The 144,179-nt window shown below is 43.5% G+C and overlaps 2 protein-coding genes across 3 annotated transcripts; both read right to left on the bottom strand.

Annotated features, from left to right (window-relative positions):
• Positions 1 to 55,709: 55,709 nt before the first annotated feature.
• Positions 55,710 to 116,776, bottom strand: LOC127053174 (monocarboxylate transporter 2-like). Of its 2 annotated transcripts, none has more exons than XM_050957452.1 (5): positions 116,462 to 116,776; positions 113,892 to 114,151; positions 72,774 to 72,917; positions 62,629 to 63,504; positions 55,710 to 58,243 (listed from the first exon to the last, which is right to left on the bottom strand). In XM_050957452.1, the coding sequence occupies exons 2-5, from the start codon at positions 114,106 to 114,108 to the stop codon at positions 57,942 to 57,944; spliced, it is 1,539 nt and encodes a 512-aa protein (XP_050813409.1). In that variant the 5' UTR covers positions 114,109 to 114,151; positions 116,462 to 116,776; the 3' UTR covers positions 55,710 to 57,941. The 2 variants fall into 2 exon arrangements, with proteins under 2 accessions (XP_050813409.1, XP_050813408.1); XM_050957451.1 differs by lacking the exons at positions 113,892 to 114,151; positions 116,462 to 116,776 and adding exons at positions 97,619 to 97,876; positions 100,150 to 100,344.
• A 15,289-nt stretch (positions 116,777 to 132,065) lies between these two features.
• Positions 132,066 to 143,933, bottom strand: KBTBD8 (kelch repeat and BTB domain containing 8). Its single transcript, XM_050957398.1, has 4 exons — positions 143,831 to 143,933; positions 141,283 to 141,493; positions 137,828 to 138,942; positions 132,066 to 135,617 (listed from the first exon to the last, which is right to left on the bottom strand). The coding sequence occupies exons 1-4, from the start codon at positions 143,844 to 143,846 to the stop codon at positions 135,154 to 135,156; spliced, it is 1,806 nt and encodes a 601-aa protein (XP_050813355.1). The 5' UTR covers positions 143,847 to 143,933; the 3' UTR covers positions 132,066 to 135,153.
• Positions 143,934 to 144,179: the final 246 nt, after the last annotated feature.

Here is a 144,179-nt window from a genome sequence, read left to right as displayed (position 1 = left end):
TTGTTGCAAACTGTATAGTTAATTAATAGAAAGATACTTGAGTGCTACCTACCTTGGTGAGGCTGACTTTAGGCAAGAATTAATACATTACATACATTAATACTTCATTTAGAGAAGCCATATCACAAATCAGCAATGCTCAACAGAAATAGACAATGCAGTTCTCACCGGTAGTTCAGCATTGGCATGATCCAGCATTGGCATTACCTCCACTACCCAGTCCCAGCAGGCCAGAGCCTGCCAATGGTCCCAGTCTCCACGTAGGTTGTCCTTGGCACCAGCTCAACACACTTTCATCAAGGAGTCCCAGAAATGAGCAGCAAAGCAGGAAACCTAAACAGCAACAATTTTTATTTAAGCACTTCCAGCAAAACCTAGGAACAACAAAGCTTAGCCAAATGTCTCTATTCTTCTCTTGTCTGCGTAAATGCAGCGAAGGAGACAGTTTTCAACCGGAATGCCCGGTCGAAAAGGAACCCTGGTGGCTCCGGTCAGCACTGCTGACTGGCTGTTAAAAGTCCAGTTGACAGTGCAGTGGGGCTAAGGCAGGCTCCTTGCAGCTCCCGGAAGCAGTCGGCATGTCCCTGCAACCTCTAGGCACAGGTGCAATCAGGGAAGCTCTGCGTCTGCCCCAGCCCTGAGCACTGGCTCCACAGCTCCCATTGGCTGGGAACCGCACTCAGTGGGAGCTGTGGGGCTGGTGCCTGCACAGATGTGCCTGGCTGAGCCTCCGCCTAGGGGCCGGACATGCTGGCCACTTCTGGGAGCAGTGTGGAGCCACGGCAGGCAGGGAGCCTACCTTAGCCCCACTGCGCCACTGACTGGGAGCCGTTCTGAAGTAAGGCCTGTGTAGCCAAGCAAGAGCCTGGCTGCAGATAACCTCAGAGAGGGTGGAGGGGGGGTTTGGTTCTGTTAAAGATGGTGTTGAAGTTTAGTTTGCACAATTGTGACCCTGGAAAGGGGGAATTAAAAGGCTGTGACCCAGCTGGCAGGCTGAGTTACCTGACAGAGAAACCACCACAGCACCGGGGTAACTGTTGACAGGGGGTGCTAGCTCATGGAGGGACTGCTATGCCATGCCTGGTCATGAGGGGGTGCCCAGGGATGAGTGGGACTCTGTCACTGAGCTGTGTATGACCTGAGTGCATGGATGGAGTGCGATGAGGAGAGGGGAGGGTGCAAAGATCACGTTCCCCAGTGCACCTCCTTGAGAACAAACATAACTTGCCTATGAGGATTTTGATAGACAAGTGCAAGCAGGGCTACCTAATGTTGCAGAAAGCAATAAATAGCCCAGAGGTGTATGGCCTTATGTACTGGGAAGCAAAATGTGTTATGCAGCATGCATCTCCAAGTGAGCTGAAGGCAGTAAGTCACAGGCAGGCAGCTTCAGGTGGGGTAGATAGTCATAGCTCCATTGACTTCAGTGTTGCCAGGACAACTTACATCAGCTGAGGATCTGTCCTGATGTCTCCAGGCACCTTTCCTAGTGCAGTGAGTCTCCCCAGTTCTTCAGTAGTGCTCAGTCTCATAAAAATCCTCAAATACTTAGCAGAAGCTAAGACACAACGTTCAGCCTTACACAGACACTCATATTTACTCCTGTGGGAATTCTGCCTCAAAACATTAAAAATTCTGTGCACAGCATTTTAAAATTCTGCATATTTTATTTGTCAAAATAACAATATAATCACACCAGTTTCAATTATTTGGGTAATTTATTTCAAAATACCTGTCAGCAAGTATGTCTGTAACAATACAGATAACAAAAAAGATTCAGGGAAAGTTTATTGACAAACAGATTCTTTACTGGACAAATTAATAACAGAATTTTGAACAGTAATTCATTTAAACTACAATACAGAACTGTATTTCCCACACCCCTCAGAAGCAGTGCAAAGGCTAGGGGTAGTCAGGGTAACAGAGGAGCTGAGGGAGAGGGAAGTAATTGCTGGAAAGGAGCCTGGTTGTTAACTTGGAGGGTTGTTGGGTCTGGGTGGGAGAAGTATGGAACAGGTCTTTTTTGGGGGGAGAGGGATTGTTAGGGAGTTGGAGAGTTTTCTCCATGCAGACCTCGACTGAGCCCTAGCTTCTCCCATTCAGGCAGGCACCTCCACCCCTGTACAAATGTGTCCCAGCACCTTCCTTCTCCCCATCTCTATGTGTCCCTGCATCCCTGTCCTCGTGTCTCCCTGCATCCTCACTCAACCATCCCATGCCCCCCGTCCCCATGTGTCCCTGCATCCCCACTCTGCCTTCTGTCCTCATGTGGCCTTGCACCCTCATTCCCATTCAGTCCTTGCCTGAGTCTGTCCCCTCGGCTAGACTTCTGAACCCCACTCTGTGACTCCTCCCCCATATCCCATGCCTCCTCACCTGGCACCACTGACAGGGTGCTGTGAGGAATGCAGCTGGCTGTTGGGTGCTACTGCTGGTCAGCTGGCTGCTCTCTGTTCTGGCACCATCTGGTGGGTGAAAGGCATAACAGCAGCACCTCTCTGGCAGAATGTATTTTCTACAGAGAAAAAAAATCTGCAGGGAACATGAATTCTGCATGTGCACTATGGCACAGAATTCTCCCAGGAGTATCATATTGCACTCAGACAAAGCAAACTGTATATATACCTAGGAGCAGAGAGGCCAGACGAGACAACAGTGAGGCCATAATAATGCCCACTATGAACACAATACATTTACACTATAGCTAACTAAATAGTACTCACTCTAACAGCACCAGAAGCAAGGGTAACTATAATGTAGGATGTATTTTGGCCATCAATTATCTAAAAGTTCTCCATTCCAGAAAGATAAAAGGCTGTTTGTGTGCAGTTATACATAATGTCATGCTCTGTTTGTCAACTTAATAGCTCTCCCGGGATCACAAGAAACATTTAAATGCTACAATGCCATCTTTCACAAAAATAGCCTACTAAACCTAATTAATAGTGCACCCTAGTTAACACATGCAGACTTGGCATTATTAGTCTAATTAAAAGGATTTGAACAATCCAGGTCCCCTTTTGCCTCCCTCCTCAAACATTTAGACATCTGCAAGTTAGGTAAATTAAACCCATTAATCACCATTGGTGCAAATGGCATAGGTTCCTGTAATGCAGGATCGGCTCTGAAAAAAGATACTAACCAGCCTCATTATGTTTAATTTCATTGCCCAGCAAAGGGTAATAAATACAAATTGTAACATCACAATAAAACATTTAATTATTCTAGAGTAGGTTTAGAAACATTATAATTAGCTTACTGGTATGTGTCTTCATTTGTGTGGTAATGGATGCAATTCAGGAGCTTAACTATTTCTGACTAATGGTTTGAAATCAAAGTCTCCAGGAACATTATTGTGCAAAGCCCTTAACAAAGTGAAAGCTGTCCTGTAACCTCTAGGTTGTGCTTCGATTTGAGGTGTGTCCCTGTATGAACAGAGCGGTGTGGCGTCAGCAGTGGGAGATAGTGATTGATTAATGATTTGGATGATGATTCAGATCAGGCAGAATTGGTCTCTGCTGTGGGGTAGGTTGTACCTGCAAAAGGCAATTTAAGCGTAAGTCTTTGGCCACCTCAACACTAGCAAGGGTTTGCCATAGCTACAGAAACAGACAACTCATGCCTGCTGATACTGGAGGGGAGAGGGGCACAATGTAAAGGGGAGGACATGTAACCGCCCCACATCTCTCCTCTGGGAGGAACTTTCAAGCCCCACATCTCTGGGCCAGGGCACCAATCCCACCAGCTCCTGGGGGGCTGAGGCCACAGGAGTGGGGAGCACGTGCCTCTGAGCCTGACTGGGGCCAGCCCTATCCCCAGCTGAGCAGAGGCCAGGGAACCTGCTCCAAGCATCTTCCCAGTGACCAGGGCCAGCTTTAGCAAGTGCGGGGCCCAATTCGAACAGTTTCAACAGGGCCCCAGCACGGACGACTGAAAAAAACACATAAAAACCACAAAAAAGCACGTGGGGCTTGTACTCACAGGGCGGCGCTCCTAGTCTTCGAAGGCAGGTCCTTCACTTGCTCCGGGTCTTCGAGGGCACTGAAGGACCTACTGCTGAAGTGCTACCAAAGACCTGGAGCGAGTGAAGGACCCGCCACCGACGTGCTGCCTAAGACCCGGAGCGCCGCTGGGTGAGTAAAAATTAAAAAGGAGCCTCTATCCAGGAAAGGCATTCTTGGCCACTTGCCACACCTGGCAGCCCTGCCAATGGGCGCGGGGCCCTCTTAGGCGCGGCGCCCGATTCGGGGGAATTGGTGGAATTGGCCTAAAGCCGACCGTTCCAGTGACCCCCACAACTCTGTGCGCAACCTGGGGACTGCTACACTCTCCCCACCCCACTAGAGTTACCTGCTCTGTCCTCTCTCTCCATCTCGCCCTGGCACATTTGGAGGCTGTCTCCACCCAGGCCCAGCTGCCAGGGTCAGGGGCCGAGCATGCTGGATGACAGACTCAACAGGAAAAGGACAGAACACCTCTCCCTCCTCGCCACCCAGGGCAGGCCAAGCAGAAATCTGGGGGGCACTTGACCCCACATGCCCCCGCTACACATTGCCTATGTATAAAAATGATATCACTATAGTAACAAACCCTCCTAGTGTAGACACTGCTTATACCAGCAAAAAAGTCCTTTTGCCAGTATAGTTTACATGGGTTTGGTGAGTGAATAACCTATACCAGCCAAGGCACTTTAATATCAGTATAAATAAGTCTACACTAGCCATGTTGCTGGTATAGAAATGTTGTAAAAAAACTACATCCCTAACCAACAATGCTATACCATCAAAAAGTCTCCATTGTAGACCTGACTTAGCTTTACTGGGCTATTGTAACTTATGACCTGATTTTTCAGAAATACCAACCACTCACAACTCCACCTAAAATCAGTGGGAGCTGGGGATACCCTTGAAAGTCAAGCCCTCAGAATGACCCTTTCAATCAATGAAGAGTTACAGGAAACCAAATGTGCGTGGTACATGGAATTGGGAATACTATCTAAATGGACTAAAAGAAATAGTTGATCGCTATTTTTTTGTTTAATTGCACAAATCTTTTTTTGCCAGATATACGTAAGCCCTTCTAGATTTTACAAGTTGTGTTCTAGGGAATGCAGTCATGTTAGGTTTATTTGCCAACTGCTTATTATGTGAGACTATGGGATTTCATATTAGTTACTGTCTGGTTTGGAGAGGAAGGGAAGGAAGGAATCATAGTTAAAGACCTCTAAAAGTTCTGCCTTCAGTTTGCTCATGGTGACAAGTGGAGTTGAAAGCATTTGGTAGGAGCAGCACCAAATCGAAATCTTGTGTTTTTAGCTCAGATGCTCTTCGTTGTTTAATTGCTGCTGTCTGCAAAATTTAATTCAACCTCCGTGATACCCGGGGGCAAGGCAGGCAGAATGACTGTGCCAATGTACCCATGCATACCCTAGATGCTGTGGAAAGATTATTAGAGGCTGGCACAGAAACTACTGTTCCCTTTTTGATAAATTGCTGCTGCTTTTAATATCTTTTTAACCATTTGCCAATGCAAAAATTAACTCTCTGATGTTGCTCCAGTAATTCAACCATATATAGGAGGAGGATTTAATTTCTTTAAAATGTTTATTATTGCACATATTTATTGTAGATGAGGTGACAGGCAGGTATGTCCTTAATCTCTGACTGGTTACTCTATGAGGTTATAGCTGGATTTTCGCAGCATTCAGAAAGTTCTGAGCGGCCAAAGGGTGATAAACTTCAAACATTTGGAAATCTGGAGAGACCCAGGATTGACTCCTGGAAGGGAGATCACTGAGCACTTCGTTAAAGGAATTAGTTAAGACTGGTGGCCTTTGACGAGTTCATAATGTCTGAATGCAGATGTAAGGGTGCTGAGCATTGCTCAACAAGTCACGTTCCCAGCCTTCGATTGTTATGTATCATATGGGAGATCAGGAAGCTTAAGAGTGGATTAGTGCTCTGAACAGCAGAATTTGAAAATGTATTTCCGATGCACATACCAGATACCCAGTGTAACCTTTCGGTTTTGGGGGGGGGGGGGGTTGGTTTTTTTTTTTCAGACTTGGATGGCTCGTACATGGGTTAAGCACCTAAATAAAGATATCAATAGCACAATTCCAACATACTTTGTTAGATAGCTAATACAAGGGAGATTGACTGCTTGGCAGAATATATTGTTTTACAGACCACAGAAGGAAACAGCAGATTTGTCCCAAGGTTAAGAAGGACATTAAGCACTGTGTTTTTGCTTAGATTGGCTTTATTGGAATTATTTTCCATAACATATGGACGATTTTTTACACTATGCCCACTACTGAATAGATTTTCAAAGTTCATTTCTCTCCAGCATAAATTATCTTGTCTTTTCTAAACTGGCAGTTGAATTACTATAAGAAAGTGTGAATATGAATTTGCAATCAACATTATAAATGTGGGGTGAGTGTTATTTTTTCCTCCACTTACTCTTCTCGGTAAGATTTACTGTCACAGTGAGTTTTTTAAATACATTAAATATAACATGAACATAGTTGCTCACATGGACCTAGTAGTTTAAAGGCTCATTAATCACTACTTTAAATCCCAAAGTCTCCAGTCATCCTAATTAATGATACAGTGCTGAACTGTAGTTTTGTAGTGTCAACAAAAACAAGCTATTACCGATAGTGGCCATGAGTGCAAAAACTCAGGAAGGTACTTTAAGTGTAGTAAAATTCATAAACATTCAAGAAAGAAGGGCCCAGTCTTGCAGCCCTTTTTCATCCAAGGAATTCACCCCAGGATGTGCAAATAGTCCCTCAGTGTTCAACTTGAGTTGGGTTCAGCGGGACTACTTGCACCAGTAAATAATAATCATTGTGATGAACAGCCCTATTGGCCTCAATTAGACTCCTCACTCGAGTAAGTCATACTTGCATAGGAATAGATTGTGCAAGCCTGAGGCACACTCACTTGTGTGCTCACCAGCATGAGGTAACTGTTGCACAATCAAGGGTGGCAGATTTGGAGCCCATATTTGTAACTGGAAATCATAAATCATAACTATTTATTATTCAAACTCCTTAAGCTGATCATCAGGGTGGTCTGAAATTTTATTTTACTTCTGTTTCCAAGGCAAACAACATATAGAATTGTATGGCTTTCTGTGTAAAGTATTTTAACAGGCAAATTGTTGTTTTCCTTGGTAAAATCAAAAGAATATGAGATCAACTTTCATTTTTGCTTTAGCTTAGTGTGTTTATTGAATGTTAGCAACACATTCCACTAGAAAAATGTATCGTTGTTTCTCATTCTGTAATACACACACATGCAGGATCCTAGAACAGCACAGGACCACATTGCAGATTTCTTTGCCCCTCTCGGTCTCTGCCAGCTGGAAATTAATTAATTAGATGGTCTTGAAAGTTTGAACTTAGCTGTTTTCAAGGAGCAACTTCCTTATGGTGATAGGAGAAAGAAAGCTATCTAGAGCATAATCTCATTGCATGGCTTTTCTAAGTAAAGTAGCACATTGCCATTGTGTCACTAATTTCTGCTTTTTACACTTGTTAATTTTGATTATAATTAAATTCAGTGGTGCACCATATGGGCTCAGTGGTTCTGCCCGTGGTCCTTTATGCAGAATTGGGGCTTAGGCCATCTTTACACTAGGAGTGCTTTGCCAGTAAAGGAGAACTGCTACATTCTACTTGGCAAAGTGCTCTTAGCAGAGATGCCACTGTGCTGGCAAAGGATTGGTCCTGCTTTGAGCAGGGAGTTGGACTAGATGACCTCCTGAGGTCCCTCCCAACCCTGATATTCTATGATTCTATGAAAGCTGCACTTGGTACCAATATAGTAAAACCACTCCCCATGAGTGAAATAAGATATACCAGTAAAAGTACAGTTTTGCTGGTAGAGCTGCACCTACACTAGGGATTTCTGCTGGCACAGCTATAGCTGTCAGCCATCACACTTCTTCAAACCGCTGACTGATGCAGCTGTTTCAGCAGAAGTCTGTAGTGTAGACAGGAATGCATTTTGCTCTTAATGTTGATTGTTCTTTTTAATCTGAGGGTATGAGGGGATTTTTAGTCTGTATAATTTGAATTATTTCATTAACAAGGGCCTATTTCATTCTTCACTAAATTAAATTGGCATAAGACGATCATGTTATGGTTAATGTAAATCATAATTATCTGTATAAAAAACACAAGAGTTTTGTTGTATTTCTTATTGAAAAATTATTCTGCAGTCTGACAGCTAGTAATCTCTGTTACACGAATGCTTTTCTTTGTGTTGGTAAGTTACAGCAATAAGACATAACCAGGTGTGTGTTAACAAGCGAAGGGGGCTGGGATGGCCAAGGTTAATGGCTGAGGCCCAGATCCTCCTAACTCCCACTGAAAGTGATGGCAATTTAGATACCTGAGTTCATTGAACTACTTCAGCAGGCATTAAAAACCGGTTTTCATTTTAGAGAAGAGAAGGAAGATGGTTTGAGGTTAAGGCACTGGACCGGGATTCAGGAGATTTAGGTCAGCTCTACCACAGACTTCTTACGTGACCTTGGGCAAATCACTTAGGGCTTGCCTACAAGGCATGTTGCTGCATGTCAAGCCAAGGTGCAAATCTATAGCTGTAGTGGTGTCCCTAAGGAGCATTACTGTGAGGCAAGCTGGTGCAAGGTAGATTCACTCCCTGACTTGCTGTGCAGTAATTTGCTGTGTAGACAAGCCCTTAAGCTCCGTGTGCCTCAGTTCCTCATTTGCAAAATGGCAGTGATAATACTTTCTCTCTCCTGTCGTTAATCAGCCATGTCTATTTAGATTTTAAGCTCCATGAGAATCCTTTCCCAGAGTCTGGCCTGGCATGGCATTTGTGCTGCCTTCCCTGTCCCATGGAATGGGTCACAGAACATACCCTAAAATCCTGTGGATCCTTCAGGTAAATTTTATCCTTGGGCCCCAGCCCTACAAAGAGCTCCATGGGAGCCCCGGAGATTTCAATGCAAGGGTCTGCCTGTGCAGAGCTCATTGCATGATCAGGGCCTTAATTAGCAACGGTGTGTCATGAATTTCTTCCACAGCTGTTAGCCTTAGAGGGATCATTTGAACTGTACCATGGGAGGCTTTTTAATAGCCATTATGAATAAGAAAAATTCCTAAGAAAACAAATAAAGTAGGAAATGGTTTATTCACATGAATAAGTGGTCATGTTTTTTTCTCCACTATGACATATTTAGGATTTTTTTTAAATATATCTATTCTTCTGGAACAGATGGGCTAAAAGCCAAACCCAGCATCCAAACTTCTGTACATTTTGGGGAAGTTCATCTCTCATCTCCAGATCTAAACTCGATGGCCCATCACTATCTCCACCACCTCTAGTTTCTAGACTTGCTGAGTGTCTGCTGATTGTACACATAGCAATGATGATACTACTGATGATAAACTGCACAACCCAATGCCTCCTGGTACATACGGATATCACCCCAAATCTCTACCTCCCTACCTCAGGTATTTATGCCAAATCATTGCAACCATTTAATTCTCCAGAATTACAGCTTACAGAGGACATCATGCTTGGTTAGTTATGCATTGGATTGATTAATATGTAAATCCTGGACACATTAAGTACCCTTAACGCCTATTGCCGAAGATGCTCAGTACCTCACATGAGGTGGTTAGCCCTTGATAAGATGAGCCCTTGTCCTTGCATGGGATATATGGTGGAATAACCAAACTTGAGAATGAAGGATACAGGCCCATTTATGTCAAAGTAAGTCATTCCATTGACTTCAGTATATAACGACATACTAGCCTAACCCATAGCAGAGGTATCTAAATGTTCCTTATTTAATCCACCCACACATCTGTAAACTTTCCAGCTCATCTGCGACACCTTCCAAAAAAAGCTGAAGTAGCTTTGACAAATGCAGCTGAGCGATGTGCTGGAGAGCAATGTAACTGCCTTGGTGGCCATTTTATTTTCATTATCCTGTCATGGAGACTGCTTGGAAGTAGGCTGGAGCGAATGTGTCTGTGTCTTGGCAGCACAGGTCTCTTCACTTGTAAGAAGCAATATTGAATTAGGTAGAAGTGCACAGCAAAGCTGAAACCTACCTTGCAAAAATGATAACAGCAAACAGGAAAACATTTAACGCTGGAAGCGATGGCTAACTTGACAGTCTTGCAATAGTTTTGCCAGCCCTGAAATATATTCCTTGACAGCACAGAGTGGGGCAGAAAAAGCTGAGGCTGCAGAATGGCTCTACTCTGGTTCAAAGAAATTGTAATAACAGAAGAGTGTCTCGGGAGTTTGCTACAAGTATACGAGAATGATATTTAACTGTCCTTTGGCTAACCAGTGTAGGGAAATAAAATTAAATATATTTCCTGAAACTGATTCTTAATTTGGTGGCTCAATCCAAACAGGACTTGAAGGGCTCATTAGTGTGGTACCTGGTCCACAATGATTTGCGGTGGAGAGCTCATTGATTACTAAAGTGACCATGGGCATTGTCCACCACTTGACATCTGGCATATTACTAAATATATACCATCTTTTTCCTAGGGAAGTGCTATATTTAAAGTTGTTTTGCCAGGATCATCATTATTTGATAGCAATAGATACTATAGCATGACTGTAAAAGCAGCAAAGAATCCTGTGGCACCTTATAGACTAACAGATGTTTTGGAGCACGAGCTTTCGTGGGTGAATACCCACTTCATCAGATGCATGTAGTGGAAATTTCCAGGGGAAGGTATATATATGCAGGCAAGCTAGAGATAATGAGGTAGTTCAATCAGGGAGGATGAGACCCTGTTCTAGCAGTTGAGGTGTGAAAACCAAGGGAGGAGAAATGGTTCTGTAATTGGCAAGCCATTCACAGTCTTTGTTTAATCCTGAGCTGATGGTGTCAAATTTGCAGATGAACTGAAGCTCAGCAGTTTCTCTTTGAAGTCTGGTCCTGAAGTTTTTTTGCTGCAGGATGGCCACCTTAAGGTCTGCTATAGTGTGGCCAGGGAGGTTACCGCACCATAGTAACTGTAGCTCAGGAACCAATCCATGCAACAAACCTCGATGCCAACTCTGCCCACATATCTATACCAGCGACACCATCACAGGACCTAACTAGATCAGCCACACCATCACCGGTTCATTCACCTGCACGTCCACCAATGTAATATACGCCATCATATGCCAGCAATGCCCCTCAGCTATGTACATCGGCCAAACTGGACAGTCGCTACGGAAAAGGATAAACAGACACAAATCAGATATTAGGAATGGCAATATACAAAAACCTGTAGGAGAACACTTCAACCTCCCTGGTCACACTGTAGCAGACCTTAAGGTGGCCATCCTGCAGCAAAAAAACTTCAGGACCAGACTTCAAAGAGAAACTGCTGAGCTTCAGTTCATCTGCAAATTTGACACCATCAGCTCAGGATTAAACAAAGACTGGGAATGGCTTGCCAGTTACAGAACCAGTTTCTCGTCCCTTGGTTTTCACACCTCAACTGCTAGAACAGGGCCTCATCCTCCCTGATTGAACTACCTCATTATCTCTAGCTTGCCTGCATATATATACCTGCCCTTGGAAATTTCCACTACATGCATCTGATGAAGTGGGTATTCACCCACGAAAGCTCATGCTCCAAAACGTCTGTTAGTCTATAAGGTGCCACAGGACTCTTTGCTGCTTTTACAGATCCAGACTAACACAGCTACCCCTCTGATACTTTATAGCATGACTGTTTCTCTGTGTGCCATTTTCTAGGCACCTAAAAGAAAGTTACTATCTCTGCCAGAAAGAACAGATGTGAGAAAATTGCAAAATTGTTGCCAAGCATTGTGAATTAACTCTGTTGGTCAGATGTTCAACTCCCCCTGTTGATCGTGAGCTAATCTAAATGAAGAGTAAATCAATCATTATCTACATTCATGCTGTCCAGCAAGACCACAGGAAGCCCTTTGATTAATGCACACATTCTGACCTAGAGGATGTTCAGCCCTGCAACTCATGGTTACAATTGGTTTTTAATAACCTTGATAATAACCTTCTGATGAGTCCATTTAGGATACTTCGTTAAACTACAGCTTTTGCACGTCATCAACTCAAGTCAGTATGACATTATTTTGGAGTATTTAGAACTATTCTGGCCATGCTGTTGATCACAAAGAGGAGTGCTAGATCCTCAGCCAGTGTAAATTAATTGACTTTGACATTGACTTTAAGGAGCTGGGCTGAAATTTTGAGCAGAACTTGGAGCATGAGTCAAAAACCATGCATAAAAATATTAATATATACTCTATGTATATACATGGAACATCATTAAACTGTGATCAAAACTGAAAAACACTCAGTTTACCCCTTATCTCATACACCATCTAAAGCCTTATCCTCCTGAATGTGCTACAGTAACACGTACAACCAAATGAGCGAACTAGTCTCCTAACAGCTGATCTTAGGTCATGTACTGAGCTCCTTACTCAGTTGTTCTGCAATCCTCCACACTTACAGTGACTCCCCGTTTGATGACTGTTCTCTCTGAGTGGGGACCAGGTGACAACTGACTGAGTATCTCAGAGTTTGACCCAGTGAGATGAGGCCAGGCACATGGGTGAGCTGCAGACCTGATGCAGGATCTCAGACCCAGAAGTCAGAGCATGGTGGAGACTACTGACCTTGTGAGGTAGTGCTGATGGATGGTGAGTAAAGATGCCAAGCAGATGAGTCATTGCTGAGGGTATGGGATGTGGGGAGGTTAACAAGTTGTCATTAAGGTGTAAGTGAACCAACAATGATTGGGTATGGTGGCTTCCAGTAATTTATCATGCCTGCTGCTGATAAGGAACGCATGTCTGCAGAGCTTGTTGGCACAAACAGTTAAATCTGAAAAGAAACCCACGGTCCTGAACATTGTGGTATACGAGGCTGGAAATCTGTAATTTCATAATTACAAACTATGTAAATCAGCATAGATCCACCGAAGTCAATAGAGCTACGTTGATTTACACCATCTAAAGGGTTGGCCCTGAAAGATTCCAGATTTATAATGATCTTGTAAATATTGACACACTAGCATGAAATAACTCCTCTTTTCTGATCCTGCTCCCACTGGACATTGGGATATTTCCATTGACTTAAGTGAGACTGCATCCAGAATGTGAGTAGCTAACCACATGCCTGAAACAGTCACAAAGCAACAGTAGGCCATGCAATATATAGGAAATATTAGTTTCATGGAGAAAAGACTTTCTTTACCTTTTTCTCCATTAAACTAATTAACAGCTAATCATTTTATATGAAATAACACAATGTACCATGAGATCTGATGCAGCTATCCCTTTATGTACATTTGGACAGCACAGAAGTAGGATTAACAAACAAATCTAACAGCGATGCTGACATTAATAAAAATCAAAGGAATGCGAATTCCCAGATTGAGTGAGAAGTGTTAAGTGTTGTTAATTGTTGTCAGCCACCTGGGATTGGTGGGGTGAGGTGGGGCGCTAAAAGCAATCTCCATGCCTAGCACTCAGGGAGTTATACAATTGTATAGTTATATTATTATTTATTTCTATCATGACAGCAGCTAATGACACCGGTTGGGATCAGGGCCCTATTCTATTCTATACAGGCTCTTATGCCACTCTCATTGTGTTGGGCACCACACATACACATTGAACAAATTCAGTCCCTGACCAAAAGAGTTTATAATCTACAAATATGATAAGACAACAATAGGTGGATACAACAAATCAAAGGGAGGGGGGGCAAGGTAAATAGTGAAACAATGCCAATGAGCATAATAAGTAGGAGAGACAGCACGCTGGCTGCCTTATTGCATATGAAACAAGCCCTAAATAAGACCCATATCGAATCAAAATTGCTTGATGAAACAAACTGCATCTTGGAAAGTAGGCTTTGTATCGAGTCCTGTAGCCAGTCTGACAATGCGGCCAGGAAGGTGCAAGAAATTCTCTCGTAGACAATTTTAGAATAACCTGCTGTGATGGGGTGTCCATTCCACACAAGGATGAAGGGGTTAAGGTGGCTAGGTGGGCCAATTAACAATCTGGGCTGTACCTGGGAGGGGAACCAGAGCATAAGGAGGACTAAACAGAGATGACACTTAGTTGGAGAGGAACAGGAGGGACCTGTGTAAAGCCCAGTAGCTGAAAGTAAACGGGGATGGGCAGAGAGTATGTATCTGCCGTCACTCTCAAGATGAGAGAAGACAAGGTAGGAGACAGCTCAGGGATACAGAGGTAAGGTTTAGGACTGTGCAGACCTTGGCTGCTGGTTCTGGGTACCTGGGCTGGAACCCAGTGTAGATGGCAGACCTGAGTTCCCCTACCAGCGCCTGGGGAAGTGGCCCCATTAAGGGGCAGTGAATGGGAAGACTGCCTGGGACAGTGGGGCTCTAAATAGACTGAAACATACACACAAACCTGGAAGGAGGAAGAACTATGGTGACCTGGCTGGAGGGCAGGAGCAGTTAAATCCTGAGAGAGAGAGAGAGAGAGAGGTGAAGTGAGCAATTGCAAGAAGAGGTGTCAGTCTGTCAGAGCTAATCCCAGATGTGGCCACAAAGAGGCACACCAGAGGTGAATAGAGCACCCCAGGAAACCTGCCAATGGGGAGTTGAGCACCACCTTTTGATATGTTGATTCATAATCCCGCTATAATGTCTGGGTGTAGAGATGCTTCACCTGCATTAAGCATTGCATAGAAGAACTTACCCCTCATACCTGCCTAGCATCAGTAGATCTCAAAGCACTTTACAAAGGAGGTCAGTGTCATCCTCATTATACACCTGTGGAAACTGAATCACAGGGAGGCAAAGCTGCTTGGTCATCCAACAAAGCCAGGAATTGAACTAGATCTTCTGCACTCCTGTCCAGTGCTCTGTCTACTCCATGATGCTGAATAGAATAGAGGGGGGATGGAGAGTTCAGAGATGCTCAAGTGCAAAGACAGTATTTGAGGCCCATTGTCACTGTCCAGATTCACTGAAAGTATGGAATATGTGTCTTTTTCCTGATTTAAACATTTAAAAAATATATATATTGCTGTCAATGATGGATCTGTGGTTTCATATGATAAGTATGCCATGGAACTATGGTGACAGCAATACTGCAAAATCAATATCTATCACACAGGATTTTAGAGAGGCTTTTGTTGGGCAAACTTTTCTTACATTCTAGTTCTGAGAGTTCTGCATCTGTTAGGGAAGTTGAATAGCAGTCAAATAGAAAGCATTCTTTGTCCCTCACAACCTTCTCCAGTGTGTTGCTTTTACAGTAAAAAGGACCAAAAGCTAACGAAAAGCATCTGAGATGTCTGGCTTGCTAAAGCAGAAGTCTTAAAATGGAAGAAGTCTATCAATCACTGTGTTTTCAATATGTGAACTACATATTAGTGTCCATGTTAAGCAATAATGTTGTGCATGCATACCAGCAAAACTAACATGGACTCTCTGCTGGCTTTTTTTTCTTCTTCTTCCCAGTACTCACAGCAAGAGAATATGAGTTTGAGCTAATGAGTCAATTAGCTTTGAATTAGCTGATTGAGGATCTCATTGCTACATCAAACAGCCAAATAAATCGTCACATTCCTGGGTTGGCAAACAGATTTTTTTTAACACACAAATCTTCCTGCCTTGTTTTTCCCTCACTGTAAAAGTTCATTTATTAAAATGGAAGTTATTGCTGTGCAAAAAAAAAAAATTAAAAAAACCTTCTTTGTTTTCCTAGGGCTTTGTGTAGATAGTTTCTTTGATGTTTTTTCCCCCATTTTGATGAATTCAGAAACCATAAACTCTTCTCTAAGTTTTGGGCTTGTGCAATTTCAAAATCCTAGAGTGAAATTCATTTGAAAGTTCTGAGTTTATTTTGGATGCATGAGGAAGCAAGAGATGGGTCTGATTTCAATACAAAACCGTCTTGGTTTGCTTATTATTTATTGATAATGCTTTTGTTTATTTATGGTAGCATCCACTGTTTTGCTGGATGCTCTCCTATTATTGCCAACCCTAAGCATTCACACATCATGAGTCAGGCTGCAGAAAAGCATGAGCTTTTAATATAAAATATATTTGGGTTCTTTTTATTTGACCTTCCATCTTTTGAGGCTTTAGGGTGCACTCAGGTCATGTTTACTAGTTTCTCTCCTCAGCCATATGAACTAAAAACTTGCTCCCTTTTTTTTCTTTTTTTTTTTTTTTTTAATGAAAGCTGAGATTCTCACATACTCATCTGAATCCAGGAGCTGGGATGTGAGGAAAAAATACCAAATATCATGACACTTGGGATAATATTGCGAGAACTGGCAACCTGGCTTTCCGGACAGACGAAGTATTGCTGCCGGGAGTTTAAGAGCAGACAGAAAAGCAGGTTAGAGGGAAGGGAAGCCAATAAGTAAAGTAGTCTAGAAGGTCCTTAACCTTATTTTTGCCAAAACATGGCCAAGGTCATTTAGATTCAGATGAGCACAGGTTCTGTCAAAACTCAACCCAAGTTCACTCCAAAGGCTTAATAAACCTGGTCGGTCTCTAGTTTATAACACACCTCAAGCTGGCATATTTCATGTGTTGAGGAGTTTTGTAGCAAACATTCTACATACCTTTTTCAATTATTTCCAATCAAATACCTTTTCAGGATTTAGGAATAAACACTGTCATGGTCCCATTTTAGTGAAAAGATGGGACTAAGTTAAGAGAATCTGTGATCAGCACAAAAGGGACTATAATCAAGATGGAAGTTTTATAATATAATTCCGTCTTCTCTGTGAGAAGGTGAGATTTACATCTGCCCCATTTTATTAATAAAGCTGGTTTTCTGACAGCTGGGAAAGAAGTAATCAGTAGTAATTGAGGAAGTGGCTGCCTGCCTGCAGAGAGAAAAAACAGGCTAGAATAAAAGCAAGGGACCAAAAAGTTTTACACATTTCAAGGCAAGGGAAGAAGCAAACCTACCATTATTGCTCACAGGCGCACCCTGAGGGAGGACATCCTGGTTGTAATGGCCGAGACTGCAGCTTTTATAGTAATAATCCTCAATATTCTCATAATTTCCGGAGGAAAGAGGGAAAGTCACAAGACGTTGTGTTGTCTCATTCCTAAACCAATGAGCCCAGCTTGCAGGGACAGACAGCATGGGCATGCCAAGAGGTTAGCCAAAATCCTGTGGAGGGTATCTGGGTAAGGTAGGAAGGATTGTCTAGTAAAGGAGATGGTCTAGATCGGTGTGTCTCAGGGTTGTCCGCTTGGAGATCTTATTTAAAGTCAAAATTTCATGATCCCCTTATTTTTATAATAAACGTAAGGGTAAAATGTCTGAGTGGTAAATCTGTATAATTTGTATGTGTGTGTTTCTCAAGAGGTTGACAGAGAATATTTGACCTTCAAGTTCAAGTGCAATGTTGTTTTTCTCTTGGATTGGAATGCGATTCTTATTTGAAGAGCAATGCAGGTTGGAGGAGCTCTAAAGTAATATTTTGTTTGATTTCCTATGATGATCATGATTCACACTGGTATCATTGTAGGGTGACCAGACAGCAAGTGTGAAAAATCAGGACAGGGCGTGGGGGGTAATAGGAGCCTATATAAGAAAAAGGTCCCCAAAATCAGGACTGTTCCTATAAAATCGGGACATCTGGTTACCCTATATTGTTGTCTTGTTTTGCATATAAAGCGATGGCCTTTTCATTCCTGTATTAGATTCATGGCTGACGATTCAGTTATGTTTGGGAAGGGAGGGAGATTGCAAACCTGCCAAAGCTAGTAGCAGAGGACCAAAAGAGGCAAGCGGAATTCTTCGCACCTGGTAGCTGCAGGAGGCTCTATTGCTTCATGCAGGATCCTTTCTTCCATTTCACTGAGGACATGATGTAAATGTAACACAGATGCTCAGGATAAATAACTGAATGAGAAACAAGGGATATAAAATTAGTGAGCTGTGAACGTAGAGTCAGGACAACTACTGACGTTGCATTTTTGCATCATTGTGCCGGCAATATCAGCATTTGAACGTCTTATCCCAATGTTAATCCCTAATGGGGGCAAAACTGTATAGTTTTTCTTGGAGCTTTGTTACAGCCATGATATTTGTACAATAACAGCAGTGCATTCCCATTCTCCAGCTCACTGTTTTTATAGCACAAAATACACAACTGCCATTTCACCTTGTGGTTTTCTTGGATACAGCTTTCCCATTTGAAAGAGTTAAGCAGTGGCTTTCACTCCTAATACAAGAATAAGCTGTATTGTTGACAATGGACTAAATTTTTTTCAGCAGCTCAACATGCCCTCTATCTTTGTGCCATCTTATTGTGGGTACAAATGTTATACTTTTGACATCCTGGGTCCAGATCAGCAGCTAGTATAATTGGTGTAACTCCATTATTTTCAGTGGAACTACACTGATTTATGCTGGCTGGGGATCTGGACCCTATCTGTTACATCCGATCTATGGTCACAAATAGTTAATTTCTATCACTGGCACCTACACTTAATTGTGCCCATACAATTGAAGTCAATTAAACACACAGTTAAAAAAAGATATATATTAGAATTGGAAAAAGTACAGAGGAAGGCAACAAAAATGATTAGGGGTGTGGAACAGCATCCATATGAGGCGAGATTAAAAAGACTGGGTCTGTTCAGCTTAGAAAAGATACGACTAAGTGGGAATATGATAGAGGTCTATGAAATCATGAATGGAGTAGAGAAAGTGAAAAAGTAAGTGTTATCTACCCCTTCACATAACACAAGAACCAGAGGTCACCCAATGAAATGAATAGGCAGCAGGTATAAAACAAACATAAGGAAGTACTTCACACAATGCACGGTCAACCTGAAGAACTCATTGCCAAGGGATGTTGTGAAAGACAGAAGTATAGCAGGGCTGAAAAAAGAAGTGGATAAATTCATGGATGATATGTACATCAATGGCTATTAGAGAAGATGGTCACGGATGCAACCCCATGCTCTGGCTGTCCCTAAACCTCTGATGGTGAGAAGTTGGGTCTGGACAACAGGGGATGGATCGCTCAAAATTGCCTTGTTTCATTCATTCCCTCAAAAGCATCTGGCACTGGCCACTGTCGGAAGACAGGATGCTGGGCTAGATGGACCATTTGTTACCACACAAATATGGGGAGGTCTCAGGCCTACACATTGGTCTGACCCAGTATGTCTATTCTTATGTATTTTGTCCATTTTTGAGGATTTCATTCCAGTATCTCCATAGTATGCAACTTGTCCTCTGAACGGGGCTTATGAGTTATCAGTTTCTGCAGGATATGACAATTGATTAGTATACCTGCTCCTGTTTAACACTGAACATGGAGGCATCCAAAGTTCAGCTCTTTCATTACCTTGTGTGTACGTGGAGAAAATTGCTTCACACTCCTACTGGAGGATGTTGAATGAGAGGGAAAGAGGATTAATGAAAAAGCAGTATGCTTGGTGTTTGGAGACTAATCAAGGTCACATGGGGTTTAAAGGAAAATGATTCACATTTGATTAGTGAGCTCACTTTTTTGAGAAAGGCAGCTATGCAAAAGAACAGTCTCAAGCCTGTAATAAGGACCTGTTAAGTAGTTAATACTATTTCACTCCGAGGGGCTGGTAATAAGATCCATGTTGGCAATGTTTTTTTGCCATGAGTGATCTCTTTGGCTCTTTCCAATAACCAGTAGTAAGTATGCCACGTTGGGACTGTTGAGGTGGTTGGAGAGGTTGTAGAAAAGTCTCCCCATCCCATCCAGTTACATTTCCTTTAGTTAAGAGTCTGTCTTTCCCTACTTTGTGCAGGGCTGGAGACGTTCCAGGCAATCATACAGGGAATCTGAATCTGGGCACATCTGGAATGATGCAACAGAATAAAAATGCCTACTACATTCAGGGGATTGTGGTAGCCTGCTGGACTATGTTGACCTTTTCAGTATTCCATATTTTGATTGATTGGCCATTTTTCCTCTTTGCCAGGTTGTAAACAGGGGAAATAGCCAGCCAAAATGAATGCTGCAAGTTGCATAAGCTAAAGCAGAATTTATATAGAATTTATGAGAGATGAAATTCTGCTACTGTGTTCTCATAAAAATTATAAAGAGAACAGAAAGTGACATAAAATCAATCAATTTTCATCACAAAGATCATTATGAGAAGAGAAAGTAGTGTCCTGTTTTAACTCATTCTCATTATAGTTATAAGATTATCATCTCAAGTTGACACATGAAGGGGCTGAGTGGAAATTCTTCCTTTTCTTGGCACTGGAAAAAACAAACAAGCCAAATTACCCTCATCTTGTCCTATGTGCGATCTTGTCTTATTTCACAAGCCATGTAGGCATCAAGGCAGATCAAAACTTCAATAGGAGTCTCCCCACTACAAACACCTGGATGTTTGGTGCTTCAGTAGATGACACTTCTCCTCCTTAGTTTATAATAAACCAACTCTCCAGCGTGGTCTTGGGAAGCATTGGATGTTGGTGGTGTCATTTGTTTAAGTATATACAAAACCAAGGTCCCGTCACTTGTGTTTGCTAAAGAAACCAAGGAACTATCAGCTAAACAGTATCAACTTTGCTGAACTGCCCCTTGGCCAGCTCCCCTACATCCCTCAGTCTAGCCATTAAGCATTGGCTGACATCTTATAGGTGTTGCCTACCAGATTTTTCTTTTAGTTCATTGATATTTTTGTTTGTTCTTGAATTCCTTTTTTGTAGACTAATCAACACCATGCAAATCAAAACATTGACTACCAGACATTGCATGCAGCCTAAACCTCTTTTGCATGCCTACAACATTATCTAAGTCCTCCTAGGCAAGGTGAAAGAAGCCTGCAGTTAGGTATGTATCATCTCATCTTGCATCAAGGTCAGTAATAGACATTCTGCGTAAGTACTTCCTGCTCGTGGGTATGCATTTAAGTATCCTAATGTACAATAATGTGCCACACTAAAATGGAGAATATATTGCTTTATTGCTATTCTCTTTTAAATGTAATTTTAAATGTCCATAATGTGTGGTGAGCACATATTTTTATAGCCATTTACTGCATATGGAGATGTTGAGAACATATAGATGCCCAGGGTTCTTTCAAGGGTGCTATTAGGTCTTGAAAGTTTACTGTAAAACATTTAATTGGGGGCAGCTGCTGTTTGCCGAGGCACGGGGCTGTGGAGGTCAAAGTGGCTGCAACTTTAATATCCTGATCCTTCTCACATTGACTTAAATGAAAATAGGATCAGATCCTTATTGAATAACCCAGTTAAACTCTTCAACCAAACTTAAACCAGGTTGCACGTTCTTGTAAAATTCAGCTCAGATCCACATGCTATCACAGTAACCTGAGAGCTTGTTACAGGGCCCTGTCCACGCGATAATTCTAAATGCACACTGTGCTAGGAGCAAATGAGATTTTTACCCTTCTGATTGGATTATAGATAAACAGTCAGCGGCTAGTTGATTTAAGACCTCCAGTATGTTTCTAGTAGGCAGGTACAGATCCAGTTGCTGTTCTGAAACATGCTCTATTGGCAAGGACTGACTAGCAGGATATGAAGTAAAAGAAGCAGGTGGGTGAATGGTATGTAAACAGAACCAGAAAGGCCAGTTACTCCTGGACCAACCCACTAGGTCCGCTGTTTGAACTGACAGCCATAAATTCCAATCAGTCCCTGCAGCTCTGGTTCTCAATACTACAAATGCAGAATAACAAGCCCAAAGTGGAAAGCTCAGGCCTTTCACTTTGCAGAGAGGATGGTTGCACCATTTGTGATGCAAGTCCACAGCGCTGGATCTTGTCAGGTACATTCAAAAATCTAGTCTTGTTCTCTGCATGCATTGTTCCTCGTGTGCTGCTGAACAGCTGTAGTTCGATTTGGAGCTGACATCGGGTGCTGTCAGACTGTATAACTGGTATTGACTTGTAATGAGCGCTGAACATTCTGATCTTTATAATATATTTATGAGATATGATAGTCCTTATTCATAGCATACACCAGTCTATGTATTCATAGATACACCAGTCATTGCACAGCATATGTAATCCAGGAATTTTGCATGCAATTATGGTGAGAAAAAAAAGTAAGTTTAGGAAAAAGAAGTCTTCCAAATTTGGCCAACATAAAACTTCACTAACCTACAGAAGACAGGATGAGCTGACATGATACATGTAGGGCATAATGCCCTGATCAAAGCAGGTGTTTCTTCATAGCAGGATTACAAATGCAGCTTCTCATTTCACCCAGCCTCTTCGTACTCATGCAGATAAAGTTCCCAGACTTCACCCAGGACCTGCGGAGCATGGAATGTGATGCCTTGATTCTCTCCTGATGGCTGCACACAGCCTCTGAATATATAGGACTCTACACACTTTGCTTTGCTTCCAAAGAACACATGGGTATTAACTGAAGTCTAGAGATGGAGCAGTTAGGGAGGTATGCTGAAATCTCTCAGCTTTACTCAGAGTGATGTTATTTTAGGGCATGCTGAATTTCCTTTGCATCTGTTGATAGCATACCTGGCTGTGGGTCTATTATGTATTTGGAATCCTTGGGATACTTGACAATACCCACGTGATGTAAGGAAGTGATATTACCCCATTTTTCAGAGGGAGACCTGAGGCACAGAGAGTAACTGCCCTAAGATGACATGGGAAGCCTTATTTTGGGGGGTGGGAGAAGAGAGAGAGAGAAACTGCAGGAAATTGAACCCAGGTGTCTCAAGTCCCAGGTGGGTGCCCCCACCACTGCACTACCCTCCCTCTGCATAGACTGTTATACTGAGTCCAGTATTCTATCTGTGGGCTCATGCTGTGACAGGCATGCAGGAGACCTAACAGGCCAGATTCTCTACTGATGGAGCTCTGCCTAACCACATAGACTAAGTGTCTAGCCCAGTGTCTCCCAGAGAGCCTCAGCGCAGATGTCAGTAGCCTACTGCATCATCGGTAAATATGCCCAATGGCCTGTGATGGGAGGTGTCTGGCTGGTGAGTCTTGCCCACATGCTCAGGGTTTAGCTGATCGCCATATTTGGGGTCGGGAAGTAATTTTCCCCCAGGGCAGATTGGCAGAGCCCTGGGGTTTTTTCACCTTCCTCTGTAACGTGGGGCACGGGTCACTTGCTGGAGGATTCTCTGCACCTTGAAGTCTTTAAACCATCATCTGAGGACTCCAGTGGCTCAGATATAGGTTCGGTGTTTGTTATAGAAGTCAGTGGGTGAGATTCTGTGGCCTGCGTTGTGCAGGAGGTCAGACTAGACAATCATAATGGTCCCTTCTGACCTTAAAGTCTATGAGTCTGTGCTCCTTAGGAGGGTGAAGGGTGCAACAGGACACAAACATGTTGCGACCTCTTTCCCAGCCCTGGGCGTGTTCACAGCTTGTGGTCCCTGCACGCATGACTGCACGGGAAGTGCTGTTCTTGCTGGGACCCTTCTCCCCTACTTCTGCTTCTTAGGCAGATAGAACTCCTCCTGGTGCTCCCTAGGACACAGTGAGGGTGTGGCCACTGCTCCACTCCGTCAGAGAGTGCAGCATGCTTTTCCCTGTGCACCTGGCCTGAATTTGTGAGGAGCATGGACCAGACGAACATAAAGGTCCATCTGAATGACAAGTAAATACAAGATCTGATTTTTCTTTACAAACATTTGCTTTTTTTCAAATACAGCTTTTCAAAGTAAACTGCAAAGCAAACGTCCAGTGAGTACCGGCGCGGAGTATTCCTTTCAGACAGATTCCTTCTTGCTGTGAATTCACTCCTGGTTTTATTCATTTTCAATATTATGGCCGTTGAGTCTTAGCACTGACCTTTTCCATGCCAGACACTATAAAATTATTGCCATTCCTCATTTAGAGATCTGCCGGAACATGTCTTCTAAAAGCATGGGATGTTTCTTCTAATGGATCTTTGTTTTTTAGGGAGCAATGGAGAATTATGTTGCTGACCTTTCTTTGTGCTTAATAGGATTCTTTTTCATGTTCAGAATCATGTGATTGGTTATAATCAGGACAAAAAAGCAGTATTTTCATGTTTGTGTGTGTGCTGGCATGTGTTTAAATGTTTATTAAGTAATGTTACAACAGTACTTACAGCAGAGCATATTTGATAGGAAATCTCCCTTTATTGTCACTTAGAGAACACTAATGGCTAAGAAATGTTAAAAGGTATGGGTAGGTAAAAAAATGAGACCACTGATTCACGTTGTCTTCTTCCTCATGCTGATAAAGCAAAACATACTGTGTGGTAAAGCATGTAAGTTTTCAGTAATTTCCACGCACAATTAGCTTTGTGTGTATTCGAGGTGAATTTTGTTTGACCTCGCCAGTTCAATGGAAGTTGGACTTGAGTTTTGCATTTGTGTGGAATGTCTATTCTATTCTCCTACATGGGGCTAGTAGCTGTGCCTACTATTAAGGTTGCCCAACCCTTCCTTTTATAAGAGCCTGGTTTCAATTGCTTAAAACTTTAGCCAATCGCTAACCATTTAGAATGACAGTTTGCATGCTGGGCATCTGCTTCACACTGAATTTGTCTGGACAGTTGGAGCCAAAATGGTTGTCTTGTTTCTGAGAGTAAGGGTAGGGAAAAATGCTGTTTTGCCAATGTTTTAAAAAAATTCTGGTGACTTTTCTTTTTTCTTTCTTTCTTTCTTTTTGTTTTTTTTTTTAACAGCTCTACCACCCGCATGCTTTGGAGCAGGGATTGGAAATGTGATCTTTGTCAGAGATGTGCCTTTGGCCATCCCTGTGAAACTGCCTAAATTTGGCTGGATGATAAGCCGTTCTAAAAAGGCAATTTGCACATGTTCAGTAGAGGCTTCTTCAATTTTTAGCATCTAAAATCTCCAAAGCGTCATCCTCGCTGAGCATACTCAAGCCTCTGAGAGCTTGTCATGCGGATGAGACTGAGCAGGTACCAACCCCCCAGGCAACCTTAATCCTGGGGTTTCCAAACTTGTGAATGCTTGACTTTACAAGCGTAATAATGTTCTCTTAATGTAGTGTGTGTGTGTGTGTGTGTGTGTGTATGTATGTGTGTGTGTAATATGTCAGTTCGTGTACCTCCTTTGTCATCGTAGTGTCTGAGTACCCTCCAGTAGTGCATTAAGTGGTCTGATTAGAACCTCAGGTGTCATTTTTCTCCTGTCCTATCCCCAGCAGAAGAATTGTGTGTGCACTGGCATGGTTTTGTTGTGGCAGGATTTGATTTTTGTTTGTTTTTTATTAGAGAAAGCAAGATTGAAGGTGTGTGCTTTGCACTTGGAACAGAAGGTGAGGGAGGTTTGTGATGGTGCTTAGTTCTTGTCAGAGTTCATTATGCACTTTCAGACCAGTCCCTCAGAAACCTCTCTCTCCTGCATAGAAAGGTGTTACCTCTATGGCACAGTGCAGGATCAGGCCCTTCGTGTGACACAGATTTATCCTGTTTTGGTCAATTTCAGGTCTTCTTTCTTGAGAAAGGCTGCAAACAGACCAGTCTTAACAACTTGGAATGTGATGCTGTGTTTTGGAGAGGTCTCCATGCAACAATAATTGGAAAACTCTGCACTTGCAGGGCAGATCCTCAGTTGGTGTAAATCAGCACATGCCACTTGAACGTCACACAGTTAATACAAGACCGAACTGTTTTCTGCATCCCAGTTCTCTGTGCTAAACACTACTCCATGCAGCTCTGTATTCAGATGCACAAGTTCTTCTTGTGTTTGCTCAGCAACTGCAACTCAATTTGGGGATCTCATTTGATGGAGAAAGTGAGAAATCAAATATGTCGAAGGCACAGTGATTGAAATACTGGCCCCAACCCAATCCCACAACGGGACTTCTGAGACACATGCTTAAGCATCTTGCTGAACTGGGGCTTACCTGACCTATTAGCATTCAATTTGTACTCCCCCGGGCAAACTTCAGGAGCCAAATTGTATCTTCGGATGCAGGTGTCTGGAGTTCCTTTGCCAATGGGATTTATGCGACTGCTTCTTCGGAAGCAGAATTTGGCCTTAATAAAGCTGCTTTACCACAAATAAGTGAGGGACTGGATTTGAATGTGCTGTGATGGACCACAATGCTCAGCTCCTCCATGCATAAAGCTTGCTGGAAGGGCTTCTCGCCTCTGCCTGTCTTTGTATTTAGCAGTGCTGGAGCAGAAGAGCAAGGGCTTTTCCATTAGCACCACTGGTTTTCTGCATCTCCACCATGCTGTACCTCCGGCTGTCCTGCACTGCAATCCAGTGACAATAGATATAAATAGCAGCAGTAAAGGAAATAGTATCATCATGCTGTCACCAAGAATGTTAGCTGACATTCTAGAATCCGTATTGAGCCTCTGCAAGTGGGTCACAAAACAGAGCCTCCTCCAGCCGATGGTTCATTTGTAAAATTTCCATTGATGTCAATGCAATACCTGCAAGGCTGGGCCCATACTGCCTGTGTTTCAACTGACTTTCTGCTCTTTGATTCACACTGTGAATAAAATGAATCCCCCAGAACTGAAGCATTTAAACTTAGTGTATTTCTTGTTTGGTCAAAGCATATAAATCTGTCATTCTTCCTGCTTAATTAGATAGAGTGCAAACTAAAACAATCTCAATTAGCTGTTATATTTTATTCTACACTTAATCAGTGCTTCTTGTTTGTCTCTAAATTGCCACATAAATACAAATTAAATGCCATGACATCTCTTTTTGGGACTCAGTCAAATACTTTCCAGTTAATTTCTCTCTTACAGCAAGATTAGGATCTTGAATATATGATTGCATATTTGTCACACACTTCCTGTAAAATCATCTACAGCATATTCATGTGCAAATTCAGCATCTAATATTCTAATGCACTTCTCTTCTCCTATGTAGTGACAAGCACTTTTTCAATACTAAGCAAATACATAATGATGATATGTCTCCATCTGCTGTTTGTGAGATCAGAATCAAGTTCTATGTCTGGCACCTGGGGAGGGAAATAAGGCCATTTTGGAGTGATACTACATGTGTGATTCCCCCATTCTCTCCTTTTTCCTCCATCTCACAGGGATCCTTTCTGAGTAGTATCTTATAGTTCCAGCAGAACAGCTAGCTCCTGCATTCATTGTAATTTCCACTCCCCAGCAGATGCATACTGTGATTTTTGGCAATTCAGAGAGGTTTGTGGTTCATCACAAGACTAATGGGTGAACATGAACTATTTTGGCTTTCAGGGTGGAGGGGGACAGTGTTTCCAGGATCTGAATATCTGACAAGCAGATGCCTCTTCTGCTCTTCAGAAAATAACCATACGATGCCATGTTGGCCAACAATCAATTCTAGAAATAGACAAATGCTAAAAGAAATCTCTGCTGATGTTCACTTGAGTTTGTAAAAGTATTCATGTCTCTTTTGTGCTCATTGTCCATAGAGATTGAAGGTTAGTGGCACAAATGTTTGTAAAAAGTGGATTTCAAAGCCTCGTGCGCAAGAGTTTGCAGAAATGGAAGGCTGTGAAGCCCTGATCTAAAGGGGTGAGTTTGTTGGCCCCAAAGGCCAGGACTCAGGGGATATAGTCTGGAAGGGCTCTGAAGCCCTGATCTAAAGGGATGAGCTTGCAGGCTGAGGAAACCAGGACCTGAACCACACAGCCCTTGAATTAGCAGCAGATAAATGGGGGCTCACTTTGGGAAGTGGGACCTATGAAGAATAAATTAGAGCCAAGAAAGGGGGAACATGACTTTAAAGACATTGTTGTGAGTGGATTATTTTTGGAAACCTCAGGGAGACTGAGGCAGGGTGTCTGCAGGGCCACTTCAAGCCACAAGGGGATGCCCTGGGATGGCACAGATGAACAGCGAGCATTAGCAAATGTTGACTTTCTACAGGTGACCACAGTCTGTTGTAGAGACGTAGCTGTTAATCCTTGATAACAATGTTTCCCTAAATACATTATTCGTTCAATCTCACACTCCAGATTTAAGGAGACATGTTCAATGCCAGATGTTTCCTAAAACATTCAGACGAATTCTGCACTCTTTGCTGACTTTGCACTCAGTCACCGAGGCAGACTCGCATGGCATAGCAGTGGCATGACAGAAATCCAGAGCTGGAGCACACTTTTCAGCATGTTGCTTTTTTTTTCCCCCTTATTTCCTGTGCTTTTCAGTTCCCCACAATAATTCGTCATGGCTGGTTACATTGGCACATCATGTTCAATTTATCACTGAGAAGCAAAATGAGAGATGATTAGACAACTTTGTGAAATATTTGAAACTGAACTAACGGCTCAGACACAGCACTGAGCTAGAGGTCAGACGGGACAGCTCTGTTTGAAGGCAGTCCAGCTGCTGTGCCACTGCTGAAGAAGGTCTTCTCTATAGTGCTGGTCAGGAGTTGCCACACCGCATGGGGTCAGCTTCCACCAACTCCAGTGGCTGCAGCTGCACTATCCACAGCCCTGAGGGCCAGTGTAGAGGAGTGAGGGGAAAGGGCCTCCACCCTTCCCCGCATCAGAGCTAGTCTCCAAATACAACAGCTCCCATTATGCCTCTCCCCTACTTTGGCCAAGAAAAGTCTTGATGAATACTGGGCACTCCAAAAAACAGAGTTAAAACCTATTATAATTTGGACTTCAGCGAAGCTCTGTGAGGGCACAAGGGTCTGCATGCATGGCTTGGCTTGCAGGAGCAGGGCCAATGTCATCAGAGCTTTGACCAAAGTAGATGGCAGCTTTGCTTCTGGTCAGAAAATAGAGCTGGGCTGACCTAGCAATGTCCAGCTCCTAATCTCAATGTCAGCATTCAGGCCTGGGATGTTACCGGAGCCATGCAGCTCTCTGGATCCAGAATCCAAACCAAACCAAAATGAGGAAAGTGTCACCAGAATAGCTGTTCTCTTGAATCTTCTACTGTTTCGGCCTCCCCCAGGATCTCCATTCACCCCGTCTGGGTTGCATTCAACCTGGCCAGCTGGCAGGCTCCACCAAAGGGGTACAGACTGTCCATTCACTTTTTGGTGGTGATTGCCCATGTCAGGCTGCCCAATCCCCAGACCAACAATATCTCTTGGGGATGGGATAAGAGTTGTGCTGGAAGGTCCAACATGTACATACATGGGGCAGCAGGCAGTGGCACTGTGTATTCCTTCAGTGAAAATATGTATTCTAGGAAGAACTGCTCCTTTCCTCTTTAGGTTTTTTTGAGATTTTTTTGGTATAAATAGGAAATTAAAACACAAATCGTTTGCTACATGAAGATGTGGCACTTATGAGACATACTGAAAACAGGTAGGAATGTAATAGGAAAATAATTTCTGCCTAAAAATATTGCCCCTAAACTGAAACATTCTGAGAGGAGAGTGCATATCTCCTATGATGCAATGGTTAGAATGTATGTGTAGCACACACATGTGTACACACACACGTTGCTGTGGATGCCAAGCACTGATCCTCTTGACCCTTCAAAACGCATACACATAAAGAAAATGATTGCTGATCGAGGCCATACTTGCAGAGAAACAAAACCTATCTTAAAGAAAAATACATGTCACTCATTTATAAATTGCCTGTAATTAATTAATGACAACCAAGCCTAAAGAAGGGATGTGAATATCCTCTAGGCAAACCTTATGATCCCTGGGGAGAACAGGTACATTCTGAAAATCAGATATTAAAAGTCAAAAGGCATGCTCTAAATGAAACCCTGTCTTTCCAGCATGGCATTGAATGCAGAGTGAGACTGATCTCTAGTGGTTAAATCCAAACACTGCACTCAGCTTGAAAAATCTCTTTACAGCATATTCTAAAAGCCAGAGCAGTTGCTATAAGACAAAAATCATCCTTCTTCTCCTTAATAGAATATACATTCAGCACTTTAGCTTGTGTACCATTGCTTGCATCATGCAGATAACGAATTAAAACATAAAATAGGCTCTTTAAAAAAATAAGAATGACAAGGGAGAGGTTTAGGTTCTTACTTGTTGGCCGCTGTTTTGCAGGCACAAATACCAGGTACATGTAACTGAGTGGTGCAGTTTTCCACTGATTACAATCAAGGCCAGGTTAAGAGCAAACTGAAAATTTGCCCCTTAGTATCTTTAACATACCACACAAACATATCAATATATCTTTTACCTTCAAGAGAAGTAACACCTTTCCTATCACATAATGTATTTCTTGGAACATAGTTGATGATAGAACATCAGGGCTGGCTTAAAAAAAGTATATTGCATGAAAAATTTTGGAATAATACAAGACAAAAAATATTTTGATTTAAGTCATTTTCCTGGAAATCTATTATTTTGTTAAAAAAATATAATAATAATCTTGTTTCTATTCAAAATGGGGAAAAAATGCTTTTCAGGTGTTGGGTTTTCTTTTTTCTCTAAGCTTTCTCTTCTGTCATTACCCTCTTTCCCCACCTCACACAGGATAAGGAGGGAGGAAAGAAAAGAAGAAACCCAAAACTGAAAACCAAAATATTTTGGTTTTGAAACAGATTTTTGTCTTTCATTTTGAATAAAAATAACCAAACAATACAAACATTTTCCATAAGAAATGCTTATATTGTTTGGAAAGGGCATTTTTATTGGGAAAAAATGCCTCCAAAGAGAAACAGAACCAGCTCTTTAAAGCATGCATGTTTTCAGTCCTATCCAAACCATTCCTAATGAGATATGCACCAAAATGTTAAGGCCAGAAGGGACCATAATGACCCTCTAGTTTGATCTCATGCATAACTGGTTCTTGTATCAGGTGGATCCTGCATAACTCCCAGTTGAATTACTAGAGCATATCTTTTGGAAAGTCATCCAATCTTGACTCAAAGACTTCAAATGAAGGAGAATCCACCATGTCTCAGGCAAACTGTGACAGTGGTTAAGTACCCTCCTGTTAAAAATGTGTGGCTTATTTCTAGTTTGAATTTGTCTAAATTCTGCTTTCATCCATTGTATCTTGTTATGCCTTGTCTGCTAGATTAAAGAGCTCTCTAGCAGAAATTTTCTCCACGTGTAGTTACTTACAGACTGTGAGCATATCACCTGTTAACCTTTTCTTTTCTTTTCTTCTTTCTAATGAAGTGCTCAAACTCACTCATCTTTTGCTTCAATTCTTGAACTACCCTGGCCCAAATTTTCAAAAGTGACTTACGATGTTTGGACACCCAGTTTGAGTCTCCATAGCCTAGATTTTCAGTGGGCGGGTGATCAGCACTTTATGAAAATCAGTCCCCTTTCCTGTGCCTCTCCCTTGACACCAGAAAAAAAATGGAGGAACCCAAAATCACAAGTGGCTTTTGAAAACTTTTGAACTTTTTGGCTTGATCTCTTTGGTATGACTCAGATTGCTGCCTTCATATATAGGTCACACACATTGAAAATTGTTGCATTCTCTGGGGTTTACTTGCAACATGCGTCATTACCCCAGTGTACGTCTGAATATTCCCTTTTTTTCAAACACTCAAGTTAAAAAAATTATGAGTTGTAATTTTGTCCTATTTTTAAGTTGGCTTTGACATGCATAAATAAGTACTTTACGGGCTGAACATAAGACCCATTGGAGTCGCTGGGAGAAATCATTTCTGTCTCATAGTTCTGGCCCTGGGTAGAATTTTTTAGGAGAATTTACAACAACAAAATAAAAGTAATTAGTATCAACTTAGAAGAAATATTGGAAGTCTTGAGAGAAACGGATTCTCATTGAGTTATGATGTATAAATCACAAAAATATAAAAACACCCCTTTGTCCACATGCTATAAGTGCCTGTAACTGACCTGGCTATAGTTCTGTGGACCAGTGCTTGAAAATGAACAAACTCTTAGAAGAGTATCCTGACACTGACTTACTACGCACCTATCTTTAAACGAGTGGGGGTTTTAAATTAGCTGATAAAATAACAATAGTGGTATCATGTATATTTGTATATGATTCATTAGCAACCATTATGAAGCATCCAATGAAGTGGGTATTCACCCACGAAAGCTCATGCTCCAATAAATCTGTTAGTCTATAAGGTGGCACAGGACTCTTTGCTGCTTTTACTTAATGTTGAGTGATGAACTTTTGCAAAACTCAGGAAAAAAGACTGGAAAGAGTTCAGAAAAATATGCCTTCATCTATAGCTATCATATGAAATAGCAAAACCAATTTTCCCCAAATACTTAGGGATGAAATGTATTAATCCTTTATAGTTTTGGTGTACACTTCATTCCACAGTGCTTTGCACCCAACCTTCATACCATACAAGCCAATCTAAGTACTTAAGTGCCTTGGGGCAGGGACTATGCTTTTATTCTGTGTTTGTATAGTCTCTAGCACTATACGGTTCTGGCCCATAACTGGGAATTCTAGGTGCTACTGTATACAATTAATAAATTAAGATCACTGAAAAAGCAGCCATTTCGGGGAGTAGCAGAGAGAGGGAGGGAGGGAGGGAGAGAGTAGCAGCCAATCAACACTGCACTGGGAGAGAGAAAAGTTGGCAAAGAACATGAATTCTTTAAAAAGACTTTATTTTCAACAGTGTTCAGCATTGGTCCAACTCTACTCTCACAGAGGTCAATGGTAAGCTTCCCATCAACTTCAGCCAGAGTAGAGTTAGGCCAATGTTGAGCATTTTTGAAAATTCGATCCTCAATATCCACCCAGAACAGACAGCATGTCTGGGGCCAGATCCTGTCCTGGCGTGAGGTCATTGGAGCTGTTCCAGCTTACACTAGTTGAGGAGCTGGTCTAGTCTTTGAGATCTCATTCAATGAACTGCACGAGACTCTATTTATCTGCTTTGAAAGGGTGAGTTTGTCTTGGTGGGCTCCAGGGAATCTAGCTAGTCCTATCCAGTGCCTTTCCCCTGGGCAAAAGCAAAGCTACTTTTCTAAATAGCACTTGTATAGGAGTGAAATGGCACCTTCTAGAGAGCTGAAGCATTTTTTCATTGCATTCATCCACCCTGTAATCTACCAGCTAATTGGGCAGGGAGCTGTACCCATTCTCTGTCCGAGATATTCTGGGCAGCCCAATTACGCATGTAAATGCCTTGACATATGGTATCTAAATGGTAGGTTACAGGCTTTTATAGCAGAGCAATGTATGGCAAATTTAAATTTTGCATGAGTAGGCAGATCTACAGTAGGCTATGCCATTACATGGTCGGATAAAGGCTCCTGGAGTTCTCATGGGAAATGCACTGGAATTTATAGCATAGATTCCCTTATATTAAAACTCTGCAATCATTGTTTTGGTGGTAAGTAGTTATGCAAAGCTTCCATCTTCCACAAAATGAGAGCACAAAGCTACATAGAAACACCCCATCAATTTTATTGCCTCTTCTGCCACTTTTTGATAAGAGCCATCTCTCTCTCACACACACACACACACTCACACGCACGCCTGGGGAAATACCTCCCCAGCGTCTCATTTGGATTAGGGAAGTGCTATTTTCCAAATCCCCTGCAGCAAGAGAGACTGTGTGTATGCATGAGAGAGATGGCACTTTCTGCAGGTGAACTCGGAGGCATCTTAAACTGGGCTGATGCCCATGGCATTTTAAAAACAACCCTGCACGTTTGCTGTCTGCTTCAAAGCAGGTCTGCACATTTTGCTGCTGGCTGTCGCTATTGTGTCTCCAGCAGCCAACACCAAAAGCATTTGCTGCCTTGTGACAAAGGAGCATCTCAACATGCATCAGACCATAAAACTCCTTAGGCAAGCACCCTACCATTTGTCAGAATTCTGCAGGCCAGTTCCTGCCTCTCTCTGCAAACACTCACTCACTAGTGTAAATGAGGAATAACTCCGTGTCATTACACTGGCAGAAAACCAGCTCAAAGGAAACCCTTTTTCTCACAAGTTGCTGAACTGAATCCTCTGATTCGGGGACTAATTCTTCTGACCCTGATATGTTTGAAGAATAATTGAGTATGTAAAGATGGCAGGTTAAGATCAGGGCATATAAGGTGGGCAAAGATGTGTGGTAATTATTATAGGTCAGTGACGTTCAACCTTTCCATAACAAGGACCCTCGTCCCCCTCTCCCAGGAGTCTCCTCCCATGGAACAATTCAGGAGAGACCAGCTCGGCCACAGCTTCATTGCCGTAGTTAAAGTAGAGATGGCACTTTCTATTCGACTCTCACCCAGACTAGGGGGTCAGGTTTAGGGCTATTCTTGTGCCTATTTAAAATGGTTTCGTGTTCGACAGGGATGCAGAAATCTCTTTCTTACTTATTTGGCTGTTACCATGATGTCAAAATTAATTTTATGGGCTAGATTTTCACTACTTAAATAGTGAGGTCATGTCCACAGAAGGTCCTCTTGGCCATATGGCTCTGCTGTCAAAATAGTCTCTGTGGACTCTAAACCTAGGAACGCAACAGCTCTGATTTTGCGCTTGCTCACATCAGTGTAAATCCAGAGTAATTCCACTGAAGCTGAGGGGAGGTATGCCAGTGTACACGTGATGTGAGATCCGAATCAAGTGTCTGCATTAGCCGGTGTTGGACATTTCCACTTGCACAAAGCCATATTTCTGATTAAATAGTATAAGCTAATAGCAGAAAGAACAATGAGAAATGGAAACAAAGTCATATACGGAGGGTATGTGATGGGAGAGAAATGGGTAGGGAAGAATGAGTCTAAAGCTATTGGGAAAGATTTTTCTGTAACTCCCACCACAGGTTTTCCTATCGTGTAACGCTGCTGACGTCTATCGAGCTGCTGCTGAGCACATCAGGGTAGCTGGCACGTCCATGAAATATCGTGAGGTCTGAGCCATCTCTCTGGTGCTTCCACAAACATGATGCAGCTTAGCCCCACACACTCCTCGAGGCCGCTCTGTTTCAGGCACATTTTGCACTCACACTGAACTTCTGCTCACACTCTGCCACACTGAATTGTCAGAGCAAATCCAATAACTTATGCCCCCAGCTACCTGATCTGGGCTTGCAAATTGTGACTGCAAAGAGGGAGGTTCTGGCCCAGTTTATAGTCACTGGCATTTCTGAGAGGCAGGTTCTTTTGCTGAATGAACCCCCAGCCACTAGTTCAAATGGCACTTATAATGCCTTCATGCTTGGGAGTAAAGCAAAACAGCTGGCTTTAACTTTTCCGTCTTTATAAGATCAATTTCACAAACTTTTCTAGGTAGGCTGATTGCCAGCAGCAGGAAGAGTGTAGTAAATTAATTATAGATGTATGTTAAATTACTTTCATTACCACCTTCCATTCTGGGATGGGCTCCCGCAAAAAGGAAGACTGATGAAACAGCATTTTTATATAGCCCCCTGGTACTGGATATTTTTACTCGATGGGCACTGTCGTTTCTGAATTCACGAAAGCTGGAACTGCGTTTCAGAAGCCCATGGCCAATCTAACATAAACCAAGCATATTGTGGCTAAAACATACGCACCAGCATTTGAGCTATCCATCTTGAGTCTAATATTGGCACCCCTTAATGGAGTATATGGCTACAAGCCCCTAAACTTATATCTCGGTTACAAAATATTAGAATGTAAATAGCGTTTATAACTTGCCTAGAATATTTAGACATCATTGAAGAAACCCGGTTGGTTAACTGGGCATTATATCTATAGACACGCCCAAGACATAGCAGCTGAAACTGAATCAGCTATGAAGGAAAGCCATGTACATTTTTCCTTTGTTCCCCTTTATAGCAAACTTGGCCAAGGGTATTTTCTAGGGAGCCATGACCAGATGGAGTTATCAACCCTCAGCTGAACATCAGGCTATCAGGTCTTCACAGGCAGTTATTAATCCCCAGGAACTATCCTCTTCCATGACTTTTTATTAAAATCAGTATATTACATTATCACCAGCCCTAATTACTAGCTTTAGCTACACTTCACAAGGCAAGTAAATTAACTACAGTGTAGTTAGGTTACAATTACAATCCAGTTACAGTACTGTCCTAATCCTTGTTACATGTGATTACCACTAACTTCTATAACTGGAAGTAGTACTTAATGGCTGAATTACTTAGTCTTATCCCTCCAGTCTTATACCCTAATGTAGCTATACTGTACTCAGTGTACCTGCATTTAGTTCATCCGCACTTGTAAATGACTAGGCTAATTTTACATTGAGCGAATTACTTAAACACTCAAGTATTATAATTGATTATTTATAAATTTTTAAAAATAAACAGAGTAGAAATATTTTACTTGTGGAAAAGTTAACACGTTATGAAGAATTTAGGACAAGAGTGGATAGAAAAGTGTGAGAGATGGGGCTAGCTAGCAGTGTAGACTTTGAGCTCTGCATAGAGTAACCAGACATCCCAACAAAATCGGGACTGTCCCGATATTTAGCTGTTTGTCCCGTGTCCTGATCGATCTTTGGTCGGGACGCAATTTGTCCCAATATTTCGTTCTACTGGCAGCACTCAGCTTTTTTTTTTCTCTTGCTGCTACGCCAGCAGCACTCAGCTTTTTTTACTTTTATTTTTATTTTTATTTTCCTTCACTGCTCTGCCGGCACCATTCGCCTTTTTTTTTCTCCCCCTCGCTGCTCTGCCGGCAGCACTCAGCTTTTTTGTGTGTGTTACATCCCCTTCCCCTCCCCATATGTCCCGATATTTTCTCCCTCTCATCTGGTCGCCCTAGCACTGCATGGTGTCTTCCTCAGATGACGTAGATTTTAAACGACGATTAAATGGTGGGTCAGCTGCGTAATGAGCACCTAACGAAGATTAGGCAAATCAGTCTTGCCACATTCAGGGCATATTTCAAGAGCCTCCTCTTCAGTAACCCATCCTTATGTGTATATACTACTAATCTTAGTCAGGACACATTAGTAGTAAATATAGGCTAAGAGTCCAGCAAAGCGCTAATGAGTTATAACACTGCAGACCTCTTGTATGGCTAAACACTGGTGGCCAGACTGACCCAGAGAGATGTGATGTAGACCCAGAAATAAGGGTACTCAGAATTAGAGGCCACTTTAGCAAAAGTGTGGTTCAGTGAAAAAAAGCATGCACCGTGTGAAAACAGGCTTCTAAAGATAGTCCATGTTGGGTACCATAAATGGAGGTACCCCAAATAACGCTGGGTAAGTGGCATTATAACTAGCTAGCTCTCGGAATACGCCACTGTTTGACAATGGTAAAATGGATAACTTGTTTGCACATCTTTCAGAAACCCCACAAAGCTTTATCCCACTCACAGCATAACAGGGAGGTCTCGCTCCTGGTCTTCATTTATCACCACAAGTAATTAAGAGAAAATGTATCTTCTTTATTAGCTTTTTGAATGAAATGCAAAGACTCATTCATCTTAAATATATCAACTTGCTAACGCTATTGCCGGATAGAATAATGACACATTGTGGAGAACACAGTCTGTCAGGAAGAATATATTTTCTCCTAAGTCATTCGGCATCCATATACAATCCCCTTACTCTTACTAGACTGGCTTGTGAGAATAATGCTGGGGAGCTACAAAAACACAGAGCAGCAGAAGACTTTGCCATCCCAAACCTCATCCCTCAGAAATGAGGCCTACATCCATGTTAAAAATCTCAGCTCATCAGCTGGAAACAAACATTTTTGAGGGGAGAGGCACAACCACAGGGCAGTCCCTTCAATCCCCTACTGCCCTATGCTTGTGAGAATAAATACTCATAGGTTGTCCCCACTCTCCTTGGCGTGCAGTCATTGTTTGGATTTCTCTGTACCCCAAGATGCTGTCAGAATCCACATCAGTGGAATGTAACTATCCACCTGAAGGACTTGTATGGGCCTATGATCATAGTATCTGAGCACCTCACAGTTTTTCATGCATTTATCCTGCCATCCCTGTGAGGTAGAGTTGCCATCTTAAGAACCGGACACTCCAGCAGGAGCACCAGAAGCACCCAGCCCTGCCTGTTCTCAGTGAGGCCCCATCCTGCCCCGCCTCTTTCCCCAACACCCCAGCCCTTGCCCCATGGCCCCATCCCCCATTCACTCCTCTTCATCCTACCTCCCTGTCACTTGCTGTCCCCCCTCCCGCTCCCCCGCCACGGTCAGAAACCAGGGCTAGGAGCTGCAGCTGCCTGTTGCCGGTAGGAGGTGGCTCTGGCTGAGTAGGAACTGGCACAGCACGTCCCCACCTCCTCCACCTGCAGTAACCAGACTTTGGGTGTCCGGTTTATACTACTGACCGGACACTGTCAGGTCCCCTTTTTGACTGAAATTTCCAGTCAAAAAACGGACAAGGCAATGCGGTTGTCCCCATTTTACAGATGGGGAGCTGAGGCACAGAGAGGCTTAAGGTCATGCAGGATGTCTGAGGTACAACTCTGGTCTCTCAAGTCCCAGGCTAGCTCTCTAGCTTCTGGACCATCTTTCAGGAGAAAAGGACAAGGAGTTCCTTCAGGGAAGGTCGTCAGCTGCAAAAGCTCTGTCAGCATGGCTCCTTCATAGATGCATTCCTGTGGGAAGGGGAGCCAGTGCAAACCAAGAGTTGGCTCAGAGATGGGGCTTCCGCACGTGTGGATCTAACCACCTGCTGTTCCTCCATGATCCACTGGGGATTGGGTGAGGGGGAGGAGTCAGCCAACCACCCCTGATGAAATAGGGAAAATTTTGCAAATTTCTTCTTCCGTCACACCTCTTCCATGATTGGACCTTCAATAGTTCCCTCCAGAGCTGTAGAACGTGCAGAAAAGTTTTCCAAGCGCTGATTACACATGCTGGGTTGTAAGGAGGATGTGCGAAAGGCCATCATGGACAGTCTGAGAACCTTTGGAGTTGTGTTGATACAAAGGATGGTCCACATTGAATATCAGCCTTGATACTGAGTTATACACAGATTAAAAATGTGAGAGGGTCATCTGTTCAGGAAGAGAATGCAAGCCCTGCCATGACTAGGAAAATTCCCCCCACCCTCACTTTTTCATTTCAGCTGTTGCAGCACATCTACCCCCTGATAGCAGCCCACTAGCTATCATTTCGCATTGCACGAGAAAGAGACGGCAATATAGAATACAGATTTAATATGTGCCAGTTTTAATCAGAATTAGATCCAGAAGATAAAGCTCACTGATGCGTGCATGATTGTCTTTTCTCATAAATATACAGAATGTGATGAGAAAAGAATGAAAAGTATGCTAATTGTGGGTGAATAGCCTATCAAAAAGAGTGATACTCCCCTCTCTTCTGGTAGAGAGACAAACACTTCCGTAGCAGAACGCTTTTGGCTTGAAGTCTTTGTGCTGACGACCTGCAAGTGCAAAAAGTAGGGCTGTCGATTAATCGCAGTTAGCTCACATGATTAACTCAAAAAATTAATAAAACTAATCATTCAGCCATTCACATGGCACTATTGTAGCCGGTATTGCTAGGTATTTATGTGCCAGATATGCTAACCATTCGTATACGCCTTCATGCTTTGGCCACCATTCCAGAGAACATGCCTCCATACTGATAACATTTGTTAAAAAACTAATGTGTTAATTACATTTGGGGCTGAACTCCTTTGGGGAGAATTGTACGTATCCTGCTCTGTTTTACCTGTATTCTGCCATATATTTCGTGTTATGGAAGTCTCGAATGACAACCCAGCACATGATGTTTGATTTAAGAACATTTTCACTGTGGATTTGATAAAATGCAAAGAAGATACCAATGTGAGAGTTCTAAAGATAGCTGCAGCACTTGCACCAAGGTTTAAGAGTCTGCAGTGCCTTCCAAAATCTGCGAGAGACAAGGTGTGAAGCATGTTTTCAGAAGCCTTAAAAGAGCAACTGTGGAAACTACAGAACCTGAGCCACCAAAAAAGAAAATCAACCTTTTGTTGGTGGCATCTGACTCAAACAATGAAAACGAACATGCATTGGTCCGCACTGTTCTGGATTGTTATTTTGCAGAACCCTTCAACAGCATGGAAGCATGAATTCTGGAATGGTGGGTGAAGCATGAATCTTTACTGAATCTGGCATGTAAACATCTTCGACGCTGTTCTACAACAATGCCATGCAAATGCCTGTTCTCTCTTTCAGACAACATTGTAAATAAGAAGTGGGCGGCATTATCTCCAGCAAATATTAAAAAAAACTTGTTTGTCTGAGCAATTGGCTGAACAAGAAGTAGGTCTGAATGGACTTGCAGGCTCTAAAGTTTTACATTGTTTTATTTTTGAATGCAGGTTTTTTTCTTACATAAGTCTACATTTTTAAGTTCAACTTTCATGATAAAGAGAGAGCACTACAGGATTAGCACCATCAGTAGTAATAGCAACTTTGTGAGGTTTTCTAATCAGTGAAACTACACTGATGCATATAACAAAGGCCATATATACTCTACAGGGACTATAGCAGCATACCTAGGGCATCTTAGCAATGCTAGCACAGTCTAATAGTGTAGACACAGCCTTCAGTGACAGGAGAGGTTGCTGGAGGAAACCGTCTCCCTGAGAGATGGTAGCTAGGTCTTCTTCCATCAACAAGGTCCAATAGTTACAGTGCTCACAGCAGTTGATTTTTCACACACTGAGCACCATAGCTATGTTAACCTAAATTTTAAGGGTAGGCCAGGCCAAAACCAAATTCCCAGGGTAGAATAGGGCGTTAGTCTTGGCACAGGGGCCTGATTCTCCATTGCACAATGGGAGTGGAAAGGGGGAGTGAATCTGCTACTCCCAGTGCCCAGAGGAAATGACTAGTGGTCATGGTTCGAGTCCTTCCTGGAGGGACACACCCAAGGAGTAGTGCTGGGAAACTGCACTTCCACCACTAGTCCCCGTACTTGTGGAGCCACACAAGGACCAGTTTCGCTCCCGGGTCTTTTTCAACATTTACATGTATGTGAAGTGGTGAGATGACATGGACGCTAAGTGTCAGCAATACGCAGATGACACACAGCTGCTCTACTTATCCTTCGCCACAAGTCACTACCAGCAGGACAGCCCTGTGCTCAGATGAAATCAGCTCAGGGAGGAAGAACAGCTGGTTGAAGCTGAAGCTGAGCAAGCCAGACATTGTGCTGGTGGGCAGGGGAAAGCATTTTGAAGAGCTTTCAGATGCAGTGCAGTCACATTTGGTTAAAGGCACAGGCATGCAATTGGTGGATTCAGGCCACAGCCTAGGTGTGCTCTTGGATTCCTTCCTGATGCTGAGCTCTCACAGGGCAGTATTCATGATTAATACTGTCTATCCTCTCTGACTAGCAAGGGGATTCTGTCCTGTCCTAGCAAATGATGCCCGTGCCTCAATCATTCACACCTGCATCACCTCGTGGCTGGACTACAGCAAAGTGATGTATCTGAGCATGAAGCCTTCATGCGGAGGAAACTCCAGCTGGTACAGACCACTGCAGTGTCTCCCCTCAGCATACAGGCTACTGCAAACACATCAGACTTGTCCTCTACTCTCTATACTGGCTTCCCATAGAATATCAAATTACATTCAAGTCCTCAGTCCTTATCTTCAAAATGCTCAAAGACCAGGATACCTCATACAGCCCAAAGCTCCAGGCTGGGGACCGTGGTCACCAGCTTCACTACTTCGGCACAAAAGGAATTGCTACAATTAGGAGAAAGCTAGTAGACTACATGGTCTCAGGGGGTCGATCTGACATTGTGGAATGAACTCGCACAGGAACAAGGGACCATCACAAACCTCACCAGTTTCCACTTCAAGTGAAAGGTGCATTTCTTTGACCTGCCTTCGCTAACAAAGCAGAGTGTGTGTGTAAAAAAAACAACACTCCAGTGCACACACTTCTCCCCCCTGGGAGAGGATGAGAAAACAAACCATGTGACAGTCATAACACTTAATGCATGACTGAAACACTCTTAGGTCAGGGGTGGGCAAACTTTTTGGCCTGAGGACCACATCTGGGTATGAAAATTGTATAGCAAGCCATGACTGCTTATGAAATTGAGGATTGGGGTGTGGGAGGGGGTGAGGGCTCTGGCTGGGGGTGAGGGCTCTGGGGTGGGGCTGGGGGGTTTGAGATGCAGGCGGGTGCTCTGGGCTTGGACAAAGGGGTTTGGAGGGCAGGAGGGGGATCAAGGCTGGGGCAGGGGGTTGGGACACAGGAGGCGGTCAGGGGTGCAGGCTCCAGGCAGCACTTACCTCAAACAGCTCCAGGAAGCAGCAGCATGTCCCCCTCTGACTCCCATGTGGAGCCACAGCCAGGCGGCTCTGCGCACTGCCGTCTGCAGGCGCTGCCCCTGCAGCTCCCATTGGCTGTGGTTCCTGGCCAACGGGAGCTGCAGAGCTGGTGCTTGGGTTGGGGGCAGCATGTGGTGCCCCCTGGCTGCCCCTACATGTAGGAGCTAGAGGGGGGACATGCTGCTGCTTCCAGAAGCCATGGCACACACAGAGCAGCCCAAGTCCCCAACCCTGCTCCCCGGTGGGAGCTTGAGGGCCGGATTAAAAGGTCTGATGGGCCAGATGTGGCCCGTGGGCAGTAGTTTTCCCATCCCTATCTTAGATCCTATGGTTATTGGCATGGTGTAAGAAGCTATATAGAATAGAATATGTAAAGGCTAGACAGCAGGGCATCAGGAACAGAGTTGACTTGGAAAAGCATTAATCTGAACATCACTTAAAACAGTATGTGGAAAAATGTGTCATCGTCCCATTGCTCATAAATGTAACATAAAATGTTGACACCTGCCAATAATGTGATATCACATGACATGCCAAGTATGATTTTGGTGTCATTTGTATCCACTTTGATGCCATCAAATATAAATAGTAATTAAATTATACCCATTATAAATGCCAAGGCAGATAGATTGGTAGCAGTGTATGGCAAATATGGCCTTTATTCCTGAGATATCCTGTCGTTATGGAAGGCCATGTAGACATTGATGCATACTATACATTTAAACACTGACACTGGTTTCTGGTGTGTCTAACTTTGCCTGCTCATATTTTATAATGTCACTGCTGCGTGGCATGACATTCCCATCTTAGCTAATTCTTATAAATCAGCAATTTCTGAATGTAGCAAAAGAAATCTGTTGGCCAGTCTGTTGGCCAGTCTCTCATACAACAGCTACATAGTACTACACAAAATGACTGTGTATTGCAAATATACATTTGGATAGGCTATGTAGGTACATAGAGGAAGCTGTTTAACATATCTAATATCTCTTCCATTCAGCTTTATTATGGAACTTTTGGATTTGAGTCACTCAACAGTTGCCTACATTAAAAGGAGCGCAAACCGATTTATTTTTGTTTGTGCGCGGGCTGCTGAAAAGCCTTTTCCCCTTCCTAGGCTCTAATTTAGCTCTGTCACATTCACAGGTGTGCCTAGCCAATGGCAAACACACAGCCTTTTTATTTACAAAACCAGAAGCCGGAAGCCAGAAGCCAGAAATTCTGGAACAGCCTTCCAAAGGGAGCAGTGGGGGCAAAAGACATATCTGGCTTTAAGACTAAGCTTGACAAGTTTATGGAAGGGATGGTATGATGGGATAGCCTATTTTTGGCAATTAATTTGGCAACTGATCTTTGATTATCAGCAGGTAAGTATGCCCAGTGGTCTGTGATGGGATGTTAGATGAGGTGGGATCTGAGTTACTGCAGAGAATTCTTTCCTGGGTGTCTGGCTGATGAGTCTTGCCCACATGCTCAGGGTTTAACTGATCACCATATTTGGGATCGGGAAGGAATTTTCCTCCAGGGCAGATTGGCAGAGGCACTGGAGGTTTTTCGCCTTCCTCTGCAGCATGGGGCACAGGTCACTTGCTGGAGGATTCTCTGCAGCTTGAGGTCTTCAAACCACAATAACTCAGACATAGGTTAGGGGTTTGTTACAGGAGTGGTTGGGTGAGATTCTGTGGCCTGCATTGTGCAAGAGGTCAGACTAGATGATCATAATGGTCCCTTCTGACCTTAAAGTCTATGAGTCTATGCTACCAAAGTTCTCCGATCAGCACCCAAGGAAAAGCATGAGCACCTACAGTGCAGCACCCATAGGGACAGTACTTGAAGAAGAATAAAAAACTGCAGCCACCTGTGCTTTCTCCACAAATCTTGCTTAACCATTTTGTTAACTGTCGACTCTTGACTGCATCTTGGCTGGCATTTTGCTTAAGACAGGTTTCCCTAGCAACAGAAAACATAAAAAACCTAGGAAGTAAATTACCTTTAAACACTGGCTTTCTTTGTGGAAGATATGTTTTAGCTCAGTTAACGGGCGCAATACACATATTACTGGATGAAATTTGAGGCCCTCTGACATGCAGGAGGTCAGACTAGACAATCTAATGTTCCTTTTTGCTGTAAAGTTTGTGGTCCAATCTTGCATCTCTGGCAACTCATGTGAGCAAAGGCTGCAGGGTTAGGCCCTGTATCTCTGGTGCTCACCAAACCATAGCATTAGCAGACATAGGCTCCACTTCAATTTCGGTTGACATAGCTGTGGCACTCAGGGGTGTGAAAAATTCTGCTGCCACACCATCACTGCTATTTTAAACAAGTTGTCTAGATGGAAGCTAGCCTGGATAAGGTCTACATGAGCTACGGTCACAGCTTTAATTACAGTGTCAACAAAACCTGAGTGAAGCAGGGCCAAATTCAGAGGCAGTATGTCCACTTGAGTAAATTAGGCTCCATCACACTACTTTATAGTCTGACTCACATACACTTCCTTAGTCTCAATCCCCCATATACTGCTGGGGAAATGAAGGAACCGAAGTCAGAGTAGCTCATAGATTAAGGAACAGGAAGAAAATATAATCAAGTGTAAACGTAGAGATTAGCTTACTCTCACTAACGCAATTTTGTACTCTGCTGGTAGTTGCTTATCTTGTTACGTCCCTTCATTTTGGCCCCTCAGTGTAGAATTCAGCCAGCTGGGGTCCCTTCCAATGCATTAGTTCTTCTTCGAGTGATTGCTCACATCCATTCCAGTTAGGTGTGCGCGCCGCACGTGCACGTTCGTCGGAAACTTTTTACCCTAGCAACTCCAGTGGGCCGGCAGGTCGCCCCCTGGAGTGGCGCCGCCATGGCGCTCGATATATACCCCTGCCGGCCCACCCGCTCCTCAGTTCCTTCTTGCCGCCGTGTCGGTCGTTGGAACTGTGGAGCGCGGCATAGCTGTCCTCCACGTCCCTAGCTCTCCTTGTTAACTATCGTTATTGTTATAGTTGTTAGTTAGATCGTTAAGTGTAGTTAGTTAAGTAATTAGGTGTAAATAGTATTGTAGATAGTTGTTCGCCGGGGGCTGTAGCCCTTCCCGGCACCCGGCACCGGGCTCATGCCTGGTTCGCCGGGCTTTAAGCAGTGTGCGGCCTGTAAGAAGCCTATGCCTACCAGCGACCCCCATGACGCGTGCCTGAAGTGCCTGGGGGAATCGCACAGATCGGACAAGTGCCGCATCTGCAAGGCTTTTAAGCCCAGGACAAAAAAGGAGAGAGACCAAAGACTCAGGACTCTCCTCATGGAGGCGGCACTTGACCCGGCGGCTTCGCAGGCCGTGATCTCGGCGCCGGCACCGGATCGCACCGGCACCGGGAAGACTCCCCGGCACCGACCTTCTCCGGCACCGGGTGCAGAGCCGAGACCGTCAGCGTCTGCTACTCCAGCCAGGCAGACCCGATTGGAGCGCCCGGCATCGACATCGGCCGCGGCGCCGCCGGCACCGTCGACTCCGGGCCCGGCGGGTCCGTCGAGTCCGGTGCCGCCAAGCTCCCCCATAAGATCTGGGGTTGAGCTATTGGTCCCATCCACGCCGGAGACCTTCGCCTCGGCACGGGACCTTATCGCCTTAACGGAGTCTACTCAGCTGCCACCCCCGTACCTCCGGTGCGGGTCGCATCTAGAGGCAAGCCCATGATGTCGGCACCGTCTCGGGACTCGCGCTCGCGATCCAGGTCCCGACGCCACGGCCGATCCAGACCCCACCGCCGCTCGCAGTCCCGGTACCGCTCCCCTCGGCGGTACCGGTCGCACTCGCAGCACCGATCGACCTCCAGACGGTCGCGGTCTGACTCCAGCCACCGATACCGGCACCGTGACTCCAGGAGCCAGTCCCGCCGTCACTCGCCGCACCGGTCGACCTCCCGGCACCGAGCTGGTGGCAGGTCCCGGTCCCGGTCGACCTCCCGGCACCGCGTCGGTGGCAGGTCCCGGTCCCAATCCCGGCACCGCGTCGGTGGCAGGTCCCGGTCCCAATCCCGGCACCGAAGCAGCGGCCGGTACCGGTCCAGATCCCGGCACCGAGACAGGACCCGGTCCCGGTCCCGATCCCGGCACCGCTATGACTCCCGGTACCGATCCCCGGCACCGAGAAGATCTTCGGTGCCGTCCCGCGCAGACCCTTACCAGCCGGGGTCGGCCCCGCCATGGCCTTCTAGGCAGCCGTCGGTGTCTTCACAGACAGACAGCGGGTATGCACTGGGCACCGACAGGCAGGCGGCACTTTTCCAAGACCCGCCGCAACAGGACCAAGGTCCGCAGCAGTGGGGGTTTTGGACCCCCTGGGCATACCATCAAGCCCAGGGCCCCCAACAGCTTCCTGCTAGGCCTGTGACGGCGGAGCACAGGGTGCCGGAAGCTTCGTTGTCTCGCCCCCCTCCCTCCCCGGATGGAGAGGAAGGATCCAAGCAGCAAGACGCCGCTCTGGCTCCTGAGACAGAGGCGAGGGCCGAGGGAGACCCCCCATTGGACACTTTCTTGCCGGGGGTCTCCTCATCCTCCTCCCCTGATGAAGCGGTGGCTGGCACCTCCTCCAGTAGCCCTCCCCCGCTGGATCTCCGGGCGCACCAAGACCTCCTTAGGCGAGTAGCTCAGAATCTGAGCCTACAAGCCGAGGAGGTCTCTGAGATCGAGGACCCGATTGTCACCATCCTCTCGTCTGATGCTCCCACCAGGGTCGCCCTACCCTTCATTAGGACGATCCAGGCCAATGCCAATACAATCTGGCAGTCACCGGCCTCCATCCCCCCTACGGTGAGGGGCGTCGAGAGGAAGTACATGGCCCCCTCCAAAGGCTACGAGTACCTCCATGTCCACCCGACACTGTGTTCCCTGGTGGAGCAGTCGGTGAATGACAGGGAGCGTCATGGTCAGGAAGCTCCAGCCCCCAAATCCAGGGAGGCCAGACGTATGGACCTCCTTGGACGCAAAGTCTACTCGGCTGGGGCCCTGCAGCTCAGGGTTTCGAACCAACAAGCCCTGCTCAGTAGATACGCGTTCAACTCGTGGGTGGCAGCGGACAAATTTAAAGAGCTGCTGCCACAAGACGCCCGCCAAGAATTTGCGGCCATTCTAGACGAGGGCAAGAAGGTTGCACGAACATCGTTGCAAGCTTCTTTAGACGCTGCAGACTCGGCTGCCCGCACCCTCGCCTCGGGGGTAACGATGCACCGTATCTCCTGGCTGCAGGTCTCTGGCCTTCCACCGGAGCTCCAACATACCATCCAGGACCTCCCGTTCGAAGGCCAGGGCCTGTTTTCGGAAAAGACAGACCCCAGACTTAAGAGTCTAAAGGACAATCGGGTCATTATGCGCTCCCTAGGGATGCACACGCCGGGAACGCAGCGCAGGCCCTTCCGGCCACAGCAGCAGCAGCAGCGCAGGCCATACCCCCAGTTCCGCCAACGGCAGGACCTCAATAGGCGCCGTGGCAGGAATGGAAGGCGTAGGCATTCGGGGAACCAAGGGGGGCAGAATCAAAACTCCTCTAAGCCCCCGCCTGGACCCAAGCCTTCGTTTTGAAGGTGCGCCCGAGGGTGCAGTAACAGTTTCCCCCACGGATCCTTCCCCCTCGTTTTCCAACCGCCTTTCGTTTTTCCTTCCGGCGTGGACCCAAATAACATCGGACCGCTGGGTCTTGCGTACGGTGCAGACGGGATACCGCCTGCAGTTTACATCGTTTCCTCCTTCCCGCCCCCCTTCCTCGTCCCTCTTCAGGGACCCCTCTCACGAGCAATTCCTTCGACAGGAGGTACAGATGCTCCTCAACAAAGGAGCCATAGAGGCGGTTCCGGAAAACGAGAAAGGCAAGGGGTTTTATTCCCGCTACTTTCTGATCCCCAAGGCCAAGGGAAGCCTCAGGCCTATCCTCGACCTGCGAGAGCTCAACAAATACCTGGTGAAGTTGAAGTTCCGCATGGTATCCCTGGGGACCATTATCCCATCCCTGGATCCGGGAGACTGGTACGCTGCCCTCGACATGCAGGACGCTTATTTTCACATCGCCATTTGGCCACACCACAGACGCTTCCTTCGTTTCGTGGTGGGCCCCCTTCACTACCAATTTGCAGTCCTCCCATTTGGCCTTTCTACGGCCCCGAGGGTATTTACAAAATGCATGGCAGTCGTTGTGGCACATCTTCGGCGCAGTCGTATCCACGTGTTCCCTTACCTAGACGATTGGTTAATTCGGGGCACGTCGGAACTGCAAGTTTGCAGCCACGTCCGCATGATCATCGGCCTGTTTGCTACCTTGGGCCTCATGATCAACATGGACAAGTCCACCCTGATCCCCACGCAGAGGGTGGAGTTCATCGGGGCCGTCCTGGACTCCACCGTGGCCAGGGCTCTTCTGCCGTTACCGAGGTTCCAGGCATTGTCGGCGATCGTTCAGCGATTGCGGACAGCCCCCTTGACATCAGTACGGACATGTCTAACCCTGTTAGGCCACATGGCAGCATGCACGTTTGTGACCGGTTACGCTCGGCTCCGCATGAGGCCCCTCCAGTTGTGGCTCATCGAACATTACCGGCCGGCAAGGCAGCTGCTAGACATGCTGATCACAATCCCCCAGGGGGTGTTAGATTCTCTCGGCTGGTGGCTAGACCAGTCCGTAGTGTGTGCGGGGCTCCCTTTCCACCCTCCTCAGCCCTCGGTGTCCCTGACAACGGATGCCTCAGATCTCGGCTGGGGGGCCCACCTGGGAACCCTGAGAACGCAGGGCTTGTGGTCCCCGCAGGAGGTGAGGATGCACATCAACATGCGGGAGTTGAGAGCGGTCCGCCTTGCTTGTCAAACGTTCTGTCACCAGCTTCAAGGTCGTTGTGTCACGGTGTTTACCGACAACACGACGACCATGTACTATATCAACAAGCAGGGCGGCACCAGATCCTCTCCCCTATGTCACGAGGCGATGCGACTCTGGGACTTTTGTGTAGCCCACTCCATTCACCTCTCGGCTTCCTTCCTCCCCGGAGTACGGAACACGCTGGCAGATCGCCTGAGCAGATCCTTCCTATCACACGAGTGGTCCCTTCGCCCGGACGTCGCCCTCTCAATCTTCCAGAGGTGGGGTTATCCCCGTGTGGACCTCTTCGCGTCCGGGGGGAACAAGAAGTGCCAGGCGTTCTGCTCCTTTCAGGGCAGGGAGCCCGGGTCTATAGCGGATGCCTTCCTTATTCCGTGGACGACCCACTTGTACTACGCGTTTCCCCCGTTCCCACTGGTCCACAGGGTCCTTCTGAAGGTGCGCAGGGACAGGGCTCGCGTGATCATGGTAGCCCCGGCGTGGCCCAGGCAACATTGGTACCCCATGCTGCTGGACCTGGCCATAGCCGACCCAGTTCCCCTGCCCCTTCACCCGGACCTGATTACCCAGGAACACGGGACTCTCTGTCACCCGGACCTGCAGTCGCTGCACCTAGCGGCGTGGTTCCTGCGTGGCTGACCGGTTCTGAACTGCGCTGCTCCACCCCGGTACGGGAGGTACTTTTGGGCAGCAGGAAGCCTTCCACTAGAGCGACATACTCGGCCAAGTGAAAGCGTTTCTCCTGTTGGTGCGTGGAGAAAGGTCTCCGCCCTATGGAAGTTTCGGTGGCCAATATCTTAGACTATGTTTGGTCCCTCAAACAACAGGGTCTGGCGATATCGTCGTTGCGGGTCCACCTGGCGGCTATCTCCACCTTTCACCCCGGTGGGGATGGCCGCTCCGTTTTTTCTCACCCGACGGTGTCTAGATTCCTGAAAGGGCTGGAACGTTTATACCCTAACGTCCGACTCCCTGCTCCAACCTGGGATCTGAACCTAGTGTTGTCTCGGCTCATGGGGCCCCCCTTTGAGCCGTTAGCTACTTGCTCCCTACTCTATCTCTCGTGGAAGACTGCCTTTTTAGTAGCTATCACCTCAGCTAGGCGGGTGTCAGAACTCCGGGCTCTTGTGTTAGACCCCCCGTATACAGTCTTCCACAAAGATAAGGTGCAGCTGAGGCCACACCCTGCCTTTCTCCCCAAGGTAGTCTCGACCTTCCACATCAACCAAGAGATATTCCTCCCGGTTTTTTTCCCGAAACCTCACTCTTCAGGCAGGGAGCAGCAGCTCCACTCGCTTGATGTCCGTAAGGCTCTCGCGTTCTATGTGGAGAGGACCAAACCGTTCCGCAAATCCCCCCAACTTTTCATGGCAGTAGCGGACCGCATGAAGGGGCTTCCTATCTCCTCACAGAGGTTATCCTCATGGGTAACGTCCTGTATCAGGACCTGCTATGAGCTGGCCCACGTTCCTACGGGCCGTGTGACTGCGCATTCTACCAGGGCGCAGGCGTCGTCGCTGGCTTTCCTCGCCCGTGTGCCCATCCAGGAAATCTGTCGGGCAGCGACCTGGTCATCGGTCCACACCTTTGCTTCCCACTACGCCCTGGTCCAGCAGTCCAGAGAGGACGCGGCCTTCGGATCTGCAGTGCTCCATGCCGCGACTTCTCACTCCGACCCCACCGCCTAGGTATGGCTTGGGATTCACCTAACTGGAATGGATGTGAGCAATCACTCGAAGAAGAAAAGACGGTTACTCACCTTTGTAACTGTTGTTCTTCGAGATGTGTTGCTCACATCCATTCCACACCCGCCCTCCTTCCCCACTGTTGGAGTAGCCGGCAAGAAGGAACTGAGGAGCGGGTGGGCCGGCAGGGGTATATATCGAGCGCCATGGCGGCGCCACTCCAGGGGGCGACCTGCCGGCCCACTGGAGTTGCTAGGGTAAAAAGTTTCCGACGAACGTGCACGCACGGCGCGCACACCTAGCTGGAATGGATGTGAGCAACACATCTCGAAGAACAACAGTTACAAAGGTGAGTAACCGTCTTATTCAGTGGGTCAAATTCAGAGGCAATGTGTAAGGGAATGGGGGCGGGGACTATAAATTACAAGGTAATACATGGAATGAATCTAAGTCTAAGAGCATCTCTAAAGTGTTATAAATTACACCAAATTAGCCAGCATTACTTGTGCTGTGGTTCTCAGGCTGCGATAAAGAATAGAATTGTTAATGGAGAAAAGGGATCGCTCAGACATTCTCTTGCATCTAATGAGGTGTAGTTGATTGGAGAGGAAATTTTGAAATATTGAAGTTTTGCACATCTCAGTTTGTGTGAGGAGCTCTCTTTGAAGCAATTGGCAAGACAAGACGGGCGAGGTAATATCTTGTGTTGACCAACTTCTGTTGGGGAGAAAGCAAAGCTTTTGAGCTTACACAGAGCTCGTCTTCAGCTCTGGGCCAACTGAAGCAAATCTGAAAGCACTCACACAGCTTCATCCAGCTCTGTTACAAACCCATAGGTGGTGCAGGTCAGGCCTTCCTGTGAAACAGCTGTCATTTTTTAAAAACAATAGAGCAGGCTGCGGAGTAGAGCTAGTGCCACCTCATGGTGTCAGCTTGCACGGCTTCTGTGACCTAAAACAAATGGGAGTGAACCCCATGAGAACTGCCTGGAAGTCTTTGACAGGGCCATTGCAGTAGCAGAGGGACAGGAAAAATCTTCCACAGTGATTCCTTTGCTTCTGTTTCTTCAAGGACTGTTTCATGGATATGATTTTGCCATCTGGCCTGGATTTTTGCTACATAAAAGGGACTTTTTGGCTAAACAACAAAATAAGGATTCTTTTAAAACCCCAAGTTATCCGTGAGTGTCTGAGCAACACACTTCCCATATGGTTACAAGTTAATTTAATGCAAAATGTATGTCTCGTACTTGACCTCAGGTGAAATGGGTTGAAAACCATCCCTGCACATCTAAAATCTCAGTCATACTCCCATGTGCCTGTTATGTATGTTTATTAACCAACATTCATTCCTCTTGACTTGCGTTCACAGATGCTTTCCAGCTTTGAGCACGCATGTAAATATGATTTGTGTGTCCGAGTTGCCATGTAAATCACCAAATTAGATGCACACACAGAGTGCATTGCTTCTCAAGAGCATGCTCCAAAGGATGGTTCACATTACATCACTTTCAACAACTGCAAAATGAGCCAATGAAAGTTTACTTGTGGCAATTGTCTCTGGAAGCCCAATATAAGGATTGATCCTGCCAGGTGCTGAACACTCTGGCCCCAATTCAGCAAAGCACTTATGCATATGGTTAACTTTAAACACATGAGTCAATATCACTGGGGCTACTCATATGCTTAAAAGCTTTGCTGGGTTAAAATCAGAGTGTTCCGCACTTTGTAGCATCAAATCCTTATAGAGCCGGGGAACAGTCATTCAGAAAGTTACTTTAGACCTAATGACTATATTAACACATGCTAGCCTCTCAGATGATAGAAATGGTGGTAAGTATCAGAGGGGTAGCCAATACCCACGAAAGCTCATGCTCCAAAAATGTCTGTTAGTCTATAAGGTGCCACAGGATTCTTTGCTGCTTTTACAGAAATGGTGGTGTAATCTTACAGAAACAACATAAATATGGACGAAGGAGCAGCCCAAGGAATAAAGAAAGAATATATCTTGAAGGAAATTATGAGAGAACTGATGGATTAACCTAAGGAGAGTTATTAAGACATAAGGAACTTGTTATTAAACATACTGACAGCCTGTTGTACACGTGTGCTGTGCTAACATTAAGATTTATAAGTTTATTTATGCTTTCCACATATGGATATGTTTATTTGTCTGCATTAGAAATGTTACTGTCTGTAGTAGTGTTATTTTTATTTTATTTATTAAGCTTCTTTTGGAGTTTCATTAACTCATGGTGCCGATTCTCAGCTGGGGTAAATCAGCATTATGTCCATTGACTTCAGTGGAGCTATACTGCATTATGCCAGCTGAGGATCTAACCAATTGTTTCTAGAGTGAACAGATTGATGGGAGCTGGTGAGAGGCTGAGATATGAAAGCAGCCCTGTTGTAGTGGAGCCCTCGTTATCAGACCCACCGGAGATGATTCTCAGCCGCTTTCAATGACATCAAGGAGACAGCATGCAGTTGGGAGTGCTAGGCTAGTGCGGTAAATGAAAAGACTCATGCTGAGGCCAGCAGACTTTGAATTCTGTCCCAGAAGAACTAGATTAAAGAGAAGGAGGATGGATCCTCATCTTTCCCCAGTTCTTCATCAAGGAGAATTTGGATGCTGTATCTGATGAAGCTGATGATATTTGGTGTGGTAGCGGGAGTAGGTATTCTAGGGTTGATGCTGGTTCAGGCTGACAAGTGAGAGATAAGCAGGAGGCATTCATGAGCTGCTGGCCTACGAGGATCTTATTTAAATGCAGAAGCTTTTAGAGGAAGAGAAGGCATAGCTGGTGAGATCCTGGCACTATTGAAGTCAATGAGAATTTTGCCTCTGACTTCACTAGGATTAAGATTCCACCTAATATCTTGCAAAGAATTGTATTTCAGAAGCTCTGCTCTTCAACACAATTACTGGGTCATCTTAAATTTAGACCGTGCCACTTTAGATACCCAAACGGTCTGTTTTGAAGGTGGAGACATGTCCTTTCTTTCCCCTGCCACCAGCTGCATGCCCAAAAGGGGGAGGACTCAGTAGGGCAAAAACTGAAAATTATGCCAATAAAATGTGCTTGAATTAGAATCCCCTTATGTCATAGGCTTGCAAGGTCATGTGTACTGATCCAGCTAAGGAGGAGAGAGAGCAGATGACTCTCTTGGTAACTGATGTGTATTTGGTATGTTAGCTTTACAAACTGCAGAATATTTGTTATTGAATTGTGACGGGTCTTCTAACTTTTAAAATAGTTACAGCAGAATCATATAATATAAAAATACCTTACAAGCGACAGAAAATGATCAGAAGAATAGGCTAACCTTGATCAAGACAAGCAGTATCAAAAGAAAAATACAGTGAGTATTATGCTTTGGATATTTCTGTGAAGGTCAGTAGACTGTTCCAGGCCTCGGTAGGAGAGATTATGGTTCTACTTTTTTTCATACTAAAATATTCATCTGATTTTATTAAGCCATTCTGTAAATGACCTTTTCAATATGCCATAACATTTCTCTGGGCAACTCTTTATGAAGAGGTTGAGACATTATTTAACCTGTTGGGTTGTACCTATTAATGGAAGATAAAACATATGATGGTCGATAGTGAATGGTTGATTTAGATTTGGAAATCCTGGCCCACATAATATATATATATATATCAGAGAACACGTGCAAAAATACAGGTTGGTGTGTTTTTTTTGACATGTCCATTGCATGTGTTGTGACAACCATCTTGGTTTAGTCTGTCTGGAATATGAGTGACATCAGAGTTGAAAAACAGGAGCAAAGGTTAGCTGTAATATTCCAGATTAGGTACGTTTTTTAAGGTACAACCAAAACCATGCAATCCTCTATGCTGAGTGGAGTTCTGCATGGTCAAACTGTTAATAATAAATACTTAGTCCTTATACAGTAAATTAAGGTTTATTTCCTGCCCATTATTAAATCATGATATAGATGCTGTGCAGCTGACGCAGGTTGCTGGCCTACCTGCGTCAGTTGCACAGCGTCCATATCGTGATTGGCAGGTACATGGCAAGCACGTTCATAATAATCTTGTTAGGACATTACCTGAATTGCATATGGGTTTGGTTTAATTAACATTCCACCAAGAGCTGAGCAACAGGCATGGTGACAAGCAAGTCTTTTGTTCTGTTTGTTTAGCTGCCATTAACGCTAACAAGAGTTATGCACATGCATCAAAAGGAGATTAAAGACCCCAAGGTTTCTAAATACATCAGGGATCACAGCTAGCAAGAAGCAAGTCAGTGTTAGACCTGGTGATGCTTGCAGAAACAAATGGAAGAGATTGTGTAGTCTGGAGAAGCTGTATCACTTAAACCAAGGAGTAAAATATTTCCTCTTCGAAAAAGTTACAGTAAAGATCATTGTGGCTGCTATAAAGCCCATTGAAGTCAAGGGAAATCTTTCCATTCGGTTCAATGGGCTAGGAATCAGGGTCACAATCTTGTTCCCATTGAGGGCAAAGGCAAATCTACCAGGCGTTCATGCAATATCAAATGGAACTCACCCCCACCCCACCCAGCTACATTAAAAAACCCATTAATTTTAAAAACTATGGGTGCACTTAGGAACGCCAGACTGAATCAGCCCAAGGGTCTCTCTAGAGCACTAGCTTCTCACTGATAATGTCCAATACCAGCTGTTTCAGAAGGCGGTACATTAAGCCCAGCTGTATACACGGTATGGAATAACCTGCTGACCCTCAGTAATTAGTGGCTGGTTTATGCCCTGGGGCAGGAAGGTTTATATCCCTGCTCGAACTCTTGTTTAGTCTTAATATGTACTGTTATAATGCTCTATATTCTGGTTATCCATATAAACATCCAATCCCTCTATGAATCCTGCTCTGCTCTTCGCCTCAGTGTTACTCTGAGTTCCACTGGCTTTTGGAGTGGAAAAGGATGAGGCTTCGTCCCCCCTCTGTTTGCAGCAATCTATTCTCCCACTTACATGTAGCTGGAATGGATACTACTGTATGTGATGCTATCACCAGACTTAACAAAGGGAAAGCACAACATTATCCTCACAAAGTGACACTGAATCAATTACCATTGCTTTTTTTAAAAAGAGCTTTATTGAATAGCTTAAAGCTTCCAAATGACATGTGCTGTCAGGAAATGTTCTGGCACCTCCATGAATGCCATTAGTTTGGAATAGTTTTGTTCATATTTACATGACTGTGATAACGAGCATTTAAAAAAAATCCAATGTTACTGGAAGGTGCTGTCCACAACAAACACAAGATGGTGCCTAAGAATGAAATCCTAGCACCACTGACTTCAATGGAAACAGCATTTCAACCCCACTGCACAGCCCTGAGTCCTGTGGAGGAACCTACAGTTCTGACCTATGTTTAAAGGGCAGCAGAGTACATAGAAAAGATTCATTTGTAAAAAGCCATCGTTCACAGCTAAGCTGTACTCAGTCTGTACCTTGGGTTTAATTAAATACTCTTCTCAGATGACAGAGCTACGAAATATGATTTTTCTCCAATATTTGCAGTGAGCTAGGAAGCCATTAATAATACTTAGGCCCAGGTTCTCAACGGTATTTAGGTGCCTAATGCCAATGGAAAGGAATAGGAGTTAGGTGCCTAAATACCGCTTAGGACCTGAGTGTTGGTGTTTATACAAACCTTTACAGTTTAACTAATGAGCCCTCACAACTCCCTGTTGTTATTACCTGCAGTTTATTGATGGGAAAACATGTGGCTGGGGAAACAGATATATAGGACCGTTGAGGGTGAGTGAAACTCTATGGAAGCCAGTGGCCTTGATCCTGCGAACCCCCGGGCTTAGCTTTATTCACGTGACTCGTCTCATTGAAGTCAATGGGACTAGCCAGGAGTAAAGTTAAGCATATGTGTAAGCACAGGTGCTGCCACACCCCCTGGCTTGAAGTGGTTTCCATTATATACAGGGTTTACATTTTGGTTCAGTGGCTCCCAACGCCCCGTGTGTAAGTCGTTGCAGCACTCCAGTTGTTCCCACTTAAGTTTTCCCTGTTGATTGACATTGATGGAATTAACTTTTGCCCTTTTCTTGAAGGCTTAAGTGGTGCACAGGCTCATGCTGGTCCCCTACACAGGGTGAATTTCACCTTTGTTAAGTTACTCTGCTCATGGTGCCCGTGGATTTGGCTCAGAACTGTTTTCCCAAGGCCCTACAGCAAGTCATTGGTCAAGCTGGCGGCTGCCTAGCTCCAGATGCTCAGTCCACAAGACCACGTGGCCGATCAGGTACTGCACACACACAACCACGTACCGGCGCATGCTGTCTTGTTAGAAGCCAAGGCTTCAATTCAAGCCGAATCTTTAAACCAAGCATGGCTTCAAAATGAAGGTGATTGGTATTAAGCCTAGTTAATTTTCCCTGTGAGGAAGGTGCATTAGTAAAAGTGCAGCGGCTAAATGAGGGTGGCATTTAAGCCTTCCCGATAGGTCCTTGAGCCCTGATCCAATACACACTGATGTCAACGGGAGTCTTGCTGTTGGTTTCCCTAGACACTGATCAGGCCCATAATGACAGTACTTAAATGAAGCAAAGAGTCCTGTGGCACCTTATAGGCTAACAGACGTATTGGAGCATGAGCTTTCATGGGTGAATACCCACTTCGTCGCAGTGGAATATTCCTCTCTAATACAATTTAATTCAAAGCTCACTGCAGCCAGTGGAAGGTTTTGCATTGACTTCAGCTACATCTACACTATGATCAAGCGGTGTGATTCCCCTGCTCGTGTACACATACTTCCACTAGCTGTCATTGGGTTAGCATGAGCATTAATAGCAGTGTAGCCATGTCAGCTTGGGTGGGAGCAGTGGAGGTATGGCTGAGCCATGTTGAGTACAAACCTGCCTAAAACTGGTGGGTGTGTACTCCGTTCAGCTTACCCAGACCTCTGCTGCTGCTCCCTATGCTACCACAGCTACACAGCTACTTAGACTCATGCTAGCTCAATGAGAGCCAGCTCGAGTCTGCATACGCGAGCAGGGAAATCACACTCCTAGCTCATAGTCTTTCATGGACATTGGAGCAGGCTGGATGCTTTTAAGATCCCTGTTGGTAACAGGAAATAGCTAAAGAAAAACGATGCAGCCCTCCAACAATATAGGAACAGGTATCGCACTGTATGTGCCAGCACTTCGTAAGAAGCTAGACTTTTTTTTCTTTCCTTTAGGCTTTTCCTAGGCAAAGCAAAGAGTAGAAATAGAGCAGTATCAATGCAGATTTAGACATCTAAAGTCATGTCATTGTTACAGTCAATTTAAGAAACACAAAAAGCAATTTCCCAATCAACCTGTTAAACAAGCTTAGACTTCACTTTTGCCATTCACTTCTTTTTTTAGTCCCTCTTTTTCGTCTGTCAAAGGCTCCACCTCCGGACCATCCTGCATCTTTTCTTTGGCCCAGACATTTCCATCCTCTGTTTCTGTCCTTATATGTTTGTTGTCCTTCATGGTCTCTTCTGTCGCTTTTCTTTCCCTCTCCTCTTTCGCCAGCATACGGTAATTGTAGTAATTCATGATGAACAGGAATGTTCCTGCTAAGACCATCACAGCTCCACATTTAATGAACATGTATTTGTAATCTCCAAAAGTATCTATCAGTGTTCCTGTGAATTGCAAAACAGAAACATAGTTTAGACATAGTTTAGATGTGAAGGCAAAAATCAAAATATCTATGGTGGCTTCTGTTTCTGAACACTGTGATAGTAGCGCAAAATAGGATATTTTCTGTACTTTCTAATAACTTAGGCTCTGATCCTGCAAAGGCTTAGTATATGCTTAACTTCACGTCCTGTGAGTATCTTATTGAAGTCAACGAAACTATTCATACTGCATAATGTTAACCCTTGCTTAAGTCTTTGAGTGATGGAGGCCTTTCTTATGCACATGAAAAATAGAACTATATAATAAAATATTATAATTCTTTATTAAAAGATATTTTTGTGCTATTAAGTGAATTTAGGGCTTGTGCATAGTACCAAACTGGCAGCACCAGCTTCTCTCCATCACCCTTGCCATCATGCCTCTGCCTTCAACTGCAAGAATCACCTGATCCAAAGGCCACTGAAGTCAATGGGAGTCTTTCCATTGATTTCAATGGTCTCTGGATTAAGCATGGGATGAATAAGGTCCACCTAGCTGAGTCAGTCCCCAGCCTCTCTGTTGGGGCTGCAGATAATTATGACAGTGGCCTGTCTGTTGGGACACCTGGCCATTAAGATATGGGACGGAGACCCACTAATTCACTAAACAGCAATCAGGTGGCAATGACGTTCAGTCATTACCAGCCTTGCCTGGGCTGGAACTGAAGAACTAGAGGTGAAAGGGCTTTCCATAGAACGTGTAACATTAGTTGCAGGGAAAGCAAAGAGGGTGCTGTCAATGTTAACCATTTTCAATTAGAGAGGCAAAGTGTGTGAGGTGATATCTTTTATTGAACCACTTCTGTTGGTGAGAGAGACAAGCTTTCAAGCTTACACAGAGCTCTTCTTCAGGTCACCTGTATAAGTTCGAAAACTTGTCTCTTTCACCAACAGAAGCTGGTTCAATAAAAGATATTACCTCACCCACTTTGCATCTCTAATATCCTGGGATCAACACAGCTACAACACCACAACCTACAGCTGTTTTCAATGGCAGGAAAAATGTGACAGTTTCATCTCAAAGGTTAATGCCTTGGCAATGGAGTTATGGAAACATTGAAAAGCTTTGGTTTAATTGACCTGTCAATGTTCTCCATTATGTCAAATGTAACATAATGCAAACTTTGTTGAGACTGAGATGCTGGGTATTAATGCCCGTGTATGGGAGCAATATGGACTGAATTTAACATCCCAAATCCTAATTAAAATAAGATTGACCTCAAGCATAGCCTTTTTAGTTCTTTCTTGCACTTAACAGGCTGTAAATAAGCTCTGACTTTTTTAAACTATTTTTTCTCTTTGAGAAGGGGAACCTTTAAATTACTTCCTGAGTGACAATTAATCTGTTGAAAGTCTGGTGATTAATTATCCCAAAGTATGCTTACTCTAACTAGGTATTTTTTGGACACTAAACATATTTACTGATTGCAGAAATTATTATTTCAAGTGGTTTTGGTCACCAATCTGCTTTCTTCTTTAGATATCCTGGTACATAGCTCTCAATATATCGTCTTATGGATGTTACTCATGAAACATCAACCAAAGGCTAATTACAGCAATTCTTCCTCCCTGGTAATCAGGATGATCTGGAAGTCTGTTAAATAGGTATCAATGAGGGTTTTAATGAGTAGAGTATTGGAAAATTCAACAGTAGGATAGTCTTGCCTCTTTTCCTTTGAGAATAAGAAAAGCCATAAAACACACAGGGAACAATTTGCTTAGTTCATTAAAGAACCCTGCAGTGGGTTATTAAATGCCAAAGAACCAATAAATTTGTTGCTTATTAAAGTGATGAAAAAAATACTCCAAAACTAATATTACTAACTATTATACAGCACTGTTTTGGCCTCATTAGCAGTTTTTGGCAATTAGCTTAATCTCTTGCGTAAAAATTACAGAACTTAGAAAACAGTCACCTTAAAACCTTCAATTTGCTATGAACTATGTAATGACTGTGTGAAAAGAGGAGCTGCAGCTGCTTCTGCCACACACTGTAAGCTACACAGTGAAAGGAAGAATTAAATTGCTCTGTAAAATGTGAGAGAACAAAGCTTAGTCAGCTCTTAGCTTTTTATCCTATGACATTCAAAACCATATTAACTCTACCTTTCCCTTGCGAGTGCTGAGATTTACTGCCACGTAAAGTTGGGTTGTAAGCCGCTATCACAGTTTAACAGTTTTATATATAAATACCTGCAGAGCACCAAGCCTAGTTAAAAGTTGACGGCCATTCAGCGCATGTAAAGGTACTAGCAACGGACAGTTACCCTATCCAGCATGTGGGTGTGGGGCAAGCTACTCCTCCACGCCTCCACCACCCTCTGCTATTCCAGCGATATATGCAGAATAAATGGCAGCTGGGTGTCACGTACAAACTCATTTAACTCATGGCCACATGAGGTTTGAAGATGGGCCCAGAGAGGTGAAAAGTGTGTTAAATAATTATATTATGTAGATATTGTTTGCTCCTTGATGGGAAAGGAATTTACAGTACATGCTACATAATGTCCCAATATAAGGTCATTTTATTCATGGGAGAATCCTTTTACTGCCTGCCAAATGATTCTGGGCATTGCTGCAGGTTTGAACTTGTATTGTTTGCATGGACCTCTGAGGAGAATGAACTTAGAGCTAGAGGTTATAAAGTAGGCTGCGTTTAGTCGTATCGCTCACGTGTTTCGTTACAGGTATGTTCAAGTACTGGGCTGGGGCCAGCGAGAGCTGATAAAGGTGAGTGCGGCTCTGTTAGCTTTACCATATGGAGCACACACAGTGACTGCAACCACCTTGCAAGCTGTCCACAAGTGGGACTTTTTGGTTCTTTCAAAGGTGCAATGAGAGGACAGACTATTGGAGACTGGGTTCTCAGTGTGTATGTGAGACGGAGGGTTACAATCATAAAAGAGGTCCCCACATTTCCTTCCACTGACAGCAAATGGCCTCATTTTTGTTTGATGTCATCTTAAATTATCAATCCTTTATCAGAGTAGCACTTAGAGCTGTGAACAATTTAGGACTCTTACTCTGAATACTAGCTAACATCTAGGGCCCTCATCCTCAGTGATATTTAGATGCTTAATTCATTATTCATTCATTATTTCAGTGGGAGTTAGATCCACAGCCTCAAAGGTATTTAGGTGCTTCGCTCCCTTTCCAAGAGTGCTATCACATGCACAGAGATGCTGCATAACTTTCCTGCAGTATTGATCCGGGGATGTTACGGGGTTTTGTATCATCATCTTGTAGTGCAATAAATTGTAATATGGTGCTGGAGAACAGAGGGAAAACAGCGTCTGAGGAAACTCTGTGACAAAGCTGGTCAGTGCTGACAATTTTGCCCCATATATCTGGGCTAAGCACTTTACAATAACATAGGTCCCTGCTCTGAACTGCTTGCAGTCTAAGATAACACACAAACTCAAGTTTTTCATGTGACATATGAGAAAAGAATAAAGGCAGCCAGATCGCGTTCATATTTATTTTCTATTTTGTCAAATATTTAAGGAATACATTATATATTTTTTTAAAACTGTAAGAAGGAGAAGCAAAAATTCTCAAATCTATTCAAAATAAATGATTTTTTCTTTTAAAAAACAGCCCGTTTTCTTCACTACAGTCTTTACAGCTAGAATGCTATTGGCCAAGCTGAGAGGATGAAAATCCATAAATGGAAGCGTGCCGAGTTCCTTTAAGGCCAGAAAGTACAGCTGCACATAAATTAAAAGCATACACATCTGTGGCAATATGGACCTATTGTGTCCTTACAAACAAAAAAACATCAGCTAAGATCCAGGGGGCTTGATTCAGCAAAGGGATTTCAATGGGATTATTATCATATTTAAAATTAACCATGTGCTGGATAGTGGCGTTAAGCAGTCAATGCTCTGCAAGATAGAGACCCTGGCCTGTTAACACTTATGCATGTGAATAAGTTTACATATATGAGTAGTCGCATTGCGTAAAGCCACTTACACGCCTACGTGTTTGACGGATGATGCCTAAAAGCCTCAGCCTGCATCTGTGTCACCACACAACTGTTAGTTTCAATGGGAATTTTTCATATGGGACATATGCAGGTTCAGGTCCAAGGAACGAACACATGAGAGATGATCTTTTTGTTTTTAATGTTGCTAAATCCTCAGTAAGAGAAATCATGGAGGACAAATCTATTACCTTTATTACTTTACACACAATTATTTTCAAAAAAAAAAAACCCCAAACAAAGCGGGATTGAAATGGAGATGAAGTTAGCCCCACCCCTCTGCATCCTGTATTTATCTCAGTACCAATCTCAGAATTAGATCAAAAGCTGACATGTCACTAGAGTTATAGTATAGAAACATGCTCACCTCCAATAGGTGGTCCAAGAAGTATCGTGCAACACTCCACTATGGTGACAAGGCCAACAGCACTTGTGAATCGCGCAGCTCCCACGAGGTCCATGAGGGTTTCAAAGAGCATGGCACAAACCATACCAAAGCCCAAGCCAAAAAAGACAGAGTATATGACTAGACCCGTATAGCCTGTGGCTAAGGGGCACAGGAGATGGCATGCACCATTAAAAGCAATTGAAAAGCTGAAAAAATACTGGATCTTTGGCCTCACCCATTTACTGTTGGCAATAATTCCAGTGGTGGGTCTGGCGATCATGTCGACTATTGCAAGGATAGAAAGGAGGAAGGCTGCTGAGTATTCATCAATGCCAAGGTGCTTTGCATAAGGGGCCAAAAAAACAATAGGGGCAAAAAATCCCAGAAACATGAGCACGTTTCCAATCAGGTAAATCAGGAAACCTCTGTGCTTAAAGAGGGAGAAATCAAGGTACTTATTGAACTTCTCACAGCAGTCTTTGTCCTCCTCGTCTTCTGTTCCGCTCAACAAACTGACAGTTTTGGGAGGGACCATTTCAATGGAGCTGTTATTGGGCTGCTCTTTTACAGTCTTTTCAGCTTGCTTGATGGTTTGTTTCCGAACAGGGTCAGCTGCCATTCCAATGGGCCTGAAGAGAGCCCCAGCCACACAGCAGTTCAGTAAAATTGCCCCAAGAATAAAGAAACTGCCCCTCCAGCCAAAATTGTCAAAGAGGAACTGGTTCAAAGGAGCAAGGGTAGACAGCATTACGGGGCTCCCAGCCATGGCAAGGCCATTGGCGATGGGTCTCCTTTTCAAAAAGTATTTCCCGATGATTATCACTGAAGGCTGAAGGTTAAGAGCAAGGCCAAATCCTGTAACAGAGGGGGAAAAACAGTGACAAACGGTGTAAACTATACCAGCAATTCCTCCATTCGGAATATGGCTCTGTCTAAATCAAGGGTGAGATCCTCATTGCCACTCTGGCCCCCTTCAGACCAGGTGCAAGGGCTGGACTGGCGTGAAGTGGCCCTAAAATCCCCAGCTCTGACCAGGGGAAGGCTTCACCCGACGCAGGAACGGAGGAAGACAGCCCTAAAGCTGCCTCCAAGGACCCCCTTGACAAAGGGGGCATGCTGGAAGCAGAAGGCTCAAGTGAGGCAGGGACCATGTTTTTGTTCTGCATTTGAACAGCACCTAGAGCAGTGGAGCCATGACTAGGCTCCTAGGTGCTTATGATAATATAACTAACAAGAAGTCAGGGCAGCGGGCAGTGCTTAGGAGATGCCAGGCGGCGCTGTGGCCCATAGAGTAACCTGGAGACACTGCTGTCACTTTGCAAGGCCCCTGGTGCTGTCCAATTTATACCTGGGGCCTCTTCAGCCCCCCCGAGAAGCCCAATATCAGGAGGGTGCAAAGGTGGCTTAAAGCCACTTTCCAGCCCCTCACCATGGGCTGAAAATCTCACCCTTATAGTAATGGCTCACAGAATATGGAAATCTGTATCCCTAAAAGACCAAATAGAAGTGTACAGGTCCCATGTGCTTTTGTCCAGACACAACAGCTTGGCATGGTAACAGTACCCATTTATTACAAAAACACTATGGCTGCTTTATCACTGCTAGCATATTATCATGCTTGCATAATAATATTATGGCCTGGTCGCTGTGACTTGATCACACACTCTTTAGTGACCATGCAAATAGACAGACCTGGACTTGACTAGTGCTTTTGACTTTAAATCCAGCTTTTGACCATTTTCTGGTGCTGAAGTCGGCATGGTTAATATAGCTGCTGCTAAACTCATTCTGGCAATGAGCAATAGAGAATGGTATTTAGTAACCGCAGTAGCTCCATCAGAAGTCCTGGAGACCACTGACCATCAAATGTCAGCGAGGATGGTGTGGTCTCTGGCTCAGAGCTGTAGAGCAGCTTTCAAGTGGCCGTGATCATTCCTGAATAGAAGAACTAGTGCTTATGGGCACTTGCCTTTTTCACTGAGAGGAGCTGCAGGACTTCATTCTCTCCCCACTGTTGTTCAACTGCCAGAGGGGAAAAAGGTGTGGAACTTGAGGAGTCAAACTAATTCGAACTTTCACTTCTTTGACAGCACAGAGGGCTACATTACCATGCTGGTCAAGGCTGCTTTCTTACCATCAATCAGTTGCATACATACAAAATGGGAAATGACTGCCTAGGAAGGAGAACTGCGGAAAGGGATCTGGGGGTCATCGTGGACCACAAACTAAATATGAGTCAACAGTGTAACGTTGCTGCAAAAAAAGAAAACATCATTCTGGGATGTACTAGCAGGAGTGTTGTAAGCAAGACACCAGAAGTAATTATTTCACTCTACTCTGCTCTAATTAGGCCTCAACTGGAGTACTGTGTCCAATTCTGGGTGCCACATTTCAGGAAGGATGTGAGAGAGTCCAGAGGAGAGCAACAAAAATGATTAAAGGTCTAGAAAACATGATCTGTGAGGGAAGATTGAAAAAATGGGTTTGATTAGTCTGGAAAAGAGAAGACTGAGAAGGAACATGATAACAGTTTTCAAGAATGTAAAAGGTTGTTACAAGGAGGAGGAAGGAAAATTGTTTTTCTTAACCTCTGAGGATAGGACAAGAAGCAATGGGCTTAAATTGCAGCAAGGGAGGTTTAGGTTGGACATAAGAAAAACTTCCTAACTGTCATGGTGGTTAAGCACTGGAATAAATTGCGTAGGGAGGTTGTGGAATTTCCATCATTTTTAAGAGCAGGTTAGACAAACACCTGTCAGGAATGGTCTAGATAATTACTCCTGCCAGGAGTGCAGAGGACTGGACTAGATGACCTCTCAAGGTCCCTTCCAGTCTGATGAGTCTATGCTCAGATACCAAGGTGACAGGCAACCTTATAAAAACTTGACCAAATGAATCAACTCTTTCCACTCACATGCAGGTCTCTCCCTGGGCATCCATGCCTTTGCTACATCCAGGCTACTCGATAATATACTCCTAGCTGGGCTTAGATCAATGCCTAGACATTGCCCAATAAATAAATGAATAAATATGGCCATGCCAGCATTATGCCATACATAGCATTTGGTATTTAACCACTAGAGGGCAACGTGCTTACATGCTTGATTAGGCCTCACATCCCAACCACTGGAGGGCTGTGACATTCCTGCCCACTGCAGAAGGGCAAGTAGACCTGGAAATCAAGTGCAGTAGCACCCATCGCTTCCACTGTTGGTTAATGTGCTGATGTGAGCAACTTAGCCAAGAGATTAAAAGGCCTGAGCGGTCCAGAGCACATTAGATTGTAATAGCAAAAATGAGCTGCCACTGCAGCTCCAACTAATGTAGAAGGGCCCTAGAGCTAGAGATGTTTAAATTAAAATACACTTTTTATTGTATTTAAACAAAATAGCAATAGTAATAGTATTATAAATCTCCATAAGTAATTCAACCACCTAACTAACCATTAGCTCTCCTATTGCATGAGCTGGAATCTGTTTTCTACCCCCAACAGATGTTAAATGTTGAGCGTTGGACGGTCAGAGCATTCTTGGGTTCTTTAGGATACCAGTAAGAATCTGTTCTACTGAAAAGATCTTTTTAAGCATCTGTGTGCTGCTTTCTCTTGCAAAATAAAATGATGTAAGTAATATATATTGGTCTTAAAGTTACATTTAGAAATATAACATGCATTTTCCACCCTAGCCCTTAGCTAAAGAATGATCCCCTGTAAAACAAAATGGAAATTTCATCCTTGAATTGGAAAATGTGAATCTTGAAAACAGCGCCATGCTGATTTTTTCCAGTTCGTTAATTTATATAATTAGTTTGTTTAATTGTGGAGTACCTGATTAAGCATATCACTTTACAGAATAAAATGTAGGAATGTCAAGGTCCTTCAAAATAATTAAGGAAAACTATTGTTAATAAGTAGCATTAGCTGCACAGAATTCCAATGGTGTAGTGTAGCTCAAATTCCACATATGCTATGATAACCACTGGTGGTGTTAAACAATTGCTTTCCAACTGTCAAGCTTCCATTTTAAAAATTTTTTTGAAATATTTTTGAAAATTCAAAAGAAATTACAAAACAAATACATGTTAAAATAACCTTAGGGCTATATCCTTGGTAGGAAATTCAGACATAGTTATGAAGCACAGTCCTTAACTTGACCTGATGGATCTAGGGAGTCCATAAATGTGATGAGACTGATCCTGAGTTGGTACAGATTGCACACTACGCACAATCGCGTGGGAAAAAAAAAAGCATAAGTGAGACTTACAGAGTATATAGTTCTTCTGCTGGCTCTCAGCAGTAGCTGACATAACCCAGTTATCATAGAGACCTGCACAAATGTTGGGTTAAGGAAGTAACCGCAGTTTAAACTTTTCCAGCCTCTCTCAGATGAGTCTCGAGAGTTATCATTTATTTTAATGGATTGTCTTTCATAGCAGCAAAGAGTCCTGTGGCACCTTATAGACTAACAGACGTATTGGAGCATGAGCTTTCGTGGGTGAATACCCACTTCGTCAGATGCATCCCACGAAAGCTCATGTTCCAATACGTCTGTTAGTCTATAAGGTGCCACAGGACTCGTTGCTGCTTTTACAGATCCAGACTAACAAGGCTACTCCTCTGATACCTGTCTTTTATAGGAATCTACAATATGCATTGGCCAAAAGAATCACTTTGAGGAGAATAAAAATTAGGTAAGAAGCCAACTATCCATTTAACCAAATCAATTAGAAACCTGTATTATCTGACCATTAATTTACAAGCGATGCAAATTAATTTAATATAACCTCATTCTGTTCCTGCTAATTAGGATCCGACAGTTTCAAACTTACTGACTAGATGTTCTAATTACTTTAATCTTTTTGCTAATTTTATTCTAAAATATTTATATCCATTTTCTTCTCATTTGCTATCACAGCAAGAGGGATCCCAGACCTTAAATTGATCCCAGCAGATGGCATTTTCTTCCAAATAAATCAGAGAGGCTGTATCACTGTGGCCTACAAGAGGAGGTTGGAGATGAAGAGAAGTAATTTGAGCATGACGGAAACCATCCTTTCACCTCATTAAATATACTCCAATTATTATGAGAATTTGTGCATAAAATGGCTTTATAAGGAGCCTTGCTCAATAACTACTGTTCTCTGTTATGTATCAGTAAAGGCATGTATGTCTGTACTGTAAACACACCCTGTGATTGCAGCTCAAGACAATATATCCAACCAAGCTTTAAACTCATTAGCACAGGTCCTGGCAGGGTGTGTTTCAGTACAGGCTAGTCTACGACTAATACAGGTGAGTCACATCTTACGTGGAGGTTAGGTTCTAAAGTTAGCGTGTAAGGTGAAAATCATGTATAGTCAAACGCTCATTGAGTGGAATGGCAAGCGGAATCACCCACGCTACAGGTACAGTATTTAAACTGTTATTTTTCTCCTTTTTGTTTTGTTTTGCCAAGCGTGTATAGTTAAAATCACGTAAATTAAATGCGCCCATGATGCAACTCCACTATACTCCGGGCTGCGGGGGGGTTTGTACAGCCAGTGCTGCAGCTCATACTGCCACGGCTTCGGTATTCCAGGACTCGAGCTAGCAAGATTAGAGCTAGCTGGAGTTGGTGCGCTCTAGCTGCAATCACATCCTGTGATTACAGCATAGACATAACCCAATGGGCTCGATTGCAATGGCCTCCGAGGAGGTGTGATTTTCCAAAGAGCACAGGGCCAGATTTTCAAGTGCCCAGCACCCACAGTCAGAGCCAGATTTTCAAAAAACAGCTCAATACGCAGCATGCTGCGGTCTTCTGACATCTCCTCAGTGTCTGATTCAATGGCCAATGTCTTTCCACTGATTTCCATGGGCTTTGAATCAGGCCCTTAGGCCAAAATTCTCAAATCCTCTTGTTGAAATCAATAGGAGTTAGGCACCTAAGTACCCCAGGCCCTTAGTCTTTACTCAAGCAAAACTCCCATTGAAGTCAACAAGAACAAGGGTCAGATCCTGAGAGAGGAAGAGCTCCCTCAGTGCCAGGAATAATAATAATTAATAAACTAGTATTTGCATTTCTATGGGGGTCTTGCCTCAGAGGATCTCAAAGTGCAGTGGAAATAAGGGGCCACAGAATTTCCACAAAAACAATATTTTGACAAAAAACAGAAACAAACATTTTTGACAATGTTTGTGAATAGTTTCCGTTTTCCTGCCAGCTTTCTCTGACAGCATTAACCAATGCTCAAAACCACCCCATGAGTTCAGTAGCAGAGATACTGGGATGACATCACACAACCTGAAAGGCTGCAGCCTCTGGGGTGGAACACAGCAGCATTGCAAAACTGTTTTGGAAAGGAAGTGAAGATTATAACCTTGCCCTACTGAAACTGCAAAGGCAGTTAGAGTTAGGCAGAAGGTATGTATCTGAATTGGCACTGGCCAGAAAAACAGGGCAGCTACCACTCATCTTATTATAAGTGCTAGGGAATATTTAATGACCACTAGTGGTCAGGTATTTGGTTTTATGTCTCATTCAAAAGATAAGGTGGCTGAGGTAATATGGTCTCTCTGATACCCTGGGACAGACACAGCTACAACACTGCATACATCATCCAAAAGATGGCAGCTCCCACAGTGCAGTGCTCCCTTGCAGCAGGCAGGGCACTACTTCCCTGACTCAATGACTGTATGAATTTGCATCTGACCTACATATAAATGAGGGGTGGCCAAACTGTAGCTCATGAGCTGCATGCGGCTCTTTTACAGTTAAAACGTGGCTCTCGGAGCCCCCCACACTCCTCATTCTCTGCCTACCAGATTGTTTAGGGCAGTTCAGGGCTTCTGCCCTGTGAGGAGGTGGTGGGACTAGGAGCTTCTGCCCAGCAGGGAGGGGAGTCTCAGGGCTTCAGCCTCTGAGGCACCTTCCAGGGCTTGGGGCTTCAACAGGAGCAGGGCTGAAGCCTCCAGACTCCCTGACCATGCAGGGCAGAAGCCCCTAGCCCCATTACCTTGCTGCAGGGTGGAAGCCCCGAGCCCCGGCGGGTGCACTCCGTCTCCTGAACTTTTGAAGATTGTTGTATGCAGCTCGGAGGGTTACTAAGTTTGACCACTCCTGATGTGAATAGAAAAAAGACATACCTCAATTGAGACAGCCATTGAGAATGGTGTGTCTATCTAGACAGTGTGAACTGATACATTCATGTGTCTAACTTCTACCTCTGAAGAGATGCTATTAACATGCCAAAGGCAAGTGAGGCTAGCAGAGATCTCTTGCTGGTGGGTTTCTCGTTTTAACTCTGTTCCTTGGAAGTACACGGGGATGCTCTTCCCAGTCAAAGTGTGTCTCCTTGTCAGACTGAGCAGGAGCCTTGTAGAAGTGTAGTTCATTGTAAATTGCTGTATATGTATCTCTCAGGTCGTTACTTTCCCACAGTCATGTGATCAGTAGGCTGGCTTTATAATTACCCTTAAATGCTCCCACGTCAGATCTGACCAAACTAGGTGAAAAAACATTTCAAATATAACTAGGAGCATCAAGCTAATTAGGAGCATTGAAAGCATCTTCTTCAACCCTGAGAGGATTCTCATTCGCTTCTGGGCACAGTAGCAGCAGACCCAGGAAATTGTAGGTGTGTCTTAGGCCTTGTGCACTTGAGGGAGTTTTACCAGTTATACCAGCACAGTTATACAACAAATAAGTAGGGGTGGGGGTGAGTTCTGTGCTTGCACTATCAGATAACACCACTCCCTTATTTTCACTGGATGGATGGAGCTTGTGAGACAACCTGCAACTGTGTCGTTTTGCCTTACCAGTACAGTAATGTAAACCTCTTCCAAGAGACTCAATTCCTTTGCACACTAGTTACTTAGCAACATCTTTAGGTGCAAAAATCTGGACCTGCAGCTTCTTGGGTGTTTGTACAGCCCCTAGAACAACAGGGACATTACTCTGATTGGGGCCTTGGTGTGTCAGCCCAATACAAATAATAAATAATTATAATTTGAAGGAGACGCTTCCCCGAGGGGCAGCTTACTCCAAATTGTCCATTATGGGGAAGAGTCTAGTACCTTCCTGTGGTCTGATCCATTGTGGCAATTTACTGTAGCTCAGCATTTACTCCAAGGCATGCACTGTTCCATATCGGTGCACTTCATTCATTGACAGTGTGAAATGCTTATATAGTCTGTAACAAAGGATTTGTGTTTTACATTAACTATTATGATGTCTTAGAGGGCATTTGTTTGTAAGGGAATGTTGCAATCAAGTATTCGGCAATGGCATATAGCTGGATCCATTGCTCCTTTGACAAACACATGAGGTTAAGAATTGCAGGTTATTTTTATATTTGGAATCTCCTTCCAAGAAGCTGTGTGAATTGTTGCTCAGTCCGTGAGAACAGGGTGTCACCTAAATGTGGTGGCACAATCAGAGCAGCGTAAGAAATAAAAAAAAAAAAAACAAGCTACTTAGGGGCATGAAGTAACATTTCGCAATCAGATTTAATGAGATGGTCTGGGTGCAGGGGAACATGGTCACAAGTTTTCTGTCCCAATTAATGTTTTTCCCCTTGCCAGTAAACTGTGTTATTAATCTTACAAGTTTAGCCCCTGGAGTTCATTATCAGACGTCAGGGCTATCTGGTGCAGCCACAGTGACGCGGAGTATATTAATTCCACATCTCAGATGCTGTAAAATCAGTATTTTAGCATAACGTGTAATGCTTTCAAACAGATGTCCTAGTTGCACTGGAGGCAGCATTATAAACATCTCTTCTAAAACGATTAAATGGATGCTGAAAATTAGGCACCTAGAGAAGTGGCCTGATTTTCAGAGCCCCCACCCCTTGTGCCTAGTTATGAATTTCAGAGTCTAATTTTAGGCATTCAAGCTAGAAAATGCCATTGGCTCTAGTGCAGAGCCAGCCTTAACCTAACTATGAACTGCTGGGTTTGGCTCACTCTGAGGGTTTAACAGAAAGAAGCTGTGTAAACTGGAGAGGGAACAGATTTCACCAGCAATCGGTGGATCATTTTTGGTGAGGGGAGAGCGGGGAGGATGAGAGGAGGAGGGTTCAGAAAACACAGAGGATGCCTGTAGCTGGACTTGGTTGCTTCCTCCCTGCCACACTTCCTTCTTCCCAGAGGCAGTTCGAGAATCCAGGCAGGGCTGTTTCTCTGCAGCTCTTCCCAGAGGCTAAAGTGAAATGTAACAGGAACACAGAGGAAGCACTCACAGTACCGGGAATTGTAGGGAAGTAATTCATCTGAGCCAGGGAAATAAGGGGGAGTGCCTCTCGGCAAACCTTTCCTATAATCCTGGCCTCTTCCTGCCTCCCGGGATTCTTGCTCTAGCACGCACAACCTGACTTCTTTCTCCTGGTGAACTCTGCCCAGGCGTGCTTCGAGCTGTGATGTACCAGCCCAGTTATATGTGGAAACTACTGTCCCCACACACAGATGGGCAGATGGAGAGCTGTACCCAACTCTCAGTGAAGTCAACAGCAAAATCCCTGCTGACTTTAGCCATGCGGAACTGAGCCAGCCGTTGAACTCCAGGAAAGGAAAACTTTTTGGCTTAAAGGGTTATTAGAATTCCAACTTTTCAATGAAAAAGGAGAAGTACATTTTAGGAAATTTTTAAAGGAAAAATTTCTTGCTTTCCAATCAACTCTAGTTTTTATTATTTTTATCTAAAGAACCCCTCACCAAAATGAGTATCAACAAAACCTGAATTCTCGTAGCTCCGCTATTTTTGTGCTAATTGCCATCTTCAGAGAGAAATATTTTAATAGATAGGGCTATTTGATCATGCAAGGTGCCGCATGATCCACTGATTTCAGCAGGACTTGAGGGCACTAATAACCATCTCCATTATTGTCCTAGAGGAGAGCTCATCTGCAAACAGCCTGCTGCACATTGATTCATACAAAGTAAGCTGAAAACACAGTTATGAAGAAGTGTAGGCCCATGCCATGCAAACATTTAAGCATGTGTAACTTTAGTTGGGTGAGTAGCCCTAGTTGTGAGACTACTCAGATGCGTAAAGTTATGCACATGCTTAAGTATCCACAGGAGGGCAGGGGCTTGCCTTAGAAAAGAAATCTCAAAAGACAGTGCAGAAGGAAAGCTTGTTTGTTACCTGAAATGACTCCAACGCAGATGTAAAGCTGTAAAATGCTAGTGCAGAACGCCGCTGAAATCATCCCAATTCCACACAGCAGGCCTCCAAATATAACCACTGGTCGGCTGCCAAAACGATTCACTAAAATACTGCTGATAGGACCTGAACAAAACAGGCAGAAGAAGAATCCCAGTGTTAGATAGCTTTCAAACACTCTGCCTTTTGAAAATAAGGTGGTTAAAGCTCTCTGTAGTTTCATTAATACTTAAGCTGTTGGTAACAGCTGCTTGAATTTCCTCATGCTAAGAGGTGAAGAAGAATGCAAGATGATCTGTATTATGGTGGCATGTAGAGGCCCCAACTGAGGCAGCGCAAGGCACTCTAGATACACATAAAATGTGCAGGGCTGGTACAGAGAGGACGGTGATCAATTGTTCTCCATAGCCACTGAAAGTAGGGCAAGAAGTAATGGGCTGAGTCTGCAGCATGGGAGATGTAGGTTAGATATTAGGGGAAAACTTTCTAACTATAATGTAGTGAAGCTCTGGAACAGGCTTCCAAGGATGTGTGTGTACTCCATCACTAGAGGTTTTTAAGAACAGGTTGGACAAACCCCCATCATGGACGGTCTAGGTTTACTTGGTCCTGCATCAGTGCAGTGGGCTGCATTTGATGACCTCTCGAAGTCCCTTCCAGCCTGATGTTTCTATGAGTCTATGATACTAACAGACAGTCCCTGAACCAAAGCGATGACAATAGAAACAAAGAGCAGGAGGGGAACTAGAGCCACAGATTGGTAGTCCAAGGTCAGACAGCAGGTCGGGAGCAGAGCTGAGAACAGAATCCAGGTTCCCTGGGTTCCCGATCAAGCATTGCACCACGCTGCCTATCTAGCATTTAGGCTCCAGTGATCCCACCTGTCAGTGTGAACGGGATTAAGAAATAAAGGTTATCAAGAACATTGGTCCATTTGGGCAAAGCAAGTCCGTCCCCCCACCCACCCCCCATAAGACCTTAATGTGTCTTTTACTCAGAGCCTGTCTAGACACAAAAGTGGTACTCTGTTAGTTAAACCGGTATAGTTAAAGTGATACAACTCCACTAGTGTGGATGCAGCTATCTATACTGGTATAAAATGCGTATGGTGGCATAGCTAGTCCCACACAGGAGGGGGAATAAGCCAAAGTGACATGCTGATATATTTACACCAATATAACTGCATTCACACTAGGGGTTGTATAGGTATAACTATTTTGGTTACAAAAGCGCACAGACACGCACACAAATAAATATGAGAGACTGGTACAAAACCTGTATGTAGACCAGCCCCGCTGCTTGACACAATCTGCACTAATAACAGTTGTAAAAGCAGCAAATAGCTAGACGAAAGGTCTGTTTCTGTTTAACAAGGGAGCAACACTGTAGCACACATCTTGGTTTTGTAGCCCCCTCCATGCCCCTAGTCCTGTGACAAATCTGGCAGCCCTCACTGGCCTGCACACACAGGAGTGAGGCGATGATGTCAAGTCTTACACCAGACCCCCGGAGCAGGAGGGGAAACAGGCACAGAAAGGCTGTCCAAAGTCACACTCGGCTGTTTTCTCTACCTGCCCAGCACAGGAATCCCCAGAGGACTTGCCACAACCCCTCCCTTGTTTGATTGTCAGGTAGCTCCAACCACTTCAGGCAGATTATTTTGATATTTCTCCTCCGTCTTCTGCTTTGCGCATCCTCACTAAGAACCTCTAGGTACATCAAGTCCCCCCACATTCCCCAGCTTAAGAGCCTAAGCTCCAGTTCAAGTTGCAATGTCCAAGCACCATCTACACAGAATTCTTAGCATGCTAGTGAGAGTTCCGCTAGCACAAGCCAGTGGACTCAGTTGCTTGTTCCCAGATGCAGTGTAGACACCACTGCCGAGGCTGGCCTGTCCGTGACGCTGCCGGTGAGTGCTCTTGGCATGAGGTGATACTGAATTGGGCCCTCTGATTATAGCAGAGCCGTCATACTCAATAACGCTACTGTCTGCCTAAAACGATGTGCTTAGTTTGCAAGAACTGTCTGCAAAGGGGAGAATGAAAACACAACAAATAAAGACTAAGGGCCTTGACCCAATGCCCATTGAAGTCATTGGAAACACAGTCATTGACAAACAGATTTGGATCAAGCCCGAGGTGGACAACTGGACTTGGAGATCGAGTTGAAGGCAGGGCTACAGTTATTCCTAACACAGATGTACACCTCATCTCTCCAAGCCAGGTCATCTGCATCAGAAAGAAAGAAGAGATTCATTCTGCCCTACGTACTGGACCAAAATCTGCCCCCTCCCCCACACACAGCCCCATTTGTGTCAATGCATTGCAGAGTCTTCACAGAAATGAATCCGCTGTTTTTAGTGACTTCAAAGGAGAGAGCGCTTGAAGTCTCAATATAAACCATCTTCATGGAAGGTCACATTAAGAGTTCCAGCAAAACATAATGAATCATGTTTCTGTTGTGCAAGCTGCCTTCACAATCTGAATGAAGATACGGTTAATAACTTTATAATAAAATATGCTACGTGAGATTAGTAGGTACACATGAAAAAATATGTATCACATCCTTTAAAACAAAATATACAATGTTAAGAATTTCATTGTTAAGAGCTGCAAAGATAGGAGTCACACACTACTAACCATTGCTTCAAAACCTGAATGAAATCACAACTATAACAAAGATTAACCAAGTCTGGTTATAAGATGCAAACAGTGAAGGAGCCTATGGAATCCCTTTATACAGCCTTTGATCAGTTCCTAAATATTCCTACATTATTTCTTGCCAAAGCAGTTTTCATCCTTGTGGATAAAAGGGAAAAATAGCCTAATACATGACTGATTTCCACCCCAAACAATTCTCAGCACCTTTGTTAAATTCACACCATAAAAAGTACCCCTCTACCTTCTTTCTAGCTAGATGCATAAGTCTAAGATTTCCAAGGGGGCCTGCACCTCTATTTTAAAATGTTTAGGGGCTCCGCAAATGAAAAAAGGTTGAAAACCACAGTCTTAGATACAATGAACCATTTCCAATGTGTTTCCAGTGTTTAGTGGATAAACACTGATTTCATATTTTTTTTGTAATGAGGGTATTTTATTCATGTTTACTGATTAAAAGCTAAAATCAGTACCCTGTATACACTGTATACATCATATAATTTTTCTTCTTCTTCTTTTTCCTTTATGCTGCTTTTCCTGGTGAGGATCGCGGCGGCAGCATGGAGAGTAGGGAGGACCAGACCTTTTCCTCCACAACAGGTTCCAGAGCCTCCTGGGGGATTCCCCAGAGTTCCCAGGCCAGCCGGGAGATATATCCCTCTATTATTATTAATCTCTACATATTACAGTCCCTTTAATTGAATGATGTGTTATATGGACTCCACTTCATGTATTATTCAGTTAAAGGAACCATGTGTAGATAATTGAGGTTTCCAGTTTTATGCCCTAACCCTGCAATAGGATCCGTGTAAGCAGCCCGTTGTGCTCCACTGAAATTAATGAGTGGGCCTGGGGATGAGAGAGAGACACTGGAGCTAATTCAGCCCTGAGGTAAGCAGACACAACTCCTACTGCAGCGCCATTAATGAGGAGCTGTTTTGCTTAGATCAGTGTTGAATTTGTCCCAAAGTGTCGTGCGATTCAGTAGAGAGAGTGAGCTACTGTCAAAGATTCTGCGAAAGGCACCACGCCTTTGAAACTGGTCTGCAGCCACAGAGGACGTGTGCCTTACATTTTTCAATTTTACAAAATGTTCATGTCTCATCATGCAAACCTAATTATGCAAGTGGGAAAATGTGGCTCCAATTACATTCTCCCGCAAGCTTACATTAGGGCTTTGTAAAACAGTGGACTGTTCCAAAAAGTACTGGGGCTCATAAAGGCCTTTATGGCTTCTCCTATGCCTTATATTAATCTGTTAACTCTGTCTTCCATTAGAATAATAATTGAAGTCCCAGGATGGGAAGATAGTATTATGTCATATGCAAGAATACCTTCCCACATTTTCTATTCTATTCTGGTTTCTGTCATCGGCAGTGGTGATCCCTCGAGGTCGAGGATGATTTTTCATAGGCTTTATTTTTAATGGTCCTTTTTGTGACTGAGGAGTCTGATTCCTGAGCCACAGGCTCGATGGCAGACATTGTTGGAAGACAGGGTTGGGCCGCAACTGTTGCATGACAGTTGCCTTTCCGGTGTTTTTTTGCAATTTTCCTCAAAAGTGGACATTCCCTCTCTGATGAGTCTTCGCCAGTTACCCCTGTCCTGGGCTGTTGTCTCCCAGTGTGTGCTGTCGATGCCATATCTTGTGATGTTTACCTTAAAGGTGTCTTTAAAGCATTTCTTTTGGCCTCCTCGTTTCCTTTCTCCTTTGGTCAGTTGGGCGTACAGCAGTTGTTTTGGGAAGCGTACATCAGACATGTGCACACAGTGCTTGCCCCACCTCAGCTGGTGCTGGATGAGCAGGGCCTCAACACTGAAGATGTTGGTCTCTGTGAGGCCACTGACATTGGTGCAACGATCCTCCCACTTTATGTTGAGGAGCTTCCGAAGAAAATGCTGGTGCTGGTGTTCCAGGTTTTTCAGGCGTTTTATATAGGTCACCCAAGTCTCAGAGCCTTAGAGGAGAGTTGGGATTAACACCGGTTGATAAACTAAACATCTAGTATGTATTCTGATGTTGTGATTGTTGAACACCCGGTGAGAGAGTCTGACAAAGGCAAGGCTGACATAGCAAATTCTGTGCTGAATCTCAACGTCTATGTCTGCCCTCTGTGAGAGATGGCTGCCAAGATAGGCAAAGAATTCTACATTTTCCAGTTCTTCTTAGTCAGTGTAGATCTTCCTTGCTGGGTCTGATGATTGACTGGGTGGAGAACTTTTGTTTTGACGATGTTCAGAGTTAGCCCTAGCCTTTTGTAAGCTTCAGAAAAGCAATTAAGGGCTGCTCGAAAATCGTCCTTTGAGCATGCAACTACAGCACTGTCATCTGTGTACTGGAGTTTGGTTATTGTTGCCAATATTACTTTAGTTCTGGCACGGAGATGAGAAAGGTTGAAGAGGTCGCCATTAGTCTGAAATTGGATGCCAATGCCCTGTGGTAGATGGTCTTGGGTTAGTGCTTTCATAGCTGCTAAGAAAATGGAGAAAAGAGTGGGTGCCAATACACAGCCTTGTTTTACACGTTTGGATGACAAAGGGCTCAGAGATAGAGTCACTGCACAGGATGGAGGCAGTCATCTGGTTATGAAGGAGTCTTACAATGGTGAGACACTTGCTTGGGCAGCCAAACTTTGACATGATTTTAAACAGAGCCTCGGGTTGACAGAGTTGAGGGCTTTGGTCAGATTGATAAAGGCCATATTCAGCTCCTGGTGTCCTCACACCTCTGAGATCAGAAGATGGTAGTACCCTTCCTAAAGATAACAAATCCATCAAAGAGCGCTGGAAGGAACGTGACCAAAAGCTTCTAAATTGAGAAACAACTGTGACTGACGACACCATCGACTCCATCCCTCAGCACCCAATCTGGGAAACTCTTGCTAACCCACCAACACCTTAAGAGGTCTGCAAAGCAAATAAACAAATGAAGAACAATAAAGCACCAGGTCCTGATGGCATACCAGCTGAGGTACTGAAAGTGGGGGGAGAAACACTGACTAACGAGCTTCACTTGCTGCTCCTCAAAATCTGGTGCACTGAAGAAATCTCTGATGACTTACATAATTCTGAGATAGTCACCATTTTCAAAAAGGGAGACAGGCCAACTGTGGCAACTATCGAGGCATTGTCCTCCTCTCCATCGCTGGTAAGATTCTTATTAGAATCTTACTGAATCGTCTGCTCCCTCTTGCAAAGGAAGTACTGCCAGAGTCCCAGTGTGGCTTCAGACCATCACGAGGCACCACCGACATGATTTCCACAGCCAGGCATATTTTGTCCGGTTTCTTTACTGTACCTATCAATGTACCTAAGTGTCTTCCAGTAGTGTTAAGTGACATGATTAGCATCTTTAATTCTGGTCTTTTCTTCTGTCTCTCTTCTTCTCCCCCAGGGGAAAATTGTCTGTAAATTTTTTGAAATTAGCGGATTTCTGTGTGCGAGTTTTTCTTAGGCCTTGTCTACACTTACCGGGCGTTTGACACACTGCAATTGATAAACCGGTGGTCATTTTAGTGGGTCTTCAACCACCGATTGCTCTTCTGTTTACGGGAGAGCATCTCCAGTCAACATCACATAGTGTGGACTCTGTGGTAAGTAGATCTAAGTACGTCAACTTCAGCTACATTCTTCACATAGCTGAAGTTGCGTAACTTAGATCGATCTCCCACCACCACCACCACCCCCAGCGGTGTAGACAAGGCCTGAGTGAAGGCAGGTCAAAGTGCACCTTCTACAGGAATACAAAGAGAGGGGTTTGTGGTGGCTCCATCCTTTGAGAGTTTGTTCCAGCCCCCAAGAAAGCTCTGTCTCTTGCCCAAGCAAAATACGAGTTACTATCAAGAGCTTTGTTCTTAATCTTATTTCCATCTGTTGATGCATGCCACAAGATTTCATCTTCAATCAATGTGCTTTATAGCAGGCTTATGTGACCTTCGAGGATCTGGCTTTGTCTTTATGATCAGTGTTATCATAACCAGATTAATTTGTGTATTTGTACTGATATATAATCTCAGTGGTGAAGCAGGTCACGCAGATAACACCACTGAGATTCTGCCACATTAGCATTAATTACCATTTCTTTTTGTAGCAGCCATGGGTGGGATTTCCAAAGGCACCTAAGCAAGTTGAAAATCCCACACAAATTATTTCTGCTTGAATAGTTAGGACCTTGTCCTGCACTCACTGAAGCCAGTCAGAGATCTGCCATCGATTTGAATGGAGCAGGCTTGAGAAAGCGGTGAGCGAAAATGGTATTTCATACACTATCATCACTCTCCAGACACACCCATGCTCCATGGCTAGCACATCTCTGTCACGTGCAGCGTATTACATGTCTGTGCTCAGCATAGCACACAAACCCAGCTGATTTTTGCAACTATGAAAAGCACAGACAAATACACTCCCCACCCATTCCAATGTCTTTTCATGAGTAATGTTGCACCCACGAGCCCAAATGCACCTCACTAGTTCCAATATACCTACATTTCCCCCCCCCCACGCCTCCCAGAAGGAGTCCCTTACATGCTGGCAATCCAAAAAATGTTACATACATAAATCTTCCCCTGAAATATTCCGGGGAGCTTCAGAAAACATCAAACAGCTCAATACAGTGGAATGGAATTAGGAGTAGCGAGCAAAGGAGCCAGTACCCTAGCTACAGAAAAAGGCAACATGATTATTGCTTCGCTTGAGGCTACAGCAAAAATTAAACCTGTGACAACATCTCTGGGCACTGCCGGAGTTGAAAGGTAGGACTTGTCATTTACAAGCTATTTAGAGTGCATGGATGGAATAAAGATACTGAATATTACCACGCAGAAACTAATTAAAACAGCAGTGTGCATAGTTCAGATCCCAAGCCCATATTTCTTGCGGATACCTGTGTGGCCAAATGTGCAGGAGCCGTAGGCTTCCTGTCCTGCAGTCTGTACTAAATCATCCCAATTTCTTGCAAGTAGGAAAGAATGTGGGGCTTAAATGAGCCTCTGCGATTTTGCCTCTTAATTAATAGAACTAGGGGAGAATAAGGCACGAGAAACATCTGGCATATCTCTACAATACACTCATAAAGCTGCCACTTACTTGCCTTGATCTTGCAGAAGAAACAATGCAAGCACTGACAGATCCTCTGAAAAGTCTCAGAAATGAGGAAAAAGCCTTTGCGGTCTATTCAGCAGCTGTTGAGTGTGTCACCAATAAAGTGCATAGCTTTCAAAACCAAAAACACCTGAGATCCATCATTTTTAGCCCAGTGCCTCACAAAGAAAGGGTGATCACCTGGTATCTTCTAATGACGAAATAGTAGATAAAGCTGAATACTGAAGCCTCTTATTAGACCAAAATACATTACGTGCAGTAAACTGCCTGACATGCGGAATAGACATCAAGATTTTTGCAATGGATATTTTACTGATAAAAATGAATGAACATTTCTCCCCCGCCCCTAGCTTGGTGAGCGAGGCAGCCAATGACATGACCCAGGAAAGAGCTTCCTTCTCGATGAACTTTCAGTCTCTGTGAATTTCATTAATCATGTCACCTGGGAAAAGAAGTGGGCCAGTAGAGAACATTCAGAGATGGATCTGCTTCCCCTCTCTCTTCTGTTGGAATTACCCACAGTATTACTCCATTATATTCAGCAGGGCTTCTCCTGATTTGTCCCCATGTAACTGAGAGGGGAATTGGATCTGGACACTGCACAGTATTCCCTATGTTAAACGATTCAGAGCATTCATTATTGTAGCTCCAACATGTAGTGGTCAGAGCATGTAGTGCTGCTGGAGGATACTGGAAAGCTATCCAAGTACCACCACTTGGGTCTGTTCTTTGCTGGTTCCTTCCTGCGAAACAATGGAGAAAAGGATCCAGCAAAGGTGGATTAAGAGATTTGCAAGATTTACAGTAAAAACCAATGTGAAGGCTCAGAAATGGAGATATGCATTAACTGTTTTCCATTCCAGAGTCCTTATGCCATGAGGGGGAGGGGTGTGCACTAGCAAGTTGTCCTGTCCTCCAGAAAACCTTATGGACTGGGGAACAGTGATCTATACTAAACATCCCCTAAAGTACTATGGGAATAATGTCCACCCACCACTCCTGGAAGACTGATAGAAAGTAAAGCACTATATTCAGCCCATATAAATCACACCAGTTTAATGCCTGATCTGCTCAAAAGATCTATTTTCTCATACCTGTGTCAGGTTTCCATTCATCGCTTGCTTGTACATAAAAGGCCGTGTCAAAGAATCAGATTTTAGTGGCAGCAAAATACAGTAACTTGCCTACGGGAAATAAACGCAGGCACCGTCTCATTTGTTATGTTGTCCAATTACTTTTCACCTTGAGCTTTGAGTTTTCAGAAATGAAAGTGACTCTTTAAAAGGAGTCTGTAAGAATCCACATAAAAGAACTAAATGACCTGGAAGCCCAAAATCCAGGCTACTCCTCAGAAGGAAGAAGACCCAAATTATAGTTGCACTAACAAATACTTCTTTGGTGTTATCCACCACTGTGCAAAGGGCTTACTAAAATCTGTCCCTTGTCAACACTGGATTAATTAGCATGTATGAATATTTATTGTTAAATAAATGAGCAGAAGAGTGACACACGTGGTGGCAGCTCTGACAATTAATAAGACATTGGTGTCAACCACCATTCACTCTGGGTGAGAAAGGTGTTTGTGTGATAAACCTGGAGTGAGACAATAAAATCATCTCTTTTAAAAGCTGAAGCAAACGTTATGGAGCTAGTAAATTTTAATTACATTAACATTATCCAGCGTTGTGACGCTAATTTGTGTGCCATACTTCTGAGATACAGAAGGGTGGAGTCTCTCACCTCTTATCAGTCTGCCACTCAATGTGAAAAAGAGGAACCAGCTTTGAAGCAACAAAGGATCCTAGCTCTGATCTACTGGATTTATGGTTTTACATTTTAATTTCCAGGATACATGTCCTACGTGCATAGGTTCAGAATTTAAGATGGCATGTTGAAAAGCTTTGGGCCCAGATTTTTTTCAAACAATGCCTAAAGTTAGGCTCCTAAACTCATGTTTAGGCACCCCAATAAGTGCACCTCAATACTTGCAGGAACACCGAACTTGCTGCAGTTTGAATTGACTTCAGTGGGTGCTGCTTAGCAATTCTGAAAAATGTGGATGTATTGCTCATTAGGACGCTCACGTATTGACATGATAGCCTAACTTAGGACTCCCAGTTTTAGAAAATCTTGGCCTGGCTTTTTTGTGAATTCCCCCCTGCCCCTCAATCTTGGCTGAAATTTTGACGGAAATATATCCCTCTCATAATCTATCTTCATCCAATGTCTAAATGCAGAAAGCTAGTTTGCTAAACCACTGACACACCCATTTCCTCACCTCAGAAGGCTTTGGTTTACATCTTCCTTGAGTCTACAAGGAAGCTAGTTTTCATCATGCATGTTTATAAGGGTTCTTTGTCTACAGCCACAGTGCTATATAATATGGCCTGAATAAGCAGCGGTTGGTAGCTCCTGTTCTAGGGCTAGAATAGTTGTAATATGGCTAGTCACCATGAATTGGGGAGGGGGGGCATGGATTGGCATTCACATCACACTCCCCATCAATACCTGGTCCAAGCCAGGAAAGCCAATGATCCAACCAGAGGACCAAATCTGGTGATGAATCCCAGACACATGCCACCTGAGGCATGTTGTGCATACGCTAAGAAGACCACTAACTGTGTTAGCAAAGCTTTGGGAAAGCCCTAGCAGATCTTTCTTGTCCACATTTGGCACCATCTGTCTAATGGCAACCCATGTGGCTGCAATTGCATCACCAGGATGAAATTCATACTGTACAGATTTAATACATTGGCTTTAAAATATACTTTTTTGAACAGATTGTAATTTACCACAATACCTAGTCCATCACTCCAAAAAACACCTTTGATTTTTTTTCTTACTAGCACATAGTATTCTCCTTTTTTGTTAAGTCTGTCACAACTCTGTTCCTCCGGTCTGGTAACCTTGCTAGCTGCACCCAAGGACAAAGTGATAAAGCTTTGTGACGACGGAAGACCAAAAACACCAAAATATTTCACCTGAATTCATGGTGCTACTATTTGCTGTTAACTAGAATGGGGCTATTTAAAACAACCAAAAAATGAAGTACACAGGTGGTGACCTTGTAGGGCTTGAGTGGTTTGTGATGTTCAGTAGACGTGTATGAACTGACAGAGCCCCATCAATGACAGAGCCAAAATCATTATTTGCATGGATTCTCAATATAAATCAGCATTATAACGAAAATCCTTTCCTGGGATCCTTTCCCACCTTGACTTGGTGGGAAGGCTTATGTACCCCAACAATCCAGAGAGCTATGCCGATGGGAGTTTTAGTTCCTGGTAGGGCCACCCATGCCGGACCGGGTAAAAGGCAAGGACCAAAGGAAAAGCAGCCGACTGGTCCTCCACACTTCCCACGACCTACACTTGTCACAGCACCACAGGGTACGTCTACACAGCACAGTGAATTTTAGAGCCCGAGCACCAGTCTGAGCCTGAACGTTTACATGGCTATTTTTCACCCTGCAGCACCAGCCCGTGAGCCCAAGTCAGTTGAGCTGGGCACTGAGACTTGCTTCTGCTGGTGGTTTTTTGCTGTGTAGATGTACTCATTGAGTTTAAGGCCAGGAGAGATACTACATCATCTAGTCTGACCTCTTGTCTATCACAGGCTGCTAAACGCCACCCAGTCATCCCCTTCCCAGGCTCACCACCCAGATTTAGACCAAAGTATTACAGCACTCAGGGGACTAAACTATTGTCTGCTACAGGCAGAGAAAACAGTGAACACAACAAGGGAGCCTTTCCAGCCCACAGCACAATAGACAGGGATGACGAAGCCTTGTTCATTCCCTACAGGCCATCTGATGCGACAGGAAGGATTCAGATTATAATGAAGCTATATATTTAACAGTCAGGGTTCTTGTTCTTACAGCAAGTTAAGGACGTAGTGGTAGATTTTTAAAGTATCTAGGTGTCTAATTCCCAATGAAATCAATGGGAGTGAGGTGTCTAAATGCCTTTAAAATCTGTCCCTTAGTGCCTCACCCATACACTTACACACAGGCTTCTCTTTATTTATGGGAGTAGAGCCACTGAACTCAATGGGTGTAAAGTGAAGTACATGTTTAAGTGCTGGCAGGATTGGGACCTTAGATCCTGTAAGTAAAACATGACCTATAAATGCTAAATGGAATCAAGGTCCAGAAAAAACTACTCGGTACGGAAAGGCAACAGAATGAGAAGTCATGGGAACAATACTGAATAATGATTATTTATAATTATTTCTACTGCTGTGGGACTTAGGAGCCCCAGTCACGGACCAGGGCCCCATTGTGATAGGTGTTGTAAAAACATTGAACAAAAAGATCATCCCTGATCTGGCCAGTTTACGTCTAAGTAGAACAACATGGTTTTTTTTTCCAGCAACTGGGAGGCTGGCCTGCAGCTAACGTCTCATCATTCCAGTCCCTCTCTAGGCGTTGCATCTTCAGAGATGGCCACAAGAAGCGAGGCGATAATCACAGTTATTTTTACATATACGATACAAAAAAAATCTTTGTCATTGAACCAGCACTATGTAATTGAACACGTCTCTATAGTGAGTCACCAGGTGATGATATTCCTGTAAATACTGACCTTCCTTCCCTCATCCACTCCCCACTCCGCTCCGCTGTTACCCTCAACTTCATACTAAATGTCTAAACCTAGTGCTTCATTCTCCATCACGTCCCTTTTGCCAGAATTTACAACTGCCCGAAGTGAGTGCAAATTATTAGTAGTATTACGGTGGTGCCAAGAGACTCAACTCACTGTGCTAAACTTGTCCCTGCAAACACACAGACATGGCAGATAGAGGGCACAAGGGGAAACAGAGGCACAAAGTGGCACTGCAGATCAGTAGCAGGGCCAGGAACAGAAGCCAGGTGCAGGACCGTGGAAAATCAATCCCATTGATTACAAACTGCTCAGCGCAGGAGTAATGCATTTCTTTTTGCTGATGTAAAGCACCAGGCTTGGCTTAATCATAATTAGACTTGGCAGAATTTGATTTTTATTTATTTATAACAGAGAATATCAATGTTTATTGTTAAGCATTTTTTCCAATTTTTATCGATTTCAAGTTTCATGGCTGCAGAAACTTGTGGATTTTAAGCATTTTTTTAATTGTTATCAATTTAAATTTTCACACTTTTAGGAAATTAGGGGCAGGGTGAAACAGTAACTATTTAATGACAGTAGACATTCAGTTTCAAAAAGTTTTAGCCTTATAATCATTCAAACACAGATTGTCAACTTCCCATGTCAAAATATATAGTAAATATTCTTAAATCAACCTCTAATAAATTCTGAAATAGCATTTTTCTTATTTTGCCTGTCTGTAAATTTCTATCATCATGGATGGAAATATTTTTTCCCATCAATTTGTATGTGTTCGGTGAAATTGACGTTTTCCAACATTTCCTGATTCCACAAACTCTAATTCACATCTATCAGTGACAGTATTATGGGAAAGATTGGAGATAGGCCAGAAATAGGCATTACAAGCATGTAACAGCGAGCACCAAACAACTGAGTGCTAATGCTGCCCAGGGCTTAGAGTCATTGATATCCCCTGAAGTGGTGGTTTTGGCCAAGATCCTCAAAGGTATTAACTGCCTAATTCATAGACACTTTGTCTCTATTTAGACTAAGTTATATAGAACCCTGGGCCCCAATCCTGAACCCACCAGTATCTTTACTAACATGAGTGGTCTCATTGGTTTCCCATGAGTAGAATTACATGCGTAAGCGTTTGCAGAATCAGCACAGTGAACTGTTTCTGGGGAAGGCAATGCAAGAGTTGCAGCACTTACTGTCAACATGCTGGTAACAGACCCCCACCTGAGCAGAATGCCTCCTAAAATAATTGCAGTTTGAAGGAAACATTTCTTGAACTGGACCACGTTCCATGTGTTTCTCCTTTTGAACAGATCTGCATTTAAGTGGGGAGTTGAAAAGAGAGATGAAAATACCCATATGCGGTAGGATCATTGTAAAATGTTAATGAGCAGTGTGATCTAATGGATAAAGCTTGGGACCTTCAGAGTAGTAACCTGATGTGCTGAGTGTCCCTGAGCAAGTAACACACCCTTTCTGGTTTTCCTGAGGGGTGTCCTGAGGACTGATATTTGTACAGTGATTTGAAAGGTCTGCAGCCCATTGAAGCTGATGGAATGATTTCAATGACTCTTGAATCAGGCCTAAAGTTACCTTTGCGTGTGATCCCACAGCCCTCATTTCACTGGGAGTTTCGTCTGAGTTTGCAGAATCAGGCCCATTATCCATAATGCCTTATGTACTTGCATATCCTTTCTATACCCAGCATTGTAATGTATAGTCTTAGCAGCATAATGCAATGGAACTATACAATTCTGGATTAAAATGTGCAAGGTCAATTGTTGACTTTCAACTTCCCAAGTCCAATACAAGCCCAGCCTTGCTGTTGGTAGCAGATGCTGCATTAAGCGTTTACAAGCTTTGTGAGAGAAAAAAAAATTCAATAGAGGGGATCTCCAGAATTAGATCCTCTGGCTTTTTCATCCAAATTCAAATTGATAAATAATAAATAATGACAAACACTGTCTGGCTCACGGATCACAGTTGTATTCAAAAACAAATCACAATTTCTTTGGAGTTTTCAGATGCTGCCTTGTATGTTCCTGTACATCAAAACATTCAGACAGTGATTCTCAAAACAGTAGCGTAAATATTAGTATGTGGATATTGCCTTGATTGTCCTTCAGTTTATTTATTAATTGTAGTACAGTAGCAGCAAAAGGCTCTAACGGAGACCAAGATCTCATTGTGCCAGGTGCTGTGCAAACACACAGTAAAGCGCTCTTGTGGTTTTGCTCTCTACTCACCATTAAGAGTCTGAGGAAACCACACGGACACAGCTAGGGTCCAAATAATTGTAATTACAAACATACGTGGCCTACCTATGTATACACCCGGCTGCTCTCTTAGGTTCTGGTGGCTTCTGCAATAGAAGACAGAGAGGAATCCCTAACTATTTAAAGGGATACTACCCAATTCCTATAAACTACAGACACACAGTGTACAATCCAAACAGACAAAGGAATGAGTTGCATTCCCCTTTTACAGATGGGGAGACTAAGGCACACAGAGATTAAATAGCCTCCCAAGGATTTTGCAACAGAGCTAGGAACCAAATCCAAGTCTCTTAAGTGGCTCCTCTGTGTCTTAATCCCACAACCAACCTCCCTGTTACAGCATCCCTGAAGACACTGGTTCCATTAAGAGCCATATCCTATCACTTTGCTCATATGTTTCACAGGGGGTCTCGAGGCACCAGCATGCCAAGCCTGTGCCTGGGGCGGCAAGCCAAGGGGGGGGCACTTTGCCGGTCGCTGCGAGGGCGGCAGGCAGGTTGCTTTCGGCAGCATGCCTGCTGAGGGTTAGCTGGTCCCGCAGCTTCGGCGGAGCTCCCGCAGGCGTATCACTGAATCCGCGGAACCGGGGACCTCCCGCTGTGCTTGGAGTGGCAAAATACCTAGAGCAGCCCCTGATGTTTCATCAAATTTGTGTCTGTGCTTCGCAGGTGCAAACACCTGCACAAATTCTAAAGCATTCTAACAGTGAGCCCCAACAGGTGTGGTAGATGCAAATAGTAATACTTTGCATACATATATTACCTAGCTGTTATATATTGCTTTTCATCTACAGATCTCATAGTGACACTGATCTACCTTGTGACGTGCTTGCTCCATTTCGAAGATGAGGAAATTGAAGCACAGCGAGGGGAAGTGACTTGTCCAAGATCACTCAGCAGGCCTGGGACAGAGCCAGGAATTGAACCCAGGTCTATTGAATCCCAATCCAGTGTTCTCAATTGAACTATTTAAAAGACAAGTGGAAGTGCTAATGGGCATGCCGTACAAGCCTTCAAGTTTCAGCGGAGAGCACATTTTGCCCCTTCTGCACGCTTTGCCTATGGGCATGATGAACATATTTAGTGAGAAATTGCACCAACTGCCTCAACAGATATTTTAACAGACTGTTTCGCCAGTGGGACCCAGACCCCTCATGTGATTTTGGCTGAGAATGGTTACTCTGATAGACCCCCGCGTTGCAGAGCAATGGCCTCTCTCAAATGTAACAGTGAAAGGATGGAGCACCATTCCAGCGAGGATCATCAGGTTTGTTAGAAACCACATTGCTTGACATTAGGCTTCCAAAACAGCTTTAATCCTCCAGAGGGAGGATGATCCAGTGATACACAAGCCGGACAGTCCCATTTTGGAGTGGTTTGTTCCTTGTCTGGCACCAGTATTCTGCATAGAGGACACACTGTATCAGGCAAAGAGGTCACGCAGACAGGGATAGTGCAGCAAACTCTTCAAAATGGCATCCTCCGTGTGGCTTGACCTTGCACCTTCCCACATGGACCAGAATGCCCGGTATTCTGGGGATGCGTCAGTGGCCACCCTATCCAGTGGTTAGGCTGCTAGCCTGTGACTCTGGAGAGCCCCATTCAGTTCCTTCTTCTTCTGCAGACCTCCTGTGTGACTTTGGACAAGTAACGAGGCCCGGATCCTCAAAGGCATTTAGGCACCTCAGTTTCCCATCTGCAAAACAGGGATAAAACTTGGCCTGTGCTATGCAGGAGGCCAGATTAGATGTTCCTAATGGTCTCTTCTGGCCTTAAAAATCTATGAAAAAATACCAGCAGTTGGTTAACTAGTAGTGTTAGAGAGATGCCATGGGAGGAACAAGTTTGGAGACTGAACTACCCACTCTCTGGATCACGCCAGTGGAGGGACAACTGTCTCTTTCATGCCTGTTCTGTGGCTAGAAAAGAGGTCTGCGAAGGACAGACCGAATTCTACACTCTCTAGGCCTGTCAATCCAGACCCAAAAGTACAATGGGCATAATAATGCAGGATATTGAGTGCCCTCAACTCCCACTGACTGCAGGGTGTTCAGAATCTGCTCAGCATTTTGCAGCCTTCACCCCTGGATTCAGGACTAAAAGGCCCCTCCTAGTCTTTGAGTCCAGGCCCTGCTATCGCAGGCAATCCCTTCACAGAATCCCATTCACAAACGTATCGAGTTCCATCTTAAAACAAGGTAGGTTGTTTGCCTCCCTGAATACACGTTAAGGAAAATGTAAATTGTTTATAGTGATTAAACACAAGTATTCCATTTCTTCAATTTTATTTCCCAAAAGCAGAGCAGCTTTGATATTATGGGCCAGCCCCTCAGCTGCTATAAATCAGCAGTGCTCCACCGAAGTCAACAGATCTACACCGATTTCCGCCAGCTGCAGGTCTGGCTTGGTGTATGAAAGAAGTAACAGAAAACAAGCTCTTTCTGACTCATTTGTGAAATGCAGACAGAGAGCATGGCATAATGAAAGAACATCCTTATAATGAGGATCATGTCAAGACAATGAGGGACAGTAGGCAGAGGAAGTCTGAAAATAAAGGCTATTATTAATCAGAACATCAAGAGTCTCCATATTTTGTTGAAACATACAGGGTTAGTTCCTCAACTGGTGGAGAACTGACTTCAGTGGAGCTATGCTGGTTTCCAGCATCCCACCCCAATGCCTTTCAATCTGCTGTACAGTTATTTCGCTCTCACAGACTTAGAAACCCACTTAAAGAAGTCTTTCTCAAGCAGTGCTACCACTTCTTTCTTCATCAGCACACAAGCAGGCACATAGCCAAGCCGGTAACCAAGGATATTCTTCTGTTATCAGCCCTGCAGGATTAAGAGTAATCCCGTATAGGAAAGTTGCCCAGAAAAGGTGCCAGAGGAGGACACTGACCCATCAATGAACTGAGATGAACAAACAGCACTGACTGTTGACTTTGAACAAGGCTTTTGATCTACATGGCTAGATCCCAAATAACTGCATTTGGCCCTTTTGCTACTGTACAAGAGAGACAACTTTGGGTTATCATACATACTGGGCTTCACTGGCACGGGGGTTGGAACAGAGCCCTACAGCTGCAAGTGAGGTTGGGTAAGTCTTGCGCCTTGATTTCACTGCTAAATGGCTGATTGCTGAGGTGTGAAACCAGTCACTTGTCTCACTTCCCTCAAGGCACAGTATGGACATACACTCTTTTTCATGCTAACACCAGCTGGATAAGCTAGTTGAATTCCATTTCACAGTAGTCAATTACAACATATTTACCCTGGCATCCAGGCAAGGTTACTCCCTATCTATTTTAGACTGTTTTGTTTTATAACACCACATCCAGACACGCCACGTTCTCCCCATGTTTCAAGCAGGATGAATATATGACCAAGGCTTGCAAAAGGGACCAATGATTTTGGGGTCCCAACTTGAGACACTGTGAAGGGGCCTGATTTTCAGAAAGTGCTAAGCACCCACCCTCTGAAAACCAAGCCTCTTTAAAAGGGTCTCAAGTTGGGTGCCCAAATATACAGGTTTGGTTTTGTTGTTGGTGGGGTTTTTTTGGGGGGAGGAGGTCTTCTTTCAGCATATTGAAGATATAAGAGGGGGCAAATGAAGATCAGATGTTGGACCATCAGCCAGCTGAGCAATCCCTGTCAGGAGGTTGACGCCATTGGTAGATCTCTGGGTCACATGGGCCAGGGCCACCGTGCTGGAAAGGCCGTGGCAAGGAATGCCCTTGAACCTTGGCATTCTGTCAGAGGAGCGTTATTGCCTTTCATTTCTATTTCTTGGTCTGAGTCAACCACACCGACGCAACGAGGTGAAAGGAGCAGATCATAAAAAGATATTAAACTTTCATGAATCTTCATTTAGGCTAAATGAATATTTGGAGACCAGTTACTTCTCCCTACCGTGTATATTAGTATGGCACTAGGCTCATTTATAGAAATTACAGCAAGATAGATTTGATTATATATAGTATAACGTGACCCAATGGCTGGAAGCTAAAAATAGAGAAATTCAGACTGGAAATAAGGCATAAATTTTTAACACAAAAGTAATTAAACAACTGAACGACTAAGGATCGTGGTGGATTCTCCATCACTGATAAGTTTTAAATCGAGATTGACTATTTTTCTAAAAAAATCAGCTCTAGGAATTATTTCTGGGAAGTTCTCTGGCATGGTTATACAGGGGTCAGACTAGATGATCACAATGGTCCCTTCTGGGCTTGGGATCTATGAATTTATTATTCATATTTCATATTTCATGCCCACCAGTGCAATGTCTAGTCACCTGTGATGTCTTGGTTTTCTCCTGGTTTGGAAATAGAATTACTTAAAGTTCTCCAGTGAGGACAGGATACCGTTATTGGTCAGAAAAATAATGTGCATTGATGCCATCATTTGGTATTATTTAGAGAAGACCCTGAACCACAGAGCACACATCAAAATCCAGACAAACTTCCCCAAAGCTCAGGGCAGTTGCAGTCTGGAGCTCTGCTTTTTGAGGCATTGCTAGCCACACCAGCTTGAGAATCTAGCTCTGGGTTCCATCTCTTGCATTGGTAACTACAGCACATGTTACAAAGTTTTTGTTCTGTTTGCTGGTTGAAACATATTTAAATTAGAAAGTCTGATGACATTCTCATCAAAATTTTAACAAGACCAAAAAACAACAGGTTTCATTTTTGTGAAAATTATATTTTTTAAACCAGCTCTAGTAAAGAGCATATATAGAAAAGCTTATGTTCTTACTTTATTATTTCAATTAAAAAAACAAAGTTACAAAACCTGATGTCAAACTATTAACTACCTTGCATAGTAAAACAGGTTTTATTATATTGGCTTGCAGCAGACAATTGCAATAGCTGCTTTAGCAGAACAAAACTCTGAAAACTCATATAAACTGGTGCCCTGTTCCTTTAATGACATCTTCTAAATCACTCAAGCTGTTTATGTCAGCCTGCTCTACTGTTAAATGCTCAGTCAATCACATTAGATGGGTTAAATACACTCTGGGGCAAGTGTGCTTCAAGTGTTTAATGTTCTGTAAACTCCCATGGCTAACTTGTCTGCAGTCACTAAGCAATTTGGCGTCACCAACTTGTGGAAAACTGAAACAAACATAAACCCAATGCAGGAATGGAGAAGGGGAGCAGAGGACAAATAAACGTGTATAATTCTAAACGATTGTATGGCAAAGGTGAAGGTCTTGATCATACAGCTGCTCCAAAGATGGATCTCTATGCATTCACTGACCCTCTGTTACAATTGTGGTAGCAATTCATATGTGGTAACATTTAAAATCCTTTCAAAGGGACAGTTAGCTAATTAGGATAAAATGCCTTCCATTCCAATGTCCTATATAAAAGCATACACTGTATTTTAGCCCTATTGTTTTGAACAATGTAAAAGCCAGAAGAAAATGAATTACAACGTAGGAACATGGGAATTGCCAGACTGTATCTAACCCAGCATCTTTTCTGCAACAGTTGCCAATACCATATGTCAGAGGAGTGAATTAAGCAGTTATGGAATAATCTACCTCAAAGGAAAGTTCCTTTCTGATACTTCAGTGGTTAGACTGACCCCTGAAGCATGAGGGTTTATATCCCTCCCAGAACTTGTTTCTGGTTTAATACTTATGATTCTAACTGGGTATTTTCATTACCCAAATAAATATACATGCCCTTTTTAATCCTGCTAAACTCTTGCCCTCACTGTTATCTTGTGGCAGTGAGTTCCACAGCTAACCACATACCTAACATTCCCCAACCACCTAATCTAGCCTCCAACTCCACAGTGTGGAGGTCCCCACAGTAGCACTTCCACTGGATGTCAGGGCCCAAAACGTGGGCTGCCTAACCTATTGGTTGGAATCAGGAGCAGCATCAGAATTGTGGTCACACCAAGGGTGAAAGCTGGAATCAGCAACTGGGCTCAAGGCATGGTGACAGGAACAGAGGAGAGGTGTGGTGGGAGGAACAAAGAACAGGGCGAGACATCAAGAACAAGGAGCAGAAACCAGGCGAGGAAGCAGGAACTTGGTCTCAGAGGTCTAGGCAGCAACAGGCCTAGTAACTAGTTGCTGAGACAAGGGATGGGACAGGAACAGGAAGCTTTGCACCCAGTGATGCCCAATCAGCAGTCTGCTGTTAGTCATCTGACCCAGCGGAGTCAGTCTGTGCACTGCTGGTAGTGGGATATTAGCAGCAGTTTGTTCAGTGGCAGAGAGGATAAGGCTCCCATTCGGCGGGTTCAAGATGTGTGCTACCTGACAGAAGGAGTACTGCAGGAAAGGATTTGGGGGTTCTAAAGGGTTACAAACTAAATATGAGTCAACAATTTAATACCATTGCAAAAATAAGCAAACATCATTCTGGGATGTGTTAGCAGGAGTGTTGTAAGCACAACACGAGAAGTGTGCTGATAACTGGAGTATTGTGTCCAGTTGTGGGCACCAAACCTTGGGAAAGATGTGGACAAACTGGACAAAGTCCAGAGGAGAACCATAAAAATGATTAAAGGTCTAGAAAACGTGACCCATGAGGAAAGAATGAATGAAAAAAAATGGGTTTGTTTAATCTGGAGACGAGATGACTGAGCAGGGACTTGATAACAGTCTTCAAGTACGTAAAAGGTTGTTATAAAGAGAAGGGTGAGAAATTGTGCTCCTTATCCACTGACACTGGGACAAGAAGCAATGGGCTTAAAATGCGGCAAGAACTATTTAGGTTACACATTAGAAAAAACTTCCAAACTGTCAGGGTAGTCAAGCACTGGAACAAATTACGTAGGGAAGTTGTGGAATCTCCATCACTGAAGGTTTTTTAAAAACAGGTTGGACAAACACCTGTCAGGAGTGTTCTAGATAATATCTTGTCCTGCCTCAGTGCAGGGGACAGGACCAGATAACCTAGCAACATCTCTTCCAGTCCTACATTTCTATGATTATTTATCAATATCAATTTAAAAGGATTAAATGCACAGCAAATAATGAGCTTCAAGGGGAGCAAAGGAACCTCTCACAGAAGTCCCCAGTCCCTGCCAAGCCATGCATTTCATTATGAGGAGACTACTGTGATGAGGGAGAAGGGGGTTGGGCAGAGCAGCTATGCCTTGGGTTGGTGGGACAGAGCTTATGTTGCCAAACTACTGCGTGAACATCACCCCGAGCACTGACCTTTCAAAAATTATACATCCTTCCTGTGGGCCTGCATGCTTCTGAGCACTCCTCTGAGGCGAGGAGAGCCCGACACGCCCACGGAAGGATGTGCTCATGTCCTTGCAAGGCTGGGCTCTATGGGACTGACCCAAGGGAGTCCACTGAAAGACTCCCATTGATTTCTTGAATCAAGCTCTAGGTCAACAAATACAAGCCCAAGAGCATTCCACCCAGGTTGGGGTTTCTTACAGGAGTGGGTGGGTGAGATTCTGCAGCCTGCATTGTGCAGGAGGTCAGACTAGATGATCATAATGGTCCCTTCTGACCTTAAAGTCTATGAGTCTATGTGTATGCCTTTAACCTTTCCAGAGTGCATTACTCCATGAGGAAGGAAAACTGTATTCATTTTATCTTAAAAGCATGCAAAAAAAATGGGAGTAACCTCCTGGAACTCCGATTCAGGACTGACATGCCGTTACATTAGTTTAATCAAAGACTTCCCAGGTTGTTCACAGTCTGTTACAATGGAAGTAGCAAAAAGTAAGAGCTACCCAATATGCTCTGTTTTGTGAGCTGATGAGGGTGACTAGCTATTGCTATTGTATTACAGAACTTACAACCTGTCACAACAAACGATAAGCTACAATTCAGACTGCTTCATTTATTGCTCTGCTCAATGTTCGGCTTTGCCTGAACACCATAGCCAGTTATCTGGTACTCAGCCCGCTACTCCTATTGACTTCCAATGGGCATTAGATCAAGGCCTTAGACATCTGGCAATGCTACTCCCAAAGATATTAATGCCTTTGCTGTACAGGCCAAATTGCTTCACAGCTGCCATCTTGCTTGGGACAAGTTACCTGCTGAGGCCAAAACAAGGAAAAACATTTCCAGCACGCTGTCAAATCAGGCATCCTGTGTCTCCTTCATGCCCGGGATTTAAAGTGGGGCAGGCTTTCATTGGCTTCTATTGAGGGAACTCAGCAGGCACTTTATCGTCAGCAGAGAGGGTCAAAGTCCAAGTTCCTGCCAATAAAGGGCCAGAAATGATGTAAAATTTGCTCTGGGTATCTGAAGCTAGACAAAACATGAGGTCAAACAGGCTGTTCCCATAGCATGTAGCAAGCAGAAAACCATCTCGGTATCATGTATGCCGCAAATCGGGGCAAAGGTAAATGGTGTAATGATAAAGGATGACATCCAAAACATCACGAGCGGCAGGAAAACCCTGCACGTTCCATCAGACTGAGCAGAAAACGTGCCAGACTGCACTGCCATAGAACAGAAGAGCGCAGTTTCGAGGGTGCATTAAGCAACGCTGCTAAACCCCACACATCCTGCACCCTCTAACAGCAGTACAATCACTCAGACCAGTCACCTGCAGACACCTGAGGCCACTAGGCATGGCAGGAACTTGGTACCCGGGGCTAATATTTTTTAGGGCCAGGTTTGAGTCCCACATCCCATGTCCCTCGACTCAGTTTGATATTTTGCAGCATTGACATACTTGGTTTTTGCCCATTTCTTTCAGTCCTTTTGCACTTCTAGCACTACAGCTCCACTTTTCCCCATCCCTGCCCATGCAGCCCAAATCCCCCCACAGCTGCACTCCCCTCTCACCTCACTCCACCTATGTTCTCGCTCTCTCTCTCTCTCACACACACACACACACCCCATGCTACACCCATTCTCTCTCCTGCCTCAGCTGCCCCAAGTCCACAAATATTGCACCTGTTCACACAGTCCATAGCATGTTGAGGATGATAGCTCTGAATGGAGGCCATGAGGGACAATGGGAAGCTAATGGACATTAATGTTGACAACTGGCCATGAGACTTACCTATCCATACCGATATCTACTTATTTAACAAAACAGGGAATTTCCCCCAAACAAACACTGGGCTGGGTCAGAGTTACGGTTGCTCAACTGCAAATTTTAGAAAGACAATCACTAAAGGTCAAGCAGATCCATAATCACTATAGCTAAGCTCTTAGATGCAACATCGAAAAGTCTTAGAACAAGACATAAAATAAATACCACAATGCTTTATAGAAGGGTACAATTTTCAAAAGCACTATCTGACTTCAGAGGCGAAGGCCTATTTTCAAGAGGGACAGAGTCACTTCTGAGCATAGGCCCCATGGCACCCACAGAAAAAAACTGGTGGGGTCCCATCCTGCCCCATCCCCCTGCTCCCGCTCACCTCCACCTCCTCCACGAGCGCGCCGTTGCATCCTGCTTCTTGCCGCGAAACAGCTGATTCGCGGGGCAGGGAGGGATGGGGGAAGAGGGGGAATGCAGCATGCTGGGGGAAGCGGTGGGGCCAGGGCGGGGATTTGGGGAAGGGATCCAATAGGAGCAGGGAAGGGGTGGAGTTAGGGTGGGGACTTTGGGGATGGAGTTGGAATGGGGCAGGGCCAGGGGCAGGGAAAGGATGGAGTAGGGCAGGGCCAGGGGCGGGGAAAAGAGTGGGAAGGTACAGGCACCCACCAGCGCCGGAGAAAGTTGGCGCCTATGCTTCCGAGCCGATTTGAACATGAATGGGATTCAGGCTCTGAAGCACCCAATGGCGAGAATTTCAAAGGTTACGTAGGCACCTAAAGATGCAGAAAGACACCTAGCAAGATTTTCAAAGCTGCCCAATTAGATTAGGTGCCTGACTCCCACAGAAATCCGAGTGAGGTGCCTAATGTAAGTGCTTATAAACCCAGTTAAGCACCCATCTGCATCTTTAGACACCTAAATACCTTTGAAAATCTGTCCCTACATCACTTTTGACACTGGCATTTAGGCTCTCAAGTCACATTTTGAATTTTTGACTCGAAGCAGCATCTTAAACATGATCTGTGCAACACAAGATTTTTGATGTCATTACCCAAGTACAGCTTTCTAAAAGATGCAAGATACTCCAACACACACATGAATAGAGTGCAATCAGAATCTACAGTTTCTTTAATCTGTAGGTACCTGTACTCCCTCATTAGAAGAAAACAAAAACAACTGGGTATTTCTGATGTACTCACCTCCACCATAGGTAGTGGCCAACATAATTGAAGACACCCATGCAATCTCACTGTAGGATGTGCCAAAGAAATCCTGGATTTCTTTGAAGAAGATTGCTATGGCTTTAGGAAAAGCATATGAAAATCCAATGGAAATGAATGCTCCAAATACTACTGCCCAGCCCCAGCCCCCATCAGGAGGGGTGTAGGCTAGGTGTGTGTTAGCTGGAGGCGACATGGCCAGGCTAAATTAAAGCAGAAAGCACTCCTCTGGAAGCCCTGAAAAACAAAGTGTACACACGCAAAATTAGTCCTTGGGCAAGTTCTCCACAACCAGTTCTCTCTCTCTCGCTCGCTCACTATCTCTCAGTGGTATGAGATTGGAAAATTTGCCGCTGCTGAAGCAGAGTCAACAGAAATTTCAAACACGGCTTTAGAAAAACACAGTTCCTAGGTAAATGGCATGGTAGGTTACGGTGCTTCAGTGCAGCGGATAGCAGCTCATTCTAAATCTACGTGCACCCTGGCCTAGTGACTCAGCCTGCCCTACTCGCTTTTATCTACCGACCGATGAGACACCAGGGATCTCCATAATTATTCTTTTGAGGTGGCTATTACTTAAGAATAAGTCTAAGATTTTGTTACGGAGGTTACAGATGTCATGGAATCCACGACTTCCAGAGGATCTGTGACGTTTTCCACTGCAGCTGCCCGGGGGACCCCGAGCTCCCAGCCATGGGCCCGCAGCTCTGAGCTGTCACAGGCAGCGCTGGAAGGACAGGGGATGGAAGAAATCCCTGTGCTCTCAACCACTGTGGGTAGCCCCTGGAGCCCCAGCAGCGGTGAGTGCTGGACCCTCCTCCCTCCCCATTTTGTCAGTTATTTTTAGTAGAAGTCATGGGCAGGTCACGGGCTTCCCTGGATTTTTATTTATTGCCCGTGACCTGTCTGTGACTTTTACTAAAAATGGCCATGACAAAATCTTAGCTTTACTTAAGAATAACAGCCCAAATTCTGACCATTTCCACATCCCTTTGCAACTCCAGTGGCTTCAAATGGCTCACTCTGGGATGCAACTCCAGGAAAAATTCATTCTGTGTGTAACGTTCCCCTCTTTTGGAGAGAACAGAATTCTATCACTGTATCTCCTTCCTACAGCTGTGTGTGTTCAAGGAAAACCTGAACCCCGCAATCACCACCACCACACACATAAGCAGGAAAAGGCAGAAAGTTGCTGCTTGAAAATGCAGCCAGGAGCACAAAGACAGCGTGACTGCTACCATCTGTGGGAACATGCATAATCAACACATACATGCACGATCACGCACACAGACTACACGTAGGACATAAGCATACACACAGAACACACCAGGGGCAAATCAGATCAAAGGATTCTTAATCAAGGACCCTGTTATGTGCAATGCACATGCCCAAAGAACACAATATGTATCCACTGAGAACACACTGGCATATGCAAAGAATACCTCTGCATTCAAAGAATGAATATGCACACAGAACACACAGCACACGCATATGGAATACACATAGCCCGAGTACATGGGAATCACATACACACCCAGCACACAGGCCGGCATTGTGAATGCACATGGATACACAGAAACAATACAAGAAACATGCACATATAGTATGCAGACGATGTGACACAGGCACATGGCACACAGATTACATCAGATACACCGGCTTATAGCATACACAGGACTCATATGCATATGACACAGCAATAATGCATGAAGCACACGAGCATATGGAACACAGACGGTACACAGGCTACACAGATCTGTGGCAAACACACTGGGCTCACACACACGGCACTGTACACAGAGTGTACACACACAGGTACATCCACATGGCACCATGATAATACATGAAGCTCACATGCATGTGGCACACACAGGGTACACAAGAAACAAGCATGTTACTGCATCTAGCACACACAAGTAGGCAGATGCATGCGGCACACAGGCTGAACATAGGGTGCGCACACTAGCACATGCATATGACACACAGGTGACAAAGAGCGCACACACAGGCACATGCATGTAGCACAGGCCACACACAGACTGCACACAGAAGCACATGCATGTGACACACAGGCCGCACACAGACTGCACAAGCAGGCACATGCATATGGCACACAGGTGTCGCAGAGAGCACATGCAGGCACATGCATGTAGCACACAGGCCGCACACACAGCACACACACAGGCACCTGCATGCAGCACACAGGCTGCACATGCAAAGCACATGCATGTAGCACACAGAGCGCACACACAGGCACATGCATGCAGCACACAGGCTGCACACAGAGCGCACACACAGGCACATGCCTGTGGCACACAGCTGGTGCAGAGAGCACATGCAGACACACACGCATGTGCCATGTGGCACACAGACTGGGCAGGCCACAGACAGGCACATACACGTGGCACCCCCGCCACCAGCTCAGCTCCCTAGCAAACTCCCAGCGCCCCCCAGCTGGAAACACCCCGCCAGTCCCTTCCCCGAGACAGGCGATTCGGCCGGCCACTCACCTGCGCGCTGAGCCTGGCACTGCGCGGGCAGCGGCGGCGGGAAAAGCGCCAGAGTGGGCGGAAAAACTCAATGCAACCAGCGCGAGGGGGGCTTAAAAAACCCGCGAGGGCGGGGCCAGGGCCAGCCTGCCCGCTCCAGGCCCGGGGGGAGCCCAGGCAGGAGGGGGTTAACGGTGACTCCCTTCCCCTGAGACAAGTGCCCCCCCAGCCCCCCTCCAGGAGCAGCAGCTTATCAGCCCCCCCCCGCCCTGCCTCTGCATGGGGCTGCAAATCCCACCCCCAGCCAGAGCGCGCCTCTTGCAGCCACGCAGGGGTGCAGGCCGGGGAGGAGGGGGGAGCTGGCTTCGGAGACGCGGTGCAAACGCGCCAGCTGTTGCATCAGTTTCCTTGCACGCGCTAAAAGTGACCCTGGCTCCCCCTTTGCTCCTGGCAGGACAGCTCAAGAAAACACCCCCACACTTCAAAGGGAGGCTTTGCAGAGCCGGCCACAAACTTCCCGCCTTCGTCTGAAACTGCCGGTCGACAGCCGGATGCGCCCCCGCCAAGGGCTCTGCAGGGCGATCCAGGCACATGGGATGGGGGGGTCCTGCTGCATTGTGAAAATAACACACTGATCAGCTCTGAAAAGCGAGAACCCTCCCTGGAGGGGCACACGGCAGCGCCTTACCACGTGCCCCCACCCACCTAGGAGTAGAATTGTGCAGGGGGCGGGAAACAGCAGATGCTTTTTGTGTTGTTTCCTTTCAGTGTGTTTCCCGGCTTGGTTTCGTGCAGATGGGTCGGGGTGTGTTGCACTCGTGTCCATCCTACCAGTTTTGCCTTCTGGTTCTCATGCGCCAGAGCCCAAGGCTGCAGTGTACCGACTGCAGAACCTGCGAGGCCACTTCCAAATTCAAACTACAAGCTGTGTATTCAGTGATCAAAAAAAAAAAGAAAAAGTAATGGCTTTTATCTTACTAGTGGAGTGGGGGCCTCACAACTTTAAAAAAAAAAAAAGGTTACAAACGTTTTGAAAATTTTGCCAAAGAAAAGATTTGAAGCACAAAATAATAGGTCTTTGAATATAAGCTATTTTCCACTTATTTTTAATATATTCTATGTAGCTATTTAAGTTCTTTTATGTATAAAAGCAAACCTAAATGCCTAAACGGTGGGCCAAAACCAGGCTGATCATGTTCTTTTAAGGTTCAGTCCCATTATCCCCCCACCCCATACAGCGGCGGCTCCGGGCACCAGCGCTCCAAGCATGTGCTGGGGCGGCAAGCCACAGGGGGCGCCCTGATGGTCTCTGCAAGGGCAGCAGTCAGGCACCCTTCGGCGGACCTCTTGCAGGCAAGCCACCGAATCTGCAGGACCAGCGGGCCTCCCGCAGGCGCGCCACCGAATCCGCGGGACCGAAGGGACCGAAGGCAGCCTGCCTGCTGTGCTTGGGGTGGCAAAAAAGCTAGAGCCGCCCTTGACCCCATAGATGCTGGAACTAAAGGTGCTGCCGCACCCTCTGGCTCAAAGTGGTTTCCATTATATACAGGGTTTACAATTTGTTTCAGTGCATCCCCACTATAAAAATTGTTCCAGCAGCCTTGCTCCACCCCAATTTCTAGGACACCCAAGCCACATCTCCACTCACCTCACACATCCTAAATTGCCCTAATAAACGTTGTAAAATGCAAAACGATTATGAACCAAAGAGCATTTGGGTGTTTTGTGGTGTTTGTTTAATATTCTTTTATGCCCTCTGGTCTGCATAATCTTTAAAGCATACAAACAAATGTTATTTCTGAATGATTATGAAATCTGAGATTAAACTGAAAACCTCGGACCTTGGAAGATATACGAATGTATAGAAAGTTTAAAATATTTATCACAAAATCCTGAATATTCTTTTCTACGCACAAAAAAGTGTAGATTTGAAAAATACCACATAAGGAAGAATTGCCTAACATTAAGTACAAGCAATGTATCTTAACATTTAACAGTTTGGTTAAAATAGATCTGATAAGGTGAACACAGAAATGGTTTTGTAGATTTGTTAAATAGTATCTCTTCACTTGTGTAGCCTATAGAACTAACCTGCTTGCTTGTGTATACTATCTATATATAGATATCTTTTCTTAGAGTTTAAGTATTTGGTATATTGTAATAGGTTATAGATTTATATTAAAGTAAGTTTGGATGTAATGGAAGAGAGCTACAGACCAGATCCAGTATGTTAAGCTAAAGCACAGTTAGTGTATCTATCTCCTGTGCCCTTTTACCCAGAAAAGCAAAGTTGACCTTTTATCTTGTTTTTCCTATACCCAAATAAAGTGCCTACATCTAGGTCTAAGACCTTTACCTAGACCAGTAGACAATGAAGAATGGCGGGGGGGGAGGGGTGTTCAATATTGTACCCACAGACTTAGGCCACGTCCAGACTAGGGTATTAAAATCGATTTTAGATACGCAACTTCAGCTACGTGAATAACATAGCTGAAGTCGAATTTCTAAAAACGAGGTACTCACCCGTCTAGACGGCGCGGCATCGATGTCCGCGGCTCTCCGTGTCGATTCCGGAACTCCGTTCGGGTTGATGGAGTTCCGGAATCGATGTAAGCGCGCTCGGGGATCGATACATCGCGTCCAGACTAGACGCGATATATCGATCCCCGAGCAATCGATATTAACCCGCCGATGCCGCGGGTTAGTCTGGACGTGGGCTTAACCAGTACAGCACAAGAGTTTGATGTGTGTACATAGCTGTCATCAATATGCACATACAGATTAGCCGGAGGGTAAGTGTACCCTAACATTTCTGAGGGTGAGGAATGAAATTTGGGCATAAGAGGAAGGATTTCCGGCATTTGCCCTATAAAAGAGGTGACCCACCTCAATAGAGCTCTCTCCATTCTTACTGACGTCAGTTCTATTCTTACTTATTCTATTTCTACTCTATTTCTCTCTATCTATCTATTCTATCTATCTACGATGGCTACTACTATTAGTAGGCTATACTAATTCTTCTTAAACTTTAAGGTGCAAGGGAAGTAGGCTAAGTTTGGTTTCCCTAAGTTTTATTCTTAGTTTTATTAGGTTTTGATTTTAAGTTAGTCAAGTAAACCCTAATTTAGTTTTGATAGCTCTTAGCATTAGATTTCTTCTAAGCACTGCATCCCTCACTCAAGAATTGAGAAACTTGAACTGCAAGGCTGGTCCTTTGTCTCTTACCACCAGGTTATCAAGGAAGGGTGTGAGTATATTAACTAAAGCTTTGTTGCATATAATACTATGTTATCATATGTATCTTTTGAATAGCAGTAATGCAATTGTAAAATTGTAACTCTGGTTATTTTACCATTTATTTAATATTATTGATTTTAATAAAAAGTCTTTAAGGCTATATCTGTCTCGTGTGAGCTTCTTGTCATATCCCCAAGGGTCCTTTGTAAATTCTGCGGAGCCTGATTCAGGACAAGAACTTTTATCTTCTGATCAAACAAATTGGTGAGACTAAAACCCATACTATTAATATTGATGATAATTATTAATATTAATAAATTAAAATTAAATAAAAAGTAAATTAATAAATTAAATTCCCATGTCATCCAAATTAATATTATCCATACACCCTAGATCAGGCTACACTTGTTTGTGCAAAAAAAGGAAATTTTTCTGTTAAGCAGGTAACCTCCTTTAACACTAATTTCCTTCTCATAAAACTGCATAGTATTGCTTTTAATCTAGAAATCTCATATTACAAATGCATGTATATGTAATATAACAGCATATCATTTACATTTTGTTGTATCCCGCCATGTTTATGCACAGCAGTTTGCTGTGCAATACATAATTATATTTAAATTCCTACATATCAAAATTCTCTTTATGAAACTTACTGGTAACAATTTAACAAGTTGCCAGTAAATTACAGTTGCTTTCTCACACCTGTATTTAGTCCAACTTTGCCTCCTCAATTCTGGTTTATATAAGGGCCTGATTCAAAGCCCTTTGAGATCAATAAAAAGCCCTTAAGGCCCCATCTACCACCTTTGGGATAAGGCAGCTATTTCTGAACCACTCCAAACTTTATGGAAGTTCACATCCAGATATGAGTTTTGCAACTAGTCCCTCTTTGTATAACACACTGAACCAAAACCTATCTCTGAACCAGAGACATTTTAATCGGGATTTGGAGACATGCAGATACAGTTATCAATCTCAACTTGGTGACGCAAGCCAATCTCTACTCTCAGGAATCTGGGACCATACAATGTTTATCAGGGTAAATAGAACCCAAAATCATCTTCGGGGCTTGTGGAATAGCATCCTGTTGTGATTATTTTTTGACATAATGTGATGATGTTATATAGTATCATGTTGTGCAGTGACATGCTAACATATCACAACATGTTAGATGATACAGACAGGGCAAGTCTCCTTTCTAAGGGTCAGAAAAACCACACAGCCTGGCTGCCATACATGTACTCAGAGCCATAATGCAATATTTTCCCTCCATACATTTGAAGAAGTGGTTTTTTACCCACGAAAGTTTATGCCCAAATAAATCTGTTAATCTTTAAGGTGCCACTAGACTCCTCATTGTTTTTATAAAGCAATAGGTATACTGTATTTATGGAACATTTAGTATTAGGGAGAATATTTTTCCAGCATGAAAGAAATTCACATATGTAATTTCTTGCATCTAGATTGTGCATGGACCACATCCTGATGGTAACCTAGATAGGCCTAACTTCTTTAGGCACCCCCACTGGGATCTTAATCTGGTTCTCTCGAATGACTAACACCTCTCATTTGAGAGAAGGTTCTTTTCATACCCTGCTATACTCCTTTTGTTCTTCTGTGGTCTGGGGCTTTGGCCCTTCCATGCAAAAATCAGCCCTGTAGGCTCAGCAGGAAATCAAGCCAGAGTCCTCAGAGCCAATGGTCAGGTATTGTCCCTTAATAGCTCTTGTGTTTGCTGAGAGGTGGCTTTATCTTTTCATTCTTGGTTGTTTTTCCAGACAGCCTTATACTGAGGTAACCTAGTATATTCATATAGTAAACATCTCGATAACCAGGCCAACATACCACATTGATAAATTATCACAGGGCAGCTCCAAATCCATCACAGTTATAATCTGCCTTTTCAAGAGAGCCTGGTGATTTTGATTTTAAAAAGGTATCTCATTTAAAGGGGCCTGATGTCAAAAAAGGCTAAGACCCACCCTCTGGAAATCTGATCTCTTTAGGTGTCTCAAGCTGAGCACCCAAAACCACTACTTTTGAAAATGTAGCCCTATACTCACATTAATATCTTATAATTAATCCACTTAATGTGCATTGTTTTGTTGCATTCAAGCAGATTTACAGCTGTTTAAAACAGTAAAAAATTCTATTTAAAAATACTGCTTTTGGCCTGAGTATGTATATCTTTATAATGCCACTAATCAACCAAAGAAAGCTTTTATTTTCTTTTAGTTACATTAATAAAGTCATGGGGAGGAATGCTGTCCATGCATTTCACAGGAAGCATGGTCATTAGAGTCCAAAGGGAAAACCCAGCCATACATGAGTGCAAGAACTAATGTGAATCAATAGAGTCAATGTTTCCTTAGACCAGTATTTAAGCCAGAGTTTTCATGTGCCACTGAATTCTCAGAGGGGTTGAAAGTTATCTAACAATTACCATAGATAAACCTTAAATCCCTGAACCAGTTCAAGTTCTTTACTCACTGATCTCCACAGAAACAATTTGTTATCCTTACATAACAAACCAGGTTTTTTTTAATGGTTTTACTATATAGAACCTATATGCAAGATGGCAAGATAGATTACACTATGCTGAGTAATCACTTGCATCTGAGATATCAACTTCAGTTCAAGGCAAATGCTTGGTAGTTCAACCTGGCCAATAGGGTGAAATTCCCCATAAACTGTAACATCAGTGGAATCCAGATACTTTTTCGCATCCAACAATTCCATTAATGTCCTCAGTGTGACCTCATTTTGGGAAAGAGATTACCTGGTACATTTGAAAATGGTTATTGTGTTTAGAATTCTTACAATATTCTTAATTTCGCTCAAGGGATCAGTACATATTACTGTGGATTATTGTTCGACAATGGTTTTTAATTCCATAAAGTCCTTTGCACTAGATCTAAAACAGATGCAGTCATAACATTCAAGCTTGAAGACGTATCAATAGTTTCTCTCAATAGCCATAGCAGAACTCATGGCAGTATTAGCTTTCTTCTCTTTTGACCAAGACTTTGGATTTCCTCATCACTGAGCATGACTAACCAAAGTTAACACAAAATGCCTTCCAAGAGCGTTTAGCCACAGGCCCTCCAGCCCTTAGGAATTTATTAGCAGTAATAGTTGCAAGTTAGGAGTTTTAAATAAATGAAAACTTATTTATTCTGTTCCCAGTGCTGTGATCTAGTGAGAAACCAGCAATAAGGAGGACTGCAAATGAATGGGCCGCCATTGTTTATAGCCATGCTCTGAATCTAGGGTGACCAGATACTAAGTGGAAAATATCGGGACCACTGCGGGAAGGGGAGTGCCTTTTTAATTGTTACACTCACGCGTCTGGGTCTTGAGTGGCAGGTAATAAACCTTGCCACCAAAGACAGATGCACCCGCCACCAAAATGCTGCCAGAGACCGTCAGCGACTGAAGGACCTGCCACTGGATTGCCGCCAAAGATCCTGATGGGTGAGTGTAAAAAAAAACTTCCAAAACAAATTATCAGGGCAAATGGCTTCCCGACCATACTTCGGTTGGGACAGAGGACAAACTCCTCAAAATCGGGACAGTCACAATTTTATCGGGATGTCTGGTCACCCTATCTGGATCTGAGAGGCAGTTGTACCACATCTACCTCACTCATCTAAGTCAAACTGAGATTCTTGGTGGGACAAAAACTTTGACTGTCATTAGCTTTATCAGATATCAGGGTCAACCACGCATTTTGGGTGTTCACCTCATGCACTGAATTTCAGTTTCAGGTGTTATCCCACCAGTTAGATACTAGACCTCACAGGGTGACGTTTTGTAATCTGTACAATTGCTCAGATTCCCCATTAACTAGAACTGGGTGGACATTTCACAGGGAAATCTGAAAGCAAACAAAGCTCTCTCAGTCCAAAATTCAGGCTCAGTTCCCCAGAAGACTCACATTCTCAGATGAAATTGGGCTGGAGACCCCAGGTTCCATCAACCTGCTTAGCATTTGTACATTTGGTGAGTGAGATGTGGGTGACCTGAAGTCCTCCCAGACATCAGACACACTATCACTGGAGATATATTTGGGGCCTGGGCAGCTGGTTCACTCTCTTCACTTTCTGAGTTTCTGTTTAGCAGAACAGTAATTAAACAATGCAAATAGAGACTACAGGTATAAACCAAGGTACTGGATATTTACAAGAGCTACGAGGAACAGACAATGATCCCAAATTCAGGATGGCATGCACAGTCATTGACATGGGTGAGAAAAAGAAACCTATCCAATAAAGCAAACTATATGGCAGTACAGGACATTGCATCCCCTGAACTCTGCATTTGCCATCCGCTAACTAAATTAATTCTAGGGATGGTTAGGTCCCGATTCAGAAAGAGGACTGTGGGGAGCTGCAGAGGTGGACTAGTGTGGAGAATTTATGTCAATAAGTGTGCCAGAAGCAATCCAAAACCCACTGTGGGATTTTATGATAAAGGCCTAAGAACAGATCTTGGGAATCCAAAGACTGTGCTCTTTGGAATTGTGAAATATACAGCTGGCTATTTTATTAAACTGTCTCACTTAGTGGTTAATGTCTGGGAAAGACTGAGACATAACATTGGGATAGGTTTGTGGATAGTCCCATTATTAGGAAATTCTTTAGGGTCAGATCCTTCTGTCCATTCCATGATGTGGAGAGGCACAAAGATGCATCAATACCAGCAAGGAGGAGCCAGGTAATGAGGAATAGCTACCAGCAGAATGACTTAATAAGAAACGTGGGCTTGAAGCTGCATGGGAATTAAGGGTGCATAGAAGACCAGAGAGGGTCAACCAGCCTTGACAGCACGTTCGCCTCCTAACCCAATGGGTATTTTGGTGAAAATCCTAGTCCCTCCAACACATACACCCCTCTCGAAATCCCTTGTTCCTTCTGCAGGTGTATGGGACTAGCTGCCACAAATCAGGGATGTGTGGCAATTGCAGTGCAGAGTCACACAGGGTATGTCCACTCTGCAGTTAGACACCTGTGGCTGGCCTGTTCCAGCTGACTTGGGATCACGGGGCTTAGGGCAAGGGGCTGTTTAACTGTGGTGCAGATCTTTGCGCTCGGGCTGCAGCCTGAGGTCTGGGACCCTCCCAGCTCACAGGGTCCTAGAACCCAGACCCCAGCCCAAGCCTGAATGTCTACATTGTAATTAAACAGCGCTGCAACCAGAGCCCCGTGAGCCCAAGTGAGTTGGCACAGGCCAGCCGTAGGTGTCTAATTTCAATGTAGACATGCCCACAGGAGCCCTGCTGCCTAGGCAGCTTGCAGAGCTCAATTGCACTGATCCTGCTACATTTCCATCCTCACATACTTCATGCAGGATTGGCAGGGGCAGCAACTGGCCCTGGAAGAGAGTTCTAGTGTATTGGTATGAACTGGTAACAGCACAGCAAGCAGCTAGGGACATGGCAATCTTCTCCAGCTCATGACGTCCCTTCCCATTTAGTAATGTTTTACAAGGGGTCAAGGAGTGGTCAAAACAGAAACTTGGTGTTTGCTCAGCTTCAGTATTAATAGCAATGAAGAGGCCAAACTGCCAGAGGAATTCATACAACAAGAAATAATTCATTTGTTATCCAGGGAAATGCTTAAATAGCTTGAGTCCCAGGTCTATGTGGTAACAGCAGATGGGTACATGCACCATCACTGCTGGACAGGATGGTTTCCTAAACTAGAAACTAGACATAGCAATGAGATTTTTTTTAAGCAAGTATTTCAATCAGAATAACCTGAATAGAGTGTTATTGTAGCTGTGTTGATCCCCAGATATTAGAGACAGGGTAGTTGAGATAATAGCTTCACTAACTAATAAAAGATATTACTTCACCCATCTTGTCTCTCTAATAAGCCACATTATGTAGAGAAAACAGATACGATTCCTTTAAATCTAATAACCAGAATGTTTTCACTTGGGAATTATTCCCTGGCTACTACATTGCAAATATCCTTACTTAGCTTTTAATCCTGGAGTGGACCCTACATTTGGGAAATGGTTGCTTAAGAAGAGGGAAATAACATAGTTGAGGTTTTCAAAGCAGTGCAGGGGACTTAGCTATTCATTTTAAAAGAGGATGTGTGGCTAAATCCCCTCCACAGCTTAGAAAATCTCAGCCTCTGTATTTAATTCTATCCTGACTGGGGGTAAAAGCTGGCAGTTTTTTAAATTATGTACATACATGGCCAAATACATGGCTTGTGCAGAAAGATGTATAAATAAAAGGTTAGTTAGTGGGTGTTGCAATGTCCCTTTGGACGGAGAAGAAACAGGAGTCAGTTGTTTGCAATGAATATAAAGGGGCTTGTTTATTGAGGCCACTGGACATAGACATTCTCTGTAACATGAAGTCTTTAAATCATGATTTGAGGACTTCAGTAACTAAGCCAGAGGTAAGGGGTCTATTACAGGAGTGGGTGTGAGACTGCCTGTGACCTGCATCGTGCAGAAGGTCAGACTAGATCAGAGGTAGGCAAACTACAGCCCGTGGGTCACATCTGGCCCATGGGACTGTCCTGTCCAGTCCCTGAGCTCCCAGCTGGGGAGGCTAGCCCCCGGCCCATCCACCGCTGTCCTCCCTCCCCCACAGTCGCTGTGTGCCGTGCCGCCAGCACTCTGGCCCATTGCTCCTACCAGGCAGGGTGGGCGGCATGGCTGGCTCCGGCTGGGTAGCAGGGCTGCGAGCTCCTGCTGCTCTGAGCAGCATGGGCGTGTGGGAGAGATTTGCTAAGGAGCAGGGAGCTCCAGGGGACAGTCAGGGGCAGGGGCAGCAAGCAGGTGCTTTGGGCGACCAATGGGAAGGGGTGGCACATTCGGGTCTTCAGAGGCAATTCAGCGGTGGGTCCTTCGGTCCCTCTCGGAGGGAAGGACCTGCTGCCAAACAATGAAGCGGCGGCGGTAGAAGTGCTGCCGATCGCGGCTTTTTTTTTTTCCCACCGCTTGGGGCGGCAAAAATGCTGGAGCTGGCCCTGGTCAGGGGACTGGGAGCAGGGGACAGTTGGATGGGGCAGTTGTTCTGGAGGGAAGGGGGCAATCAGGGGACAGGGAACAGGGGATGTTGGATAGGTGTGGGAATCCCGAGGGTGCTCTCAGAGAGAGGGAGTGTGGATAGGGGTCAGAGCAGTCAGGTGACAGGGAGCAGGGGAGGTTGGATAGGGGGTGTGATCCCAGGGGGCAGTTGGGGCAGGGGTGCGGATAGGGGACAGGGCAGTCAGGGGACAGGGAGCAGAGGGGTTGGATAAGGGGTGGGGACCTGGGGGGCATTTAGGGGTGGGAGTCCTGGGGGGGGCAGTCAGGGGACAAGTAGCAGGGGGAGTTCAATGACACTGAAGAGCAATTCAGGTAGGACCTTGAAAGTTAATAGTAAAACTTTATGCTTGATCTGGCGGACAACAGCCAGTGAGTACAAAGAGCAAAGCAGTGGGAAAAATGTAAGCAAACAGACCATCTCTACCCACAGTAACATCAAGCTGCAGCCTTCTGTACCAGAGCTCAGGGGTCTGATCCCCTTTCAGGCAGCCATGTCTTTTCTGCACAGCTCTAGTCCAAAGCAAACCCGACCATGGCTGATGTGCAGTCTAATCTCTCTAGGCATTTAATGCCACGATCATCACTGTCCTATCTGAGCTTTTACTGTGTCCCAAAGGTAAACGCAATAAAGGATCTCTGCTTCCTTCCTCAATTAGTTAGAACAAGTGACTAGAACTGGGTGGAGAAAGTTTTCCCTTCCTGAGAAAATGTTTGCTATTTCAAAGATTTTTCCTGTTCTGCACTGAGCTGAAACCAAGCCCCTCAGAATTTTTTCAAGGGAAAGACGTTCAGAATCGCCAGTGTCCTGACCATCAGGCTACTCAGCTGGGCTGTGGGGGACCCAGGCTTAAGTCCTGGCTCTAAAATAGCCAGAAGAGGGACTTGAACTTGGTATCCCATGTCCCAGCTGAGTGCCCTGAGCCACCAGGCTACAAAGTCAGTCTGTCTCTTTTTCATTTTCTCCAGTTGAAGGATTTCCATTTTGTAGACATTAATTGAGCCAGAGAAAGAGCAAGATACTGACTCACAATTTAAGTTAAACTAGTACAACTTTCTCTTATGCTGACAAAATCTTTAGACTCCTTTGCACCCGTTTCTTCCACTACTGGTCGGTCCAGGATTTAGGGACACCCTGTGTGGTGACACTATGCAACACAAGCTGTGTTTAACTAGGCATTGTCTTCACCGCTAAAAATGTCATGGCTTTTGCCTTAGGATAACTGACCCATGCAAGCTATTCTGAGGTAAAAACATAGTGATGACAAGGCCCTTAGTTTTACCATAGGGTAAACTAGGCAAGGTCAGCACGCTAATCCTGCCTTAGTTTACCTTTCAATAAAACTAAAATTCCACCTATGCAGGCTGGGATGCTCACTCCGAGCTGCAGGATAGACACACCCTTTCTTTCAAGCGCTTTTTGCCAGGCACTCCCTTAACATGGTTGGAAGCTACTATGACAAGATTCTGATTATAGTGATCACAGGCACGGAATCGGTTTCTAAAAATTACATTAGGCCCTTAGCATCCACTTCATCTCTTTGGGATGACACTTTCTATGCTTCTAGCACTCATGTTAAAGGTGACTGTTTGAGAGGAGAGGAAGAACTATGATTTCAGTTGATGTCAATGTTAGAATGCCCACTGATTTCAGTAGAGCCCGTCTTTCATCCAGAAAATTTCAGCCATGTTTGTTAAGCCATTTTGGAATTAGCCAAGTATGAAAAAAATCTTTAACTTTTCCTGCTAAAAATAATTAAGATTTTTTTCTGTGCATAGTTAGCTCAGAAATTGCTGTGTTAAAAACTGAAGTTGAGATTTCCAAAGGAGATTTTCCCACACAATTCTCACTGTAAGTAATGAAAGTTGTGTGTCTACACCCACATGAAAACTTTTATAATCTCAGTAGGGTGACTGGATGTCCTGATTTTATAGGGACTGTTCCGATATTTGGGGATTTTTCTTATATAGGCTCCTATAACCCCCACCTGATTTTTCAGACCTGCTGTCTGATCACCCTAAATCTCAGCCTGAGCTTTCCTATGACTTAAGCAAGGAATACTCTGATAGAGCTGGTCAAAATATTCCATTGAAAAATAGTTTATGAAAAACGGCCTTTCAAAAATGAAATTTGTGAAAAAGTTTCCTTAAAAAATGTTTGACCAAAAAAATAATTCCATAAGACCCCCAAATTTTGGAAATTTGGTATTTTGAAATTTGTTTTCACCTTTTGCTTTCCTCTTTATCCTCCCCGCCCCTTTGCTATTAAATATAGTAGAATGAACACTAGTGAGCACACAGCACCCCCTTCCCCTTCTCATTTTCTCTTTTACCCCTCTAACTTTTCCAAAGTTGAGGACATTTTGAAAAGTTTTAGGAACAAAGAGTAAAGAAGAGAAAAACCCACCCTGCAGATTATATAGGGTTCCTAGGTGCTAGAGTAATACAAAGAATAAAAATAGTGTATGTGGTGTAAAAAGAGGAAAACACAAAATTGTAGTAATGACAATTTGAAATTTATCTAAAATTTCAATGTTTTAAAAAAAAGTTTTACAATTTTAAAACACAAAATTAAGCCTGTTTGAGACAAAAACGAATGAAATTTCTCCAATTTCTTTTTTCAATCAGTGGTAGTCATCGTTAAATACAAAACAATAGCAACAGAAATTATCCATGTGCAGTGATTGTACACACCTTTCCCTTGATATGATCCTGCTTTATTTTTATTAAAATTTTAAAAAATAATCATAGAATCATAGACTATGAGGGCTGGAAGGGACGTCAGGAAGTCATCTAGTCCAACCCCCTGCTCAAAGCAGGACCAATCCCCAACTAAATCATCCCAGCCAGGGCTTTGTCAATAATAATTCAGCCTACATTTTGAAGATCTGTTTTCATTTTTTAAAACTCTATTTTCCCAGTCACTGATCTGAGTGAAACACAGCACTTCACAGGATCTAGCCCCAAATGAATAAAATGGTTTTTATATAAAAAACACATTTAGGTGTTCATTATAAATGCCAGGAAAATATGATGCAGAAACTTCCCCTTGTGAAAAAACAATCATTAAATCAAGAAGTTTGAGTAAAGTCTTTCAAAAAAGTCATCTCACCCTTTCCCATTTAAAATGGTACTTTTATTAAACTTATTTGTTGAGAACTCCTACTGACTTCAATGAGGCCAGGATTTCACCCTAAATATAACAAGACTTGAAATAAAACCATGTGAACTGGCAATATCATTTATATATTGATTTCATCACTAAAACATTTCCTAATGTAGAAGTTTACCAATATTCTCTGAAGTGTCATGGTAACACTTTATGTTGTTACAGGACAGCCTCTAGAAAACCAGAGTTTCCGTTTAAGCTTCCCCAAAACTTTCTAGAGGATAACATTTTTCCCCACCCAGCTTTTTAAGCAGAGATATTCCCTTCCTGACCCAATGAAAGCCAGCACTCTAGTTTCACTCACCTCCCCCGTAGGTAGTCGCACACATGATGGAAGTCACCCATGCAATCTGGCTGTAGGATACATTAAAATCCATCCGGAGTTCTTTGAAATAGACTGTGAAAGCTTTAGGGAAGGCATATGCAAATCCGACAGAGATGGAAGCTCCAAATACCACTGCCCATCCCCATCCACCATCAGGAGGGGTATAGTCTAGGTCTGTGTTAGCTGGGGGAGACATAGCTAACCTAGATCTCAGCCAAGAAAGCAGGTCTCTGGGAGTCCTGAAAAACAAAATGCATACCTACAAATTAGCATTTCATATTTAGCCCTAAACTTTATGGAATTGTGTACTAAGTGCAATCAGAACACACATAAAACTGATGATTCATATGTAATAAATGCCAGTGTCTCAAGTCACCCATTTGTTCTTGGCAGAGCAGATGCCATACCATAACCCTGCCACAACTGCCTCTTAAAACATCAAGACACTGTTCCAATGTGGCAGCCTGAGAGTTTCTAACTTTTTACAGTCGGTTAGTGGTAAGGTGTATACAGATATTCAGAGCTAAGTGGTGGAATGCAATCAGTCTTCAGTGCAACTTATCTTAAAGAATAATATCTATTTTGTCCCTTCGAAATGTTTATGATAAAAATTTGAGGAAAAACAAATCTGTCACTTAAAATATTCTAGGTCTTCTGATTTTAGGTTTTAACCAATAAACACTGATAAAATGCTCCCGATACAAAATTTAAAAAATGAAATCCATGTTTATCCAATGAACACCAGAAAAACACTGGAAATGGTTACTTACATGTAAGTACTTGTCTACATGGAGCAGTAATAGATAAAAACACAAGAAAGGCCACACTGGGTCAGACCAACAGTCCATCTAGCACAGTATTGTTTTATCACATTGGCCAATGCCAGGTGCCCCACAGGGAATGAACAGAACAGGGAATCACCAAGTGATCCATCCCCTGTTGCCTATTCCCAGCTTCTGGCAAAGAGAGGCTAGGGACACCATCCTTGCCTGTCCTAGCTAACAGCCATTGATGGACCTATCCTCCATGAATGTATCTAGATCTTTCTTGAACCCTATTATAGCCTTGGCCTTCACAACATTCTCTTGTTCATATGCTCAGAGTCTAACTGATCATAATATATGGGATCATGAAAGAATTTTCTTCCAGGTCTGACTGGCAGTGACCTTGGGTTTTTTCCAGCTTCCTCTGCAGTGTGTGGGTGATGGCCATCACCACTGTGGGAATGTTGGACATTGGGACACCTCAGTCCCTCCTATTCTCTAAGGCGCACAATAGTCTAGTCTCCTTAGGGCTGTAATACTTTAGTCTAATTTTGATTATTGGGTTTAGTGTGGCCTGTGATGTACGGAAGGTCAGACTAGATGATCTGGTGATCTGGCCTTAAACTCTATGAGACTATTCCAGAATGCAAATTTGTGTCCCAACATTACTTTCTCTCTTGCTGCTTCCGTTGCATGTGTTAAAAGGTCATTGCTTAGTCATACACACGCTGCCATTTCATTTCACTCTCCTATTAAGTGCATCTCCTGCATTTGTCTGGAAACATCTCTTTCGCTCAGTGACAATCCAGGAGTCTTTTGAAGGCTCCACACCAGCAGAGTGGAAGCTAGAACCCTGATGAGATTTATATCACCCTCTGTGTGTGTGTTTGTGTGGTGGGGGGGGATACTGATGCAGATTCCTAGCTTGGGGAGACGATCACAAGAGGGAAGAAGGTGATGGTGTAGGTCTCTGAGGAGACTGGAAAGTGATGCTGAACCTTGGAGGTTCTCTGCACTTTATACCTATTGCAGCACTTGCCAGGTCAGAGGGGAGGAGCTGCTGGCTCTTGGGGACAGAAGCTCAAAGATGGGAGGTGTATGAGGAAAGGCTTGGAAGAAAGAACTACCCGGGAAAGGGCTAGAGGAGCAAGTCTGGTGAGAAGGGGCTCAGATGTCAGGTCTGAGGAGTCAGGTATGGGGTCCCTGAAGCTTAGCAGTGCTATAAATAAATACCCCTGAGTTTGAGGGTCTCAGGGATCAGTATGCACCACAATTCGGGAATGGGAAGTTGGGTCATCTGACACTTGGAGGGGCTAGGAGCTGGTGGCCCCTCTTTGGTGTCAGGGCCCCCATTTATGTCCACAGAAGTTTGAGAGTCTTAGATAGGTGGTGTCTAAAGTTTTTGGCAGCGAAGAGATGAGGGCTGTCATTTAACAACGGCACAGAATCACAGAGCAGGGAGTCTTAGGGGTAATGCTGTTTTTCCTCTTCTCATACAGCTTCTCTGCCTCCCCACTCCAATATGCAGATTCTCCCAAGAACCTTCCCCAGTCCTCTACCTGATTTCATTCTATAGATTTAAAGACCCAGCTCCTCAAAGGTCTCTTGGGCTAAATAATGGGCACTCTTGGGGGGTTGTGTCTTGAAAATGGGGGACCCAATGTTGCTGAGCCCCAGGACAGCTTGGCAGCTCAGAGATATATGGGCATGGAGTTGAAGGATAAGGGGAGCCCAGAACTTCTCCCTACACTAAGCGGTGCTGGAAAGGTTATGGAGGTGACTTACCTTAGAAGCTGATTTCTAGGAGCTGTTCTTACTGCAGTCGAGCTTCCCCTCCAGAGAGAGGGAAAAAAAACAAAGCTTGCCCTCTTCTTAGGGTAAATGCTTCATTGTACAGTTTTCAGATGGGAGGGGAAAGCCTCTTGATTGCAGGTTATCCCTGCTTAAAAGAATAATTCAATTGCATAAGCAGCAGGTGATTGGCCCCGCAGGGTGTCCGTCTCCCCAGCACCGCATGGGAGTGAGGATCTGACTCTCCCGGCTACTGATTTCCACAGGATCTCCAGCAAATGGCTGACAATTTCTGGAGAGCTGACTGAAAGTTCCTGGTGGGCAGCCCTTGGCGTATGCCTGACTCTTGCCAGAATATCAGATTATGTCCAGGAGCGAGACAAACTAGAGGGGATATTGCATCGTTAACATTCTTACCCCACTCCCCAATCACTCAAATAAAATAAGAGTCAGAAGAAAATCACTTCCCTGTGGCTTTTAGGAGCCACTCCAGTTGCCTTCTCTTGAGATAAAGGTATTGAATTGATGGAAAAGACCAGTTCCACAGCAAGGAGGGAGAATGAAGGTGGACTGTCATTTGTTGCCTCAGCACAGCTGTATGTTTTTCTTATGTTTGCAACAAAGGGAGTAAAACTAAAGGAAAATTATGTCTTCAGAGGAAGTAGATCAGAACTTCATCCTGTACCTGACTGATAGCTGACCACCCTGAAGAACGGGAGAGTAAACGGTGTTCAGTAAAGTGGCAAGAAAAAAAGAATTGAGGAAGTTTAGCTTATTCCTCAAAGAAAAAAATTTCAGGGAGAATATAGCTAGGTCAATTTATACCAGCTGAGGGTCTTTCCCATCAATTAAATATCTTTCTCTCCAGAGAAGAGAACTGGATTGGCTCCTAAAAGACACAGGAAGCTGGTTTTCTTCTAACTCTTATTTTAATGACATTCTGATTCATAGGATTCAAAACAAATATGAAAAAAAATCTATTCTTTTTCAAGTCTGTGACAATAGTATTTACAAACATTCTGCTACAAATGCTCCACTTCCCTTTCACTTAGGTTTTCCTAAAAGCAGAATTATTGCTTCTAACCTGGTAATGAGAACACACAGCTCCTGATGTGGTATGCTTTGTTCCACCCCACCTCTCACTGAGAGCTATGCCTGGGCAAACGTTGTCTGAGCAGACCCTAAAGATGGGTCCATGCCAGGCTGGGATAGTGTCAGTCACACCATAGATATATTCTTTGGTATGGGGCTGGCTGGCTGAGATGGTACAATAGCTATGCCAGCATAACCCAACATCCTGAGAGTGATAAGATATCTAGCAATTAAAGGATGTGAAAGGTATATGCTCTTGATAAAGTAGTTTCAATGTGTTATTTTAAAGATTATAATCAGCGATAATGCAGAAATGAATCAATACTATATATGCAATACATACATCATCAATGTTACATACTGTCCCTCCTGTTTTATAGTGCAAAATTGAGTGTTCTCCTGCTCTGTACAGCCACCGCTATTGTTGCTTCACCCCTCGCTCTATTGTTCCTCACAGACCTTCCTTTGATAAGAGCCTGATCCTGGGAGGTACTAAGCACTTTCAACTCTTGTAAGTTGAGGTTCCAATTCAGCAAACATTTGCACGTGTTTAACTTCAGTGGGACTTAAAGTTAAGCATATGCTTACGTGTTCTGCAGCATCAAGGTGCATATGGGTTTTCAGTATCATTTGTACTTCAGTATTGCTGAAAAACAAAATGCTGAAAAAACTCATGCAGGGCCTCCCTGGGAGAGTGAATATTTTGTCTGACAATAACAATTAAATCATTTTCACACTCACCTGGAATTACTGAATAGGTCTAGGCAACCTGCATTCTGTAATAGGTTAACAGCCTACATGCTTCCTCCCTCTTCCCAGTGAATGACTGCAAACTCCCACCTCTGCTGTCTCCAAACACTCTTCCCAGGAGTGACTGTCCTTTCGCAGCAGCAGCCCTCTCTGTTGCCAGCTTCCTGGCTTTATGGGCCTGCTTCGGACCAATTCCCTGCTCCCTGGCTCTTCCTCCAGATGCAGTCTGTGGAGTTAATAGGCCTACCTGACTAGTGTGACCAGACAGCAAGTGTGGAAAATCGGGACGGGGGTGGGGGTAATTGGTACCTGTATAAGAAAAAATCCCAAATATCGGGACTGTCCTTATAAAGTTGGGACATCTTGTCACCCTATACCTGACCACCTTAACCCCTTCCAGTCCTGTGTGGACACCCCATCACAAGGCCATGTACAGAACACACTTCCTTAGAGATCTTTAGGCTGTCCAAACCTGATCATAACCACAAAGAAAGTGCTAGCATACAAAGCTGACTTTTTATTTGATGGAATTAGTACTAGAGAATTTGGTATTCTGCCAAAGTAATAATCATGGGTCATGGCTCATCACCACACAAAAGCAGTGCTAACTTATGGTCTTCTGACAAGACACTGTCCCAGTCACACAATGCAGGATTTTTAATGGCACGTTATAATGTCACGGTCTGGGAAACTAGCATTTGCAACCCAGTGTCTTACTATGGCCAGGTCTGATCATTGTGGCACAAAGTATTCTGGGAAGAATTGGTGAAACCATGCTTGCATCATGTGTTCTTGATCCAAAATTAAACAAATTACTCTGATACAGAATATTTTCTCAGGTCAAAACTTCCTATTCTCCTGATTTTTAACGTAAGGGGGGAATTTTGCACATTGTCTTTTCTGATAATTATTTTTCACTAAATTTTAGTACTCTTGGCTTGTCTTTCTTTCTGAAATCCAGCTCCAAGGCCAGAGGTTTGGAATGACTCCGTTCTCTCCCACAGTGAAATCTCCTAAGGGTTTTGCAAGCTGTGGCATTATGGTATGTGCATTCCTTTTTGTATGTCCCCCTATTATAGTTGGTGCCAATGGCTATTCTTCACAATTTAAGCCAAATTAGAGTAAGGCGTTGGTTATTATAAACATCACCATATTCATAAATGTATCTCAAAGGTTATATAATCCGAGAGAAGCAAAGTGATAATGGTAATGGTGCTCATTTTCAACAATGGGTAATTATTCCAGGATAGGTTGCCTCTAGGAGGCATCTTGCTTGATTTCTAAGGGTTATAATAAAGGTATGGACACTTGACCAATATTCCAATGGCCATGGACATATCTGCTGGCCCCTGCCATTCAGACAGTCTAGCTTTGAATTGTAAACATAGTTCTGAGAATTAACTAGAAGATAACATTTTAGTACAGTCAAATCATTGACCTTGTAAAGTTATAGTTAAAATACCTTTACAGTCTCATGTTTATGAGTGTGTTTATTGTTAACTTAAGTACACATCGTTCGTTAAACAGTACCTAAGTAATTTGACTAAGTAAGGTCAAGTACTATATATTGCTGTTTTGAAGCTGTGTTGGTCCCAGAATAGTAGAGACAAGGTGCTGTTGTCAGATGCTACCGACGTAGTGCTCTGCTCTGTTCAGTGTTGATATCACTCGGCTGCATGCGTGTGTTCCCTCTGTCTGCTGTCCCAGCTCTGCACAGATAGCTGACACAGCAGACCCCAAGAGAACTCCCAATGACCACAGACTCTAGTAAGGTACGAAGGCACGTCGGCCAGGTTTATTGCCGTATTGGACATAATGATAGTTCCCTGTAGATTTTTACTCTAGCTCAGGGCATACTACGAGAAAATGCCCTTTGGCAATGGACTCGGCTCAGTCAATGGTGGGACTTTCCACTGCCCCTCAGCCGGACAAAGACACCGCCTCAGGGATGTATTCTTATACACAGGTACAAACAAGTTACTCATCACTCCTGACGTATTGAGGTGCAACCCCTCTATGTAGCCAGGTACAACCCCTCTACGTAGTAAGGTGACGCCTCTCACCTTGTACATGTTGGTTCGAACAAAACAACTCCATCCATCATATTACCCCTTTGGCCTTGTTATTGGGATGGGTCAGCCTGTTCCTTGTTATCTGTGTGGAATGTGCAAGTATGTGAATGTTCTGATCTCTAGTATTCAGTACCTTTTAGGTACGTATCTTCTTGCAGCATCAGCCCTTTCCTTGCCAGCTTCTGTGAGCAGGGCCTGCCTCTGGCTCACAGCTTAACTTTGCTTTCTGTTATCAAAGTCTTGACCATTACTTTAGTTCAGGCCTCAGGCCTCATACCGGGCCTGTGATACCAAGGTTTATATCTTAGGGCCTCCTCTTACTACAGGTGCATGAGGACTGAAAGATCAGACATGATCATTTTGTGAAAAGTGTTCACCTTTGGGTGATATGGCGTTTTTGCTTTTTACCATTTTTCTGTGTGAGGTCATTTGAGAGGCTCATGATTGTCTGGTTTGACCCACACAGTTGTTAATGGGGCACTTCTGGCTGAGGTACACCACCTATTGTGATAGGCATGCATAGGACCCATAGATCTTCAAAGATGTGTTGTGGTGGGCATTGATCATCACAGCAGTGGAGGCCTACAGGGTTTGCATCTATTGTTATGGCAGGGTCTGGTGCTGCTTTGATCTGATGTCTCTTGGTCTGTGAGGAGATTGCCTCTGATGATGAGCTTGGGGATTTGTTTGAAGGCCGGAAGAGGGGGCTTAGGAAAAATTTCTTTCAGGCTATGGTCTCTATCGAGTATAGGTTGTAACTATTTAATGATAGCCCGTATGCATTCCCAGTGTGGGATAGTAGGAGACAGCTTGGAATGTGCAGTTGGAAGGTTTTGTTTTGTTTTTTCCATACTGAAGCAGGTTCTCTCATGATATTTGAGTGGCCCATTCCATAATGCAATCTACTTCTCTGGGGAGTGTCCCTGTTTGGTTTTAAGTATGTATTCTGGACTTTCTCCTCAGAACATATTCTGTGGTATCTGAGTGCCTGGCTGTAGGTAACTGATTTCTTTGGCTGTTTGGAGTGGCTACTGGATCTGTGAAGGGGGGTTTGGTGATCCAAGGATTTCTTGTATATAGATGTTTGTGGAGTTCCATTGCTGAAACTGATCATGGTGTCCAGGAAGTTGATGCTGGTTCAGGCATGTTCTAGGGAGTGTTTAATGGCTGGGTAGTAGTTGTGGTGGAAATATAGGCAGGAGTTAGACCATCTGTCCAGTGGATGAAAATATCATTGATGCATCTCAGGTATATCATTGGTTATGTGGTACATTTGTCCAGAAATTCTTCCTCAAGATGGTCCATAAAAATGTTTGCATATTGGGGATCCATCTTAGTACCCCTGGCTTTTTCCATAGTTTGGACAAAGTATTTGCTCTTGGATGTAAAACTGTTATGGGTGAGAATGAAATGGATGAGTTTAGCGATGTGTTTGAGGTGAGTATCTCAGTGTTGTCCATGGTCTTGTAGATGTAAGATCAAGTATGTTATCTGCGTCATTGACCAGATTTAATACACAAAGACCAGAATACACTTAATACAGCAAAGGGAAAAGAGAAACTGATTGAAGTTAAGTGAGAATGTACTTTACACTAAAAGCATGATCACACAGCTTTTCACCTACACACTTTGACAGTGGTTCCAATAGCTAATATGGAAAAGTAAAAAATATATATATCTTTAACTTCTTTTAATTCAGTTTAATAGCTGGAAAGGAGAAACTGCCAGTGACACATCACAAGATAGCACTCTGTGATCCATCAGCAAGGGTTCTACGGACAGTCAGTGAACTACTGACCACGGTTCAGAAACCATTAGGGGAAGGGATCATAAACTTCACATTTCAGAACTTTGGGTTGTCCACAGACGGCCTAACAAACTAGTCTCAACATATAACATAAGGAGTAGGTGGAACAGTGAGGTGGGATCTGTCCTAAAGGCCTGGAACCATTAGCATAGTTCTAGATTTATTATTAAATGTGTGTACTTGATAGCTAGGTGAATTTCCTCAACGTTCTACGGAATCTACAAATCGTTTGGGTTAGAAAACTGAGCATCAAGTTTACTGGAAAAAAATAAGGATGATATTTTGAAAAGCATTCAGGCCATATCTGCAGGGACGATAGCAGCATAACTACAGCGCCATAGTTTTGCCAGCATAATCTCGTAGTGTAGATGAAGCCTAGACCGAGGAAGGCAGTTTGGGTCTCAATTCATCTGAGTATTCTGTATCAGTATAAGTCTATCTCTGATTCCACTGAAATCTATGGTAAAGTGCCTATAGGCTTCAACAGAAGTAAAGTTTGGCCAATGTTGGGTTGTTATTTTTTAAATCCCACCCTTAGTTGATTCTCCCAGGAGTAGTGCGTAGTGATCAAAACTCCACCCAATGTCCACTGAAACACCTTTAGAGGAGCTCTCTCTTTTTCTGTTTGTCTTTGCTCAGCCAGCTGTCTGTGGTCCTCACATACTGTTTCCACATGACAGGTTTCAGAGTAGCAGCCGTGTTAGTCTGTATCGGCAAAAAGAACAGGAGTACTTGTGGCACCTTAGAGACTAACAAATTTATTTCAGCATGAGCTTTCATGAGCTACAGCTCACGTCTTTGGCTACATAGAATGGAACACACAGACAGGAGATATTTATACATACAGAGCACACGAAAAGGTGGAAGTATGCATACCAACAGGAAGAGTCTAATCAATTGAGATGAGCTATCGTCAGCGAGAAAAAAAAAACTTTTGAAGTGATAATTAAGATGACCCATAGAAAGTGTGAGGAGAACTTAACGTAGAGAAATAGATTCAATTAGTGTAATGACCCAACCATTCCCAGTCTGTGTTTAGGCCTGAGTTAATTGTATCTAATTTGCATATTAATTCGAGTTCAGCAGTCTCTCTTTGGAGTCTGTTTTTGAAGTTTTTTTGTTGCAAAATTGCCACCTTCAAGTCTGTCACTGAGTGATTAGAGAGGTTGAAGTGTTCTCCCACTGATTTTTGAATGTTATGATTCCTGATGTCAGATTTGTGTCCATTTATTCTTTTGCATAGAGATTGTCCAGTTTGGCCAATATACATGGCAGAGGGGCATTGCTGGCACATGATCGCATATATCAAGTTGGTAGATATGCAGGTGAACAAGCCCCTGATGGCGTGGCTGATGTGATTAGGTCCTATGATGGTGTCACTTGAATAGATATGTGGACAGAGCTGGCATCAGGCTTTGTTGCAAGGATAGGTTCCTGGGTTAGTGTTTATGGTGTATGGTGTGCGGTTGCTGGTGAGTATTTGCTTCAGCTTGGGAGGCTGTCTATAAGCAAGGACTGGCCTGTCTCCCAAGATCTGTGAGAGTGAGGGATCATCTTTCAGGATAGGTTGTAGATCTTTGATGATGCGCTGGAGCGGTTTTAGTTGGGGGCTGTAGGTGATGGCTGGTGGCGTTCTGTTCCACATAAGCAAAACTACACCTGGTTGGGAATTTTCCATCACAATGATTGCTGATGTAAATTGCACAATTTGCACCAAACCAAAATTTTCTATGGGGAAATATCAGTTTTGCCCCCAAAATTTGATTTTCTGAATATTTCATTTTGGATTGGTTCAATCAGACTATTTTGCTTGGTTGAACTGAACTGCAACATATTGTTTTGAATCAGTTCAACAAAACAGTGAACTGCATTTCCCTATTAGTGCTTTGCCTTATGGGATTTGTCATTCAGGCCCCCATTTTCTCCAATGGGTTGAGGTCCCTGGAGGTCTACATCTCCCATAATGCAATGTAGATTGCCTTATGACCAAGCTCTGTATAGTGCATCATGGGAGATGTATCCCAGTCAGGGAGCCAGGCCCACGAGAGAGAGAGAGCATCAGGCTCCTGAACTAAAATTCCTTGAGGCCCAACAGGAAAATGCAGTTTAATGTTGAAACGATTTGAATGAAGTCCTCTGGGTCATTTCAACCAACTAGACCAAAACATTTAAATTTTCAGGAAAGTCAACATTTTACTTTGATCAAAAATGCCAAAATTAAAAATTAAAAAATTTCCAAACCAAAAACTTTCCTAATTTCCTTTCTGTGAGAAATTTTGAAATTTCAACTTTTTGTCCCAAGTTAGGATAAAACAAATGTTGATATGCTAGATTTTACCATGGGGTGGAAGTGCTGAATTTGTTCAGTTCTACTCCAAACATTTTCCTTTTGAGCTGAAACTTTCTTTCTTACTCATAACTACCTTCAGGCATAGAATCATAGAAGTGTAGGAGTGGAAGGGAACTCAGTAAGTCATTTAATCCAGTCCCCTGCACTCAGGGCAGGACTATGAAATAACTAGATCATACCTGACAGGTGTTTTCTAACCTGTTCTTAAAAACCTCCAATGATGGAGATTCCACAACATGCTAGGCAATCTGTTCCAGTGCTTAACCACCCTGACGGTTAGGAAGTTAGGATATTCTATCACCTCAACCACGTTAAGATGCAAGTTCGGCCCAGAAAAAGGGGGCACTGGTAGAAGATCTAGAAACAAGGAACAACATGCTTTCTAGCTGTTTGCAGGAGGGCAATAAATAACCTGATGAACAAGAAAGACAGATGGTGAAAGCTGCCAGCATATTGATAATATCACAATTACAATTATATGATGTAAAAAAGAGCTACAAAACTTGAGTGGATCTAGTGAATCTGGGTCCAGCTAGGTACCTAAAACACTACAGTGGACCAATAAACTCCATACAGAGGCACCAATTGAACAGGAAGGGCAGTATTCCACAAAAACTACATGGAACCTCAGTTATTTCATGCTCTCACCTCCTTGGATGTTAATAGATTAGCTAGACTGTCTTCCTGTTGTTCCCCCTCTACACATATCAATGTACCTCTCTCTCTCTTCAGGATTTCTTTTTTAACATTCTTTTCTCCTTCTGCTTCCCCCTAGCCTGCAAGCAAAATTCACCTGTTAGAGGGCCCATAGAAATGTAGGCTGGAAGGGACCTCAAGAGGTCATCTTGTCCAGCTACATGCTGATATCCAATCCCTCTGCATAGCTAAGCCTTCATGGTGAATTTCACTCCTGTGTAGAGGGCCAGCATAAGACCTATGCATCACTTTTACCCTATGTAAACACTGCTTTAATGGTTTAAGGAGGACTGAAGAAGGTCATAGGCTTGGTGCAGGCTCTTTGCTCAGGGGTGAATTTCACCCTTAATATGGGGATAGTGATGCAGAGAGCCCCCATGTTGGGGAGAATTTTGCACACACACACAAATAAATAGATTGCTTAGGAGTATTTAAAGATCAATGTCAGGTAATACAGGTGCACACTTTCATAGAAGAGTTTTGTACAACTCAATTTTAATAGGAATGTTTCCATACTACTTATCTTGTAAAACTCCATTTTGGGTATTTAAAACAGTCCCCTGAAGTGTTTGTAATCCGAACACTGCAGCAGGGTAGTGAGGCCCAAAAAAATAAAGCTGATGATATGCAGATCAATATGATTTCATTATCCAAGCCGGTGAGAATCAAACTGCACCAAATATGAATATTCCATTTAAGTTGGACACTTAAGAAATTCTACAGAGATCTGACACTGTCCTTAATGCATCGAGACACTATGTTTCAGCACTGAAGAAGAAATACTCCTCTATTTGGTTGATTCCCAACATTTGCCTTCCAAAGTTCTAGTAGAACACCTATCATGAAGGAACTTAAAGGAACATTCAAGTAGTTCAAGCCAAAATCTGACCTAATTTAAGATTATAAACCTTCTGGCCAGTAATGATTTCTGTATCCATCCAAAACAACATAGGAACAAAACACCGCACACTGGAGATTAAAAGCCATTAGCCATCTTTTGCTTTATGACCTAGTTTTAATAAATTCTTGTTGTTCTTTTCCCCCAACAACTATAGAAGAGCTTTGTAGAGGCAAAATGCCAACTAATATTATTCCTGTTAGCATGGAAACAAATCTTCCACTGGTTAAAAGTGAGGCCAAATTGTTTGTTTTTTTTAAAGGCATCTCTTTGAAGTACTGTAGTAGATATAGACAGAGGGAAAGGGGCTGCGGGTGCACCACCACAGGTGTCCTGTTTGACCTTGAACAAGCCAGTTAGCTTATCTGTGTCTCAGTTCCCCATTTATAGAACACAGATAATATTTCCTACCTCACAAGGGTACCACAAAGCTAAATACATTAAAGACGGTGAGACACCAAGATGCTATGGTAACAGAGGGTCACACAAGCACTCTAGATAGATATGGAGGCAAAACATTCAAGGTACGAACCACATTGCTCATAGCTGGTGCACAACTGTGCCTGGCCCTATACAAACACATAGTGAGAGTCAGTCCCTGCCCTGAAGAGCACACAGTCTAAACTGCCAAGACAATGGGTGGGAAGAGAAACAGAAAGGAAGTGATTTGCCCACAGTCACACAACTAGTCAGTGGGAACAGAACTCAGTCTCCTGAATCCCAACCCCATGCATTATCCCATGCTACTTCCCATCATCTCAGCAATGGCTCCTTTCCGGGTGGATCATAATAAATGTGTAAACCTACCTGTTACCTCCCAATTTGCATCTGCTACAGGAACCTTACTAGCACTCTGGAAGTTGGACTGGATGCCCAACTCCATTTTAAAACAGTGGCAGCTGGCAAACAACATCTGGACATTTATCCCTTTGTATTAGTTGTACATTAAATGGTATCTCCGAGAGCAATTCCTCCTACTTTAGAATTTCCCGTTTTATTTATTTATTTATTTATAGCTAATGTTCCAAAGCTAGATTTACAAAGCCTCCTGGACTGACAAACTGGATAGGTAGATGACCTGGAGAATTGACTCTCTTTCATAGTGCTAATCCCGGAATGTTGTGCTGTGATAAGTAGCAAGTGACAATTTGAGATGGGGCGCACACACATTTTGTCCTGTGTATTTTTGACTGTATTGAAATCTGTCTGCTCAAGGGATGTGGTCATAGGGGAAATAGAGTTCATAGGATCTGTTTCTCCTGAGATTAAGCCCTTTAGAAATAATGTTTTTGTAAATCTTACTGGCCTTGCAAAAGGGTGAAATTCCTTTAGACTTTTAGAATTAAGCAGCTTCTGCATTGCTGGCCTTTTGTTGCCAAAAATGTTGTTTCTTCTTTGCTCATACACACCAGATTTAAAGCTTCTTTGGCTTTGTGCAATTCCAGGCTGGTGCCTTACAACTTATACCAGCTAGGAGCTTTCATTTATTAAATATAAATATTTGTACTATTTTTCTAATGTGTGTACATAACTCATGGGTAAAGTGGAGTTAACTTCTCTTCTCGTGGCTATTATTGCCATCAGCTAATGAAGTTGCTCAGTGGGCTTATGCGGTAGAAGCTTCTATTTTTGCATTCAAATATTCCAGGTTCAAACCTTGCAGAGCACCCATGAAGGAGTGCATTATAGGTACATATTGGATACATTCTGCATTACTTGGCTACACAAGATATTTTGAGTGATTGCTGAAAGGAGCATAACAGTAAGAAAAGGTTAGACAAGAAGAGTGGCCAGAGACTCTTATGACTGCTTTTATCTGGCTCTGCCATTTAGAGTCGTCCAAAGAAGGTGCATTACTTAGTTTGGTTTTTGGATGCATATTCTAAACAGAACTGAGCAAATAATTTATAATGATTAGACACATTCTTCCTGTTTCTGTACACAAAATGTTGAAGCAGAATGTATTTCTTTTAAATTATCCAGATTTTCCATAAGCAGTTCTTGTAGTCTGGCTTGTCGGCATGCAGTTCATTGAGAACAGTGTTCAGGATAAAAAGTTTTTTTTTAATTCACAAATCAAAAAAGTTAGATCAGTTAGTCAGTTGACAAATATAGAGGGTGCAAATTTGCAAAAGTTACGTTGAAGTATTTCCCCTTTTCATTATTTCAAATTTCATGATTTCATTGAAATTCCAACACCAGAAATATTTCCACTTTGAATATTTGAAATTGGAACTGTATTGGTTAGCTTTGCTATGATGTACTTCCCACCCCACCTATGTGGAGGAAAGTAACTCTGAAAATCAGGATTTTGGAGTACATACAACATAAAATGTATTTTACTGTAACATTCTCTCAAGATTAATGCACAATTTTCTGTTCATGACACATTCCTGCCAGTAAACTTGTGTATTAGCATATTTGCAGAAATCCATCACTAACACAGCATGAATAGAGACCATCTGAATTAGTTGAAAGAATTCAAAATATTTATTAAAAGCTTTATTTCAGAAGTTATCCACCCCTAATTCAATATATGAACAGATTTCTTTGAGAAAGTAAATGTCCTGCTGTGTCTGCATAGGTTAGACTGTCAATTGTTTGGTAACATCTAGCAAGTTAATCCTACCAATATGCATGAAGTTTCTGGAAAATTCAGTCTTGGGATTTTCTTTGTTAATTAGGTAGATCCAATATGTTCAGAATATGCACTGACAGCATTAGGCAAACGTAAGGGAGCTGTAGAGCAGAGATCGCAAATTGTCACTATAAACCAGAATACGGCCTGGGATACTGGCGTTCGGAAAATATTCCTTTCTGGATTTATTTGGTACTATTCTGGTGGGTGGATTCTAAGTATTATGTTATCTTTGCTGGGCTGCTCTAACACTTAGGGCACTAAATGAGCCCTTGTCCTTTTATCAGTTCAGAGTCTATTCATCAGAATGAGGAAGTTCTAGCTTTTTCCATTTGCTCTACTTGGATTATGAGATTAGGGCCAAACTACGTACTGCTCTTAGCTGTGGAAGGATGTACAAGAAGCCTCCTATCTTCTGGAGCATTTCCTCCAGAGCAGGACACACTAGCAGTCCTAGTAGTGTGGGGGCTGCTCACTTCTGCTTTGGGTTGGGGGTGGAGAAAGACACCACGGCCCAACCTCCCCTGCTGCACCAACTCAAAAAGCAGGCCTGAGCCACAATCAATCTTCCCTGTACTTCTCCTACGACAGAGCCACACCATCCTCTGCTCAAGGTTTAACATAAGGAACACAATCTAGCCCTTAACGTTTGAACCATGTGAAACATTTTCAAAATGCATCCTGACTATGTAAAGTTAGCTGAACTTTCATAAGTCCATCCATAGCAGATGGTTCCAATGAAACTTTGTCTACTAGGTAATTTTTATTTATTTGAAACAAGAAATGTGTTAAGTCCTACATGTTGCGTGGCAGGTTTTCAACTGAATTTTAAAAAGCCTGAGGATAGTAGCACGACCCTAACTCTGCTCCCATTGAAATGTGTGGCAAGGAATATATTCTTCAGTGCTGCAGGAAACAGAATAACCTGCCCTCATTGCTTGACAGCTCTCTCAGAGACATGGAGCTGGAGAATGGGTGAGCCACTAAAGAATCCCTTTTCTGAGATTGAGCATTCAACCCATGTTCTGCTCACTTTTCCAGGTTGGATATTTTATTTGGGGGTAGATGAGGAAGGTCCTTTCTCTGATATTCTCTTTTTCCATAAGGACTAAAGGAACATCTGGGACTCATGGTGAAAAATCAGTTTTCCTCTAGGGAGTTTTGTCTTGTCTTTTTTAGGGAGGGGGGCAAGAAAATCAAAATAATTTGCATTTCTTTTAGGGAAGGGGTTGGTCCATTGCAGGAGCATCTTGCCAGTTTCACCTGGGTATCTCCTTTACTATTCTTAACCAAAAGTGCCTTTTACTATTCTTAACCAAAAGTACCGTTAGTAACCTTTACACTGGCTGAAAATTTACAGGCATTTATAGAAACCTCTCCTCCGAATGACTCTATAGCCAATTTTGTTCATAGTTCCTTTGCTATCCTTTGGAAATACCCATGAACTCTGTACTTGCTTAGCTGTGGAGAACAAAACACATCAGATAAAGCTGATGACTATAGGGCACTGGCAGATATACCTACATTGGAAGTGGAGACTGAAGCAGAGAAATAACTACTGGAGAGGAGAGTAATTTAATGTTTACTCTTAATGTATTCAGTCCTATACAAAACACACAGGAGGACAGAGACTGACACTTCACTGACCTCCTCCATGCTGGTTTGATCAGCCTTTTAGCTTGGACTTCAATAGGAAATATTCCTAGGTTTTGGCAGAAGCCTTTCAGGCATGGCCAGAACTGCCTGCAGTATAGCCTGAGCCACACAAGACAAAGAGAGGCTTTCCCTTCCTACAGCTCCCTCCCAAGCACGAGTCTCTTACAACCATTGGCAAGTTTGTGAACAGAAAAGGCACTAACATCACTGAGTACCTGTGAGCAGGGAGGGTGAAAGGGAGGAAGGTACCTCGACTGTCAGAGGAAGGACACGCCAACCATTAATTAAGGCAAGTGGCAAAACCTCGCCAAGAGTCACTCAAAAATGCCCAGAAACGTAGAACATGTTGCAAGGGTGCCAAAGCTAGAACAGGTTTCAAGTGGGAGCTGCAGAGTATTGCTGAGGGAGGCAGAACATTCTAAACTGAAGCTCAGAGTAGGCTCCAGTCAGCACATGGTCACACTCACCCAGGACTGACAGCTTCACACTGCCTTCCCAGGAAGCAATGGAGCCAGCCCATCAGCACTAGGTCAGCCGTCTTTCCTTGAGTGAGAATGCAAGGCTCACAAACCAACCGTGTAACATACAAGCAGAGATTCTCCAATGTGGCTTTAAGTGCTGTGAAATTCGTTACAAGGAGACAAATCTTGGAGAATGTGCTGTGCTGATAAGGGTGCTACAACCTCTTCTGTTTTTGCAAGTTAACTAGTTACTTAGAAGGTGGACTTGTGGTTAAAGTCGAAGAGCAGGAGGTATCAGTTATCAGGGTCGGCTCTATTATTTTCACCGCCCCAAGCAGAGCACCGAATTGCTGCCGCGGACGGTGGGGGCAGTCCGTGCGCTGTTAGAGTGGCACGCGTGTTTCTGCGGCGATGGCAATTCAGCGGCAGCTTCTGTCTTCAGCCAGAAGACAGAAGCTGTGCCGCCACGGACAGCTGAACATAGAAGCTGCCACTGAATTGCCATCGCTGCGGAAACGCGCCTGCCGCCCTAACAGCACACGGACTGCCCCTGCCATCTGCGGCAGCAATTCAGCGCACTGCTTAGGGGCAAAAACACCCCTTTCAGATTGCCGCCCCAAGCACCTGCTTGGAATGCTGGTGCCTGGAGCCAGCCCTGTAAGTTATATTCACAGTTCTGTCTAGGCTTCCTATGTGACCTCGACCACACTGGGCCTCTCTTTCACTACCTATGAAATACTTCCCTACTTCGTAGGGACGCTTGAAAGATCAATACAAGGTTTTAGTCAGTGACCCTAAGATAGGGAGTGTTATGCAAAAAAAGCAAAAAGGACACTTTGAACAAAATTATAAACAGCCTTGCGAAACTGGCTCAAATCTTAACAGCCCAAGGAAGGGGTGGTGGGAGTTGGGGGGAAAACGAGGAGACCTTCAAGCTGGTCCTGCACTGGCAAATGTGGTAACTGGCTGCTCTACATTCCTACGTGTATGGAGCAGAGATATATCGGAGGCCCCAGCAGCTTCCCTCACCACAGGATGCCTCAAAGTGCAGGGATGGCAAGTATTTGGGATATAGAACTGTGGAGCTGGGAAGAGAGCACATGGATGAATTTCTACTTGCTCGGCCTCTACCAACTTCATTTTAAAGACATTTATCATTAAAAACTGTTGAAGTCCACTGTATTTCAACAATAGGTTTATTTTATTATAAGAAACGTAACATGACATTAAGTAAAAATGCAAAAATTGTGCAATTATGGCAAAATGTTTAAAAATCCACACATTTGCCCTCATAGAACTACAGTACTTCTTACTAACATACCTGAGCACTGAACATTGGATGCCATTTCTAAACAGCAACAGGGAGCTCTTCGATTTCTTGCAGATCATACTCACTACACATGCCTGCACCAAGATCAGTTTTAGCGATTTAGTCAGCATCAAAATTTAGAAGAAAATGGGGAATACAAATTATTTTGTATTTTGATAAGATTGGGAGGGGGAATGTTAAAATTTAAAGTATCAGCATAAGTGTAAGTGTCAATTTAATAAGGGCAGTCTAAACAAGAGCAGAAGAGACGATAAATGGGCAGAGAGAGGATGCAGCGAGCCACGAGTACCTTTGGTGCGGTTTTAATCAATTGTTCTCAAACTGTGCAAGTTTATTTTTAAAGTCTGATGCTACAACAAGACTTTATCAATTATCTGACTTCTAAAGAATTTAAAAGCATTTAAGAAGTGGCAAAATGTCTCAGCTCTATTTCTGTTTAAACAAATTATTCATGCATAAGATTCAGTATTTTCTACTCCTATGCAAGTTCCAGGATTTAACTTTTAAGCCCATTACAGTCTTGGATCACAATCTTATTTTGAATAGTTAAAGAAAATGGAGATCTTCGTACTTTAGTGCAGATAAACAAAATTAACAAACCTACTGCAGAATTAACCACAGCATATTGTACTTCTATACATCACATGACCAGTCAATTGTTAACTCAAAATTCTATTTAATATTTTCAAGTAATATACTGAAATTTGTTCTACTAAATAAATATAGAAGATTGTCAAAAAGCAGCAAGAAATCTGGTAAATAGTCAACCAAGCTTTTAAAAAAACAACAAAAAGTTACGTAACACTTTTTGGAAGAAAAAAGTTTTACACACTAATGCAATACTGTAAGGGAGGGTGCTTCAGAAAGCTTGCAGCTAGAGTCCTACAATAGCACAAACAGAGCTAGCCAAGGACTATGGAAAATGTAAAAAAAAGCCATGGAAATAGCCTTATAAGAAAAATTCTTATTGTTGGCTGTGGATAACAATAGTATCTTGAAGGAACTAAAAAAGAGAAACCACATACCTTAACATTGTTTAAAAATGCAATCTTAGCGACTATGCATATGCTCTCGATCTTAAACAGTTTCAGGGATGTTCCAGCACCCACATCTAAAAGAAGCAGTCTGGTCAATCTCTGAACAATGAGGTATGTAAATGCAAAGAGGCTTTTTTCTTTCCTTTTAGTTTTCACAGTTCGTTTTTTGATATTTTGTGCAAGATTTAAAAAACAAAACCAAGTGAGTTTGTTTCTTTAAAAAAGAAACCCTACTTTGTGACAACAAGGCCATACACTGAGTCAATGTTATCCAAAATCTCTCAACAGCTATGCCAGGGTGTTAAACTATTACTGAGTGAAACATTTGGTTTATGGAAACAGCTGTTAATCCAGATAATGGCCATCCTTTGCTACAATGCTTACCATTATCAATTTAAAATAAATCAGCTTTCCTTTTCCTCAATTTGAGAAGTTAATCAGTTAAATATTTAGGAAGATACAACATGCCTCACTCTGGAGAGAACAAGATTTGCAACAAATTACACACCTGGCACAGTAGAGCTGATATGAGCTCTAGGATTAAACTTTTCCCTTTTACATCCAGTTTTAATAACTGAAGAAGAAGCTAAACTTTAAGCCTACTTTGTCATTAGAAAAATAAGATGTTCAATCCACAGAGAAAGTGTTATAATATATTGAATCCTTATTCTACACCTGCATTTAAAATTCTTTAAACCAAGGATTTCTGTGGACAACTTTGTTTTAATAAATCAGATCATGAAGACAGCTCAGTAGTGCAAAATTTTTCACATTATAGGTCAGAACAGAATAGTGAAAGGTCAAGTGGGGGTTTGGAAAAAGGAGAATAATCAAGTTAAGCCACATTTTTCAGTATTACTTGAGCACACGCAAACACTTTATGAGAAGCAGCATGAGCTCTCCACAAAATTAATAGCCACTAAGGCCATATCCTGTCATCATTCTGTGCAGGAACTTGCACTGCAGTAAAAATATGTTAAAAAAACAACAACTCCACAATGGCAGGATAGGGTCCTAAGAAGAGACTCCATTAATAATAGCAGGCTGTTTTAAATAGTGGTGTAGGGTTGGCATTCATTTCAGACATACAAGTATTAAAATGTACTAGCACCATCAACTTTTGGGTTTAAGCCCTTTATGGGATGGAAAATGTTTTATAGCAGTGTCAAAACTGCTTTTCAAGCACTACATTTAATTGGCAGAAAATAGCTATTTATACTGTTGCTTGATTTTAACAAAGCACACAGATAGAAAATGATAGTAGACCTCCTGTGTTTCAGACAAATATACTTCATGTTCTGCTTCCAGCTTCAATATTTCTCCCAAACTAAGGTAGTGCACAAACAACATTATGAACACTTTAGTTGACTTCAAAACAGTACAAATAAAAAAAAGAATCAGGAGCTAGCATTCCTCTATGTACTTTCAGTTGATCTAAACTAAAGACCAAGTGATATTGCCTCAGGATTTTACCCGTATTAAAAAAAAAAAAAAAAAAAAAAAAAAAAAAGTCACTTCAATAGCTTGGATGTCCTTAGCTATTAATGCTAATTTTCTTTCATTGTAGTGCATAGTTATCCTGGCTCTTCTATTCTTTGTTTACTTTTATCACAAAAACACCCCTCAAGAATGACATGATCAAGTGTTTACCAGAAAAAAATGCTGATAATTGCACTTGTAACCTACTTCTTGCTCCCCTGGAAAATATCAGCAATTTTAAAATGAACCAGTAATTCCCTCCCCAGCCTGCAACCTTTAAAGAGCACCCATCCCCATGTACAAAAAACTTGTCTCTTTCAGCTTACATTAAATACTGACAATTTTTTTGTTTTCTTTTAAGACATGTTTTCTCTAACATCAGATACCACTGAAATCACTAAGGCTTGTTACCAAATAAAATTAAATAACTTTCTGAAGACACTGCGGATACAACTTAGCAACAGCACATTCAAAATGCCGGCCTAAATCCCAAAGCCTATCTGGAGTCTCATACACTTTTTGCCATTGGTCAGTAACCTCATCATACTGATAGAGTGAATTCTTCCTGCTGGTTCTGAAAACATGTTCTTCAACAGTGACTTGAGTGGCTCTGACAAACAAATGGAGTTTGTTTTTGAAGAGTACCAGTTTAATATATGGATTAATGGACTGATCGCATGGGAAGTCCTTTTTTCTAGTCCACTTATTTAGCTCGATGTCATAGGCCTCTACGGTAAACATACGCTGATGATTTCCACAGGTTCCAGCGATGTAGTAGATGGAGTCATTGTATACAGCTGCCAAGCCTTGGATTCTAGGCACAGTCATTGGGGTTAAAAAAACCCAGTAATCTTTCTGTGGATCATAGCAGAGGAAAAATTCTCCTACAGAGACAAAAACAAAAAATACCACAAGTGTAACAGGGGGCTGGGGTAGCACAATGGATTAGCTTCTTTATTTGTGTAAGCATCAAGTTAACCCACAGAACCATCCAACAGCAAAAGCTGCATAGGTGCATTCTCGTGCATCCTGTAAGTTGTGAGCAACAACACTCTTATTTGGAAGTTTCCACTAGGAAGTTACTCTCATATTTCACTAAAAAAATTCTATACATTTTCTATCAATCAGTTATTTCAGAAAAATAGTTAAAGGTGACATACTTGCTGTTACAAGCCTTTAATAAAATGAGTGTAGATTTTTAAGCAACAGGCTGAAATAAAACATTAACAGAAGAACATTCTATGCATTGCACCAAATCTACCCCTAGCACTCCCTTTCAATAAGACACACCCTAAGGGTCATTTGATTTAAACCTGAATAAAAAGATGGTAAACTCAGAATTCTAGCTGAAACTCCAGACTGACACACTGCCGCGTGCTTTTCGCTAACAAAATTTGGCTCTCTCTGCTCAGTCCAAGAGCAATAAAACAGAGAAAGAAACCACTCTGCAGAATTCTCTACAGATCCCACGGAATCCTATCAGTCCCACCCAGTGCAGCTGTGGTGTGCAGCTGGGAGGGAATCATGGCACTGATTTGCAATATTGCCTTCCTGCAAACCTACATTGGTTTCTTCTCCCTCTGGAAGTAATGCTGAGCTGTCAGCATGTTTTGTGGTTTGCCCTTCACAAAGATTGGCAAGAACAGAGAGGGGAGCCTGTCAGGAAAAGTAGCCAACATAAGGCCCAGGACTGACATATTGAGCCCCTTAGCCTCTACGGGTGCTTAGAGATGGTGTGGGATTTCTCTGCAGATCCTGGGCCTCCCACTCAAATAATCATCTCAAATTCTACAAAGCCAGTTCTTGGCTGTGTCCAGTTCTGGGCACCACACTTCAGCAAAGCTGTGGACAAATTGGAGAAAGTCCAGAGGAGAGCAACAAAAATGATTAAAAGGTCTAGAAAATATGACCAAGGAAAGATTGAAAAAACTGGGTTTGTTTAATCTGGAGAAGAGAAGTCAGAGCAGGGACATAACAGTCTTCAAGTACATAAAAGGTTGTTACAAAAGAGGAAAGTGAGAAAGTGTTCTTAATCACTGAGGAGAGGACAAGAATTAATGGGCTTAAATTGCAGCAAAGGAGATTTAGGTTAGACATTAGAAAAACACTTCCTAACTGTAAGGGTAGCTAAGCACTGGAACAAATTACCTAGGAAGATTGTAGAAACTCCCTCATTGGAGGTTTTTAAGAACAGGTTAGACGAACACTTACCAGGGATGGTCAACATAATACTTAGTCCTGCCTCAATGCAGGGGACTGGACTAGATGACCTATGAAGGTCCCTGCCAGTCCTACATTTCTATGAAGTATGTTACAATTAGGTCTGCATATATTCTTACAGCAGAATAATATAATTCCATTGTAATGGTTTAATAACAAAATAACTGAGGCCTTTAATTATGGCACAGTAGTTGACATCACTATAATGAATTCAGGATCTCAGAACAGACTGCTGCGTATCCTACTGGTAAACTCAGTCAAGTTCTTCAGCATTTCCCCTTCACTGTAAAATCTCTTGCTCCTTGGGCTTACTTGTAGACTCCATTTTAGACAACACATCCCTAGTGTTTGTAAACAATCACAATTTCATGAAGTCTGTTTAATCTACTCCAATTCTCCTTCACCTTGTATAACCTTGTGCTAAAATAGGAGGCCCATTGTCAGAGGTGGTCAAGAACTGGATTTTTTTTCCGCCATGGATCAAAGTTTTCTGACCAGCTGTACTGAGCTTACTAAGCCTCTCAGGAAGTGGGGAGAGGTTGTAAAAGCCCCCAGTAAGCCTACAGATTACATGGGGTGTGGAGGCAAAAAGGAGGGTAAGTTCCCCCTCACAATGAGCCTCTTAAAGATACAAGAGGTGGAACTGCTGCCCCCACTTTGAGCAGCAATGTCATGTTTCCATTCTCCACTGCCCCTCCAATCTGCCTTCTGTTCTCCCACACCTCTATTTTCTCGGTTCCCTACTCCTCTGGCACTCTTAAAATCTGCAGGAAGTGACCAATTTAGGAAGTTCAAAGGAGTAGAAGCACTGGAACGAGACAACTCCCTTCCCTACTGATAAAACAAAATTGCTTACACAGTTAAAGCACCTTACCCTGTAAAACATAGATGTTCTCTTTATATTCCACAGCACTATGAAATTCCATTGCTACAGGCATTGGACAGACAGCTGTCCAACAGTTCTCTCTGCTGTCGTAACACTCCACAGATTTTAGTGAATTTCGGCCATCTCCTTCATAAACACGACCACCTATTGCATACAGTTTACCACAGCAGTGAACCAGTTTGCAGCCTATTCTGGCTCGTAGCAAAGGAGCCTTAGGTAGCCATCTATTGCCAGAGTGATCATACATCCAAAAGTCACTCTCTGCTCTGTGGTCTATGGAGACCTCACTGCTGCTTGGCCTGTAGCCTCCTGCAATGTAAATATCATTATCAGGTGATACAAGAATTCCAACTTCCCTCAAATCATTTGGTGGTTTGCATAGTTTAAATACTCTCCCTGTGACTGAATCTAAACAAGGCACTGTTTGCTTCTTTCCTGAGTGTTTGTGGGCAGCATCAAAGCATATGATCATTTCAGAAGCAGTCATTCCAAGCCGTTGGGTATACCCATTGGTACTAGGTTGTCCCTTGTGTACACAGCTTTTGGCTATAGCCTTTGCAAACATGGGAGAGAGTCTCTCTAAAAATGTTTCTTCCAACAGAGGCATTCGGATGCATTTGGCAAATATTTCTGGAAGGTGCACTTCTCTTTTATTTTGTTCATGTTCAAACCATCTTATAACGCTGTCGTAAACATGCTCTTCTTTGTCTACGTTTAAGTCATCACTGTCCAGTATACTTATAAGTTGGTCTTTTCTCAACTGGAGAAACTCTTGTTCTTTGGTGACACTCAGAAACTTTTTACGAATGTAGTCTTGTGATCTGTCTTTGAGCTCCTGATGACCATAGTGATCAGCAAAGATAAACACCCCAATAGAGTTTTGTGGGTCCAAATGACTGATCATATATTTAGCACACTGGTCCTGTACAGAAGGGATCTGGAAGATACTAGCTGCAGTGAACAAAGCTTGGACATTGGCCTCTGTCAGCATTACTCTGGAGGTATATGCATAGTTCAATACTAAATGCATTGACTCTGCTTCAACACCAACTATACGAACTTCTTTCTGGGTACTTTCTGTAAGGCCGCTAGTGAACATAGATCTACAAAAGAAAAATATTTAGCAGTTTATTTTCAATTACCTTCTATCTACAGGTCTAAAGATAACTGTAATATAGTTTATCATAACGTGCATGCCATTCTAACAGCTAGGGCTGTCGATTAATTGCAGTTAACTCACGTGATTAACTGAAAAAAAAATTATCGCAATTAGTTGCAGTTTTAATCGCACTGTTAAAAAATGGAATACTAACTGAAATTTATGAAATATTTGGGATGTTTTTCTACATTTTCAAATATATTGATTTCAATTACAACAAAGAATACAAAGCGTATGGTGCTCACTTTATATTATTTTTATTACAAATATTTACACTGTAAAATGATAAATAGTATTTTTCAATTCACCTCATACAAGTACTGTAGAGCGATCTCATTATCGTGAAAGGACAACTTACAAAATGTAGATTTTTTGTTACATAACTGCACTCAAAAACAAAACAATGTAAAACTTTAGAGCCTATAAGTCCACTCGATCCTACTTCTTGTTCAGCCAATCACTAAGAGAAACAAGTTTGTTTATATTTTCGGGAGATAATGCTGCCCACTTCTTATTTACAATGTCACCTGAAAGTGAGAACAGATGTTCACATGGCACTTTTGTAGCCAGCCATGTGCCAAATATGCTAAACATTCGTATGCCTTTTCATGCTTCAGCCAACCATTCCAGAGGACATGCTTCCATGCTGATGATGCTCGTTAAAAAAATACATTAATTACATTTGTGACTGAACGCCTTGGAGAATTGTATGTTTCCTGCTCTGTGTTCTACCTGCATTCTCCCATACTTTTCATGTTATAGCAGTCCCAGATGATGATGACCCAGCACATTTGTTTTTAGAACACTTTCACTGCAGATTTGACAAAATGCAAAGAAGGAACCAACATGAGAGTTCTAAAGACAACTACAGCACTTGGCCCACAGTTTAAGAAACTGAAGTGTCTTCCAAAATCTGAGCGTGATGGGTATGGAGCAAGCTTTCAGAAGTCTTAAAAGATCAACACTCTGATGCAGAAACTACAGAATCCGAACCACCAAAAAAGAAAATCAACCTTCTGTAGTGGTATCTGCCTCAGCACATGAACATGTGTTGGTCTGCACAGTTTGGGATCGTTATCGAGCAGAATCCATCAGCATGGACTCATGTCCTCTGGAATGGTGGCTGAAGCATGAAGGGACATATGAATCTTTAGCGCATCTGGCATGTAAATATCTTGTGACGCTGGCTACAACAGTGCCATGTGAATGCCTGTTCTTAGTTTCAGGTGACATTGTAAAAAAGAAGTGGGCAGCATTATCTCCCGCAAATGTAAACAAACTTTTTGCCTGAGTGATTGGCTGAACAAGAAACAGGACTGAGTGGACTTATAGGCTCTAAAGTTTTACATGGTTTTATTTTTTAATGCAGGTATTTTTTGTACATAACTCTACATTTGTAAGTTCAACTTTCATGATAAAAAGATTGCACTACAATACTTGTATTAAGTTAATTGAAAAATATTTTTTTTTACACAGTTCAAATATTTATAATAAAAAATAATTATAAAGTGAGCACTGTACACTTTGTATTTTGTGTGGAAATTGAAATATTTGAAAATGTGGAAAACATCCAAAAATATTGATAGAAATGGTATTCTATTATTGTTTAACAGCATGATTCATTGCAATCAATTTTTTAAATTGCTTGACAATCCTACTAAGAGCACATATCTGATCATCATTCACATAATGCTGTCACGGTCAGTTACCTAAATATAAAGTGCACTTGTAGTACTCTTACAAGTGACTCAGAAATGACAGTCTGGAGTTTCATGTTTGTGTCTCATTAATTCCATATCAAGTTAGCTCAATTTACATATATAAATAGGTTCTCTCGAATTTCCAGTCTGCACGCTCAACCCAGGATCATAAGTTGTAATGCATTGCATGTCAGTATGCTAAAATGTCTGAATGATGTTAAGAAGGAAAGATAAAACATTTTTGAATGATATGATGATAAAAAAACATGGAATGGATCTCCCACAGAGAAGTGTTTTTTTAAAAAAAAAGACAACATGAAGATGAAATCATTTCCAAAGTAAGTTTCCTTAAAAATACAGGTGCTGCCTTTTCATTCATTTTAAAAGCAAATTGGAAGAGATCATTAAAAAAAGAGAGATGTTTATTAAATCTGAAATGTCATCACTAGCAGAAGTTACATAGAATACAGCTGCAGATGGGTATACGTTTTATAACTGCTATCAATAATCAAAATATTATTTAATAAGTTATAGAAGTGATTTTGCACTTGGTAAATACTAGTGCAGGGACCTACATACTATACCTGAAATAAGGACTGATTGCAGCAAGAACATTCCTATGACAGGAAAATGTCTTCCCATGATCAACTTTCACTACAATATCTGTCAGCTGTCCTTCATCATACATTGTTTTAAGTTGTTGGAGAATACTGCAAGCATGAAACGGATCCATTCCACTGCTGACTGTGTTTGAAGAAGGAATTCCATTCAGCGTTTGTGAAAACTTACTTAGTTCTATTTAAAAAACAAAAACAAAATAGTCTTACTGGTATTGCAATAAAGAAAAAGCAACGGAGCACACTATCAAAAATATATCCATATTAACACAAATACACCATATATCAGCATTAAGAATAACTATTAATTTGAGTTTCCTCATTTCTCTAAATTCCACAATCTCCTATGTGGATAAATCTGTACATTACACCTATCAACTTTAAGATGAAACAGTCACATGATAAATATTTTGCACTTATATAATATATAACCTTTCACCCAGTTCTCCCAATCCTTGTTGATCTATATGAAGTATTTTATTATCCCAATTTTACAAAAGAATGAAACAAGTCAGTGACTCAGGTTCCAATTCTCCAAACACTTATGTACGTGCTTAACAATTAAATGGGAAATAAACATTGGCTACTGACATTTCCAAATAACTGGCAAGATTACAGAACTAAAATACAGTTTACATTTTCAATAGCAAGTACGCACAGCCATAAATATTAAATAACACTGTATATAAATATGTATTTTACAAAAATTATTTGGTTAGTACTTAAAATTATTAATCAAATGTGAAAGAACTCGACATCTATTGTGAAAAGAAATGATAAACTGTACATTTCTGAAAATATCTGATGATTCCTAATAAGGTAAAGCCCAAAAGGAAAATTGAGCAATGTTTCCAGCACAACAACCTGTTTCGTAAGGGAAACAAGTCTTCTGTTCAACAACAACAAAGGAAAGCTCAACAGGAAAGATGAAGTGTTGAAAACTGCAAGTCGGATAATGCTGCTGACTGCACAGAAAATGGTCATAATGGCATTCAGGGCTAAATACATTTTAAAAAGACAAGATGGATAGGAGATTTAAATCCTGTCTTGTGCTAGTGTGCTGCAATGTTTCCCTATTCAAAAGTCAGACACAACCTTGCTCCCACAAGTCCCAGTAAAACCAATAGGGCTCTGATGTGCACAAGAATCTGCTGGCAGGCTTAGGGCCTAAAATTTTCAATATCTCATTGAATCACTCTCAAACCAATTCTCAAAAAACACTCCTTTTTCCAGAAAGAACTTTAAGTACTTCCCTTAAAATGAGTATTCAATAAAAGAGTCTCACCACAGCACTAAGACATGACAATTCTGATATTCTAAACTAGAGTGCATGTTCCTCAGTACAGGTGAGCCACCTGTCCTTGTTTAGTATTGAGAACAATCAGTGATGCTACTCAATAAAAAATAGCAACACTTTTCTAAGGGTATGTCTATGCTACCGCCGGATCAGCAGGCAGCGATTGATCCAGTGGGCGTTGATTTATCAAGTCTAGTCTAGACACAAAAAATTGCCCATTGAGCACGCTCCCATCGATTCTGGTAGTCCCATCAATTCCTGCGCGAGAGGCACAGGCAGTCGACAGGGGAGCGGCAGCAGTCGACTCACCGCAGAGTAGATCGAAGTACATCAACTTCAGCTACATTATTCACGTAGCTGAAGTTGCCTAACTTAGATCGATCCACCCTTCCCCCCAGCGTAGACCAGGCCTTAGTTCAACTCCAATCCTTCCTCATGCCTCGAGACACAACACAAACTCGGAGAGCTGCAGGAAAGATACACTTCCTTCTGTAGGTGTGAGACGGGAATGAAAAATCCCATATACCCAACACTGGACAAGTCCAAAACAACTCTCCCACCTGCCAGTCGCCTAACCAACGTGCAAAACCAAAGGAGCTCCTGATACAAATAGAATTGGCAACATATAGCTTCCCACTCCTGCATCTCAGCTTCTTTATTTGCAGGATTTGACACCACTGACCTGGAAACTCCTCCCACCAGCTCTCTCCCTCATCTCCCTTTTCAATCAGTTCCATGACTGCTCACCTCTGCTCCCATCCTCACTCTGTCCGCCCCAACATATATTCCCCTCGGGTAGCACCCCACACACTCTGACCCCCCACATTACTGCTTCTGCCTCATTCTCCCCTTAGTTAGACCCCCAAATCTGCATGCCCAACCAGACACTCTCCCCCACATACTACTCCCCAAGCACTCCACCCACAATTCTCTTCCCCTTTACTCTGCCTTCAGACACCCGCCCCCAGGCACGCCCAGTTCTGGCCCCCCTCAGACACCCTCAGCTCTGCCCCCCCGACACCCTCTCCCCAGGTACCTCCAGTTCTGCCCCCCTCAGACACCCCCAGCTCGGCCCCCTCACACCCAGCTCTGCCCCCCCGACACCCTCCCCTCAGACACTCCCAGCTCTGCCCCCCTCAGACACCCCCAGCTCGGCCCCCTCACACCCAGCTCGGCCCCCTCGCCCAGACACCCCTCCGCCGGCCCGGCCGCACCGACCTCCCAGCGCTGCCATTCTCGGGGTCCGGGCTGCGAGCGAAGGAAATGTCACGGCCGGGGCCGCTTTGCCCTGCTCCTCTCCGGGGTGCGGATACTGCCTCGCCAGCCAACCAGCCTCCCCCCCACCAGCCAAGTTACAACGTGCTGATTGGCCGGGGATCGCAGTGCATGCAGGGAAATGTAGTCTTTTCCCCTCCCCACGCGCTGGGACGGGTGGGTTGGGTTTCCGCGCGCGGTGCATGCTGGGATCCGTAGTTCCTGAGGCCCGCCGCGGGGGTACCGCTGGGAATTGTAGTTCGCAGCAGGTGGCTGAGGCGCGGGACCTGGACCCGAGCCGCGCCCCTGTATC

Source organism: Gopherus flavomarginatus, chromosome 6, assembly GCF_025201925.1.
Source record: "Gopherus flavomarginatus isolate rGopFla2 chromosome 6, rGopFla2.mat.asm, whole genome shotgun sequence".
NCBI classification, from domain to species: Eukaryota; Metazoa; Chordata; order Testudines; family Testudinidae; genus Gopherus; species Gopherus flavomarginatus.
The sequence above is the reverse complement of the archived record's forward strand: the minus strand, read 5'-3'. Positions and strand labels throughout refer to the sequence as shown.

Bases quoted from the DNA above. Each gene is read 5' to 3' on its own strand.
- LOC127053174 (XM_050957452.1), bottom strand. From the start codon at position 114,108: ATGTCTCCCCCAGCTAACACAGACCTAGACTATACCCCTCCTGATGGT. The intron at 63,505-72,773 runs GTAACAAACAAG...CCTCTGTTACAG, and splicing joins CTGCGTTGGAGTCATTTCAG to GATTTGGCCTTGCTCTTAAC. The intron at 58,244-62,628 runs GTGAGCATGTTT...TGCAATTCACAG, and splicing joins TCTTGGACCACCTATTGGAG to GAACACTGATAGATACTTTT.
- KBTBD8 (XM_050957398.1), bottom strand. The intron at 138,943-141,282 runs GTATAGTATGTA...TTTCTTTTGTAG, and splicing joins GCAATCAGTCCTTATTTCAG to ATCTATGTTCACTAGCGGCC. The intron at 135,618-137,827 runs GTAAGGTGCTTT...TTGTCTCTGTAG, and splicing joins GAACATCTATGTTTTACAGG to GAGAATTTTTCCTCTGCTAT.